This window comes from Erinaceus europaeus, chromosome X (genome assembly GCF_950295315.1).
Source record: "Erinaceus europaeus chromosome X, mEriEur2.1, whole genome shotgun sequence".
In the NCBI taxonomy this organism is placed as follows: domain Eukaryota; kingdom Metazoa; phylum Chordata; class Mammalia; order Eulipotyphla; family Erinaceidae; genus Erinaceus; species Erinaceus europaeus.
Genome location: NC_080185.1, coordinates 113,106,551 through 113,250,729, shown reverse-complemented (window position 1 = coordinate 113,250,729; position 144,179 = coordinate 113,106,551). Strand labels below are relative to the sequence as shown.

Sequence of the window (144,179 nt, the reverse complement as noted above, 5' to 3'; positions counted from 1 at the left end):
CACACTAAAATTAATTAATTAATTAATTAATTATATATATATATATATATATATATACATAGGCCAGTGAACTTCAGCAGAAATACAATCAAAAATTTTCTTTTCCACTATAGAGCCTATATTTCCCCCAGTCCTGGAACCTTAGGGTGGGGCCCAGTTTCCCGCATGCTTCTTTCAATCCAAATCAAATAATATTGCATCCACGGATCGCAACCCAATCAACGCAATGAGTGCCACCTCAGCATGCTTCACTTCAGACTGTGTCCAGAGACTTCAGGTGTGGAATGACAACCCTTCAGCTTCATCACTCGGTGAGACTTTTCCTTTCATAGTATTCTCTAACTCCATTCCAGGTGTTGCATTCCCCAATAAAGTCCCCAAACTTAGATATAGTCCAGGTCCCCTGAGATAGAGCATATGTTCACACATGCCCATAAACTAGGGGAAAAAATATATATATATGAAAGCAGAAGTACACAAGAGCCTGCAGGGAATACCCCCCATCACTTCATCTGCACTATTCCAGTCTTTAGGTCCATGGCTGTTCAACAACAACAACAAAATTCCTAGTAGTCATATTAAGGTGAAGTTAATATTAATAACATGCTTCATCAAACCCAATATATTCAGAAGAGACAAGGCAAGTTCAGGGTGCTATGGGTATAGGAACTCAAGATATACAAAACAATACTATTTCAACATGAAACCAAATAGCAAAATTAATAATAAGATATTTCAGTTTCACTATATGAAGTCTTTGAAATCAGTATTCATTTTATAGTCACAGAACATTTAAATTCAAGTGGATACATTTCAATTGCTCAATAGCTGAATGTGACTAGTGAATACCAAACTGAACGATGAAGCTCTTGATTTATCACTAGATAATACTATATGTGACATTATTATATATAATATATTATAATGCTATTAGGTGGTATTTTTGATTAAAGAATCTATTCCTGGTAAAGAACAGATTTGGAGAATTTCTGCTTATCATTGAAATGAAATAACAGTTTAATAACCACAGTGAAAAAGACCCTCCAGACTAGCAAAGACTATTATTATGACTGCATGTTTGCAGTTTCAGTAACTTTGTCCTTGTGAGTTTTGTGGTGGTGGTGGCAGTCCCAGTACAATTACTCATTAATTATGTACAGTACATCGAAAAGAGACAAGCACTCAGTTCTTCTATAGCTTCCATTCTAGTAGAGGAGATGGTACAATGGCTATACTTCAGTGCACACCATGTAATAGTAAATGAGCATTGTCTAGTAGGCCTTTTAGTGGTAGACTTAATGAATCGTGTATACATGTTGATTTCTTTTACTGGTAGGGTAAAAGAGAGCAGAGGAGGGCACCACTGCAGTGATTATGATACTCTTCTTTGTTTCGTCTTTGTGTTTGGGTGGTGCTGAGGACAAACACCAAAGGCTTATGTATGCAAAGCATGCACTCTACCTCTGAGCCAGCTCTCTAGTCCCACATGTTGCTTTCTAATGATATAACCTGAGACTTTTATATTGTTAAACTGATCAATGAAAAGTACTCTAGTTTAAAAATATACAGTTTCCCCAATCAAGTGTCCAGTTAGCACAACTTCATATAGACAGCACTCCAAATGATACTACTAACAAGTTCTGTTATCCTTTCAAGGCCAACACCTCATGTTTTGCTAATAAGTATACTGAAAGTTAAAAGGAGGGGTTTTGCTGAAATTGATGAACTGTGAATTAACATGAGGAATTTTTAAAATTAGCTTCTGACACAAGTAAAATTACTCAAGCAATATGGAATGGTTTGGTCATGGGTTTGGTGTGGAACTATACACTGTAATCTTACAATCTTGTAACCTACTATTAATAAAAACCGAAACTAAAAAGTATAGAATAGCTAAAAATATTTCAGAATCACTGCTCATATTTGCATTAACATGGTATTAGAAGTCAGAAAGGTTCACTTTGTTGAACTTAGGGATGCTACCCAAGGCCTGGTCTCTAAATAGTTCTGGATCCAGCACTTTGCTGAGAGAATTTCTCATTTCCTGACACAACCAGAGATAATAAAAGACACCCTCTGGGATACTGGTATATCAGCCTTAAAAGAATATAGAAGATGCAGGTCAAAACATGTGAAAGGACATAGGGGAGAGACTTGAAAAAGCTTTAAAGGTGGCTTGAATGAATGGTTTTGTGCATGCTTCTAAATGAAGATGTATTTAATTAAGATCTACATATGTAATAGCACTTGTTTTGAGATTTGGTTACATAGCGACATGGTAGTGAGGTTTTACATAAAAATAAAAAAACAGAGGGGCCAGATGGTGGCACACTTGTTAAGTGCACATATCACCATGCACAAGGACCCCAGTTCAAGCCCCTGGTCCCCACTGGCAGAAGGAAAACTTCACAAATGGTGAAGCAGATCTGCAGGTGTCTGTCTCTCCCTTCCTCTCTATCTCCCCTCCCTCTCAATCTCTCTCTTTTTTCCTTTTATTTTTTAAAAGAGTTTTTTGATATTTATTTATTTATTCCCTTTTGTTGCCCTTGTTTTCTTATTGTTGTTGTAGTTATTGTTGTTGTTATTGATGTCATTGTTGTTGGATAGGACAGAGAGAAATGGAGAGAGGAGGGGAAGAAAGAGAGGGGAGAGAAAGGCAGACACCTGCAGACCTGCTTCACCGCCTGTGAAGCTGCCCCCCTGCAGGTGGGGAGCCGGGGGCTTGAACCGAATCCTTACACCAGTCCTTGCGCTTGGCGCCACCTGTGCTTAACCCGCTACGCTACTGCCCAACTCCCTTTTCTTTTACTTTTTAACTTTCATTTTATTTAATAGGACAGAAATTTGGAGGGAAGAGGGAAATAGGGAGGGAGAGAGACAGAGAGACACCTGCAGGCCTGCTTCACCATTTTTGAAGTGTTCCCCCTGCAAGTGGGGACCAGGAACTTGAGCCCAGGTCACTGCGCACTGTAATGTTTGCTTAACCAGGTGGCACCATCACCCGGCCCCTCAATTTCTCTCTATTCTATTATGTAAAATATATAAAGTTTTTTAAAAATCAGAAGAAAACAGTCTCTAAGACTCTGTGAGAACTATGGTGGTTATCTTTGGGAGGTGGGAGGATGGAGGGCAGAAAAATTTGGTGGTGGGTGTGGTGTGGAACTATATTCTATAATCTTATAAGACACTATTAATCACAAATAAAATGAAAAAAAGAAAAAAAAAGTTTGAGATTTTACATGAGTAGCTAACTATCTTGCAATGGAAAACTTCTTCACCTGCTACTGTTATCTTACCAAAGAGAAAATTTAAAATGCATATTACCAAACTGACTTAGTTCAATTCATCTCAGCAGAAATAATCAATAAACACATAAAAATAAGTAAGTGCCATAACCTCAGGCAATGATAAAGGATATTATCTGGGGCCAAGTGATAGTACACCTGGTTAAGTCCCACATTACCATGCACAAAGATGTGAGTTCAAGTCTCTGGTCTTCACCTGCATGGGGGGGGGATTCACAAGTGGTGAAGTAGTGCTGCAGGTGTCTCTCTGTCTCCCCTTTCTCTCAATTTCTGTCTCTATACAAGATAAATAAATTTTAAAAAACATTAAAGAATAAAGACTATTATTTTACAAAGAATATAAATTGTGGTACCAGAGAAAACTTATCTGGTAAGCTAATATTTGAGCACAAACACCCCAAGCCATACTTCATTTTTAAATAGCACATTGATTTTTCCAGTCTCCATGAAGCAATAAGTAAAAGTCTCCAAAATGTCTCAAATTAGAGGCAAGGAAGGTATCTCCATGGGCAGAGTACAGGACTGGTATGTATGAGACCCTGGGTTTCACCCCTGTCATCACATATACCAGAGCAATGATTAGCAGCCCCCCCGAAACAAAATATTTTAAATGTCTTAAATTATTTACCCATATAAAATTCCATAGAATTTGAGTTTAATGTAATTATGTAGGGGGCAGGGCAGTAGCACAGTGGGTTAAGCGCACATAGCAAGAAGCACAAGTACCTGCATAAGGATCCTGGTTCGGGCCCCCAGCTTTCCCACCTGAAGAGCGGTTGCTTCACAGGTGGTGAAGCAGGTCTGCAGGTGTCTGTCTTTCTCTCCCCCTCTGTCTTCCCCTCCTCTCTTGATTTCTTTCTGTCCTATCCAAACAATAACAACAACAAGGGCAATAAAAAAGGGGGAAATAGCCTCCAGGGGCAGTGGATTCCTAATGTAGGCACCGAGCTCAGCGAAAACCCTGGAGGCAAAAATAATAATGATAATAATTTAGGTAGAGACACAAATGAAAATAAGCCATTATGGTAAGAATCAGAAGAAACAAGCACACAAAAAGCTTATGGAAACTATCATTGTGAGATTATCAAAAGCCAAGGTTAAAGAAAAAAATTTTGCATGCTGCCAGGAAAAAGAAGAAGTAACCTATAAAGGCAACGTAGTCAGACTCGAGTCAGGAATCATGGAGGCTATTACAAGTTGTGCTGCTACTGCAATCAGAACTTCCTAGCAGTGAAATCAAAATAGACACACAGACCCTTGAAATAGAACTGTAAGCCACTGCACCTATGAAAATCTAATTTTTGACAAGGGAGCCCAAAACATTAAATGGAGAAAACAGTCTATTCAGCAAATGAGGTTGGAAAAAATTGAGTTGAAACGTGCATTCAAATGAAACTGGACCACCACATGTCATCACACACAAAAGTAAACGCCAAGTCGACCAAAAACGTAGACATTGGACCATAAAAAAGAAAACACTGGCAGAACACTTCACAATCTTTACTTTGGAAATGTCTTCAAAGGCTCAGGTCCAATAGCAAAGAAAGCAAAAACAAAAATAAACCATTGGGACCATATCAAACTGAAATGCTTTCGTAAAGCCAAGGGAACTATCATTAAAACAGAACGACACACTGCAGAACGAAAGAACATTATATGACAAACATCACATAAAGGTCTAATAACCAAAATATATATAGAACTCATGGACAAGAGTAGATACCATTAGTCACCCCAATACACATAAGAGTACCAGAAAAAGGGTGGGGGTAGATAGCACAATGGTTATGCAAAGAGTCTCTTATGCCTGAGACTCCAAAGTCCCAAGTTCAATCCCCTGCACCACCATAAACCAGAGCTGAGCAGTGCTCTGGTAAAAGGAAGGAAGGAAGGAAGGAAGGGAGGGAGGGAGGGAAGGAAGGAAGGAAGGAAGGAAGGAAGGAAGGAAGGAAGGAAGGAAGGAAGGAAGGAAGGAAGGAAGGAAGGAAGGAAGGAAGGAGGGAGGGAGGGAGGGAGGGAGGGAAGGAAGGAAAGAAGGAGGGAGGGAGGGAGGGAAGGAAGGAAGGAAGGAAGGAAGGAAGGAAGGAAGGAAGGAAGGAAGGAAGGAAGGAAAGCTGTTTTAAAGCTGTGTGTACAAAATGTATGAGTGTGGGTGTTCGATTTCAATTAAGCCTGTCCTCTGCTTGTCTGATTAAAGTTATGTGTTATATAGGTCTCTTCTCAATTGTCATTTGCTGTTGTATGGCATGGTTCTTAACTTTGATGAGTGTGTATTTCTGTGTTTTTTCCACCTAAATGCTTTCATCTTTTATGGTGGCAGCTTGTCTGAGATTCACATGTCTTCCTACACATAGTTTTCCATGTATGTCATAGTTCTGCTGTTACTGAGGTGAAGAAAAACAGAACTGGGAGCAGGGCGGTAGCGCAGCGGGTTAAACATACATAGTGCAAAGCGCAAGGGCCGGTGTAAGGATCCAGGTTGAGCCCCCGGCTCCCCACCTGCAGGGGTTCACTTCACAAACAATGAAGCAGGTCTGCAGGTGTCTTTCATTCCTCCTCTCTGTCTTCCTCACCTCTCTCGATTTCTCTCTGTCCTATCCAACAACAATAACAACTACAACAAGCGCAACCAAATGGGGAAAATGGCCTCCAGAAGCAGTGGATTCGTAGTAGAGGCACCGAGCCCCAGTGATAACCCTGGAGGAAAAAAAAATAAAATAAAATAAAATAAAATAAAAGAAAAGAAAAGAAAAGAAAAGAAAAGAAAAGAAAAGAAAACCTAATCTGCAGGGCCAGGCGATGCTTCACCTGGTTAAGTGCGTTCATTAGAGTGCACAAGGAGCCAGGTTCGTTTCCCTGATCCCCACCTACAGGGGGAAAGCTTCATGAGTGTAAATTAGGGCTACAAGGTGTTTTTCTGTCTCTTTCCCTCTCTATCTCTCCCTCAACTTCCCTGTCTCTATCAGCTGGGTCCCTAATCAGGGAGTACTGAGATTCACAGACATGATGGTCCTAGACTTCAAATAAATCCCTCTCTCCATTATTACTGGTCATTTCTATCAGGAACAGCACAATAGATCCCTTGTGGGGCCCCCATAGGACCTTGCCCTCAACCTGGATCAACAATGGCAGAGAATGTTCCATCCTCTGAAGGGAGGATGGACAACATACTCTATGCTACACATGAGGAAGATGGGTCAATATTGGGGCAGCTTGGAATGTTCCTACTCATGACCACAGAATGTGAGCTCAGATCTAGAGGGATGCAGAGGTGAGGCTCCTAAGCTGAATACGGGCCCCAGATCAGATCAAATCGATGGAGTTTACAGTCAACAATATATTTTTACATCTTTCCCATATTAGGGAGCTACTCTCTTCCCTGCTGCAGCTTTCTGGTTCTTTTTACAGCCATGACATCATCTCCCCAGACAATCACTTGGACCCACCTGCAAATCAGATTTCAGGCTCAGGGGGAAAAAAAAACAACTAGTATAGCCACAGGCCCTTTGGAACATAACTAAAATATCCTACTAGCTATCTACAAAGTAGAGGACACCCCAACTCTTCATCTGCACTATTCCAGCCTTTAGGTCCATGATTGGTCAACAATTTGTTTGGCTTTGTATGTTAACTCTCTTCAACCACCAGGTTCCAGATGCTAGCATGATGCCCACCAGACTTCCCTGGACAGACAACCCCACCAATGTGTCCTGGATTTCCGCTTCCCCAGAGCCCTGCCCCACTAGGGAAATAGAGAGGCAGGCTGGGAGTATGGATTGACCTGTCAACGCCCATGTTCAGCAGGGAAGCAATTGCAGAAGCCAGACCTTCCACATTCTGCATCCCACAATGACCTTGGGTCCATACTCCCAGAGGGGTAACGAATAGGAAGGCTATTAGGGGAGGGGATGGGATATGGAGTTCTGGTGGTGGAAATTGTGTGAAGTTGTACCCCTATTATCCTATGGTTTAGTCAATGTTTCCTTTTTATAAATAAAAAATTTTAAATAAAAAAAGTCCTGGATTCATTCTTCCAGTGCCACATGAAAAATAAAATGAATACATCTTTATAAAGATACTATGAAAACAAGGATCTAGAGGTTATCACAAGGATTTAGAAAAATAATAGTAAATCAAAACAAAAAAGAACAGTTGGAAGGGAAATAAGGGTTTTAATTAGTAATACAGAACTCAAACCAACACACTCATTCTACTGGAAATAAACTTACACCAAACTACAGAAATTAAGATATCATAGTGTTGGCACAAATAAAGGCAGGTAGACAATGGAACAAGATTGTGATTCTGCAAACAAATTCCTACACCTGTATTGACCCTTGATTTAGAATGAGGTGGCATTGTAGAAAAAAGAAGAGTTGCATTTTCAATTAATAGTGCAGAGTCAAATGAACATCTACATGGAAAGTATAAGAAACTGTAAATCGGGTGGTGGTGCACCGGGTTAAGCGCACATAGTACAAAGCACAAGGACCCACTCAGGGATCCTGGTTCAAGCCCCCGGCTCCCCACCTGCAAGGCCATCCTTTCACAATTGGTGAAACAGGTCTGCAGGTATCTATCTTTCTCTTTTCCTCTCTGTCTTCCCCTTCCCTCTCAATTTCTCTCTGTCCTAACCAACAAAATGGAAAGAAAAAAAAGAGGCTGCAAGGAGTAATGGATTCTTAGTGCAGGCACAGATTCCCAGCTATAACCCTTGAGGCAAAAAAAGAAAGAAACAAAAGAAAAGAAAGAAAAGAAAAAAAGGAAGAAAGAAAGAAACAAACAAACAAAAGAAAAGAAAAGAAATACAACAAACTTAGCTCCTATCTCACACAATATACAACAATAAATTCGGGAATCTAGTGGATCTAAATATGAAATGCAAAACAATGTGCCTTCTTTTTAATTTTTTAATATTTTATTTATTTATTGGATAGAAACCGCCAGAAATCGAGAGGGAAGGGAGTGGTACAGAAGGAAGAGAGACAGAGAGACACCTGTCACACTGCTTCACCACTTGGAAAGTTTTCCCCTAGCAGGTGAGGACTAGGGGCTTGAACCCAGGTCCTTGTGCATTGTAACATGTGCGCTCAACCAGGTGTGCCACCACCCGGCCCCAAAAATATGTCTTCTAGAAGACAACATAGGACATTATCTTTCTTATCTAAACATAAGGTACTAACATTTTAAAATCAAACATAAGACAGTAATCATATTAATAAGTAATACTGCATTAAAACTAAAAATTACTTTTTATCTAAAGATACCAACAAGGGGGCCGGGTAATGGCACAGCTGGTTGACTGCACATGTAATAATATGCAAGGACGTGGGGTTGAGCCACCACCCTCCATGCCCACCTGCAGGGGGAAAGCTTTGCAAGTACTGAAGCAGGGCTTCAGGTGTCTCTCTTTCTCTTTCCCTCTTTATCTCTCCCTACCCTCTCGATTTCTGGCTGTCTCTATCCAATAAAGAAAGATAATTTTTTTAATATTTATTTTATTTATTTATTCCCTTGTGTTGCCCTTGTTGTTTTATTGTTGTAGTTATTACTGTTGTTGTCGTTATTGGATAGGACAGAGAGAAATGGAGAGAGGAGGGGAAGACAGAGAGGGGGAGAGAAAGAGACACCTGCAGACCTGCTTCACCGCCTGTGAAGCGACTCCCCCGCAGGTGGGGAACCGGGGTTCGAACCGGGATTCTTATGCCGGTCCTTGTGCTTTGTGCCACCTGCGCTTAACCCACTGCGCTACAGCCTGAGTCCCAAGAAAGATAATTTTTTAAAAAGATGTTAAAAAAACAATGAAAAAGGCAAACCTCAGACTGAGAAGATATGTTTATAATACATACTACAAAGGACTTATACCTGGACTACAGAAAGGACCTTAACCAATAAATGAAAGATAAATGTGTTTGTCCAGGCTCTCTCAGAAGCAGATACAAAGATGAAATTAAATGTTTTAACACTTTCAGTTCCACAAAAGGTGGAAACTTTATTTTAAAAATTATTCATTTGTGCACATTTCTACAGAATAGCTAGTGAATTCTGAACACAAAATTTATTACATTAAAATAAAACTCTCAAGAACTAGGCAGTGATCCACCAGTTTGAGCACACACATTACTTGTGCAAGGACCCAGGTTCAAGCCCCCCAGTCCCCACTGCAGAAGGGAAGTTTCATGGACAGTGAAGCTGTGTTGCAGGTATCTTCCTTCCTTCCTTCCTTCCTTCCTTCCTTCCTTCCTTCCTTTCTTTCTTTCTTTCTTTGTTTCTTTCGATCTTCTCCACTGCACTCAATTTTTCTGTCTTACCAAAGAAAAGGTAAAATTCTAATGCAGTAAAATGGCAGAGAATCTAGTGGGGGTTTTATGGAAAACTAAGAAACGTTATGCATGTACAAACTATTGTATTTACTGTCAAATGTAAAACATTAATCCCCCAGTAAAATTTGTTAATTCTCTAACAAAAGTATAATGGCATTAGGAATTGATGGGGAAAGTGGATAATGTAAAACTAACAGAACCAATTTGAAATTACATGGAAAACAGACACTAGAAGGGAATCAGTTAACTTAGAACTGACTAGATTACACTTTCTGTTATAAAGTGAGTTCATGCTAGAGACTACTATCAGTCTCCACACACACCCAAGTTTGTGGTCACTGAAAGTTTATTTATTTATTTTTAAAGATTTTATTTATTAATGAGAAACACAGCAGGAGAGGAGAGAGAGAAAGAACCAGACATCACTCTGGTACATGTACTGCTAGGGATTGAACTCAGGACCTCATGCTTGAAAGTCCAATATTTTATCCACTGTGCCACCTCCCAGACCACATCAATGAAAATTTATACTTTCTATGATATAATACTCAATTCAAATGAGAAAATACTTTCATAGATACAATATTTAATTAAATGGAAAAATAAGTTTGCCAGACAACACATTCAAACATATCCTTCACCTAAGTACTTTAGGAATTACTGAAAACACTAGAAATTTTAAAATATGATAAATATATTTTAAATGTTTTTGTTTTGTTTTGTTTTTTGCTTCTAGGGTTATCACAGGGGCTCAGGGCTAGCACTGCGAATCCATTGCTCCTGGTGGCCATTTTTTCCATTTCTTATTCTGTAAGTCAGAAAAATTGATAGGGGAGAGGGAGACAGAAAGGGAGAGAGATAGACACCTGCAGATCTGCTTCACTGCACGTGAAACGTCCCACCTGCAGATGGGGAGCTTGAACCCAAATCCTTCCACGGGTCTTTGCGCTTTATACTATGTGGCTTAACTGGGTGTGTGCCCAGCCCCCTTTTTTAAATGTTTAAACACTAGATTTATAGCCAGTGAGCCACATAAGATCTGCTTAACTCTTTGTAGCACTTGATACTGCACAAAGGAAAAGTAAATTGAGAAGAGATATACAGCATTAGCCCACTTAGGACTGATTGGTATTATGAATTGGAAGGGCAAGAAAATAATATGTTGCAGAGACAGAATAAAGGAGCTCTTAAGTGAAAATGTAATCATCTTAGGTACTTCAAATTCACTGTACAGATGTTTATTTATATAAGAACATGTAAATACATACATTTGTTTAATTAAAAGCAGATTATAAAGTCAGTGCTTTAGAACTTAAATGTATTTAAATACTATTGTAGATAAGAGTCTCTTAACCACAAAATGTATTATATTAGTATATAGGTCCAAGGATATTTTTGCGTTGTTTTCTTTTAAGTTTTTATTATCTTTATTTATTTATTGGATAGAGACAGCCAGAAATCAAGAGGGAAGGGGGAAATAGTGAGGGAGAGCAACAGAGAGACCTGCAGCACTGCTTCACCACTTGCAAAGGTTTCCCCCTGCAGGTGGGGAACAGGGGCTCGAACCCAGGTCCTTGTGCATTGTAACATGCACTCAACCAGATGCGCCACCATCCGGCCCCGCGTTGCTTGCTTTCTTTTGCATAAAATTTTTAAATATTTGGGAGCATTCTACTATGTGTGAGATCACATTTGATTTTTCATAGCATTAATTTAGAATATTAGAGGAGTGTAGCTTGGTGTTAGAAAAAATTTAAGTGCAGTGGCCAGGTGGTGGTGCACCTGGTTGAGCTCACACATTACAATGCGCACGCACCCAGGTTAAAGCCCCCAGTTCCCACAAGCAGTGAAGCAGGTCTGCTGATGTATCTCTGTCTCTCTCCCTCTTAATCTCCCCCTCCTCTCTTAATTTCTGTCTCTACCCAAAATAAATAAATATTTTTAAAAGAAATTAACTAATTACTTCTTTTCTTTAAAAAAAAAAAAAAGGTAAGGGAAACCAGGACAAGCTACTACAAACCTCAGTTTTACCCTCTGAAATCTGGAAAAACTAATATCCAACAAATACATGATTGGAACGAGACTCCTCATGCTTGAAGTAACAAAATAATAGGTATCAGAACACCTGGGAAAACAGACTCCTTCACCCATCCCACTCTCACAGTTAGTAAGGCCATTTCCTTAGTAAGGGAGGTAGGTGATGTGTTCATGACTTTTACTTGTAAGATTTTGCTGCATAATAAACCAATCCACAACTTAGTGCTTAAAACTGCAAACATGTGGCCAGAATTTGTGGCTCAGTGGGTAAAGCAAATGTACAGAATCCTGGGTTCAATCTTGGGTACTGTATATGCCAGAGTAATGCTTTGTTATATTCCTCTCTCTTCCTCCCTCTCTCTCCCTCTCTCTCTCATCTGTCTTTCCCCTCCCCCCTCTCCCTTCCTCCCTACCCCTCCCTCTCTCCTTGTTCTCTCTCCCTCTCCTCTCTAATAAAAACATTTTTGAAAAACACACAGACATATTATTTCTCACAATTCTGTGAATTGTCTTGGCAGTTATTCTAGTCTGGGCCTGTCTGACTGGGCTAGATGATCTAGTTTAAATATTAAAGTCTTTTTTGGGGCTGGGTGGTAGTGCATTAGGTTGAGCGCACATAGTACAAAGCTCAAGGACCGGCGCATGGATCCTGGTTGGAGCCCCCAGCTTCCCACCGGCAAGAGGGTCACTTTACAATCGGTGAAGCAGGTCTGCAGGTGTCTGTCTTTCTCTCCCCCCTCTCTATCTCCCCCTCTTCTCTCAATTTCTCTCTGTCCTATCCTATAAAATGGCCTCCAGAAGAAGTGGATTCCTAATGCCAGACAGACTATGACCCACATAGTCAACGACTGCCACCTCTCCAGATTCAAAGGAGGTCTCGAAACTTTACATCAGGCTCAACTTGACACTGTTGACTGGCTACGGAAGAAGGGCAAACGCTAGAAGAAGAAGAATGCCAGCACCAAACCCCAGCGATAACCGTGAAGGCAAAAAAAAAAATGTCTTTTCAGTGTTCCTTTGGGCACTTGCGCCTGAACTATCCAGGTGTCTTGTTACAGATTCCAGGTGAAACTCCAGATCAATTGTAGCCCAGGAATATACATTTTGAATGAAGTATCTAGGTGACCCCTGTGTATGCTGAAGTTGGAGAATTTGTACTTTTAGTCTTAGACTAAAGTTTACTGACTGCATCACAAGGAAGGGTTTATATATTTTGAAGTATTACTGTGCTTCTGTCCTGTGTTTCCTCACACTGAGTTACAGTCCTAATTATCATAGTCAGAAAGAGTGGTGGTGGCTTCCAATTTGTCAATAGGTCATAACCACACCTAGATTCTTTCTAGAAGTTATGGAAATGTACAAGAGGCACTGCCTGTGCTACTTTCTGGATTCTCAGTTTTAAGTAGAAAGCTGGCAGTCAGCAAAAGAACTTGCACTGATAATCTTGCTTGAAAGCAGTTCTAAAATGCAATCAGTTATTAGTGTGCACTTTAAATTCTGCATGACAAAGAACTCTGGATGAAATCTACTGATTTAATAGTCTCTCAGTTCTCTAATTATGTGTGCAGACCAGAAGCATCAATATTGCCTGGGAGAACCTATTAGAAATACAGTATCTTAGGTTCCATCCTAGACCTCAGTGGGTTAAAAATCTACATTTCTTGCTGTCAGGGTTATCACTGGGGCTCAGATCTGTGTGGCTCCACCACTATCAACAACCTTTTTTGCCTTTTCTTATCCTCCTGTTCCTCCTCCTCCTTCTCCTCCTCTTCCTTCTTCTCCTTCTCTTCTTTTTTGATAAAAATAAGACAGAAGATAGAGAGGGAGAGAAGAAGGGAGAGAAAGAGAGAGAGAGATAGAAGGAAAGATACCTGCAGTGGTAATAGTTTCACAGGGGGGGTCAGGTGGTGATGCACCTGGATGAGCACACATGTTATAATGCATAAGGACCCGGGTTTGAGCCCCAGGTTCCCACCTGCAGGGGGAAAGCTTTGCGAGTGGTGAAGCAGTGTTGTGGTGTCTCTCTGTCTCTCTCCCTCTTTATCATCCCCTTCCCACTCTATTTCAGGCTGACTCTATCCAATGAATAAATAAAGATAATAATTTTTAAAGTCTAAAAAAATTGTCGAGGAATATACTAAACAAGGGAAGTGAAAGACGTTTATACTAAACTGAATCTCCATTCAAGGAAATAAAGAAACATTCAAATAAATAGAAAGACATCCATGCACATGGAATGGAATAACATAATCAAAATGACTATTCCACCCAGAACCATATACAGATTTAACAGAATCACTATCAAGGTCCTACCAAATTTCTTTAAGAGAGTAGAAAAAAAGACACCAAAGTTTATTTGAAACCAGAAAACAACTAGGACTGCCAAAGCAATACTGAGATAAAAGAGCAAGAGAAACATGCTTCCAAACCTCAAAACATAATACAAGGCTACTATAATAAAAATTGACTCGTACTGGAACCAAACCAGTGGAGTAAAATTGAAAGCACAGAAATAAGCCCCCACATCTATTGACATTTAATTTTTTAACAACGACTGGAGGAAGATGGCGGACTGAGAAGCTGTAGCAGCGTGTGCTCTGATCACATCTTCTGGAAACGGTAGGATTTTCTGCCTTTAGCAGGCCAGTCAATAAGGGGTCCTAGTGGTAACACCAAAGAGGTGACTATAATTTAATCTGGGTTAAGAATTAGAGTAAAGGTGGCACGGACTAGCGGGCGGGCTGCTCCAGACTTCCCAGGTGGCGGCAGGCAAGGCAGGTGCGCCGGGCATTGTCCTCTGCCCGGGAAGGCGGCTACTCTGCCGGTTGCAGAGCGCTGCTGGGCGGCCAGCAGAGGACCAGGAGGGAGCATTGTAGCTCGGGGGCTTTCTCTTGGGAGTCTCCGGGGACCACAGCGACCCTGAGGGCGGATCCGAAGACTTCTTGAGTATAGCTCTCATTGGATCAAAGGACTTGGAGCTAGTTTTCATTTTCGAGAAATCCTTTAAAAAAGTCTAGAGGGGGGGGTTTCCCGGAAGATGGCGGACTGAGAAGCTGCTAGCAGCTGACCAAACACATCTCCTGGAAACAGTAGGATTATCTGCCTTTAGCAGGCCAGCCAATAAGGGGCCATAGCGGTGACACCAAGGAGGTGACTATAACTTAATTTGGGTTAAGAATTAGAGTAGGGGGAAAAAATTCTTTTTTCTTCCTTTTAATTTTCAAGCATACCTCCTTCCCGCCCCCCTCCCCATAAGCAGTCCCTGGGGACCAGCTCCTAGCAGGATACCCCACACCACCAAACAGGGTGCTTTTTTTGAATTCACTGATACACATTTGGGAATTTCCTTGCACTGCTCTTTAATTACAACCCTTTTTCTTATCTTCTCCCTTTTCTCTCTCTTGCCTCTCTCTCTCTTTTTTTTTAATCTTGTCATACACTTCTTCCTTCTTCTTTGCATTTCTGAATTTGTGAATTATTTTGGAGAAGAAATCTGACTCAGAGTGGACTCTCTATGTGTGTATCTCTGCTCTAGTTCCCTTTCCCCTCTTGTTACCCCTAGAATATACGGTGGATAGTAGATTTGCATAACTGTCTATTCTTGCTATCCTCTCTTTCTTTTCTCTTTCTTCACTGGGATTTGGTTACGATTTTTTCACGGACTGGAGAAATTGTTTGGCTAACTGGTAACGATTAAACTACTTCAATACTTACTTCAGTTGCTACTGTAATTCCGGAGGTTGGTGAGTGCAACTGTCATAAAGGTATTTAGTACAGTGTTACTTGTACTCAAGACACAACAACTGAGGAACAACAGAGCATAGAAAAAAAGAAACACATAAATAAAAAATGGGTAGATCAAAAACAAATAAAACTGCTACTCCAATGAATGAAGACAAGAGCACAGAAGAAACTACAAATCAGCCAGAAGTAACCATAGATAAGAAAAGTATGCAAGCAATAATAAACTTATTAATCACACAAATGAAAACAACATTGGAGGAAAGGAATGGCAGTATTAGGGAAACAACAGTTGAGACCCCCAAGGAAAATACTGATTATCTTGAGGCGATTAGAGAACTGAAAGCTGAAATAGCTGTAGTGAAGAAAGAAGCTGAGGCAAGGGAAAGAAGACTAACAGAAGCAGAAAACAGAATTAGTCAGACAGAGGATGAGTTAGAGAAAACTAAGAAAGAGGTGAAAGAGCTTAAAAAGAGACTGAGAGACACTGAAAACAACAACAGAGACATATGGGATGATCTCAAAAGAAGTAACATTCGTATAATTGGCCTGCCAGAGGAAGAAAGAGAGGAAGGGGAAGCAAACATTCTAGAGGAAATAATACAAGAAAACTTCCCAGACCTGAATAACAGAAAGGATATCAAGGTTCAAGAGGCCCAGAGAGTACCAAACAGAATCAACCCAGACCTGAAGACACCAAGACACATCATAGTCACAATGAGAAGAAGTAAGGATAAAGAAAGGATCCTAAAGGCTGCAAGAGAGAAACAAAAAGTCACATACAAGGGAAAACCCATAAGATTATCTGCAGACTTCTCCACACAAACTCTAAAAGCCAGAAGAGAGTGGCAAGATTTCTATCGAGCCCTGAATGAAAAAGGGTTTCAACCAAGGATAATATATCCTGCTAGACTTTCATTCAAACTAGATGGAGGGATCAAAACCTTCTTAGAAGGGGTCGGGCGGTGGCACAGTGGGTTAAGCGCACGTGGCGCAATGCGCAGGGACCGGCGTAAGGATCCCGGTTCGAGCCCCCGGCTCCCCACCTGCAGGGGAGTCACTTCACAGGTGGTGAATCAGGTCTGCAGGTGTCTATCTTTCGCTCCCCCTCTCTCTCTGTCTTCCCCTCCTCTCTCCATTTCTCTCTGTCCTATCCAACAACAAAGCAACGTCAACAATGGCAATAATAACTGCAATGAGGCTGCAACAACTAGGGCAACAAAAAGGGGGATAAATGGCCTCCAGGAGCGGTGGATTCATGGTGCAGGCACTGAGCCCAGCAATAACCCTGGAGGGAAAAAAAAACCTTCTTAGATAAACAACTGTTAAAGGAGGCAACCATCACCAAGCCGGCCCTGAAAGAGGTTCTAAAAGACCTCTTATAAACAAGAACATCACTATAACACTTGCAATATATCAGAGCAAACAAAATTTTTTTTAGAACAATGGCACTACAATACATTAAATCCATAATATCAATAAATGTCAATGGCTTAAACTCACCCATCAAAAGGCACAGGGTGGGGGGATGGATCAGAAAACATAACCCAACCATATGCTGCTTGCAAGAATCCCATCTGTCACAACAAGATAAACACAGACTTAAAGTGAAAGGATGGAAAACTATCATACAGGCTAACGGACCACAAAAAACGGCAGGAACAGCCATTCTCAATTCAGACACGATAGATTTTAAATTAAATAAAGTTATAAAAGATAGGCAAGGCCATTACATAATGATTAGAGGATCAATCAGCCTAGAAGACTTATCAATTATTAACATCTATGCACCCAATGAGGGACCATCTAAATACATTAAGCATCTACTGAAAGAATTTCAAAAATACATCAATAGTAATACAATAATACTGGGAGACTTCAATACCCCACTCTCACACTTAGACAGATCAACAATACAGAGAACCAATAAAGATACAAGAGAATTGAATGAAGAGATCGACAGACTAGACCTCTTGGACATTTTCAGACTCCTCCACCCCAAAAAACTGGAATACACCTTCTTTTCAAATCCACATAACACGTACTCAAGGACAGACCACATGTTAGGCCACAAAGACAGCATCAATAAATTCAAGAGCATTGAAATAATCCCAAGTATCTTCTCAGATCACAGTGGAGTAAAACTAACATTTAACAACAAATGGAAAATTATTAAAAGACACAGAATTTGGAAACTAAAAAACATGCTCCTTAAGAACCACTGGGTCAGAGACTCACTCAAACAGGAAATTCAAATGTTCCTGGAAACTAATGAAAATGAAGACACAACCTATCAAAATATTTGGGACACAGCTAAAGCAGTACTGAGAGGGAAACTTATAGCCATACAATCACATATTAAACACCAAGAAGAAGCTCAAATGAACGACCTTACTGCACACCTCAAGGACTTAGAGGAAGAGGAACAAAGGACCCCTAAAGCAACCAGAAGGTCAGAAATCACTAAAGTTCGAGCAGAAATAAACAACATCGAAAATAAAAGAACCGTACAAAAGATCAATGAAGCCAAATGTTGGTTCTTTGAAAGATTAAACAAAATTGACAAACCCCTAGCCAGACTCACCAAACAAAAAAGAGAGAAGACTCAAATTCATAGAATTGTAAACGATGCAGGAGATATCACAACTGACACCACAGAAATCCAGAGACTCCTGCGAAACATCTATAAAGAACTATATGCCACCAAGCTAGAGAATCTGGAAGAAATGGAACAATTCCTAGAAACCTATGCACTTCCAAAACTGAACCAAGAAGAACTACAAAATCTAAATGCACCAATCACAGACAAAGAAATTGAAACCATTATTAAGAATCTCCCCAACAACAAAAGTCCTGGACCAGATGGCTTCACAAACGAATTCTACAAAACTTTCAGGAAACAGTTAATACCCATACTTCTTAAGCTATTCCATAAGATTGAAGAAACAGGAATACTCCCTTCCACCTTATATGAAGCCAACATCACCCTGATACCAAAAGATGATAGGGACAGAACAAAAAAGGAAAACTAAAGACCAATATCTCTGATGAACATAGATGCCAAAATATTAAACAAGATCTTGGCCAACCAGATACAGCAACACATCAAAAAGATTGTTCATCACGACCAAGTGGGATTCATCCGAGGAATGCAAGGCTGGTTCAACATCCGTAAGTCAATCAATGTCATTCACCACATCAATAAAAGCAAAGCCAAAAACCACATGATTATCTCAATAGATGCAGAGAAAGCCTTTGACAAAATCCAACACCCGTTCATGCTCAAAACTCTACAAAAAATGTGAATAGATGGGAAATTCCTCAAGATAGTGGAGTCTATATATAGCAAACCTACAGCCAACATCATACTCAATGGACAGAAGCTGAAAGCATTCCCCCTCAGATTGGGGAATAGACAGGGCTGTCCACTGTCACCATTACTCTTCAACATAGTATTGGAAGTTCTTGCCATAGCAATCAGGCAAGAGAAAGAAATCAAAGGAATACAGATTGGAAGGGAAGAAGTCAAGCTCTCACTATTTGCAGATGATATGATAGTATACATAGAAAGACCTAAAGAATCCAGTAGAAAATTACTGGAAGTTATTAGGCAATATAGCAAGGTATCGGGCTACAAAATCAATGTACAAAAATCAGTGGCATTTCTTAAAGCAAACACTAAATCTGAAGAAGAAGACATCCAGAAATCACTCCCATTTACTGTTTCAGCAAAATCAATCAAATACCTAGGAATAAAGTTGACCAAAGAAGTGAAAGACTTGGACGCTGAAAACTATGAGTCGCTACTCAAGGAAATAGAAACTGATACCAAGAAATGGAAAGATATCCCACGCTCATGGATTGGAAGAATAAATATCATCAAAATGAATATTCTCCCCAGAGCCATATACAAATTTAATGCAATACCCATCAAAGTTCCACCAAGCTTCTTTAAGAAAATAGAAAAAACACTACAATCATTTATCTGGAACATGAAAACACCTAGAATTGCCAAAACAATCTTGAGGAAAAGAAACAGAAATGGAGGCATCACACTCCCAGACCTAAAACTATATTATAAAGCCATCATCATCAAAACAGCATGGTACTGGAACAAAAATAGGCACACAGACCAGTGGAACAGAATTGAAAGCCCAGAAGTAAATCCCAACACCTATAGGCATCTAATCTTTGATAAGGGGGCCCAAAGGATTAAATGGAAAAAGGAGGCTCTCTTCAATAAATGGTGCTGGGAAAACTGGGTTGAAACATGCAGAAGAATGAAATTGAACCACTTTATCTCACCAGAAACAAAAATCAACTCCAAATGGATCAAAGACCTAGATGTCAGACCAGAAACAATCAAATACTTAGAGGAAAACATTGGTAAAACACTTTCCCACCTACACCTCAAGGACATCTTTGATGAATCAAACCCAGTTGCAAGGAAGACTAAAGCAGAAACAAACCAATGGGACTACATCAAATTGAAAAGCTTCTGCACATCCAAAGAAACTATTAAACAAACAGAGAGACCCCTCACAGAATGGGAGAAGATCTTCACATGCCAGACATCAGACAAGAAACTAATCACCAAAATATATAAAGAGCTCAGCAAACTTAGCACCAAAAAAGCAAATGACCCCATCCAAAAATGGGCAGAGGATATGAACAAAACATTCACCTCAGAGGAGATCCAAAAGGCTAACAAACATATGAAAAACTGCTCTAGGTCACTGATTGTCAGAGAAATGCAAATTAAGACAACACTAAGATACCACCTCACTCCTGTAAGAATGGCATACATCAAAAAGAACAGCAGCAACAAATGCTGGAGAGGTTGTGGGGACAGAGGAACCCTTTTACATTGCTGGTGGGAATGTAAATTGGTACAGCCTCTGTGGAGAGCAGTCTGGAAAACTCTCAGAAGGCTAGACATGGACCTTCCATATGATCCAGTAATTCCTCTCCTGGGGTTATACCCCAAGGACTCCGTAACACCCAACCAAAAAGAGGTGTGTACTCCTATGTTCATAGCAGCACAATTCATAATAGCTAAAACCTGGAAGCAACCCAGGTGCCCAACAACAGATGAGTGGCTGAGAAAGCTGTAGTATATATTCACAATGGAATACTATGCAGCTATCAAGAACAATGAACCCACCTTCTCTGACCCATCTTGGACAGAGCTAGAAGGAATTATGTTAAGTGAACTAGTCAGAAAGATAAAGATGAGTATGGGATGATCCCTCTCATCAACAGAAGTTGACTAAGAAGATCTGAAAGGGAAACTAAAAGCAGGACCTGATCAAATTGTAAGTAGGGCACCAAAGTAAAAACCCAGTGTTGAGGGGTAGACATGCAGCTTCCTGGGCCAGTGGGGGGTGGGAGTGGGCGGGAGGGATGGGTCACAGTCCTTTGGTGGTGGGAATGGTGTTTATGTACACTCCTAGCAAAATGTAGACATATAAATCAGTAGTTAATTAATATGAGAGGGGGAAAATCAATTGTATGTCTCAAAGTTTCTCAAAACACAAACTGAATCTTTTTAATATATAGGCTGTGTATTTGATATGCGGACTCTCTCAAAAGCCTAGACCAAGTAGATTAGAAGCATCCAATAGCACAGCTATATACAAGATACTGGATACTGTACAGCAAACCATAACAAAAGGACTTTTCAAAGTTAACCCAATTACCAAATAATGTGATGATAACATTAACTATCAATTGTCTTTTTGAACCCTAAGACAGCAGGAACCTCACATCTCCACTAGAGAGCCCCTACTTCCCCCAGTCCTGGAACCCTTGGATAGGGCCCACTTTCCCGTATGCATCTCCCAATCCAAACCAAATAATATTGCATCCGCCGATCACAACCTAACCAACACAACGATTGCCACCTCAACATGCTTCACCTCAGACTGTGTCCAGAGACTTCACGTGTGGAATGACAACCCTTCAGCTTCATTACTCGGGTGAGACCTTTCCTTTTACAGTACACTCTAATTTCATCTCAGGTAGTTCACTTTCTAACAAAGTCCCATAACCTAGTTATACACCAGTTTCTGTGAGAGAGAGCTTATGTGCACACGTATCCATAAACTACTGCAAAATATATACCTGAAAGCAGAAGTACACTAGAGTTTGCAGTGAGTACCTCCCTAACACTTCCTCTCCACTATTCCAAGCTTGGGATCCATGATTGCTCAACAAATTGTTTGGCTTCATATGTTAACTCTCTTTTCAATCACCAGGTTCCAGATGCCACCAGGATGCTGGCCAAGCTTCCCTGGATTGAAGACCCCACCAATGTGTCCTGGAGCTCAGCTTCCCCAGAGACACACCTTACTAGGGAAAGAGAGAGGCAGACTGGGAGTATGGACCGACCAGTCAACGCCCATGTTCAGTGGGGAAGCAATTACAGAAGCCAGACCTTCTACCTTCTGCAACCCTCAATGACCCTGGGTCCATGCTCCCAGAGGGTTAGAGAATGGGAAAGCTATCATGGGAGGGGGTGGGTTATGGAGATTGGGTGGTGGGAATTGTGTGGAATTGTACCCCTCCTACCTTATGTTTTTGTTCATTAATCCTTTCTTAAATAAAAAATTTAAAAAAAAGAAAAAGAGAAAAAAAAATTTTAACAAAGGAACCCAAAAACATCAAATGGAGGAAGAAGAATGTAGTCAAAAAATGGTGTTGGAACTCTTCAGAACCCTACCATACTAGAGAAAGATTGAGAAAGCCTGGGAGTAGGGATCAGCTGGCCAATATCTATTCCATTGGAGAAGCAATTATAGAAGCTATAACTCCTTACTTCTGCACCGTAAAAAGAATTTTGGTCCATACTTCCAAAGGGGGGGAAGATGTTAGGGAAAGGTAACAAAGATGGCCATAGTGCTCTGAACCACAATTCCACCAGGACTAGAAACATTTGTCACCAGGAATCTTTGTTTTTATACCATCACTGTAAGGGAAGAGTTCTGGAAACAGCAGAGGAAGTCAGAAACTGTTTCACTTATTTGAGAGGGAAGAGGGAAATGGAAGGACATTCATAGTAGTAAGAGGTGTAGGTGTGACTTAGAAAGAAAGTGATGGCAGGGCAGCAGAAGTGAGTAAAAATGGGGAATTAGATGATAGAAAGGAAGAAAGGAATGGAGAGAGGGAAGGAGGGAGAAAGGAAGGGAGAGGGAGAGGGAGAGGGAGAGGGAGAGGGAGAGGGAGAGGGAGAGAGAGAGAGAGAGAGAGAGAGAAAGAGAGAGAGAGAGAGAAAGAGAGAGAGAGAGAGAGAAAGTGTCAACCCATATTTTTGACCTTGGGAGAACTATTGCAGTTTCTGTTGGAGGTGGATGGGGACACAGTACTCTGGTGGTGGGAATGGTGTGGAATTATACCCCTTTAATTTTAAAATTTTGTAAATCACTAATAAAAATTAAAAATTTTAAATGGTATTGGAAAAATTGTGTTGAAATATGCAGAAGGAAAAAAATGGATGACCATATTTTACCACATGCAAAAGCAAGCTCCAAATGGACCAAAGATCTGGATATTAGGTCAGATGCCATAAAATACTTAGAGGAAAACATGAACAGAACTCCTTTTGATGTAAGCTTTCAAAATACCTTCAACAACTCAAGTTCACTTCCCTGGACAGACAACCCCACCACTGTGTCCTGGAGCTCCACTTCCCCAGAGCCCTTCCCCACTAGGGAAAGAGAGAGACAGGCTGGGAGTATGGATCGACCTGTCAACGCCTATGTTCAGCAGGGAAGCAATTACAGAAGCCAGACCTTCCACCTTCTGCATCCCAATATGACTTTGGGTCCATACTCCCAGAGGGGTAAAGAATAGGAAAGCTATCAGGGAAGGGGATGGGATACAGAGTTCTGGTGGTGGGAATTGTGTGAAGTTGTACCCCTCTTATCCTATGGTTTAGTCAATGTTTCCTTTTTATAAATAAAAAATTTTTTAAAAGAAAACAAAAATAAACCAATGGGACTACATCAAACTGAAAAGGTTCTGCAGAGCAAAAGGAATCATCCAGAGAGATTCACCATGAAGTGGGAGACAATCTTCACATCAGAAAATACTATCCATCAGACAAAGGGCTAGTGACCAAAATACATAAAGAACTCACTAAACTCAGAAAAAAAAGTAAACAGTCCCATTAAAAAATGGAGAAAGAACATGAGCAGAATCTTCTCCAAATAAGAGATCCACACAATACCATCCTTTTTATTGCAAAGCAGTATTCCATGGAATATAATTCCCATAACCTCTTTTAGGCAGTCATCTGCTGATGGGTTGCTCCTAAATAGGTTGCTTCTAATCTTTGGCTATTGTTAATACAGCTATGAACATAGGGGTGCATATGTCCCTTTGACTTAGTGTTTGAGTATTTTTCGGACTGTTTTTGTGTCCCAACATATGGCTGATCCTTGAGAATGTTCCATGTGCACTTGAAAAGAATGTATACTCTTTTTTGAAGGAATAAAAGGTTCTGAATAAGTCTATTAAGTTCATCTCAAAAGAGAGAGAGAGAGATACAAAGGGTCAACAGATACATGGAAAAACTGCTCAAAGTCACAGATGGTCAGGGAAATGCAAATAAAAACAATGAGGTACTACTTTTTATTATTTTCCTATGTTTTTTTCTTTCTTTGACTTTTAAATTTTTATTTATAAAATGAAAATATTGACAAGACCATAGGATAAGAGGGGTACATTTCCATACAATTCCCACCCCCAGAACTCCGTATCCAAACCCCTCCCTCGATAGTTTTCCAGTTCTTTATCCCTCTGGGAGTATGGACCCAGGATCATTATGGGGTTCAGAAGGTGGAAGGTCTGGCTTCTGCAATTGCTTCCCTGCTGACACCTGCTGAGACTGTCATATAGTAGTAAATACAGAAATACCAACTTTGGAGAGGTTTTATAGGGAAAGGAACTCTCCTACATTACTGGTGGGAGGGAGTGTAATACTGGTTCAACATCTATGGAAAACAGTATGAAAACTCATCAGAATGCTAGAAATGGATGTACCCTCTGACCTGTCAAATCCTCTCCTGGGGATATATCCAAAGGAAACAAAGCCAACTATCCAAAGAGACCTATGCACACCTGTTCATAGCAAAATAATTTGTGATAGACCACACTTGGAAGCAACCCAGATACCTAAGAACAGATGAGTGGCTAAGAAAGTTATGGTATATGCACACAATGGAGTACCATGCCACTGTTAAAAATGATGGAGTTGGGGGTCGGGCGGTGGCGCAGTGGGTTAAGCTCCTGTGGCGCAAAGTGCAAGGACCGGCATAAGGATCCCGGTTCGAGCCCCCGGCTCCCCACTGCAGGGGAGTCGCTTCACAGGTGGTGAAGCAGGTCTGCAGGTATCTATCTTTCTCTCCCCCTCTCTGTCTTCCCCTCCTCTCTCCATTTCTTTCTGTCCTATCCAACAACGAACAACATCAACAATGGCAATAATAATAATAACCTCAACGAGGCTACAACAACAAGGGCAACAAAAGGGGGAAAAAATGGCCTTCAGGAGCGGTGGATTCATGGTGCAGGCACCGAGCCCAGCAATAACCCTGGAGGAAAAAAGAAATTTTTTTTAAATGATGGAGTTGCAAATTAAAAAGCTTCTTCACAGCAAAAGAAACCACTACCTAGGGGTCGGGCGGTGGCGCAGTGGGTTAAGCGCATGTGGCGCAAAGCGCAGGGACCGGCGTAAGGACCCCGGTTCGAGCCCCCGGATCCCCACCTGCAGGGGAGTCGCTTCACAGGCGGTGAAGAAGGTCTGCAGGTGTCTATCTTTCTCTCCCCTTCTCTGTCTTCCCCTCCTCTCTCCATTTCTCTCTGTCCTATCCAACAACGAATTGTGTCAACAAGGGCAATAATAATAACCACAACGAAGCTACAACAAGGGCAACAAAAGGGGAAAAAAAAAAAAAAAGAAACCACTACCCAAACCAAAAGACCCCTCACAGAATAGTAGAAGATCTTTACATGCCATACATCAGACAAGAGTTTAATAACCAACATATATAAAGAGCTTGCTAGACTCAACAACAAGACAACAAATAACCCCATCCAAAAATGGGGGAAAGACTTGGACAGAATATTCACCACAGAAGAGATCCAAAAGGCCGAGAAACACATGAAAAAATGCTCCAAGTCTCTGATTGTCAGAGAAATGCAAATCAAGACAACAATGAGATATCACTTCACTCCTGTGAGAATGTCATACATCAGAAAAGGTAACAGCAGCAAATGCTGGAGAGGGTGTGGGGTCAAAGGAACCCTCCTACACTGCTGGTGGGAATGTCAATTGGTCCAACATCTGTGGAGAACAGTCTGGAGAACTCTCAGAAGGCTAGAAATGGACCTACCCTATGACCCTGCAATTCCTCTCCTGGGGATATATCCTAAGGAACCCAACACACCCATCCAAAAAGATCTGTGTACACATATGTTCTTGGCAGCACAATTTGTAATAGCCAAAACCTGGAAGCAACCCAGGTGTCCAACAACAGATGAGTGGCTGAGCAAGTTGTGGTCTATATACACAATGGAATACTACTCAGCTGTAAAAAATGGTGACTTTACCGTTTTCAGCCGATCTTGGATGGACCTTGAAAAAATCATGTTGAGTGAAATAAGTCAGAAACAGAAGGATGAATATGGGATGATCTCACTCTCAGGCAGAAGTTGAAAAAGAAGATCAGAAAAGAAAACACAAGTAGAACCTGAAATGGAACTGGTGTATTGCACCAAAGTAAAAGACTCTGGGGTGGGTGGGTGGGGAGAATACAGGTCCATGAAGGATGATAAATGACATAGTGGGGGTTGTATTGTTAAATGGGAAACTAGGGAATGTTATGCATGTACAAACTATTGTATTTACTGTTGAATGTAAAACATTAATTCCCCAATAAATAAATAAATTTTTTAAAAAATGATGGAGTTGGGGCCAGGCGGTAGTGCAGTAGGTTAAGCACAAGGACTAGTGGGAGGATCCCGGTTCGAGCCCCCAGCTCCCCACCTTCAGGGGGCGTCGCTTCACAGGCAGTGAAGCAGGTCTGCAAGTATCTATCTTTCTTCCTCTCAGTCTTCCCTACCTCCCTCTATTTCTCTCTGTCTTATCCAACAATAGCAATGGCAACAATAATAATAATAATAACAACAAGGGCAACAAAATGGGAAAAAATAGCCCCCAGGAGCAGGGGGTTTGTAGTGTAGGCACCAAGTCCCAGCGATAACCCTGGAGGTATAAAATAAAATAAAATAAATGATGGAGTTGGAAATAAGACCAGAAAGCTGGATCAGGGCAGAGAGTAGCTCCCAAATACGGGAAAAGTATATAAATACCATTAACTGTAAACCCTATTGATCTGATCTGGAACCCATATTTAGCACAGGAATCTGTGTAACCTCTGCATCCCTGTAGATCTGAGCTCACATTCCGTGGTCATACATCTCCACAGACAATACCTGCATGGTAGCCGTCAGGCTCAGGCAAAAATTAGTAAAATCATGGGCCCCTTGGAATATACATAAAATAGACTTCCTAGCTTTTTCCAAAATAGAGACCGCAAATCTCATCTTCTATATTCTTACCTTTAGGTTCCTGATTATTAAACAACTTGTTCTGCTTTATATCTTAATGCTTTTCAGCCACTAAGTTACAGATGCTACCATAAGGCCAACCTGACTTCCCTGGGCAATCCCACCAGTGTGTCCTGGAAACAGAGACCTGCCCCTCTAGGGAAAGATAAGAGATAGGCTAGGATTATGAAATGACCTACTAACACCCATGTCCAGCAGAGAAGCAATTACAGAAGCCAGATCTTCCACCTTCTGCACCCCATAATTATCCTGAGTCCATATTCCCAGAGGGATAAAGAATAGGGAAGCTTCCAATGGAGGGGATGGGATGCAGAACTCTGGTGGAGCAAATTGTGTGGAATTGTGTCCCTCTTATTCAATGTACTTGTCGATCATAACTAAATCAATAAAAAAAGGAAAAGGGAAAAAATGATGGAGTGATTACCTTTTTCCATATCTTAGATGGACCTCAAGATAAGCAAGAAAGAAAAAGACAAATACTGATGGTCTCATTCATAAGTAACAGTTAAGGGAAAAGGACAGTAAGGAAAAACATAAGGTGAAACTTGGACTGAGTATAGTGTATTGCACCACAGCAAAGGACTCTGGGGAAGGAGGAAGAGGTATGGGATAGAGGGGTGCTGGAGTCCTAGTGCTTGATGATGGAAAAGGACCTAGATTGGGGGAGAGATTATCTTTTAGACACCTGTCATGCAGAGATGAAAGGTAATGTCTATGTGTCAACAACATTGTAAACTATTAACTCTCCAATAAAGTGGGGGGATTCTTTTTTTTTTTGCCTCCAGGGTTACTGTTGGGACTTGGTGCCGGCACTGAAGATCCACTGCTCCTGGAGGCCATTTTTTCCCTTTTTGTTGCCCTTGTTGTTGTCGTTATTATTGCCATTGATGTTATTGTTGTTGGATAGGACAAAGAAATGTAGAGAAGAGGGTAGACAGAGACGAGGAGAGAAAGATAAGACACCTGCAGACCTGCTTCACCACCTGTGAAGTGACATCCCTGCAGGTGGAGAGCCGGGGACTTGAACTGGGATCCTTACACTGGTCCTTGCACTTTATGCCACGTGCACCTAACACTGTGCTACCGCCCAACCCCCAGAAAATTCTTCAGATAGGTTGTGATAATAACTACAAATACCAAAGTCTCAACCATTTAACATAACACTTTTTATTGGTGGATTAATGGTTTTCAGTAAATGCAGTTGTTGCTACATATGTAAAATTCTCAATTTTCTGCAAAATGTCACCCCCAGCCTAGGTCCTCCTCCACCATCATGCACCAGGACATGAAAGCCACCTTCCTCCCCAGAGTCCTTTACTTTGGTGCAATACACCAAACCCAGTCCAAGTTCTGCTTTGTGTTTCCCCTTTCTGTTCTTATAGTTGGGATGTAAGAACATAACAATGTTTAACATGTGAATTATACATTTTGTACCCTGGATGCCTTGCAGAAAAAATAGTCAAGCTATATATTTATAAATTACTCTGCTTTACAGAGTTCTTCATAAATCTGTCTAGGGTTTTTAATTGAGACTATCTTTCACAAGGTTGGATTCATAAAAAAGTACTAAGCAAAATGTTTCTCCATCAGGATTTCTAAAAACAATTAAATGGATTTATAAATTCTGAAAAACATTTATATATACCCTCTTAATGATAGCTACATGTTTACTATATTCAAAATCCAATAGACAAAATCAATTATATTCACTTAATTGTAAATTTCAAGAAGCATTTGATGAAGACCAATGAAATCAATTCTATAACTCTAGAAAATATATAACTGAATTTTGTATTGATACAAGTTGATAACTCTAACAACACAGGAAGCAATGTTTCAACTGCAAACACAACTACATTGTTAAATGAAATAGATAAAATGAGACCTCTTAGGTAATGCTAAATCATTAACTGACTTAAAATATTTGCATCTTACTATATGATTTTTTTTTACCAGAGTACTTGTTCAGCTCTGATTTATGGCAGTGTAGGTGACTGAACCTGAGACTTTAGAGCCTCAGGCATGAGAGTGTCTTTCCATAACCATTATGCTTTACCCCCACCCACTATGTGTTTTTTTGTTGTTGTTGTTAATTTGATACTGAGCATTTAAATAAATTTACTTTCACTCAAATGTAGACATAAAATTTGGCTCCTACATTGTAGTAAAATGTACAAACATTTCAGAATAAACTTTATTTGATTTTTTCACCATACATTAAGATAATTTTATAAGCATTTGCTATTGGACCAAATTTAAGAGTTTCTCAACTTACAGTATCACTTAAATTCATAAATTGCATTTTAAGTGGCCTTGGTATAATTTCAAAAGTAGAAAACTTTTTGTTTTTTTAATGAGTTTTACTAATTTACCATTGGTCTCCAATGCTACATAGATTTCAAGAGTACAGCTTCATACCACTAACATGGGTATATATCACATCAGACAAAATAGTGCATGTTCAGGGCGGTATGGCCGTAGACAGTATGTCATATCTACCACCAAAGTTCTAGTATCATTAACCTCTATCAACTTGACTCCTCTAGCCGTATACCTTCCCCCCTTCCCTGGAAACCACTATATTTTTCTTGGAGCTATTGTGTGTGTGTGTTTTGCTGATTAATTTGCTTCATTTGTTTCTATTTCACAAATGAGTGAAATCATCTTCTGACATATTTCACTTAGTATAATCAGCTCAGGTTACATCCATGTTGTCATGTAAGTCAAAATTAGTATTGGATGATGGTGTGCAACAAGATTACACTTTTCCTTTGGCTGTACAGTCTAAAACATCAGAATTTTTCATAGTTCCATTTACATTATGTGGTGTGCATTCATAGATCAAATCTTTGAAATCTGAATTTGCATAATCTCTGTTCAGAGATTTCTGGAGCTGAAACAATGCTAACTATAATAACTATTTATTCACAAACTACTGTCAAGCACTCTATTTGGGCCCATCTACAAGCCTATGAAGTTGCTATCATTACCACAAAGGTGAGACAAGGAAATTGAAAATCAAAGTGATTAAATGATCTGCCCAAATATTCACCACAGGAAAGGAAGAAGAGTGAGAATTAGAACTTATGTGCATGACCCAGGTTCAAGCCCAGCCTTCACTGCTTTGCAGGAGGCTTCTGTGCTGTGATCTCTCTCACTCTCTTTCTCTGCCTTTTCTGTCTCCATCTTGAAAAACATTATACAACAGCTGAAATGCTTAGAATTTTAAACCACAAACAACTAGTTGTAACCAACATTAATAACATTTCCTTAAAATCTAACCACTGGATGATAGAGCCTGTCAAAAATACATACTTGGAATTTCAAAATATCAATAATTCTTGCAAGTTCAATCTCCAACTTAAAAAGACACTATTGTGTCATTAAGGACCAAATGGATGGAACTACAGGTGATTATGCTTAGTGAATGAAGTAAGGAAGTGAAAGAAGACAACTACCAGATGGTTTCACTAATGTGTGGAATATAGAGAAATGAAACACATGAACTTTCAAGATAAAAAGTAGCCAATCTTCTCTAAGACCTTGGGAGAACTATGTTGATTATCATTGGGGGTGATGAACACAGAGAACTTTGGTGGTAGGAGTGATGTAGAACTATACCTCTATTATCTTATTGTCTTATAAATCACTATTAAATCACTCATAAAAATAAACTGAAAAAAACTAAGTCTCTACTAAAAACTTGATTGCTATAAGTTTAGGTGTTAATTTTAGTCCCTAAAGTAACTATTAAGAAAATAGATTACAAATATAAAGAATAAATAGAATAGAATAAAAATAGTACAGTAGAAATAAAATAATCACAGAGAGCCAGCAGAAAGCTCACTTGGATAGTGCACTGCTTTGCCATGTACATAACCCAGGTTCAAGCCTGTAGTTGTGGTTCCTTCCTCCACCCTTTCTCTCTCCCCCTCTCCCTTCTTCTTCCCCCTTTTAAATTTTTTATCAGTGATTTACAAGATTATAAGATAATAGGGGTACTACTTCACTTCTTAATTCACTCTTAGCTATTCAATTAACTATAGTAGAAATAGTAAGTAAGATTTATTCTTCCATCTTTTAATCTTGTCTGTCAGGGCATCAACATTATTGTTACCACTTACCAATCTTTAGAAGAAATATTGTATACAATTGGCCAAGAGATATTAGGGCAAAAGTATATATCAAACAAAGGACAATCATTGTCCCTAAGGCACAACCTGTATTATAATCATCAAACAAGTCAATGCAAAAAACATGAGATTAATTTAGACTCCACTAAAAACCTAGGTCTATTTCCTCCCTAATACAAGGCCAGACTCTGTAAACCTAATACTGGCTTGGATATAACAAATGATATGAAAGGCCTGAACAACTGGGAGAAAGTATAAGCTTGTCAGACAAAGAAGGGACTACGAAAACTGCAAAGGGGCAAGAGACTGACTCACTTGATGACATTTTTCTCAGAAGTTCTTTGGCTATTCATTTTTTTTTTCTTTTGTGGCTCCATACAAATTTTTAGACAAGATTTTCAGTTTGCTTGAAAAATGCCATTGGTATCTAGATTGCATTAAAACTATGATTGTGGTAGTGTGGACATTTTAATAATGCCAGGTTCTGTTTCCCTTACCTGAAAGGGAAGAGTAAAATGGTAGGATACCCAGAAGCTGTAACAGGTGTAGGTGTGGCTTCAAAAGGATGTGGAAGTGGGGCCCTAGAAGTAAATAAAAACAGGCATCAGCCTCCACATTGGGTCATCTATCTTTGCTCAAGTGGCCCACATGCTTCTCTGGTTGTGTACCTTTTCATTTTTCTGTTTAAAATATCAGAGGGAAATCCCTAAGAGGAATGCATAGAGTTGTGGGGGAGAATCCTTTAAGAGTGGAATAAAAATTACTCATTTGAGTCTTATAAATACAAAGAAGAAGAGGAGGAGGAGGAGGAGGAGGAGTCATGGAACATACACTCCACAGAGTACTATTCAGCAATTTAAAAGACTGTATTGTGTACTTTGAGACAAAATAAATGGAAATAGTGATGATTATGCTTAGTGAAGTAAGTAGAGATGAAAGACAACTACCAGATAATTTCACTCATGTGGAATATAGAGAATTGAAATACATAAATTTGAAAAGAGAAAAAATATATATAGTCAACCCATATCTATGACCTTGGGAAATCTATGGTGGTTACTGTTTGAGGAGGATGGGGACATAGATCTTTGGTGGTGGGAATAGTGTGAATTATATCCTTATCTTATAATATTGTAAGTCACTAAAAAATAAATTAAAATACCTGAAAAGATAATCCTTATCTTGTAATCTTGTAAGTCACTAAAAAATAAATTAAAATATCTGAAAAGATAATCCTTATCGTGGGAGTCGGGCTGTAGCACAGCGGGTTAAGCGCAGGTGGCGCAAAGCACAAGGACCAGCATAAGGATCCTGGTTCGAACCCCGGCTCTCCACCTGCAGGGGAGTCGCTTCACAGGCGGTGAAGCAGGTCTGTAGGTATCCCCCTCTCTGTCTTCCCCTCCTCTCTCCATTTCTCTCTGTCCTATCCAACAACGACAACAATAATAATAACTACAACAATAAAACAAGGGCAACAAAAGGGAATAAATAAATAAAATTAAATTTAAAAAAAAGATAATCTTTATCTTATAATCTTGTAAGTCACTAAAAATAAATTAAAATACCTGAAAAGTAAGATAATAAGGATATAATTCTACACTATTCCCACCACCAAAGATCTATGTCCCCATCCTCCTCAAACAGTAACCACCATATATTTCCCAAGGTCATAGATATGGGTTGACGATACATATATTGTTTTCCCCGTTTTTATTCACTTCTATGGTCTTGCCTTCAGTGCCTTTCTAAGCCACAACTACACCTATATTACAACTTCAGGATGTGCTTCTTTTTCAAGAAGGAGGAGGAGGAAGAGGAGAAGGAGGAGGAGGAGGAAGAGAAGAAGAAGAAGAAGAAGAAGAAGAAGAAGAAGAAGAAGAAGAAGAAGAAGAAGAAGAAGAAGAAGAAGAAGACCTTTCTTCAGTTGTTTTCCAGATTCTCTTCCCTATTTTATTTGGTATATTTGGTATAAAAACAAAGATTCTTGGTGATAAATGTTCTGGGTCCTGGTGGAATTGGAAGTTCAGAGCTCTCTGGCCATCTTTCCCTAACATTCCTCTCTCTGGGAGTATGGACCAAAATTATTTTTGGGGTGAAGAAAAAAGGAGTTCTGGCTTCTAACTGTTTTTCTATTGGTCATAGACATTGGCTGGACAATCCATACCCCCAGCCTGTCTTAATCTTTCCGTAGTGGGGTAGGGCTCTGGAAAGGTGAGGTTCTGGGACACACTGGTGAGGTCATCTGCCAAGGGAGGTCAGGATGAGACCACAGTAGCATTTTTGGAGGTACCATACTCCCCAACTTCAATTTATATTACAGAGCAATAGTAATCAAAACACCATGGTACTCGAATAAAAATAGACACTTGGATTAATGGAGCAAAATCGAGAACCCAGAAATGAACCCACACATATACAACCACATAATATATGACAAAGGGTCAAACCGTTCATTCAATAGGACAAAAAAGGTCTCTTCAACAAATAGTGCTGGAAATACTGGACAGCCACATATAGAAAATTGAAACTAGAACACCATCTAACATCATACACCAAAATGAAATCAAAATGGATCAAAGATCTGTATAACAGACTAGGAACTCTAAGATATATAGAAGAAAATATCAATGAAACTTTGCAGGATCTTCACGTCAAAGATGTATTTGAAGACTCGACCCCATGGGCATGGAAAATGAAAATAAGAGCAAATAAATGGGACTACATGAAACTAAAATTCACCTCTACATTGAAAGCAAACTACACAAGACAACCCAGTTAACGGGAGGTGTTTACATATCACATAACTGACAAGCATCTGGTATCAAACACCTATACAAAATTGATACAGATCTACAAAAAAAGTAAAAATAGGGGGTCCAGCAGTAGCACAGCAGGTTAGGTGCACATGGCGCAAAGTGCAAGTACTGGAGCAATGATCCCAGTTCAAGCCCCAGCTCCCCACCTTCAGGGGAGTCACTTCACAAGCAGTGAAGCAGGTCTTCAGGTGTCTATCTTTCTCTCCCCCTCTGTCTTCCCCTGCTCTCTCCATTTCTCTCTGTCCTATCCAACAACAATGACATCAATAACAACAACAATAACTACAACAACTATAAAACAACAAGGTAAAAAAGTAAAAATAGCTCAATAAAAAAGTGGACCAAAGAGCTAAAGAAGAAACACACATAGCCCACAGAATACGGAGAAATGTCCCACTTCATTTATCATTAGAGAAATGCCTCATCCTCATTAGTATAGTGGTGAGTGTCCCCACCTGTCATTAGAGAAATGCAAGTTAAAACTACACTGAGATTCCATAATGACAAGTGTTGGCAAAGTTGGGGGGGGAAGAACTCTACTACACTGGTGTTGGAATGCAAACTGGCACAACCCCTTTGGAAGACTATATGAACAGTCCTAAACAAATAAAAATAGAACTACCTTGTGATCCAACAATATCACTCTTAAGCATTTATCCAAAGGATACAACAGCCAAAGAGTGGAAGCAGCCTCGATGCTTATCGACAGATGAGTGATTAAAGAAGTCATGGGATACATACTCCATGAAATACCACTCTACAATCAAAAAGATAATACTGTGTCCTTTGGGACGAAATGGATGGAACTGGAGGTGGTTATGCTTAGCAAAATAAGTAAAGAAATGAAAGGCAACTACTGGATGGTTTCACTCATGTGGAATGTAGAGAACTGATAAACATGAACTTGCAAAAAAATGCAAATGAACTGTTTCTAAGACTTTGTGAGAACTACAGTGGTTATCTTTGGGAGGTGGGAGAGTGAGGACACAGAACTTTGATGGTGGGTGTGGTGTGGAAATATATACTGTAATCTTACAACCTATAACCCACTATTAATCACAAATAAAAAATGGAAAAAAATTATTGGTTGGGGTCAGTTAAAGATACACTTTACCAAGTGCAAGAATCTGGGTTCAAGCCCCTGGTTCCCACTGGCAGGGGGGAAACTTCATGAGAGATGAAGCAAAGCTGTAGATGTCTCTTTCCCTCTTTAAGATGAAAAAAAGGGGGGGTGATAAAATGCCCTTGGGAGCAGTAGATGCATAGTACAGGCAGAGAAGCCCAGTGATAATCCTGGTGGCAATAAATAGCACAGATTGACAGGGACTAGGAGGTTACACAGGCTTCTGTGCTAAGTATGAATATAAATGGGCCCTGTGCCAAATCGACATGGTAAACAGTTAATTGTATTTATATACTTTCTTCAAGTTTGGGATCCTGCCTCTGATCCAGCTTTCTCCCCTGATCCAGCTTTCTAGTCCTATTCTGAGCTCTGACACCATCTTCCCAGACAGTATTTTTAGTCCACCTCCATGTTAGCTCTCAAATTCAAGCAAAAATTACTGAAGTCACGGGCCCCTAGGAACATACCTAAAATAGACTTTCTAGTTTCTATCCTCCCTAAAGTCCCTATAAACATCTCCTCTACTCCTACTTTTTGGTTCCTGATTATTAATAATTTTGTCCTGCTTTATATCTTATCACCTTTCAGCCACAAAGTTGCAGATGCTGATAGATTTCATCCTGAACTCCCTGAGCAGATGACCTCACCAATGTGTCCCAGAACCTCACTTCTCCAGAGCCCTATTCCACAACGGAAAGATAGAAAGAAGCTGGGGGTATGGATTGTCCTGCCAGTGTCCATGTCCAGCAGAGAAGTAACTACAGAAGCCAGCAACTTCTACCTTCTGCACCCCAGAAAGAATTTTGGTCCATACTCTCAGAGAGGTAAGAGTTAAGGGAAGATGACCAAAGGGCTCTGAACTCCAACTCCATCAGGACCAAGAAAAAGAAGAGGAAAAAAAAAAAAGGTCACTCAGAAGTAGTTAAGTGTAACTTAGGAAGAGACAGCAGGAATATAGAAAAAAATAATGGAGAGAGAGAGAGAGAGAGAGAGAGAGAGAAATGATACCTAACCTATACTTGTGATCTTGGGAGAACTAACACAGTTCCCAATGGAAGGAATGGGGACACAAAACTCTGGTGGTGGAAAAGGTGTGGAATTATACCCTTGTTATCTTATAATTGCAAAAACTAATGGGTGATAATAGGTCAAAAGCAGATAAAATCCCATATTTAAGTTTATTTCTGCTGCTATAACAAGATCAAATTTACCTCCTCTAAGTGTTCTGTGTAATCTGAAATTGTATTTTAACACAATGTCATAGGCCACCATAAAAATCCAGGAAGAAGTCATTTTAAAGCACAGTAACTTCTGCAATATAACTTAAAGGCCTTTATTCTGTTTTTCCTGTGACATATAATATTTTTAGAGTCTACAATTTGATGAGATTCTACTTATGATCTGTGAAACTATTTTTTGTATTTTATTATCTTTATTTATTTGTTGGATAGAGACAGCCAGAAATCGAGAGGGAAGGGGGAGATAGAGAGGGAGAGAAACAGAGAGATACCTGCAACACTGCTTCACCACTCGCAAAACTTTCCCCTTGCAGGTGGGGACCAGGGGCTCAAACCTGGGTCCTTGTGCATTATAACATGTACACTCAGCCAGGTGTGTCAACACCCAGCCCCTCTGTGAAACTATAACCATAGTCAGAATAGTGAACATATCCATCAACCACAAAAAGTATTTCATCACCCTCCTATCTCACCACTGCTCCCCCAAGAAACCACTGGTCTGCTTCCAGCTATTATATACTCGAATTTTACTTAAATCACACTCTATAATTTTTAGAAATTTATACAATGAATAGCATTAGATAAAACAGTCAATGAAGAGCCTTTTTTTTTTCTATCAAATTGCATTTTATAGAATTAGGCCTGGAACAAGTAATTTCATTTGAACAGAGATTACTTTATTCAGAAGTCTTACCAGCACTTTCTATTACTTAGTCTTGTTTTTATTTTTTAACTAGAGCACTGTTCAACTCTGGATTACAGTGGTAAGGGGGACTGAACCTGGGATTTAAGAACTTCAAGCATGAAAGTCTTTTGCATAAATATTATGCTATCTTCCAGGCCAGCATTTTCTTTTGAAGATTTTATCCCAATTCTGTTTTACCTTCTCTGATGGGAACAGTATATTAGGTATAACTTTTACTTTTCCAGAACTGTTTTTCTAATTTTAAGTCAAGTAGGCATTTTTTAAATGTCACAACAATGAAGGTATGAAATGCAGACATTTGCTACCATCTAGTGGAACTACTAAGTTTTGCACAGAAACAATTTTTGCTTGAATTCTACTACTTCACCTTCATCTGATTCTCCTTGGTAACACGAATTTGCGGTTGTAAAAGTAAAATTTCTGGGGCTGGGTCATGGGATACCTGGTTGAGTGCAAGTTATAATGCACAAAGACCAGGATTTGAAGCCCTGGTCCTCATCTGCAGGAGGAAACCTTTGCGACTGGTGAAGCAGGGCTGCAGATGTCTCTCTGCCTCATTCTCCCTTTCTTTTTTAAAAAATATTTTTGTTTATGGATACGTGTGAACATATGCTCTCTCTCACAGAACCTGGTCCATACCTAGGTTTTGGGACTTTGTTAGAAAGTTATCCACCTGGGATGGAATTAGGGAATGCTATGAAAGGAAAGGTCTCACCTGAGTAATGAAGCTGAAGGGTTGTCACACCTGACTCTGGACACAGTCTGACCTGAAGCATGTTGAGGTGGCAATCGTTCAGCAGGGAAGCAATTACAGAAGCCAGACCTTCCACCTTCTGCAACCCACGACCCTGGGTCCATGCTCCCAGAGGGATAGAGAATGGGAAAGCTATCAGGGGAGGGGATGGGAAATGGAGATTGGTTGGTGGGAATTGTGTGGAGTTGTACCCCTTCTACCCTATGGTTTTGTTAATTTATCCTTTCTAAAATAAAAAATAAATTAAAACAAACAAATAAATAAATCTCATTATTCCACTACCTACAAAAAAATTTTTTGTTTATTTATTCTTGGATAGAGACAGAAATTGAGAGGGGAGGAAGAGACAGAGAGACACCTACATCTTTGCTTCACCATTTGTGAAGCTTTACCCCTGCCGGTGGTGACCAGGAGCTTGAATCTGGGTCTTATGCATTGTAATGTGAGCACTTAACCAGGTGCACCACCTCCTAGTCCCTCTCTCTCTCCCCCTTTCTTTTTAAGAATATTTATTTATTTATTCCCTTTTATTGCCCTTGTTTTATTGTTGTAGTTATTACTGTCATCATTGTTTGATAGGACAGAGAGAAATGGAGAGAGGAGGGGAAGAGAAAGATAGACACCTGCAGACCTGCTTCACCACCTGTGAAGCAACTCCCCTGCAGGTGGGGAGCTGGGGGCTCGAACTGGGATCTTTACACTGGTCCTTGTGCTTTGTCCCATGTGCACTTAATCCTCTGCGCTACTGCCCAACTCCCTCTCTCTCCCTCTCTATCATCCCCTTCCCTCTCAAATTCTGGATATCTCTATCCAATAAAGATAATTGAAAAATAAATAAAAGTAAAATTTCTTAACTTTTTTTTTGTCAGAGGGAAGTGCTCAGCTCTTTCTATGGTGGTGTGAGGGATTGAACCTGGGACCACAGAGCTTCATGCATCAAAGTCTTCTATATAACAACTATGCTATTTTCTCAGTTCACTTACCAATGGATGCCACTTGTAAATAATTCTTCATTGAATTAAAATACCCCAAATAATATAAAGTTTACATATCACAAATGTTTAAAGGGATGTTTAAAGTTAGTCAAGGACAACAGAAAAAATAAAAAAGAATCTCTAAGACAACCATTATTATAATGAAATAACCCTCCACACTTCTCTGTCCAGGAGATATGGTATCATCTAATGAATTTGAGACACCTCCAATCTAATCTAGCACAATTTGGTTAGAATACTACTGGGGAAGCAAACATTATGTCACCTGTTGTCCCCACTGCAGTTTTTTGCTTAGTAAGTGCCCTCATTTTGGAACATTCACATATATAGAAGCTGAGTGTTATGCTGTCACTTGACTCTAGGTTATTCTCCCTTCGGGAGAAGGGTGTTCCCTCTGTTCTGGCAGGCTGTAAGCCTGTGGTGCTTAGACATGTGTGACATATGGCACCTGGTGTGCCCCACCAGTACAGCTGCCCACACACCCCCGACAGCAAGGAGACTGGAGTTCATGCAGTGCAGCATCCTATGTCAATTATCAGTATAGGCCTTCTGGCCATGGGAGACTAGTGCATGATACAGGTGCCTATCTTACTTTGTCTTTTCTCCTTTTTTAAAAAATATTTATTTATTTATTCTCTTTTGTTGCCCTTGTTTCATTGTTGTAGTTATTAATGCCATTGTTGTTGGATAGGACAGAGAGAAATGGAGAGAGGAGGGGAAGACAGAGAGAGGGAGAGAAAGGTAGACACCTGCAAACCTGCTTCACCGCCTGTGAAGCGACTCCCCTGAAGTTGGGGAGCCAGGGGCTCCAACCGGGATCCTTAAACTTGCGCTTCACGCCATCTGCGCTTAACCCACTGCACTACCGCTGACTCCCGTCTTTTCTCCTTTTTATGAGGAAAATATTTCAACCAATACTGTGGATGTTGAGTCCTCTGTAATGACACAGAACCCACAGAAGAGGCAGTAGGCTAAGGTCTGTGAACATTTTCTTCTAGTGGTTGGCATTATTGGGATTGGCAGTTGAATCTTCCAACTCAACAAATACTAACCCTCTATTTGAAGAACAGTAAAGTTACCTGAGCCAAAGAAGCCTAGCTATCTATCAACATTTATACTTCTTTTCTTTACATAATGTGAAGGCTTTTTTTTTTTTTTTTTTGCCTCGAGGATTATCACTGGAGCTTGGTGCCAGCACTGCGAATACACTGCTCAAGAAGGCCATTTTTTTTCTAATTGTTGCTATTGTTATTATTGTTGCTGCTGTTGTTATTGTCATTGTTGTTGCTGGATAGGACAGAGAGAAATTGAGATAGGAGGGGAAGACAGAGAGGGGGAGGAGAAAGACATCTGCAGACCTGCTTCACCTCCTGTGAAGTTACCACCTGCAGGTGGGAATGTGAAGGCTTTTAAGATGTACTTATTTGCTTATTTACTGCTATAGCATTGCATTATAATATATATTCAAGTATACATCATTAGAAATCACTAAATGTATACATTGTTTGCCACTAAAAGTTAATGTTTAGCTTCTTCTTCTAGCGTTTGCCCAATGTTTAGCTTTAACCATACAACCAAAACTTGAACCTAATTTACTCACTATCACACCCCTTCAGAATGTGAAGTTTTACCTGAGCAAACAGCCAGGGGTCCTACTAGACTTTAGCCCCTTCCCACTACCCTTCTTCATAAGAGTCAGACATGATAGTAAGCAATCTCTGATCATGTGAAGAAAGCACACTAAGATAGCAAAGAAACACATCAGAAGTTCAACAACCAGCCCCCAGAATCTCTACCCTGATATAAAAAATTAGTGATTTACAAGATTATAAGATAATATGGGACTGATAGTTCCATACCACTATCACCACCAAAGTGCCCCCCACAATTTCTCCCACTATAGTTCTCTCAAGATCTTAGAGACACCCACTCTAACTTTCAGATAAGAGAGAAATGAACAAGTAAAAAAGTTAGAGTAGGAATCCAGAAACAAAAGTGAGACATCAAGCGAAGAAATATGAATGGAGATATCATCTTCACTATACTGAAACTTGGCAAAACAAGAGACGAGAAGGTCAGAATTTCAGACTAAGCACTCTCTCATGACTTTACCCTATGAACCTAAATTAAGTGAAGTAATTAATGTCCAGAATTCTCTACTATTTTACTATCTAGAGGAAGAAAAATGTGGTAGTGAAGTTTCTGAAACCAGCCCTCTGTCATGTTTCTCACAGAAGTACATACAGTAATAACCTGAAAAGGCTGTCACTGGGAATTAGGTGAACAATTGAAGCCAGTAATATTCTGGTTACTGAGGGTACAATGCCAGATATCTTCAGAATCTCAACCTACTTGCAACCTTCACACAAGGTCACTGAGCATGTATAGACCCACTATTGACAGTTCTGAGTGAACTGTCGGTTCTCACTCATATGTAGTGTTCATCTCAGATGCCCCAAGAGCCATATTACGGTCTCTGTCTTGAACCCTTTCATGATTCTGAAGCTCCTATAATAGTTCCTGATCTGATCTACCAAGCCATCTATTCTAGGAATGACTTCTTGCTTGGATCTGTGGCTACTATATTCTTAAAGAAAACAGCTATTAATCTTACTCGATGGTAACTTTATCTGTGACTATAGAACTATAAGCTATAAGCAGTTAATAATTCTTGTCCTTCATGTTAAGGCTGAAGCACAAAATAATGAGGTCAACATTCAAACACTAGCTAAGGAAATAATAACAGGAGTTAGTAAAGAGTTTGAAAGAATTGTCATCAGAAATGCAGAAACAGGGGAGTCGGGTGGTAGTACAGTGGGTTAAGCGCAGGTGGCTCAAAGCACAAGGACGGGCATAAGGATTCTGGTTCAAGCCCCCAGCTCCCCACCTGCCGGGGAGTCACTTCACAGGCGGTGAAGCAAGTCTGCAGGTGTCTATCTTTCTCTCCTTCTCTCTGTCTTCCCCTCCTCTCTCCATTTCTCTCTGTCCTATCCAACAAGGACAACATCATCAACAACAACAATAATAACTAATACAATAAAACAAGGGCAACAAAATGAAATAAATAAAATTTTAAAAGTCTTTATTTAAAAAAAAAAGAAATGCAGAAACAACAAATGAGACTCTGGAAGAAAACACTAATTATCTCAAGGTTATTAGAGAGTTGAAAGCTGAAATAGCTGAGCTAAGAACACAGCTAGCTGAACAAGCTAAAACAGTATCAGAACAAGGTAACAAAATAGATGAACTCCAGAAAACAGTAGAAGAGAGAGAGAATAGAATAGATGAGGCTTAAGACAAAATTAGCAAGATCGAGGACAAATTAGAGACAACTATAAAAGAAGTAAGAGATCTCAATAAGAGATTCTTAAAACTACAACAGAGACCTATGGGATGACTTCAAAAGAAATAATAGACGCATTATTGGCTTACCAGGGGAAGAAAGAGAGGGAGGGGAAGAAAGCATTCTTCAGGACATAATAGGCAAGAACTTCTCTAGTCTAGACAACATCAAAGACATAAAGGTTCAAGAAGCCAGGAGGGTCCCAAACAGAATTAACCCAGACTTAAAGACACCAGACACATCATATATAGAATGGAAATGAATAAGGATAAAGAAAGGATCCTGAAGGCTGCCAGAGAAAAACAAAGAGTCACCTACAGAGGAAAACCCATAAGATTAGCAGTAGACTTCTCCACACAAACACTACAGGCCAGAAGAGAATGGCAAAATATCTATCGAGTGCTTAATGAGAAAGGCTTTCAACCAAGACTACTATATCCTGTCATTCAGACTAGTTGGGGGAATAAAAAACATCTCAGACAAGCAATAGTTGAAAGAATCAACTATCACCAAGCCTGCCCTGAAAGAAGTTCTGAAAGGTCTCCTCTAAATAGTCAGACCACCATAAATAGGCCATATATCAGAACACTCTAAAAATCTACAAGAATGGCGTTAAAATATCTTCAATCTTTGATATCAACAAATATCAATGGCCTTAATTCACCTATTAGAAGGGACAGAGTAGGAAGACAGATCAGAAAACACAACCCAACAATATACTGTCTACGGGAAACCCACCTAACTCAACAAGACAAACACAGACTCAAAGTGAAAGGATAGAAAACTGTCATACAAGCCAATGGCCCACAAAAAAGGGCAGGAACATCTATTCTCATATCTGACATGATAGACTTTAAAATAAATAAATTGAAAAAGATAGGGAAGGACACTACTTAATGCTCAGTGGGTCAGTCAATCAAGAGGACTTAACAATTATTAACATTTATGCACCCAATGAGAAACCATCTAAATACATCAAACATCTACTGAAAGAGTGACAGCAATATATTAACAGTAACACAGTCATACTAGGGGACTTCAACACCCCACTCTCTCAACTTGACAAATCATCCAGGCAGAAAATCAATAAAGACATAAGGGAGCTAAATGAGGAGATAAATAAACTAGAACTATTGGACATTTTCAGAGTCATTCATCCCAAGAAACTGGAATACACATTCTACTCAAGTCCACATGGGTCATTCTCAAGGACAAACCATATGTTAGGCCACAAAGACAGCATCAGAAAATTCAAGAGCATTGAAATCACCCCAAGCACCTTCTCAGACCACAATGAAATTAAACTAACACTTAACAATCAACAAAAGATTAGTAATAGTTCCAAAATATGGAAGTTCAACAGTACACTCCTTAACAAGTACTGGGTTAAAGAGGAAATCAAGGAAGAAATCAAAATGTTTCAAGAGTTCAATGAAAATGAAGACACAGGCGCTATCAAAATATTTGGGACACATTAAAGGCAGTACTGAGAGGGAAGCTCATAGCCATACAAGCACATATTAGGAGACAAGAAAAAGCACAAATAAACAGCCTGATTGCACATCTTAAAGACCTAGAAGAAGAACAACAAAGGAACCCTAAAGCAACCAGGACAGAAATAACTAAAGTTAGGGCAGAAATAAATAACATTGAAAATAAGAAAACGATACAAAAGATGAGTGAAAATAAATGTTGGTTCTTCGAAAGACTGAACAAAATCGACAAACCTTTAGCCAGACTCACAAAACAAAAAACAGAGAAGATACAAATAAATCGGATCATAAATGAAAGAGGGGCTATCACAACAGACACTGCAGAAATTGTATTGTTATATGGAAAACTAGATAAGAAGAGAAAGCACAAGTAGAACCTGAACTGCAATTGGTGTACTGCACCAAAGTAAAAGACTCTCGGGTGGGTAGGAGGAAGAATACAGGTCCAAAAACGATGACAGAGGACCTAGTGGGGGTTGTATTGTTATATGGAAAACTAGGAAATGTTATGCATGTACAAACTATTGTATTTACTGTCAAATGTAAAACATTAATTTTCCAATAAAAAATTTTTTTTTAAAAATTCCTCTAATGCTTCCAACCTCTCACATTCTAAAAGAATCATAAGGTATTCTGCAGCACTCAGATGAGTTTAAGCTTTTTCCTGTAAAGCCTAAATGAATACTTATAAGGTCACCAGGGGAAAATATCCATGCACATGTGTAACACCCAGATTTCCTCCTCCTAAGACAAAATGCCCACTGCTAGATGAAGCTGGTACCAGCCATCATCCATCATGTTTCTCTGCATAATTCTGGCTATCATGACTAGACACCACTAGGGAGTATGGAGTGAAGCATGATGGATGACATAAGTTCAATAACTTCAGTAAGTTTGACTCTGATTTTTTTCCCACTTGGTGCCAGCACTATGAATCCACCACTACCAGATACCATTTTCCCTTTATTATTTTTTTTTCTAATTTTTGTTAGGACAGAAATTGAGAGGGGACAGGGATAGAGGAGGAGAAAGATAGATACCTCCAGACCTGCTTCACTGCTGGTGAAGCAGACTCCCCTGTAGGTGAGTAGTGGGGGCACAAACCCAACTTGGTAATATGTGCACTTAACCAGGTGCACCACCACTCAGTCCACAATTTCACCCTGATTTAAAGGAATGCAGGAATTAATGCCTGGTCCATGCATGAAGAGAATCTGTGGATTGAGCCAACACAGACAGCAGGTACACTCTATGGTAATTCCATTTCAAGATCCTTAAATTAATAATATCTACCAAGATTCCCTTCCCCAGAATAAGGTCTCAGTCCTGTTTTCTGAAAGTTGGAATTAAAGCATAAATTTATGGAGGGCCACTATTCAGTTCACTGCTCATTGTAAATTGCTGGCGCCATTTGAAGGATGTGCATAATGAGCGTTGCCCTTTACTGGAAGTGGAATTTTCCCTGTTCTGATTCATGACTCCTACTCCCCAGGTAATAATCAAAATGCTACGCAAGGTGAGCCTGGGTGTTCATTCCAAACCACTCCCCAAATCATGGTGGGAGATGAGAAGCATTCCTCTTCTCCGTAGAAATCCATAAAGGGAGAAAATGGATTCTGGTGCTAACTTCTACTCTGGGTTTTTGAAAGGGAAGTACTAACATGAAGAGTGGATAGTCTTGGGGGGCAGGCGGTGGCGCAGTGGGTTAAGTACATGTGGCGCAAGGCGGAGGGACTGATGTAAGGATCCCGGTTCGAGCCCCTGGGTTCCCATGTGCAGGGGAGTCGCTTCACAGGCGGTTAAGCAGGTCTGCAGGTGTCTTTCTCTCCCCCTCTCTGTCTTCCCCTCCTCTCTCAATTTCTCTCTGTCTTATCCAACAACAATGACAACAATAATAGTAACTACAACACTGAAGGGCAACAAAAGGGAAAAAAATAGCCTCCAGGAGCAGTGGATTCATGGTGCAGCCACTGAGCCCCAGCAATAACCCTGGGGGCAAAAAAAAAAAAAAAAAGAGTGGACAGTCCAAGATAGACTATGTTGTGTGAAAAAATTAGCTCCAACCTGACAGATACACATAATAATCATTTATTCACTGAGTCATTTATTCTGCCATGTGGGCTAGGTGCCGCCTATGTTCTGTGGTTAATGAGGTGATCAAAGTCCCTGTCCCAAATAGGATATATAGTGTTCATGATGGAACAAAAGATTGTTATAACTGCATAGTCAATATTTAATGATTGTATAATCAATATTTTAATAATCAATGTTTGTTATAAAATAGATGATATTGTGTCCTTTTGGACAAAATGAATAGAACTGGAAGTGATTATGCTTAGAAAAATAAGTAAAGAGATAAAAGACAACTACTGAGTGGTTTTACTCATATGTAGTACCTAGACAACTGATACACATAGACTTGCAAAAAAAAAACAAACAGAAGCAAACAAATTGTTTCTAAGACCTTGTGAGAACTATGCTGGTTATCTTTGGGAGGTGATAAGCTGGGGACACAGAATTTCAGTGGTGGGTACAATGTGAAACTGTACCTTGTAACCTTATAATCTTGTAACCCATTAATCACAAATAAGTATATATTTTTTAAATAGGTATATTTTTTTAAATAGCCAACTGTAAAATATTCCAGAGAGATTCCTTCCTTGGGCAAAATATATTTGTTGAAGACATAGTCTGAAAAAGGTCCACATTCTGGGAAAGTTTCTATTCCCCCCCAAAAAAAAACCCTATAAAACAGCAATGTAAAAAAGTATTTCAAAAAAGAAACTTTTTTTTTGTCACCAGGGTTACCATGAGGCTCAGTGCCTGCAGGAAAAATCCACCTCTCCTAGTGGGCATTTTTTCCTTTCTTTCATTTGACAGGACAGAGAGAAATTGAGAGGGGAGGGATAGATAGAAAGAGAGACATCCACAGCACTGCTTCATCACTGGCGAAGCTTTCCCCCTTCTGCAGGTGGGGAGGATTGAACCTCACTCAGGTCCTTGTGCATGGTGATGTGTGCACTCCATCTGGTACAACACCACCACCCTGTCCTTGAAAAAGAAATATCCTTAAAGATTTGGGGGAGGGAGTAGAAAAAATAGTATAGTGAAAGTATACCAGACTTGACTGCCTGAGGTCTCAGGGGTCCCAAGTTCAATCCCCAGCACCACCATATGCCAGAGTTGAGCATCTCCCTCCCACCCTCCACCTCTCTCTCTCTCTTTCCCCCCTCATAAAAAATTTTCAACACACTTTTGTGCAAAGATGAGTAAGTACCTTTTGATAAAGCGACCTCATCTGTGAAACAGGAAAGAAAAACATCCCACTTGGGGGTTGGGTGGTGGCGCAGTGGGTTAAGCGCACATAATAAGAAGTGCAAGGACCTAGGTTGGAGCCCCCGGCTCCCCATCTGCAGAGGGGTCACTTCACAAGCTGTGGAGCAGGTCTGCAGGTGTACTTCTCTCTCCCCTCCTCTGTCAATTTCTCTCTTTCCTAGCCAACAAAACAAAACAGGCCACCAGGAGCAGTGGATTCGTAGTGCAGGCACCAAGCCACAGCGAAAACCCTGGAGGCAAAAAAGAAAAGAAAAAACCCCACTTCATAGCTATGATAAGCAAATGAGAGCATCCTATTTCAGCCTACAGAGTATGACCTATATTTTCCCAGTAACACACTGTGACCTTAGCAGCCTCCAAGAGGAGGAGTTTAAAGCTCTGTTGAAATAATCTATCAGAAACTTCTGAGACATTGAGTGTTCAGTCTGTTGGAGAATTCAACAACTTAGACTAAGAGCCAACATAAAGACAGTCTACTCAAGGCATGTCTACTGTCATGTATCTAAACTTGAGCTCAGAAGTCCTGCCCTAGTGCAATGCCCAACTGACATGATGAATGGTAGAAGGAATATAAATGCAAAAAAGTGGTATTCATTAGAAAAATGAAGCACTAGGAGTTGGGTGGTAGAACAGCAGGTTAAGCGCACGTGGCATAAATCATAAGGACCAGCATAAGGATCCCGGTTCGAGCCCCCGGCTCCCCACCTGCAGGGGTGTCACTTCACAGGCAGTGAAGCAGGTATGCAAGTGTTTATCTTTCTCTCCCCCTCTCTGTCTTCTCCTCCTCTCTCCATTTCTCTCTGTCCTATCTAACAATGATGACATCAATAAGAACAATAATAATACCTACAACAACAATTAAAAAATCAGGGGCAACAAAAGGGAAAATAAATAAATATTTAAAAAATCACAAAAAAATGAAGCACTACCCACAATGGTCAGTAAAATTGACTACATGTATCAAGCTGCAATGAAATCAAAAACCATCAGGGAAATACTAAGATTTAAAGAAGCCCTTATATTCACAAACCAGGCATCCTGCAGGAACCCAAAGGCTTAACATCCAGTTTTAAAATTGTGGAGATGATCTAATATGGGATTTCCTCTGAGAACAACCAAGAGGATTCCAGTCCAGAGATATCTGAAAACAGCCACACACACAAATGTGGAACTTGCACACATTCTGACAACACTCACAAAGAAGGGATGAAGGAACCCACTCCAGTGTTACTTCATGTCTCCTCTTCTCTCTCTCTACCATACTTCTTTCATTACTTTTACATACTTCTTTACTGTTCTTACTTATTATGTCAAGGAGGATGAATAAAGAATGCAGTGCCTCTCTGCCTTGGGCCAGAACCCCAATTCTACAAGGAAACCTTCTTTCAGGAGTACCTGAGCACATGGAATCTTAATGAAATCCACTTCAATATTTTCATCTATATGTATGTTCTTCTACAGTATATGTGCTTACAAACACAGCCTGGGTCTTCTTCCCTCCTTATTCATAATCAAATTTTCCCATTTACAAACCCTACATCTCTTAGAAGGAAAAATGTTGTCTTTGTAACCTTGTATTATACATAAAATGATTTTTTTACTATGACACCAACACAAGCAATCAAAGTAAAAGTTATTAAATTGGAAATTATCAAAATTACATCCAAAGAGAACATTAAGAAAGTGAAAAGGAAATCCACAGAATAGGAAAAATATTTGCAGACTGTTCATGTGATAAGGTTACATAGCATCTGGAATATACATAGAATTCATAAAATTCTGTCATCAAAAGAGCAAATATATAGACATTTCCCCCAAGACAAACAAATGACCAAGCTGTGTGTGAAAAGGTAGTCAACATCATTAGCCATTATACAAATGCAAATCAAAAACATAATCAAATAACATTTCAAGCCTGCCAGTATGACTATAGTTTAAAAAAAAAAAAAGACGAGAAAGAGAGAGGCAGACTGGGAGTATGGACCGACCAGTCAACGCCCATGTTCAGCGGTGAAGCAATTACAGAAGCCAGACCTTCCACCTTCTGCAACCCACAACGACCCTGGGTCCATTCTCCCAGAGGGATAGAGAATGGGAAAGCTATCAGGGGAGGGGATGGGATATGGAGATTGGGTGGTGGAAATTGTGTGGAGTTGTAGCCCTCCTACCCTATGGTTTTGTTAATTTATCCTTTCTTAAATAAAAAGTAAATTTAAAAAATTAAATTAAAAAAAAAGAAATTAGAACCTTCGTACATTACTGGCATGTAATAGTGCAGTTCCTATGTAGAAAGCACTTTTGTGTAGTTATTTGAGTAGATGGAGTGATTGATGGAAGTGAAGTCGGGGGTAGGAGAGGAGGGTGTCTAGGCCTAAGCATTAAATATTTGATTAGACTATTTATGGTGCCTTCTTTAAGCCTTTCTACCTGCTTTCTGAACGTACTAGGTCTAAGTCTGATCACAGCAGAATACTGAACATTTTACTTTGAGGTATACAGTTACTCCTAACTTATGGATATGTGTATGTATACATGTACCCAGGACCCTAAGCTCTAACCTATATCTAGTGTCTATAACTTTGTTAGATAGTTCACCATTTGAAGTGGAACTACATGGTCCCAAGTGTTGGGAAATGTCTCACCAGATTATTGGAGTTGGAAGGTTAACATCTCAGGCTTGGCATCTCTGGATACAATCCAAAGCAAAAGGCAGTGGCAACATAACATGGCATGGTGGCACTGGTTGAATTGATTGAGTTGAGGTCAGCAGAGGCAGTATAACAGCTTAAGGGATCAAGAGAAGAAGCATCAAAAAATACAAGTGGGAGTCGGGCGGTAGTTAAGCTCATGTAGCGTGAAGTGCAAGGACCACGTAAAGCCCACAGCTCCCCACCTGCAGGGGTGTCGTTTGTTGTTGTTGTAGTTATTGTTGTTGTTATCATCATTGTTAGATAGAACAGAGAGAAATAGAGAGAAGAGGAGAAGACAGAGAGGGGGAGAGAAAGATAAACACTTGCATACCTGCTTCACGGCCTGTGAAGTGACTCCCATGCAGGTTAGGAGCTGGGGGCTCGAACTGGGATCCTTAAGCCAGCCCTTGCACTTTGTGGCACCTGCACTTAACCCACTGCACTACCGCCAGACTCCCTATCCTCTCAATTTTGTTATAAACCTAAAACTTCTCTAAAAATATTCTTATTTTAAAAATGAATGGCTGATAGGTTGATGCTGTAATATGGATGAGACTTATAAAAATTAAGGCACATAAAAGTAATTCACAGAAGACCACATAGTACCTAATTCTATTTAAGACAAATGTCTACATGTGGCGCAAAGTACAAGGACCAGCGTGAGGATCCCTGTTGGAGCACCGGCTCCCCACCTGCAGGGGGGCCGCATCACAAGCGGTGAAGCAGGTCTGCAGGTGTTTATCTTTCTCTCCCCCTCTGTCTTCCTCTCCTCTCTCCATTTCTCTCTGTCCTATTCAACAACGATGAAATAAATAACTATAACAGTAAAACAACAAGGGCAACAAAAGAGAATAAATAAATATTTTTTAAAAAGACAAATGTCTACAATAAATAAATTGTTATGTCTGGTATCAGTGGTTGTTAGGTGAAGTTAGTAGGTGTAACCAAAAATGACTGTCAAGAAACATGGATAACATTTTGACGTGATGGAAATGTTCCGGGATGAGATTATAACAATGGTTGCATTAGAGTAAATCTGAAAAAAAAAAAAAAAACTCTGAATTGCTCACTTCAAAATGGTGAAGTTCATGAATGTAAACCAAATCTCAAAAAAAGTTCAAAAATCAAACAATAATGAATATTTATCAAACTCAGTGTTTGCAGGACTAGCAAGACAGCTTCCCTGGATGGGTGACTGCTTTGTCATGTGCATGACCCAGGTTCCAGCCCAGTTCCCACAGCACCTGAAAAAGCTTCGGTGCTGTGGTATCTTTCCCTCTGTTGGTCCCTTTATGTCTGAAAAGGCTGGCCAGGATAGGTGAAGCCCCAGCAAAGAAAAAAAGCAAAATAAAACTCACTGTGTGGCTCACAAATTTAGGAACTACTGAGCTTGGATGGCTGTGACAAGAAGTATATGGCTTCAGTCATGATCCTGGGAATCCACTGCAACTACAGGACCTGCTTCCCCAGAGGTATAGCCATAAGGCTGGTGAGATGATGCTTGTAGTTCATAGGAAGTTTCAGGTTTGTTTTTTTCCCACATGGGCTTCTCCATAGGCTATTTGAATTTCATGACTTGGTAGATGTCTTCTCCTAGAATGAGAGAGAAACAAATATTACCACCTTAAGAAATGACAGCAAGTTTGAGAAGGCTTGATTAATGACTCCTATAAAGTGAGTCAAAGAAACTAGTCTGACTCCCACTGGTAAAGCCTAGAGGCTGTGTCCTTGGAGGAAGAAATAATAAGTAGCAGCCTTAAACGTAAATGGAACTGCCAGCAAATGCAGAAAAGCCTGTGTTTGGGGGGACAAATATGCATCCCACAAAAGCCAGTGACCTGAGATCATCATAAAAGGAAAAACAGGACGTCAAATAAAGAACCTACTGGGAACCATCAATAAATTCAATAAAGTAGTAATCCTGCTACTTAAAATCAATACAAAAAAATCTGTGGCATTTCTATACACAAATGATGAGTCAGAGGAAAGGAAGATGAAATAATCACTCTCTTCTGCAATCAAACCACAAAAGATAAAATACCGTGGAGTGACTCTAATAAAGGATGTGAAGGGCCTTTACAATGAAAGCAGGACATTGGTAAAAGACAGAGCAACACAAAGAAACAGAATATTCCTTATTCATGGATTAGAAAAGTAAATATCGGGAGTTGGGCAGTAGCGCAGCGGGTTAAGCGCATGTGGCGTCAAGCACAAGAACCCACGTAAGGATCCCAGTTCGAGCCCCCGGCTCCCCACCTGCAGGGGAGTCGCTTCACAAGCGGTGAAGCAGGTCTGCAGGTGTCTATCTTTCTCTCCCCTCCCTTCCCCTCCACTCTTCATTTCTTTCTGTCCTATCCAACAACAATAACAACAACTAACAACAAGGGCAACAAAAGGGAATAAATAAATAAATATTTTTTAAAAGCATAAAGAAAAGTAAATATCATTAAAATGGTCATCCTACCACAAGCAATCTATAGACTCAATGCAATTCTCTCAATGACATAATTCAAGAAAATTGAACTTACCCCAAAACTCATGTGAATCCATAAAAAGATAAGAATAGTCAAAACACGCCTGAGGAAAAAGAAGAAAAATAGAGGCAACACACTCCTTTACTTCAGTTTATGCTGCAAAGCAAAAGTAATTAAAACAGCATGGTACTGAAATGTAAATGGTCACTTGGTCCAATAGAACAAGACAGAGAGTTCAGAAATAAACCCACACATACACATATGGCAAAGGGGCCAAAACTGTCCAATGAGGAAAAGAAGTGCTCTTCAACAAATGGTAAAGAGAAAACTGGACAGCCACATGTAGAAAAATAAAACTAGACTACCACCTAACACCATGCACCAAAATCAGATCAAAATGGATCAAAGACCTGGGTTATTAGACCTGAAAATATAAAATACGTAGAAAAGAAGTATCAGTGAAACACTTCAGGACTTTACCAGCAAAGATGTATTTTGAGACTCAACCTCATGGGCAAGTGAAACTAAAACAAGATTAAATAAATGGGACTACATCAAATAAAAAAGCTTCTACACTTTGAAAGAAAGCTCCATAAAGAGAGGCCAGGTGGTGGTGCACCTGGTTAAGTGCACATGTTACAATGAACAAGGACCCGGGTTTGAGTCCCTGGTCCCCACTTGCAGGGGAGAAGCTTTGTGAATAGTAAAGCAGTGTTGTAGGTGTCTCTCTGACTCTCTCCCTTTCTATCTCCCCCTACTCTCTTGACTTTTGGCTGTCTCTATCCAATAAATAAAGATAATATAAAAACATTTTAAAGAAAATCCACAAAGGTGGTCCAGGAGGTGGTGCAGTGGATAAGGCATTGGACTCTCGAGCATTAGGTCCTGGGTTCAATCCCCAGCAGCACATGTACCAGAGTGATGTCTGGTTCTCTCTCTCTCTCTCTCTCTCTCTCTCTCTCTCTCTCCCTATCTCTCTCATGAATAAAGAAACAAAATCTTAAAAAAAAAAAAAAGAAAGAAAGAAAGAAAGAAAGAAAAGAAAAGAAAACTCCACAAAGATAAACAAGTAACCCGGCACTGGGAGATGTTTACACACCACACACCTGACGTGGTAAATATCAAACATCTATACATACATCTCAACAAAAAGAAAAGGAATAAAAAGTGAGGGGAAGACAGCACAATGAAAGAAAAAGAAAAAAATGATGACCACCAGGAGCAGTGGATTCATAGTGTAGGCACCGAGCCCCAGGGATAACCCTGAAGGCGAAAAAATAAAAATAATTTTTTTTACAAAAAAGTGGGGAAAAGATATGAATAGACATCTTTCTAAACAATAGACAGACTTGGCCCACAGGCAAATGCTCCACTTCACTTATCATTAGAGAAATGCAAATTAAAACCACATTGAGATTCCACCTCACAGCAGTGAGAATAACTTAGAATGAGACAGGAAATAGTAAGTGTTGGAGAGGATGTGAAGAAAGACTACCCCTGTTACACTGCTGGTGGGAATGCGAACTGATGCAGCCATTATGGAGATTCCTTTAAAAATGGAAAATAGCTTATTATCCAACAATACCACTCTTAGAAATTTATCCAAAAGACATAAAAACACTAATTCAAAGAGGCATAAATACCCCCATACTCATAGCTTCATTATTCACAAAAGCTAAAACATGGAAACAACCTAGATGCCTATCAATAGATGACTGGATAAAGAAGTTAGGGGATATATATCCAGTGGAGTACTACTCAGTAATTAAAAAGATGACAAAATAAATAGAACTGGAGGTGATGATGCTTAGTGAAGTAAGTAAGTGAAAGACCACTACCTGATGGTTTCATTCATGTGTGGAATGTAGAGAACTGAAAATTGCAAAACAAAGAAATAAATAAGTAGCCAACCTGTCTCTAAGACTTTGTAAGAACCATGGTGATTACTGTTTGGGGAGGAGGGGCAGAGAGGGCACAGAACTTTGGTGGTGGGGATGCTGTGGAATTATACCTGTTATCTTATAATCTTGCAAATCACCATTAAATCACTAATAAAAATAAAAAGTGATGATTCACCCAGCAGAGTACACACATTACCATGCACAATGACCAGGGTTCAAGTCCAAAACTCTACCTGCGGGGGAGGGAAGTTCATGAGCATGGAGTAGTGTTCTGAGTGTCTCTCTTTCTCTCTCCTGCCTCTCTATTTCTCTGTCTCTATCAAAAAAAGAAAAAAGAAATTATCAGAGAAAAAAAGAAGAAAAAGGATGACATTTGGATATACTAATAGGCATAGCTGTGACTTAGAAAGGAAGTGAAGTTAGGACCATAGAAGTGAATAAAAATAGGCACAATAATACAGAGGTAGATAGACAGATATATAGATACATAGGTAGATGCAGATATAGATATAAATATATAGTCAACTCATATCTGTGACCTGGGGAGAACTATTGCTGGAGGTAGATGGGGACACAGAACTCTGGTGGTAGGAATGGTGTGGAATTAAACCCCTACTATCTTACACTCTTGTAAATAAATATTAAATCACTAATAAAAATAAAATAGAAAACAGCTAAAGAATATAGAAAGAGAGAGGGAGAAAGAAAGAGGAAGAAGAAAAGAGAGAGAGAAAGAAAGAAGAAAAATGACGGAGAAAAAAAATGGCCAGCAGGAGCAGTGGATTCATCCTGCAGGCACTGAGCCCCAGCACTAATCCTTGTGGCAAAAAAATATGCTTCTTTGCCATTCACCGGATCCAAGTTCAGCCCTGTGGTCTCTACCACTCTCTATCACTGCCTTTCTGCCTCTCTGACTCTATCTAAAAAAATTAAATCAAAGAATAAAAGGAAGAATAGCTATGTGGGATATAGAAGGTAGGCAGGAGGACCTTGGCAAACAAAAGGGCTAGGGACTGATGAAAAAATTAAATGGCCAGTCAAAGGAAAGACAAGGGATATAATAGGACCTGCATTCTGAGGTCCTTCGAGGCACATGCAAATGTCCCCATGAAAGGGATTTCCTCCATCTAACAGTCTCAGGCCATTGCACAGCCAGGCCAACCACTTGAGGGTGTGCCATCTCCCACAATTGTTGTATTCTCTGTGCCTCCATTACAGATTAGAAATGGTGCAGTCAAAGTTACATTTAGACACATATGTGGCCGCTGACTGCTGACTGCTGTCTGTGATAGCCACTGGAATTTTAGCTTGATACGAGCATGAACATTTTGTAACTGCTGCTTTCCAATGCCAAAATTCTCCACTGCTCAGAAAGTACTTCTGATTCAATCTCCATACCACAAACAAAATTTAACTCAAAGTGGATCAAATACCTAAATGTAAAAGGTGTAACTATAAAACTTTTAGGATGGAGTTCTGGTGGTGGGCACTGTGTGGAAATGTATCCCTCTTATCCTATGGTCTTGTCAATATTTCCATTTTATAAATAAAATAAACTTTTAGGAAGATATAGAAATTTATGGGGGGCCAGGCAGTGGTGCAGCTGGTTAAGCATACACATTACAATGCAAAACATCCCAGGTTCAAGCCCCTGGTGTCCACCTGAGGGAGAAAGCTTCACAAGTGGTGAAACGGTGCTGCAGGTGTCTCTGTTTCTTTCCCTATCTCCCTCCCCTCTCAATTTATCACGGTCCTATCCAATAATAAATAAATAAGTAAATAATTAAATAAACAAAAATATATTAAAAAGAAATAGAAATGTATGCCTTAGAGATCCAAAAGACCGAGAAACACATGAAAAAAAGTTCCAAGACTTTGATTGTCAGAGAAATACAAATAAAAACAACAATGAGATACCACTTCACTCCTGTGAGAATGTCATATATCAGAAAAGGTAACAGTAACAAATGCTGGAGAGATTATGGAGTCAAAGGAACCCTCCTGCACTGCTGGTGGGAATGCAAATTGGTCCAACCTCTGTGAAGAACAGTCTGGAAAACTCTCAGAAGGCTAGAAGTAGACCTACCTTATGACCCTGCAATTTATTTCCTGGGGATATATCCTAAGGAACCCAACACACCCATCCAAAAGGATGTGTGTACACATACGTTCATAGCAGCACAATTTGTAATAGCCAAAACCTGGAAGCAACCCAGGTGTCCAGCAACAGATGAGTGACTGAGCAAGCTGTGGTCTATATACACAATGGAATACTACTCAGCTATCAAAAATGGAGATTTCCAAGTAGAACCTGAACTGGAATTGGCGTATTGCACCAGAGTAAAAGACTCTGGGGTGGGTGGGGGGAAGAATACAGGTCCAAAAAGGATGACAGACGACCTAGTGGGGGTTGTATTGTTATGTGGAAAACTGGGAAATGTTATGCATGTACAAACTATTGTATTTACTGTCAAATGTAAAACATTAATTCCCCAATAAAGAAATTAAATAATAATAATGGTGATTTCACAGTTTTCAGCCCATCTTGGATGAAGCTTGAAGAAATCGTGTTAAGTGAGATAAGTCAGAAACAGAAGGATGAATATGAGATGATCTCACTCACAGGCAGGAGCTGAAAAACAAGATCAGAAGAGAAAACACAAGTAGAACCTGAACTGGAGTTGGTGCGTTGCACCAAAGTAAATGACTCTGGGTGGGGGGGTAGTACAGGTCCTGGAAAAGGATGGCAGAGGACCTAGTGGGGGTTGTATTGTTATGTAGAAAACTGAGAAATGCTATGCATGTACACACTATTGTATTCACTGTCAAATGTAAAACATTAATCCTTTAATAAAGAAAAAAATTGCCTTACAGTCTTTGATTAAAAAAAAAAAAGAAAGAGATATATGTCTTTTTGGCCTTGGATTATACAATGAAACCAAAATGTCTTAAATATGACATCAAAAATGGGAGCTGGGTGGAAGTGCAGCAGGTTAAGCACTCATGATGTGAAGCACAAAGCCCAGTGTAAGGAAAGTATACTGGTTCAAGCCTCCAGCTCCCCACCTTCAGGCGGGTCACTTCACAAGCGGTAAAGCAGGTCTTCAGGTGTCTATCTTTCTCTCTACCTCTCTGTCTTCCCCTCCTCTCTCCATTTTCTCTCTGTCCTATACAACAACAGCAATAACAAGAACAACAAAAATGGAAAAAATAGCCTGCAGGAGCAGTGGAATTGTAGTGCAGGCACTGAGCCCCAGCGATAACCCTGGAGGCAGTGTGTGTGTGTGTGTGTGTGTGTGTGTGTGTGTGTGTGTGTGTATGTGTGTGTGTGTGTATGACATCAAAAACATAACCAAAAAAAAAAGTTGTACTTAAGGGCCAGAAGATGCCTCTCACAGTAGAGTATATGCTTTATCATGCACAAGGACCTGGATTTGAGTCCCTGGCCACCACACAGGAGTACTAAACAAAAGGGAAGCTTCATGACTGCTAAAGCAGTGCTGTGGTATCTTCTCTTTTCTCTGTCTCTCTTCATTTCACCTTTATCTGAAAAAATAAAAAGTCTTCCAGAAGTGGAGACATCAAGCAGGTACAAAGTCCTCATGGCAACAACAACAACAAAAATTAGAGGCCCTCAAAATTAAAGAAATAAATAAAACATAGATACAACCTTTGAATCAAACAATACCATCAAGGAAGTGAAAAGACAACTCACAGAATGGAATGTCTGCAAATCATATAACTGATAGGAGTTTAGTATTCAGGATAAAGAAACTTTATCCATGATGACTTCCCTGGGAAGACAACCTCACCAGTGTGTCCCGGAACCTCACCTCTCTAGAGCCCTACCCCACTAGGGAAAGATAGAAACAAGATGGGGGTATGGATCAACCTGCCAACATCCATGTCTGTCAGAGAAGCAATTACAGAAGCCAGAACTCCCACCTTCTGCACCCCAGAAAGAATTCTGGTCCATACTCCCAGAGGAGGAGAAATGTTAGGGGAAGATGATAAGAAGACTCTGAACTCCAATTCTATCAGGACCCGGAGAGAGAAGAGGAAAAAAGGAAGGACACTTGGAAGTAGTAACAGATGTAGGTGTGACTTAGAAGAGAAGGCAGTACCATAGAAAAAATGGGCAAATATGTATAAATACAGATAAATAGTTATAGAAATAATAGTCAACCCATATCTGTGGCAAACTATGGCAGTTTCCAATGGAGGGAATGGGAACACAGAACTCTGGTGCTGGGAACGGTGTGGAATCGTATGCCTGCCATCTCACAGTTTTTAAATAAATATTAAGTAACTAATACAAAATTTTAAAAAGGCTTTCATGCTTGAAAATAAAAAAAAATAACAAAGAACCTTTACAACTCAGTAACAGAAAGAAAATCAATTTTAAAGTTGGCAAGAAATTTAAATAAACCTATTTTACTGTTGACTATAAATCATCAATCCCATTAAAGAAAAAAATGTAAAACAATCTTGTAATATCCTATTAAGAATACATAAATAAAGCCATTAAAGAATACTGTAAAAACTTTAAAAAAAAAAGAAATTAAATTAACATCTCTTCAGATACAACATACAAAAAGCCAATAGGTAAATGAAAAATCGCTAATCATTATTAGTCATTCGGTAAACGGCAATCCAAACCACAATGAGATATCATTTGCAGCCAATAGGATGATTATAGCAAAAAAAGACAACAAATGGAATCGAGGAGAAACTGAATCCTTAACACATTGCTAGTATGAGTATAAAATGGTACTGCTGCTGTGAAGGAGATTAGCGGGTCCTCAAAAAGCCAAGCATAGACTAACCATCTGGCCAAGTAATTCTAGCCCTACATATATACTCTAGAGAAATGCAAATCGATTTTAAATTAATATTTTTTTGATTTGAGAATTTAATCTCACTTTTATGATATTTCTTTTTTGTATTTATTTTAATGAGAGAAATACAAAGAGAGAGAGATACAGAATACTACTCAATTCTGGCCTATGGTGGTGCTGGGGATTGAACCTGGAGCCTCAGAGCCTCAGGCATGAAAGTCTTTTGCAGTACCATTATACTATTTCCCCAGCCCCCAAGTTAGGTTTTATAGTTATATCATGAAATCATTTCAGTTTCAGAACATGGTGAAGGGATTAATACCTCCCATGTGCAGATGAGTCTTTAGGTTCCAAGAGGTTAATAAATTTCTCAAGGCCACAAGGCAGAGCTCAGATTAGAACAAGAAAGATATGACTATACAATTTGAGCTCTCCTGGGGGTGGATCTTAACCAGACATATCAGTTCTAAAACCATATGTGTTTGGACTTCCCCCTTGCCCCTGTTAAAGTTCTCTGAAATCATCATATGGCTTGGTTCATGTACTTGAATGTTCTTAAGCTTCCAGATATTTCCAAGGTATATCCTAAGTGTACAACCAACCACAATAACTAATGATTTTATATTTATTAATAAGGGCAACTGACACTTCAAGTGGCTAGTGACTATCCTGGGACCACAACCCCCATCTCTAGCTCCTTTATGATCACTGCTATGACAGCATAATGTCTGCTGCCAGGAGGCAGTCACTCAGGAAATACCATTGGATCATTGAATTCAGAACAACACCACCCAGAATGTCTGCTACCAAGGGGTTCCAGTGGGGTTGAGAGGCACACACCAGTGTCTGGGCGGTTTTAACTGGGGGCCCACTTGGTGGGCAGCCCCTGGTGCCAATTGGGACACCTCAATTCAACATAGTGCCAAGGTGTCAGGAAATAGCACTTCACCAAGCTTCCTCTCCCAGCTCAGAGACTAACATTTACTGAGGCTTAGAGGCTACTTACCCAACAGTCAACATGGATCACCGAAGTCGACTTAGGGGTATGGGTATGAGCAGAACCCCTGGGACTCAGTCCCGAGCCCCCAGGATCCTGCTCCCCTTTCATGTGGAACAGGAGGGGAGGGAAGGAGAAGAAGCAGAGCAACGAGAGCCACCTCGTCAGCGGACTTCTGTCTACAGTACCACAGAAAGTGAAGACTTGTCAGACAACGTTATGGGTAAGCAAGAGCTTGCTCTCCCCCACTTGGCGGTGGTTTCATATTTTCCCTTTGCCCACAGGAAACAAAAGTGAGAATACAAAAAGCAGAGCACTAATGAGCAGAAGTCAGATGAGAAGTGTGTTTGGGAAAGGCAGGTTTCCCATTTGCCTCAAATGTTCATAGCAAGGAGCAAGAATCTAATGTGTGACAGCAACCTGAAACTAAGGCGGGTTGTTTTTCTTTTATTGCCACCAGGTTTATCGCTGGGGCTCGGTGCCCACACCTTTGAGACCATTTCTAGCCATTAAAATAACTAACTTTCAGACTGAAAGTTTGACTTGGTTTTGTCTTTCTCATTACAAAATCAGAATTGGTCTCAAGATAGTGTTTTCTCAGATCATCCCTTTTTTCTTCAAGTTCCCCAGGGCATTCTACGGGGCTGCGGGGTGGGGGGGTGGGGGGTGGGGGGGATGGTGGTGGTGGTGGTGGTGGCACAGTTCACACAGATGGCCAGATGGCCATTAGGAAACGGAGACTGAGTGTTAAAGCTAGGAAATGCCAGCCACTCACAGACACAAAGGTTCGTTTTTGTATGGGGGGCCGGGAAGGGCGGACAAGGAACTGACTCGTGGGTCACAACCAGGACCGAGAGCGCAAGGCCAGTTACCTATGAGGCAGGAAGTGAGTCACGGCAGTGGAGGAAGGAGACGCTTTAGAGAACATAAAGGGCCAGGAAGCATGTCCAGGGTCTTAAAAACTGCCGTGCAGAGGCAAGAGAGCAGCCAAACCAAGAACTGTGACCCTAGACAACACATCATATGACAACAAAACTAGATGGACGACGACCAATAGGACTTCAAGTGGCAGCCTAGGCCTGTTCACAATGCGCATGCGCACACTTATGCCCTACGGGTGGGGACAGAGGTCATAGATAGACAGCGCGCGATGCGAAGGAACGGCGCGAGAGAGATGGGGGTTCTCATCCTACTCCCATCAAACCCTTCCAGAGCATGTGATGGGCAGAACTGGGGAAAGGACTGAGTTTGTCAAGTACAGCCTTCCTGTCTGCCTCTAAAGATCTCACCGAGGGTCGGGCAGTAGCACAACTGGTTAAGCGCACATGGTGTAAGGAGCCCGGCTCCCCACCTGTAGGGGGGTCGCTTCACGGGCGGTGATGCAGGACTGTAGGTGTCTATCTCTCCCTCTCCCTGTTTTCCCTTTTCTCGATTTCTCTCTGTCCTATCCAAGAACAGCAATGACAACAATAATAACGATAACCAGGGCAACAAAATGGGAAAAAATGGCCTCCAGGAGCAGTGGATTCATAGTGCAGGCACCGAGCCCCAGGAATAACACTAGAGGCACACACACACACACAAAAAAGCCAAGAACAAGGTTATAAAATGTGAAACACTAGAAACTAAAAGCAGGTTGATTTTAATTTACAATAGCGAATGCTCACCATGTGTCAGGTACCCTGGGAAAGAAAGATGAATTGCACATGATTCTTTTTTTCCTTTTCTTTTCCATTCTTTTTTATTTATTTATTTTTCCTTTTTGCTGCCCTTATTGCTTAACCGCCATCCCCACAGCCCCCTATAATGCCCGGGGGAACTTGAAGAAAGACAGGCACCTTCAGACCTGCTTCACCACCTGTGAAGGGACTCCCCTGCAGGTGGGGAGCCGGGGGATCGAACCGGGACCTTTCCGCCGCTCCTTCAGCTTTGCACCATGTGCACTTAACCCGCTGCGCCACCGCCCGACTACAGAATTGCACATGGTTCTAACCTAATGGAGCAATGTAATAGAAGACAGGCTGGTAGGATGGCTTCTGCAGGGTTCAGAAAGATAACCAGAGCTCACAGAAAGACAAGAGGGAGGAGAGCTAGGAGGCTGCTGAAAGTAGCCTGGGGCTACTGTAATGTGATAGCATAGTTGTCAGAAGGAATATTGTGTTCATAGAGACTAGTCTTCTAGAAACTTTTCAAGTCTTAATAAAAAAAAGGAAATTTGAAAAGGAAGACACCTTTTGAGACAGGTTTAATTCGCCAAACTCTCTATTTGTCCTTGCCAGATGCGGAGAGAGTAACTAGCTAGACCTTTCTTCTCTAAGTTTTCCCAGGACTTGAAAAACAGCAACTAAAAGAAGTGGTCATGGCTTTGTTTACACAGACCATTTCAAGGAAAGAACAAGCAACTGTGAGCAGTATTCAAATGCAAACCCTTCAAAGGCAGCCAAGATTAGTTTCACTTTGGGGGTAGGGGTAATGGGAAGATGGTGAGGCTCGGTGGAAGAGATGGGCGTGGAAGGATGCACCTGCACCGCAGAGAGCAGCAGCACCACAGGCAGCCCAGAAGAGTTAAGCTAAACTCCCGCCCCGCCGCCCCCCGGGGCGCAGGCGCAAACGCGAGCTGGGAGGGGTGGGGGCGAGAAGGCGGGGCTGACGCCCACGTGGCGGGGCGGGAGCCTAGGGGCGGAGGGGGCGGAGCAGGTCTCGCGAGGCCGCGCCCAGGGTCCCGCGGTCTCCGAGCGCGCCACTGTAGTAGCCTGACGGTTGGACTAGTGATTCTCTAGTTGAGCGACCAGCGTCTGCACCTGCGTGGCCATGGAAGGGCCGGCTTTGTTGCCCCGTCGGAGCCGACGACTGTTGGCGCTGTTTCTATTCTTGCTGTGGGCCGGGGCTCTTCGGGGCAAGGAGGTGGAGGAGAAACTACGGAGCCGCGAAGAAGAGTGCCACTTCTACGCGGGCGGACAAGTGTACCCCGGGGAGGCGTCCCGAGTTTCGGACGCCCATCACTCCCTGCACCTTAGCAAAGCCAAGAGTAGGTGGTGCCCGGTCACGTGGGGGGGCGGCGGGAAATGGGGGGCTGGAGACACGTGCGCCTCAGTTTCAGTGGCCACCGGGGTGCCTGCTCTGGCGGCGTCTCAGGGTAGAGGCCTCTCGGAAGGAACGTGGACGCATGGCGGGCGCGGGGGGAGGGGTCCAATTGTGAAGAAAAGGATGGTTTTCACTGAATGATCAGATTTTGAACGTGGTAGTGGTTACACCAAAAGCCGCAGATGAGGGGAAAGGGTGACTCTTTTCCCGGGCTTGCAGGCATCGGGGATGTTTTGCAAACTGAAATACTTCCTCAAACCTCTTCAAGTGCCTGCAGCACATCACGTCTGTTTTCAAGGACTATTTTAGGGAAGAATACATTGGAAAGTTGAATGATGGTTCACAAAAAGTTTGGCTAAACAAGAAAGTGGTTGAACAAAATGTTCAGGAGAGCAAATATATCTTTCCTCTTTTTTCTTTATTATTATTATTGCATCTTACAAAGAAGATTAAATGCCGCCGCCCCCGAGAATCCCATGTATGGAATCAATCAATCAATCTCTCTCTCTGCCTCCTGGTCTACTTTGATACATAATAGAAAAAATATTTTTTAAAAAAGAAGAAAAAAGCTACCGTCCCCAAAACCTGTGTAGCTAATGGGTATTCTTGTTTCTCAGAAATAAAGAGCTTATTACAGGGTGTACTTCGGAGGTTCTTTGTAAAGAAACGGGAAAGAGATTGGAAGTAACACATCTGGGTTGATGATAAACCTCGTGGCAAATTTGTGCCCTGCCAATTTGGCTTTTGATTATTTGCACTTCTGTCCAGTGTACACAGCTAATGGCCACTTTCAGGAAGAACACGTCAGACTTAGTTGATACTGAGAAAGTTGTGGCCTACTGTATCTGAATGTTAAAACAAGCCAAAAAGGAGTGGGCAGAGTCTAAAGAATAAAGACTAGCCCTCTGGCATTTTAACTAATCTTCTTTTCCTACATCTGGCATTCTATAGATGTGTATTTGATTCTCATGGTTCTGGGTCTGGACTGACTGAAAAGAAGTAATATTTCTTTACGATTATGAATTGATTTCCCAGTGTTAAATAGGACGTATTTAGTTGTGACTTAAATGGAGTAGCTGTGACAAATGAGAATTGTTTTGCCTCCTTAAACATTTACAGTTCGTTCCCACCGACAGCAAACTCCTTTGAGTTTTTGTTTTCCGAAGCCAGTCTTGCACTTTTAAAATCATAGTATTTCCAAGTCCCGTGGTTAACTTGTTAGGGAAGATACTTTGAAATATGCCAGTCATTTAAAAGTTTACTGGCATATATTTCCTATAAGGAACAGAGCTTATGGAAGCAAAAATATAACAGTAATAATAGATTTCTCATTATTAGCGGAACTTTTCAAATTTGCGGTATATCCTACATTTCTGTGTCACTTGTAGACTTAGTTAAAATTTAGAATTAACAATAAAAATAAAGTGGAATATTTCAGAGCCATTAAGGCTTTGTTTGCAAATAATTCTTAGCAATATGAAAAACTGCGTGATTTCCTCTCAAACTCAAATTCGTGTGTTTAAAAAAGACTGGAGTTAGCAATGTAGCTTAATAATAGAGCACACACTTCAACATGTATTTGAGTCCCTGGGTTCAATTCCAGGTGCGACACACACACACCCTGAAAGATTTTTTAAAATAACAGCTGTTAACTTGATAAGGGGGTAATGGGGAAAGAGGATTTAAATATTCTTCATTATTCTACTCTGCATTTATCTAAATCTTTATGGAATATATAAATAATCAGAACAAATTTTCTTTGTCAATAGATGGCAAGGGTTGCTTTGGGAATTCATATATAGATTTTAACAAAGTGACTAATTGCATTTTTTTTTTGCTCTGGAAATTGCCTAGATTTTCTTTCTTTTAACATTGAAGTTCTTAAATAAAAAATTAAGAATTTCCCAAGAAAATCAAGATTCTCATGGCCATGCTAATATTGAGCATCTAAGAGTAAGTGCCTTAAATGAAAGCCTGGGTTTTGATCCCCAGCACCACAATTTGTAAGGGCAACAAAGACTAAACAAATGTACTCACTCCATAAATAGTAAACCAGTGGTTTTGCTCCCTTTTGTATTCTCTCACTCTCATAAAAAATAAATAAAAATTGACCCTGGGAGTTGAATCTTGTAGGCATTATGTCTTGCATGCATGATGATGCCCTGGGGAGGTTGCTCCCCTGCATTGCATTGCAACAGGAAAAAAAGATTTTCAGGCTTGGTTTTCGCAACATGCTAAAAAAACATGAAGGAATATCATTATAGCAGGCGATAGCAATTATGACCTCACACAAATATCCTTTTCAGTAGCATATATAAATTCAGTGCCCTTCTGCTATTTAGTTCTCACCCAGGCTTTTACCTAATCAGTTCAGGATATTTATATTTGGTAGGCTTTCTTCTAGCGTTTGCTGCTGGCTCAAGATAAGCAATCACATGCTGTATATTAATCTGACAGAGAAATTGGTCTTGTCCCTCTTGTTGAAGTACCAAAAAGTCATCTATTCAAAATCAGAATAAACACTGGTTATTATAAGCCTTACTTTCTAGGAACCTTAGTCAAACTTACAAGTATTGACGTTAGTGTATGGAATGGTTCTGAATAAATACTATCTGAATACACTAATAGAAGATCCAGGTGTACTGTCAAAAGTGTGTTGGCTAGAATTACTGCCCATCCTTGCAAGAGAGCAGTTTAAATGATTCTATTTCTATCATGTCACTTGACACCTGTTCAAGGAAGTCTTTTTCAAAGCCCTCTAGGAAATTAATTTGGTCTGGGATTTTACATTGCTGGCCTGATGATTTGGTATTTCCACATTTTCTCCCCCACCCCACCCCATACCCCCCCCATCTTCAGGGCTTCCCCTCTCCAGGCCAACTTTTTCAGACAGGAAGAATGAGACAGAGAGAAAGGAAAATAAGCCATAGTGGGAGTCGGGCTGTAGTGCAGCGGGTTAAGCGCAGGTGGCGCAAAGCACAAGGACCGGCAGAAGGATCCCGGTTCGAACCCTGGCTCCCCACCTGCAGGGGAGTCGCTTCACAGGCGGTGAAGCAGGTCTGCAGGTGTCTATCTTTCTCTCCTCCTCTCTGCCTTCCCCTCCTCTCTCCATTTCTCTCTGTCCTATCCAACAACGACAACAACAATAATAACTACAACAATAAAACAACAAGGGCAACAAAAGGGAATAAATAAATAAAATAAATGTTTTTTAAAAAGAACAATAAATAAATAAGCCATAGCACTGGCGCTTCCTTCATTGCAGTGGGGAACAAGGTTCAAATGTGCATCACACGCATGACAAAGCAGCCAGCTATCCAAGTGAGATATTTTGCTTTTTTGGTCCAGTTTCCTATTCCTAAGTTCAGTCTCATCAACACCAAATCCTCTATGTGTGTGTGTGAGAAAATAGTGTTTAAGTTAATGATATGAAAGGCTGCCATTAGAGAAAGGAAATTTTGATTTGTAAAATGTAAACAGCTAATTAACTTGGAGGGCCTATACTGAAATAGCCAGCTAGGTTTAGTGAAGGGATAGAATGTGGGAGTATACGTGAGCATCAATAGAATAAAGAATTTTCACCGTGCACCTCAGCAACAAATCACACTAGTTTCAGCAGTATTTGTGTGTACTACCTGTCACCAATAGGATCAAGTATTTCCATTATTATTTTTAAAGACAGAGGCAGGCAGAGAGCCCACAGCACTGAAATTCCCTGTGTGGGAACCTGGGTGGTGCACATGGCAAACCAGTGCACTATCCAAGTGAGCTATTTCACTAGCGTGAATCAGGTATTTTCATGGCACTTTATGACTTGCAGGTATCCTAAAACATCATCTATAATCATCACTACCTTTGGTAGTTATTAGATCACTCTTAAATCTCACAAAGTGTTAGTAAACCGACATGTGTATTACTATATCAGCCATTTGATTTTGGGTCTGTATATAATTGATTTTCTTTGATAATTATTTTATACCTTCAGCAACTCTATTCTGAGGAGGCCATAAGCATCACCAGACTGCTAGAGGTCAAAGGTTTGGGAACCTTCATGTTTAATGATTTCTTAAAGATGTCTTGCCATCCCACCAACATCCTCAATAATACAAATAATATTTTTCTTTTCTTAGTTTCCAAGCCAGCACCCTATTGGGAAGGAACAGCTGTGATAAATGGAGAATTTAAGGAACTCAAGTTAACTGATTATCGTGGAAAATACCTGGTTTTTTTCTTCTATCCACTTGATTTGTAAGTAATACATATATAAAACATCTAGTAGAATCTCAGTTGTTATTCGGTAACATCAAATAGGTAACGATACTTGGTTTAGCTCTTGGTTCATAAAAGGCAAGCTGAAATGAAGAATGTTAACTATAGTTTTACTATTTCTTTTTTTGCCTCCAAGGTTATTGCTGGGCCTGGGTTCCTGCACTACGAATTCACTGCTCCTAGAGGCCATTTTTTCCATTTTTTGTTGTTGGCTAGGACAGAGAAAAATTGTAAGATAGAGACGGGGAGAGATAGACACCTGCAGATCTGCTTCACCACTTGTGAAGCCACCCCTCCGCATGTGGGAGCCAAGGGCTCAAACCGGGATCCTTGTGCTTTGTACAGTGTGCACTTCACCCAGTACGCCACCGCCCAACTCTCAGTTGTACTACTACTGTTCTTTGTTGTACTTGGTTCTTTCTTGTGATTTGAATTTGCCTAAATCTATTGTATAGACTTAAGGAATAATACCTATTTAATACAAACTATGATTATTGTGGGGTTTCTCTCTAGTTCTGTGACAGTTTTAGCCAATCCAAAAATTAATTCAAAATATTCTTGCAGCTTTAATCATGTCAAGGATTTTGAGCACTTTAAAAACTCCATGAACATGAAAAGATACCAGATAGTTATTTGAACACTTATCATTTCTATATTTGAATATGTTTCTGGTTATTAAAATATATAGAAGACTGTTACATCTTTGGTACTATATAGTAAAATAGCTTTTCCATTAGGACTAATCTAAAATAATATAAATAAATTTTGGAACTGCAGAGAGGATATATTTAAACTCATCTCTACAGACAGTTTCTAAGTCAGGGGTTCGAAAATTAAAGACTCAATAAATTCCATAATGACTTCTGTTGCAGTTACTCAACTTTGCAGTGTAGCACATAAACAGCAAGAAATAATACATAAATAATTGAGTGTTGTTGTATTCTACTGAAAGTTCCTTTTACAAAAAATAAGATAAACTGGATTGACTTATGGACTGAAGTTCACTCAACTAAATTCCAAATATGAAATATTCTCATAAAAGTTATTTAGGAAATTTTTTCATTAAAATTGATACACTGAGAGTAAAGCAGTGAATCTGCATAATACATGATCTTTTACATTAATAAGAAATTGTTTCTTCTAAGTAACTTTTACTGTGACTTGAATAAAATGTATAATTCCTAATAGAAACCAGAAGTAGGGATTTTTAATATATAAGACATGATAGGTCTTCTAAATTCATTTGTGGTTTTACCTATGCTAAACCTGAATTTCATAATTAGTCTGACAAATAGCTCTCTTTCTCTAGTGTTATTTAAAACTCTAAATGAGGAGTCGGGCGGTGGCGCAGTGGGTTAAGCGCATGTGGCGCAAAGTGCAGGGACCGGCGTAAGGATCCTGGTTCGAGCCCCTGGCTCCCCACCTGCAGGGGAGTCGCTTCACGGCGGTGAAGCAGGTCTGCAGGTGTCTATCTTTCTCTCCCCTCTCTGTCTTCCCCTCCTCTCTCCATTTTTCTCTGTCCTATCCAACAACAAAACAACGTCAACAATGGTAATAATACCGCAACGAGGCTGCAACAACTAGGGCAACAAAAAAAGGGGGAAAAAAATGGCCTCCAGGAGCGGTGGATTCATGGTGCAGGCACCGAGCCCAGCAATAACCCTGGAGGAAAAAAAAAAGAGAGAGAAAAAAAAAAACTCTAAATGAGTAGCACTTGTTTAATTTGAGCATGCTGTTATCAGTGATCGATCTAAGGTAGCTTCTTACTATTTTCTCTATGATGTGAACTGGGCCTGGTTAGGAAAAGGAAGAATTCTTTGGGGCATTTGCCACAGTTTATAAGGAAAATCACAAGCATAATCCTACCAGAACCTTTCTCTGTCTTCACTAGGGAGTTGGGCAAATGTATCTCTAAGCATTTCTTGGAATAATAGGAAGGAGGATAAAGGCTGGACATTCCTACTGTGTGGTAAAATATTAGAAATACATCTACTAGACCAGATTTCTAGAAATAAAAACTAGAGTAGAATTGCCTTCTTTATACAGCAGTCCTCCTCTCAAACAACTGAAACATTTGATAAGCCTATATTTGGCTGTGGTGGGTACTTGTCCATTAAGTCTAGGTTTTTCAAATGACTATTTACCTTGATACACAATAGGAAATAAAATTTTCATTTCCACCCCAAACACACATATATATGGTGACAACCAGACTGCATGCACCAGTATTGATAACTACTTCCCCAACCCCTTCTCCAAATTACCCTTCCCACTCTTCGTTTCAGAAACTACTAGAGCTAAAATCAAACCTTTGTTAGTTAGAATTCAATAAATTGGCTGAAGAAGTCCCTACCATAATTTGAAAAATACAATTTTAAGGGCAACATTCTCTATATGTACCCTTATGACAATGTGATAATATTAAGGGGTAAAATCTGGCAAGGAAACAAGGTAGAAAAGGATCTTGTCGAGAAAGGGGGAATAATGGGAAAGCACATACTTAATTCTAAAATAGAGATAGGTGTATTTAGTCCACAAGATTGGCGTAGGAGTATAAATAATGAAAATAAGGAAACACTAATAAACATGGGGAGGAGGGGTGCTATCATAAAGGAGATGGGAATATTGATTGACGAGTGATTCATTAAAAAAAAACTTTATTGGAGTATAATTTGGAATGTTTCTACTTAAATGAAACCTGATTAAACAAGTCTAATTTTAGAGTATTCTATTTTGAGACGGTTCATATATATATAGTTCTTAATGTGAATTTTTACATACTAAAGATATAGTAAAAAAACATTTGAAACCAAGTATATTGAGAATACTGATTTTTTTGTTTGTTTTTATTGTTATTTTCAGCACTTTTGTGTGTCCAACTGAAATTATCGCCTTTGGTGACAGAATTGAAGAATTCAGATCTATAAATACTGAAGTGGTCGCATGTTCTGTTGATTCACAGTTTACCCATTTGGCCTGGTCAGTATCTTACATTTGTAGAGAAAATAATAGATTGATTTTTTAAGTTATTTACTTAATAGTAACAGAGAGGAATAGAACGAGAGCATCACTCTAGCATACGCAGTTATGGGGATCAAACTTGGGATCCAGTGCTTGCAAGTTAGGTGTTCTAACCACTTCAAACCTCCGCGATCAAGAAAATAATAGATTTAATTGGGCCAGGAGATGGCTCAGCTAGTAGCACACTTTCCTTATTATAAACAAGACCTCAAGTAACCCTAATACCACATGGGTAGAGAAGCACTACTGTAATGTCTTCTTACTCTGTGTCTGTCCTTTTACCTAGCTGAAATAAAAAGAATAAAAAATCAGCCCAGGAGCAGTGGAATTACACATGTGAAGCTCTGTATCCCCCATCACACACACACACACACAAAGGAAGGGATGGATTTAGTCTTACACTGAGGGCAGAAAATTCCTAACATAAAAAATGTAGTTTTCAGATAGCTTGGGGATAGATTTATCTAAGTACAGTGATATCATAATAAAAACTGTTTAAGGATCTTAAAGGATATTTCACAATTGGGAAAGTTAAAGTAAAAAGATGCAATATTCATAGGAAAAAATCTATATGATTACTATGATAAATTGGATAACATTAATCTGGAGAAAAATACTTAAAATACTGTTTCTGTTACACAATTATCTAGTGTTAAGTCAAACTCAATAGCTATTACACTTTTAAAATTTAACTTTAAAAATAGTTTTCAGAAATTCTTCAAACCTGAGATTTTCCACTTCACTGAAATGAAAATAATTACAAATTAAAATGACTAAAGATACATTGCACAGCTGGTTCAGCATATATGGAAAACACTTAAGCAATGTGTTTCAAAATTTGAAGTGTAGGGCAGAGGAAATAGCATACTAGTTATGCCAAAGACTTTCATGCCTGAGATTCAGGAGTCCCAGGTTCAATCCCCTTTACCACCAGACACAGTGCTCTGGTCAAAAAAAAGAAATGTATATATTGATTGATAGGAAATTTTAGTAGTATCCATACTTTTGTGCACAAAATTTTATGCATAATAGTCATTCCAAATTAGCAAATTCAAGTTTCTATCCATTTATAATTGTGTATAGAAGCACTTGCCCAAGATAATTTGTAGATTATAGCTCTAACCTTATTATTAAATACTGATTATAGTATCCACTTAGAAATAACTCCAACTTTTTTCTTTTTAGTTTTTTTTTTTCCTCTGGAATCATGAATTTGTTATCCTAATATCTAAAATTCTCTTAAACATTATAAAAGTTTAATATACATGTGTACCAATTTCTTAATATAAAAAATTAAAACTTGGTTTACTTGGTTCATCATTTTCTCAGTAATTCTAAAATTTTATAGTATTTAAATACAAATCCACAGAAGAAAAATTTGTCATTCCCAGTAATTTGGAATTTCTTTCCCAAGAAATTTTGGAGGTATATTCTCAGTTAGATAGGTTTCTTAACAACTAGAGATTTCTATTTGAATGTCAGCACTAGAGCTTTAAGCATCTAAAGCAGTAGTCCCGTTTTCTAGCTTCTGTACTATCCCATTGTAGTACCAGCTCACAAACCCTGGTTTCAAATTACAGAATACTTAGGTCTGAAGACTGATGCATCTAAAAGTATAACTAGCTTCCTTCATGGCTTCAAGTGAATTTTGTATTTGTTTCTCTCAATTATTAAAATGTCACCAGTTGTATTTTGCCTTGTGATCACAATTCTAAGGTTATACTTAGAACAGTCCATCTTCTTTCATCCATTGCTTCTGCTTCAGGAAGCATACAAAGTTATGAATACAAGGATGTTTCCAGACAATCTTATAAAGGCTAAAAGTAAAAACAGTTGAAATGTCTTGAGAGTTTGGTTAAGAAGGAAAGGAAAAAAAACATATCAGGACTAAGAGATAGCTCCCCTGATAAACTAACTTTATGTTTTAGTCTATGTGAGGCCCTGAGTTCAAGCCTTTGCAGCACATGGACACTCCATAGATTGTAGTGTGGTACCATGGAATGTCCTTTCTCTGTCTCCCCACCACCCCCAAAAGGAAGAATAAAGATAGTAAATTGGATTAGGAAGACCAGTATTGCATATGCACAAGATTCTGGGTTCATTCCCCTATACCACATAAGATTTTTTAATATGTACTGTGTCTGTACATTAAAAATGTGATGTAACTTCATAATTAATGTTTAAAGAATATGAATGTGTTAAGTTGGGGAAAAATAAGTAACGTGTATTAACCCGTTACATAAAATAATCACTGTATGTAAGCCCATGTGCATGCTTATAGCAGACGAATTACTGTTTGAGTATGTGCCATTTCTTTTAATTCTGAGAGATAAATGTTCTGTTTCTTACAGGATTAATACACCTCGAAAACAAGGTGGACTTGGGTCAATAAAGATTCCACTTCTTTCAGATTTGACCCATCAAATCTCAAAGGATTATGGTGTCTATCTGGAAGACTCAGGCCATACTCTCAGGTACCATTCATTGTAATCTTTCTTGAAACAGTTGGAATATTATTTGTTCTATTTGCAAAAATGTAGGTACTGTTTAAAATAATTGACAAGTGTCTTACTTGATATGTATCATAGACTGTTATAACTGGAAGATCATTTAAAGGTCTTTGACCAGCATTGTCATTTTATACATAATCAGTCTCACAAAATTCTTTGAAGTTAGCCAAAGTCATACAGTTGGTTAAAGGTGGAGCTCATATTTTTTTTTAAATATTGGGACTTGGACCCATGTCATTGTGCACTGTAATGTGTGACCTTTACAACCCAGCCCCAGAGCTTAGATTTGAACCCAAGTCCCCAAACTCCTTGTCCATTTTTTCCTCCATTTTTCCAAACAAAGCTCAGTAATGGTTGTTCCAAATATATGTATCACACTTAACAAACCCATATTCCAACAACTCATTGTTTGGAATGGGAAAAACAAGAAACTATTTTATCCAAGCTGTTGCTGGGTTACTTTAATAATAAATACTAATAGAATTCTTTGGAAAAGTACTGTTATCTTAAAACAATTATGCTTTGGTTAGATTGTTGATTTGCTTTACAGTGTTAATTTTTAGTGTTTTATGTGATGGTTTCAATATTTTTTTAAGGGGAGAGAAAGACACCTGCAGACCTGCTTCACTGCCTGTGAAGCGACTCCCCTTGCAGGTGGGGAGCCGGGGGCTCGAACTGGGATCCTTACACTGGTCCTTGCACTTTGTGCCACATGTGCTTAACCCACTGCACTACCGCCCAACTCCCGGTTTTAGTATATTTTAAAATGTTTTTTTTTATTTATTTATTGGACAGCCAGAAATTGAGAGGAAGGGGGAGATAGCAAAATAGAGAGATACCTGCAAAACTGCTTTGCCACTTGTGAAACCCCCTGCAGTTGGGGACCTAGTGCGTGAACCAGGGTCCTTGCATATTGTAACATATGCACTCAACCAGGTGCACCACCACTTGTCCCAGGTTCTAGTATTTTATATAGTCTTGTTTGTTGAAACACTTATTGAGAAGATTCACAGTACATACAATTCACCCATTTAAAGCATACAGTTCAATAGTTTTAGTATATTCACAGAACTGTGAAACCATAGCCACAATCCATTTGAGACCATTTTCATTAAAACAGAAACCCCATAGCATTTAGCAGCTACTATCCATTTCCTCCCAAACCCTCTGCCGTAGCCCTAGACAAACACTTTGCCCCTTTGTAGTTGCATGTTCTGGATATTTCATATGAATGGAATGCCAGTGTTTTTTTTTTCCCTTGAATCAAGTAGTATTTATACAGAGTAAATACAGGAGATACTAAATATTTCCATGGCATGTTTAATTCAAAACATTCATGTGTACAGATTAATTTGGTATTGGAGTAAGCAACAAATGCTATTTTATAACTAGTCTCTTTATAGCATATTTTCAGCTATATCATACATTAGTAGTTTGGGTTGGTTTTTTTTTTTCCTTTTTTATTTGCCAAGTCTTTAGTGTTTTCTGCTTTCACAGAATTTTTTATTGCTAAATTAATTTTTAAAGAATAAACCACTAAAAACTGAGGCAATTTTAAAATTATTTTTCATCAGAAATATATGCAGATAGGTTTTAAAAGTCAGATTGTTTTAAGCAATAGTTTCCTCCTACCCGTATAGCCTACTTCTTGGGGGAAGCTACTTTCAGTTCTTTAGCTACAGCTTTTACCATTTATCTCCTTGTTTCTAAATAAAGAAAACTTTTATTATATTTCTTACATTGTCCCCAAATTAATCTTTCGAAGTATCATTTAAGGGCTAGAAGATAGTTCACCCAGTAGAGCACACACTTTACCATGTGCAAAGACCCTGACTGCAGCCCTGGCACTACATGGGAATACCATGTTTACCAGTAGGGGAAGTTCTAAGAACAGTGGAGTGGTGCTGTAGTTTGTTCTCTATTTTCCTGTCTCTATCTGAAATTAAAAGGGAAAAAAAAGCCACTGGGAACAATAAAATCACATACGCACAAGGTACATACACACACACAGAGAGAGAGAGAGAGAGGCTACAATTTGATGGTATCAATTAGACAATATACAGTAGATAGGTGTGGGGTACAATGGGTTGTGCATGTGCATATACCTCTGTACCAATCAAGCAAGTAGATTAGGTTGTGTCATTTGTTCTGCATATTATCCTTCTGTGTGGATGGTAAAGGGATTCACAGTAACTGATGTTTATCTTAACTGAGAAAAAATAGCCTCACCTCTACCATGTTTATGTTTTACAGAGGCCTCTTCATTATTGATGACAAAGGAATCCTAAGACAGATTACTCTGAATGATCTTCCTGTAGGTAGATCAGTGGATGAGACACTACGTTTGGTTCAAGCATTCCAGTACACTGACAAACATGGAGAAGGTATGCTTTCCTTCTAAACATTACAGATTTTGGATTTTTTAGTTTGAGACAACAGCTTAATTAGTTTTGTTTCTTCTCCCAAAAGTAATTTGGGTGATCCAGGAGGTGGCACAGTGGAGAAAGCATTGGACTCTAGCATGAGGTCCTTAGTTCAATCCCCAGTAGCACATGTACCAGAGTGATGCCTGGTTCTTTCTTTCTCTTCTATCTCATTAATAAATAAAAATCTTAAGAAAAAAAGGTTATTTGGGTGGTTCCAAGATCTTTTGATTATTGTTTTCATATTACTAGCTGATCTTTTTAAAGTGCAAAATACATTTGTACATTCTACTTAATAAGAGCTAGGAAGGTTCAACAGTTAAGATCTTGGATGATGCCCTAGGTTTGATCTTCAGCACTGCACAGCCTTTCAGTAAAAATAAATAAGTAAATTAAGATGTAAATATAGTGTTTGTATACTCCTTTGGGTAAGCTCAAAGTTTTACGTCTATAGTTTTTCTAATTATCTTTCTTTTTTATTATTACTATTTATTTCCCCCATTTTGCCCTTATTGTTGTAGTTATTGTTGTAGATGTCCTCGTTGTTGGATAGGACAGAGAGAAATCGAGAGAGGAGGGGAAGACAAAGAGGGAGAGAGAAAAACAGACACCTGCAGACCTGCTTCACTGCTTGTGAAGCGACTTCCCCTGCAGGTGGGGAGCTGGGGGTTTGAACTGGGATCCTTTCTAATTATCTTTCTATAAACTTAGAAGGTCTTCAGTGTCATTTCATTCAACATTTGTTTTGTTGATGAGAAAAAAAGAATCCCCACTAGGCTGGGTGGTAGTTTAGTGGTAAAGCACGCACCCCACTTACATAAGGTCCTGGGTTCAATCCCAGATACCACATGAAAGAAAAACAAAGATGTGGAGTGGTGCTTTGGTCTTTCTTTCACTAGTGAATGACTAAATACCCACTGATATTGAACAAAATGTTATTTGATGACCTTTCTTAACAATAATTTCACTTAAAATAGCAGTTTCCAAATGCATATCAGCTATATTAAGTGAAGACCTGCTATGCCATTCTGGCAATATAAGTTAATAGAGATTTTATTTGTATGTTTGTATTTGATTTAGCTTTTCTCCATAAGGTAATTCACTAATCCACAATCATTCAGTATTATGGCACAGTGCAAAATACTGCAGAAAACACAGCAGATAAGGTTACTGTAAGTTTATATAATGAAAATTCAGAGAAAATTTTGCCATGAATTCATTTTCCCAAACTACCTAAATTTATTAGAGGAATACACAGTCTGGTTTCTTCTATTATAAATATCTACGTACAACTGGCAAAATAGATGAGCTATCTTCTACCTGTGACTAAAGTTCTTTGGTCTAGATAGCCAAGTTAACATAAGTAAGTCTTTAGTGTCTATGGTCATACCACCCTGAACACGCCCGATCTCATCTGATCTCGGAAGTAAGTCTTTAGTAACCTTGAAAATATTCTCACCAATACAGACTCTGTTTTAACTTTCATATGGAAAAAGCCCAAAGTTGTTACAGAAAACTGAATTTTGTTTTTAAACTGTCTTTTGTCCATTTTTGTTCCTTTTAGTCTGCCCTGCTGGTTGGAAGCCTGGTAGTGAAACAGTAAGTCAAACTGATTTTTCTCTTAAGGGGATAAGTTAGGCAAAAAAAAAAAACCTTAGGATAATCTTTCTTATAATAGAGCTGTGTTAATTTTGTAAGTGAAGTAAACATTGCTAAGTAAAAATCAGAGGACAGGCATTCTTTGAATTGTATGGAAATTAGCTGAAACTGGAGAAAACAAAAAAATGGGGTTAAATGCGATGAACTTTAAAGTTAGATATCCAGAGAAACAAATTATCTTTAAAAAACAAAGGACACAGTGAGTGACTTGTGAGTATAAATTTGGAGGCCTTCAAGGTCATATACTGAATTTCTTTCTTTATTACAAAGAAAAAAGTCATAAGTAAAACCTTCCTGTGTAGTTTGTATAATAAAAAGATTTTAAGAAAACTTGGCTTTGCTAACATTAAAGCTAACGATTCTCTCCTTTTCATGTAAAGGAAAAAAAAGATTCAAACATGCATATTCTTCCATTTTTGAAGGCTGTTTAATTTTCAGACAATCCCTAAGGTAGTCTAGCCAAAATATAAATTGGAAACATGCACAAACCATTTTTAAGTAATATGTTCTAAATATCTAATATCTTCTGAAAATCAAGAGTTTCACATTAACTGTAGTTAAGAAGTAGAAAAAACAGAGCATTTGAGGAGAAATCATTATCTTGATATCATAGGAAAATAGAAACTTCTAAACATTTTCTACCTAAGCAAACAAAAATAGACAAAGGTAGAAATTTACTCTGTAAATTGGATTAGGTAAAGTAACATTTCCCTCAGTTTGAATTACATCTTAAAATCTCTTTTAATTATTAATTTTTACTTTATTGGACAGAGATGGAGAAATAGAGGAGGGAAAGAGAAAGAGAGACCTACAGCTCTACTTCAGTGCTCATGAAGCTTTCCCCTACCTGTGGGGACTGAGGGGAACCCAAGTCCTTGCACATGATAACATGTGAACTCAATCAAGTGTGCCACCACCTGGCTCCCTGAACCACATTTTAATTGATTTGCAAAATAGCTTTGTTTTTGCAGGTGTTAATATTACAATACAAACTTAATTATCTCTATATAAATATGGTGAAATTCATAGGGGATTTATTAGAGTTATGCATTAAAGCTACTTTTGAACACTAGGTTCAAAACTTTTTGTTAATTTACAATTAATGATTGTGAGGCTTACAGATAGAAGTATAACTGAGAATCTACAGCCATCATGGGAAACCTTAGAAAACATTTCTACATAGCTCTTTAAGTTAGGGGGTACTTTCCCCTGCTCTGTAGCAAAACCAACAGTGATTAATGACTAGCATCACCATTAGTTGTAGGCATGTACTAAAAAAAGATCAGCAAAAGTTCCCAATGATTACAGATTAATTATGAAGGAAAAAAAAACTATGAAGGATACTATATAGTATTTTACACTTCAGAAAACGTGTTTACTTTCCACTTGGTTAACTGTTAAGGGCCACAAACAGCTTTAAGAATCTTATGAAAACCATGGATTCACCCTCCAGAAAAATGCATATGTGTTATCACATACTATTTGGGAATCTTTGCTATTCTCAGATTTAAAATATAGATGATAATTTAATATACATGTGTACTGTGAAGTGATTGCCACAATTAGACTAACAAATTCATCATCTCACATAGCCAGATGTATTTACCAGTGACCTACAAAACCAAGGTCTCTACCCTCAGAATTACATCCTAATTCTGATTTTAGATTGTGGCAAATGCTTTAAAAAATTTACTTATTACATATGAGAGTGAGTTTCATATAAGTCAGAGTGAGAGAAGCCACATTCTGATACATGTGGTGCTGAGGATTGACTGGGGTCTTCAGGTATGCAGTCCCAGTGCTTTATTTCCCTATCCCTGAAAATGCTTTTAAGAACAGGTTGATGGGATAGTACTTCAGATATGAAATAGATTGCTTAGAAACACTTCTAAGCTGTCTCTTAACTAAAGCGAGAGAGTCATGAAAAGTTTAAAAAAAAACGAAACACCAGGTGTAGGACCAAGAATATAGCTCACCCTGTTAAAGCACAGAACATAGATGCCTGACGTTCCAGAGGCCAGATTCAGTTCCCAGCACACCTTAAGCCAGAATTGAGCAGTATCTCCTCCTCCCCCTACCTTTCTCTCTCTATACACACACACACACACACACACACACACACACACACACATCCTCTTAAAGAAAAAAAAAAGGATAGAAGCCTTGGTGATAGTCAAACTATATTGACAGGGCTATTATATAGAATAGCCTGCATGGCTAATTCTAGTACAGTGAACTGACTGAGTGATGCCGAATTCAGTGACGACTACAGTGAGTGCAACAGCTAGTTTGGAGTAGTTTGGGGGCAAGATGAAGAAGAGGAGGCAAAACATACACAGCTAGTTCAAGAAATTATAGCTGTGAATGGGAGAAAACAATGTACTTGGAGAGGAAAGCGTAGGATAAAAAAAAAATGGTTTTGGGGGCAGGGGTAGATAGCATAATGGCTATGCAAAAAGGCTCTCTTGTCTGAGGCTCCAAAGTCCCAGGTTCAGTCCCCCACCCCAGCATAAGCCAGAGCTGATCAGTGCTCTGGTTTTAAAAAAAAAATGGTTTTGTGGTTGTGTCTCTATAAAGATAGTTTATCTCCCTCAATTCTTCACTGGACACTGCATAAACCTTCTGATTTGTCCTCCTCAGTTTCCCTCCTCTCCAGTGAGTGTCAGTCACCAGACCACAGCCTTAGAGTAGCTTTCCAGTACTTAACAGGACAGAAGGACAAAGTTCAGATACAGGAGCACAGCTTTCAAGTCTTTGCATTCTTTTTTTCTACCAGCCCCTCTGGACCTTGTGGTTCTCATTCTCTCACTCTCTCCATATGCCTGTGCCTTTGCTCAGGTCTTTCCCTAGTAACCTGGAATACTTGTCCCAGTCTCTAAATTCTTATTTTTTTCATGTTGGGGTGTGTGTGTTTCTTATTTTTATTTTATTTATAAAAAAGGAAACACTGACAAAACCATAGGATAAGAGAGGTACAACTCCACACAATCCCCACCACCAGAACTCCGTATTCCATCCCCTCCCTTGATAGGAATAAAGAATGGACCCAAGGTCATTGTGGGATGCAGAAGGTGGAAGGTCTGGCTTCTATAATTGCTTCCCCGTTGAACATGGGCTGTGACAGGTCGATCCATACTCTAAATTCTATTTTTAAGAATAATTTAAATGCCAACCTTTGCTCTGTGCCTTTCTCTGATGGCATCTGAGTCTCCATTGTGTCACACAGCCCTTGTCACACATGATCATAATATGCATCAAAATCGTTGTGTACACATACACCTTCCCACATGAGTGTCAAGGATTCTTTTCATATCTCCTACTGTCCGTCATACAACTGATAGTAATTATTCCATAAGTATCTGAAAACTAAGTTTAAATGCAGAAATGACAAATGGGCAGACTTTAAGTGATGCCTAAAAATTATATGTTTGACATTAAAAAGTTCTGAAGAAAATGCATATAGAACTAACATAAGCTCGTTTTATAGTTTATTAATATAGGAATAAGTATACTTTACCTTTAGCTACCAAGTGGTATAGTTACTGTAAAGTCAATTTATATTGGAAATTTTTAAAAAATGTCTAGGTTTCAAAGGCTCTAGGAAGGAACACTTCTTTCAGACTATTTGTTCATTCAGTTATTATTGAAGGTAAGACTTCATGTTGTGTTTGTTACCTTTTTACTTTGCAGTTTGAGATTAAAAGGTTGCGTTCTCTGACTTTCAAAATATCTACTTGAACATGCTACCCCCTTTTGTGGTGTAATACCATTTCATCAGCAGATGATTTAAAAACATATTAACATCTGTAGCCATGCTCTCTTAATATGTTTGATTTAATTAGATCAAACCTGAAGATGTCATGAAAGCCTGGTGGCCAAGAGAAGAGCTGTAAGTAATATTTTGGGTGCTTGAGTACAGATGTTAATTGGCTAACAAACTATTTGCCCTTTGAGTTAGCAGAGATAGGACAACTCCAGTTTATCCTAAATATATATATATACATTTATGTATTTATCATAAATATATGTTATATAAAATAATCTCCATCTTTAGTCAAGACATGGAAAACCAATTTCAAACTTGATAACGTACTTTGACTTCTAAAACGAGTGATTTTCTTTTTTTAACAGATAATCCCAGACCCAACTGGAAAACTGAAGTATTTCGATAAACTGAACTGAAAAATACTTCTTCTGATTATGATGCTTGAAACTTCTCAATAAATGAAGTTCACTGTTTTATTACCACATTGTGTTACAATTTCTTGGAAAATACACAAATCTATATCATAGTCCAAAGATGTTTAATGTGCAAACTAGATAAAAAATGGGCAGTATTCTCTTTCCAAACTAAGAAATGACAGGCTAAATTACTAGTAATAATAATTTTTATGGCGTATATACCATGTGTCAAGCATTGTGTTGGATAGGTTAGATGTGTTATTTTACTTAAACCTTATAGCAACTCAAGTTCCTTAAAGGAAACTGAAGCTCAGATAAATTCTTTACCTACAGTCTAGCTACAAGTCTAATCTAGCTACCAAAGCTAGCTAGAATTGAAAAGGCTAATTCTAGTATCTCATTTCTTAATGCTCCACTGTGGCTCACCTCTTTGTACTTAAGAATGGTGGCAGCAGGAGGGCGGGCAATAGCACAACGGTAGTGCAAGAATCGGCTGCAAGGAACCCAGTTCGAGCCCCCGGCTCCCCACCTGCAGGGGGGTTGCTTCACAAGTAGTGAAGTAGGTCTGTAGGTGTCTTTCTCTTCCCATCTCTGTCTTCCCCTCTTGATTTCTCTCTGTCCTATCCAACAACAATGACAGCAATCACAATAATAGTAAAACAAGGGCAACAAAAGGGGAAAAATATCCTCCATGGGTAGTGGATTCGTAGTGCAGGCACTGAGCCCCAGCAGTAACCCTGGAGGCAAAAAAAAAAAAAGTGGCAGAAAATAGGTTACCATAGCAGTCACATTCCATGGCATCTGGTAGGGACAACTTAGCAGTGCTCTGGATGTACCACTAAGCCCTCTGGACTCCCATTCTCCAGATGTATATTTTTCAACTTGTACTAAATACTTACGTGACAGCTTAAGCAGGTTTATTTCACAAATGTAAGTTGAGAGCTGAGGATGTAGGTCAGTGCATATTCTGCATATATGAGGCCCTGGGTTCAGTCTGTAACACCATAAATAAATAAAAGTTGAAACCCTAGCTATATGGAGCTGACTCTTCACACATACCTATATACAAAGCTGAACTGCAGTGCTACTTCATTACCCCATTTGCCACCCCACTGTGACTGGCTTTATTGTGACTGTAGATTTGTCAGATAGTTACAGCATCTGGTGACCTGTCTTCCATGATAATCCCTCTTAATACTTGGGGGTGGAGTAGGGAGGGAGAACCTTTGTACCAGGGGAGATCACCACTACAATCGGAGAATTACTGACCTTAGTTGTCAAAAATGACATTTTTTTGCCTCCAGGGTTATTGCTGGAGCTCGATGCCTGCACCACGAATCCACTGCTCCTGGAGCTTATTTTTTTTCCCTTTTGTTGCCCTTGTTTAATCGTTGTGGTTATTATTGTTGTTGGATAGGACAGAGAGAAATGGAGAGGAGATGGGAAGACAGAGAAGGGGAGAGAAAGACACCTGTGGGCCTGCTTCACTGCTTGTAAAGCAATCCCCCTGCAGGTGGGGAGCCGGGGGGCTCGAACTGGGATCCTTAATACCAGTCCTTGTGCTTTGTGCAATGTGCGCTGAACCCGCTGTGCTACCACCCAACCCCCAAAATGACACATGATTAATGATAGGTACGGGCATGGGACTCCAACTGTCGTTTATAACCCTTTGCTATAACACAGTATCCCCTCATCAGGAGGTGAATGATCTGTAGCACAGCTGTCTACATTTCACAGCTTCACCTCATGCATATCTGTAAAATACTCTCACTCCCTGACCCCCTTTCAAAGCTCCCCTCTTCCATACCTTCCACAGAATCCCTTGCTTTGGTGTAGTACCCCACCCCAAGTCCAAGTTCCACCCTGTGCTCTCCCTTTCTGACTTTTGCCCAAATTTCACCTACATGAGCATTCCTCCCTCTTTCTGACTCATCCTACCCAACAGCCTCCAAGGTTATCGCTGGGGCTAGGTGCCAGTACTACAAATCCACTGCTCCTGGTGCCGAGGGAGGGGAAGATAGAAAGGAAGACAACTGCAGATCTGCTTCACCACTTGTGAAGCAACCCACCTATAGGTGGGGGGGCGGGGGGGGGGTTTGAACCGGGATCCTTACTCAGTTCCTTGTACTTTGTGCTATGTGCGCTTAACCTGGTGTGCCACTGCCTGTCCCCTGCAAAGTATTTCTAGCTATGTGCGCTTAACCTGGTGTGCCACTGCCTGCCCCCTGCAAAGTATTTCTAGATGCTACCTTAAAATCAAAAATTTTAGAAGCTAACCCATTAGTAAAGTTGGGCTTCTGATAATCCTGTCAATCAATGTTTTCGATACAACAAGAAGCCTTTTCTGATTTCTCTTTTCCAATTTGGAAAGTGCACATTTTTAACTCATTCTGGAATAAGTGTATATTCACAATAATTTCTGTCCTTTGGAGATTTTCTGGCTGCTTAAGTGATTTTACTATACTTACAATTATTAGATCTACTTGGAAAAGTTCATCTGTAATGTCTCATTCAATATTCAGCAAACATCTGGCATCCATTAAGTATCCAGATGACAAATATTTACCCTCAGGGAGCTTAGTATTTAATTACTGAAGCAGACACTAACAGTGTTAATAATTGTGGGGTACCTACAAGTGAAAATATATCCTGACTCACCGCTTTTCATGTTAACTGGCTAATGTAATGACCCTATGAATAAAATAGCACTAAATAAAATAGCTTCTCTGCCATTTTTAAACTTTTCCAATGGTGGACTTCTCAAAAGTTCACAGAATAATATCCTAAAGATAATCTCATGTGGCCATTTACAGAAGACTGGGAAGATTGAGTGTTCAGTGAACAATCTCTTGGCTTACTGGAAAGGTGCCAGGTCTGATGGGTACAGCTACAGGACACCTATTCCCAGAACATGCCAATTTGCTGTAACCTAGTGTTTTTGCCACCAGGGTTATGACAGACTAGGTACAAGCACTACAAATCCATTGTTCCCGGAAGCCACCCACCCCTTTTTTATTTTGATAGGAGAAATTGAGGGGCAGAGATAGGGAGAAAGAGATGACTTCTAGGCCTGCTTCACTGCTCAGGAAGCATCTCCTGCAGGTGGGGCTTGGAGGCTCAAACCCTGGTATTTGAGCATGGTAATATGCATTCAACCAAATGTGCACTGCCCAACATCCCCCATGTAGTGCTTCTTGGCCAGAGACAAATTGCCCCCAGGGGACATGGTGATGTTTGGAGATGTTTTTCATTGTCCCAGTTTATGGAACTGTTAATGGCATCTAAAGGGGAAAAGCCAGAGATTCTATTTAGCATTCTACAATACACAGGGTAAACTCCATCCAAAAAAGAATTACCAGGCCTAGGTTATCAATAGTAGCAAGGTTCAGAAGCTTTTCTCTAGAGATAGCTGACAACAGATTAAGAAAAAGACTAGTGTAGTATTTGTATGCACAACAGGAGATAGTTCATACCTTGACAATAGAAGTATACCCCAAAATAGGTCAAGAGGTAATCTGAAGTTTCTATGAAACCTATTTTGGAATAGGTCATAAAAGCAGTACCTCAAGAGACAAAAGCCCTCTCATGATAATCTTTTGGGAAACAGCAAATATTTCAAAATTCAGACCACAAGAAAAACTCAGTTTATTTGCTTTTGTTTTTAACACACATGTAACTTAGAAAAAAAACATGGAGGGGCCAGGAGACAGTTTTCCCAGTAGAGCTCACACTACCATGGCATGAGGTGAGGATACAGTTTTGAGCCCCTGACCACCACTTGGGATCATGCAATGGGGAAGTTTCTCAAGCAGTGAAACAATGTTATGGTGTCTTTCCTCCTCTCTCCTCTCCCCTCTCCCCTCTCCCTGTTTTTCACCTTCGGAAAAAACACTATCGTAAAAGCTGAGAAACCATGTATGAAATGTGGCAAAGGCATATCTGGGGCATATTCTACCCCACACACATCAGTTACAGGGTAAAACTTGGAAATTTTTCCTCTTTCAAGTCTCACTTGCCTCACCTGCAAAATGTTGGTAATAATAGCATTGTCCTCAAAGGGTGGTTGCAAGAATTAAATGAGAAAATATATTTACTGTCATTAGCACAGTGCCTGACAATAAAATTACAGTATGTTAGGCACACACAAAAATTATTTTGTCACCAGGGTTATCACTAGGACTCAGTGCCTGTACAATTCCACCACTCCTAATAGCCTTTTTTTTTTTTCTTGGATAGAGAAATACAAGTTAGGGAGAGAGTGAGAGAAAAAGAGACTTTTTTTTTTTTTACCAACAGTACTACTGTCCTACCACTCATAAAGCATCCCAGCACAGGTAAGGACTTGAACCTGGGTTCCTGCACATAGTAACATGTGTGCCTTACCAGGTGAGCCACCAGCCAGTCCCCCAAACATTATTTCCTAATGATCACATCTTGTAGCTGTTTTTTTTTTTTACCACACTTCACTGGCACACAAGTTGCCATGTGATTCTACAACCAAACAAAACGGTCTCTAATTCATGTTTTCATTCAAAGCACAAAGCACTGTTCGAGCTGCAGACTCTTTCCCAGAAATAGAAATCAAATATAAATTTGTATTGTGTCAAAAGAGGCAAATGTAAACTAACCTTTACCTCCTCCTGATAAATTTCCTTTCACCTGCCTATTCTCATCTATAAAAGGCTACTATGCTAAAAGATGATTATTCAGTTCGCTATGAAGTTAAAACATCTTGTTAATAGGTTAACAGTTTAGAAAACATACCCAGTGATAGCAAGCTATTACAATCCAGTTAAGAAAGTATGACTGGGAGTCGGGCTGTAGCGCAGCGGGTTAAGCGCAGGTGGCGCTAAGCACAAGGACCCGCATAAGGATCCTGGTTCAAGCCCTGGCTCCCCACCTGCAGGGGTGTCGCTTCACAAGTGGTGAAATAGGTCTGCAGGTGTCTATCTTTCTCTCCCTCTCTCTGTCTTCCCCCTCCCCTCTCTATTTCTCTCTGTCCTATACAACAACAATGACAACAATAATAACTACAACAATAAAACATCAAGGGCAACAAAAGGGAATAAATAAAAATAAATATTAAAATATTTTTTTAAAAAAGTATGACTACCACCCTCTGAAACCCGGAAATGCCATTCAGATCTAAAAATGTCACCCGAGTCAGGAGATAGATCCTAAGAGAGCATTGCCTTAACATGTATGAGTATTTGAGCCCATATGCAACATAGGAGTACTATGGATGACACTGAGGGAGCTCCATGTATGGTGGAGTAGTGCTGTAGTACTCCCCCCCTCCCTACCTAAAGTAAAAGAAAGTCTTTTGGGGGTCAGATGGTGGTACACCTGGCAAAGTGCATACATTACAGTGCATAAGGATCCAGGTTCAAGCCCCTGGTCCTACCTGCAGGGGGAAAGCTTCACAAGTGGTGAAGTAGGGCTGCAGGTGTCTCTTTCCTTATTACCCTCTCCTCTCAATTCTGACATTATCGAATAATAAACAATTTTTAAAAATGAAAATGGTCCCTGGAGTGGTTGTATCATGCATGCATGACAACCACACTGAAACAATAAAAACGCCACTGTAAATTTGATTTTAAAGAAATATGACTGGGCCGGGAGATGGCTCATCAGTTCAAGTATACACTTTAAAATGCATGAGGCCCTGGGTTTGATCCCTGGCACCACAAGGAGCACCTGGGGCAACAATGGCAAGACTCCATGTATTGGTCTTTCTCCCTCTCTAAAAATATAGAATGAAAGCACTGGACCAGAGAGGTTCAGAAGTATCATTCACGTACAGGGCCTTGGTTGATAGTAATACCTGATTCTTCGTGGCAACAGAGAACAATTTATTTCTTAAAAAACAAACTATACAGTATGATTCCAGCTTTATAAGTTACAGAAACCCTTAGTTTATTTTATTGGTTCAAAGGTATTAACAAATGAAAAGAGGTCTGTAGTCTAACAAGTTTCACAAAAGCTCAATGTTAAACAGGTATCCTTGTGGTCCTCCTTTTCAGTCTTGTATTAGAAAATAGTACAAGAAGGTTATCTATCCTATGCAATGATCTCCAAAGTTACTCATCCATAAAAATGTTTTTAAGAATAGTTCAGGGTCTGCTATGTTGCTGTTGGGAGACTGTATGGACAGTCTTTAAACAAATAAAAATGGAATTACCTTGTGATCCAGCAATACTACTCTTTGGCATTTATCCAAAGGACACGAAAACACAGGCTAAAGAAGTTATGAAATGCGAGTCAGGCGGTATCACAGTGAGTTAAGTGCACGTGGCGCAAAGCGCAAGGACTAATGTAAGGATCCTAGTTCGATCCCCGGCTTCCTACCTGGAGGGGAGTCGCTTCACAGGAGGTGAAGCAGGTCTGCAGGTGTCTATCTTTCTCTCCCCGTCTTCCCCTCCTCTTTCCATTTTTCTCTGTCCTATCTAATGACGACATCAATAACAATAATAACTACGACAATAAAAAACAAGGGCAACAAAAGGGAAAATATAAAAAAAAAGTTAAAAAGAAGTTATTAAATATATTGTCAATGGAATACTATTTTGTGATTTAAAAAGATAATGTATTTTTTTGGGACAAAGTAGATGGAATTGGTGGTGACTATGCTTTGCAAAAGTAAAGAATGAAAGACAGCTACCAGATGGTTTCACTCATATGTGCAATCTAGACGTCTGATTTATATGAACTTGCCAAAAAAAATCCAAACAAAACAGAAACAAGCAAATTTTAAGACTTGTATGAACTATAGTAGTCATCTTTTGGAGGTGGGAGGGTGGTGATATGGAACGTTGGCGGTGGGTGTAGTGTAGAACTATAAATTGTAATGTTACAGTCTTGTAACAAACTACTAATAGCAAATAAAATTTTGTGTTAAAAAAGAGATATGATCGGCAGATGCAATATTATTTGATAAGGATTGGGAGAGGCATATGGGAAAGTGGGCCCTATCCAAGGGTTCCAGGACTGGGGGAAGTAGAGGCTCCATAGTAGAGATAGATGTGAGGTTCCTGCTGTCTTAGGGTTCAAAAAGACAATCGATAGTCAATGTTATCATCACATTATTTGGTAATTGGGTTAACTTTGAAAAGTCCTTTTGTTAGGGTTTGCTGTACAGTACCCAGTATCTTGTATAAAGCTGTGCTATTGGTTGCTTCTGATCTACTTGGTCTAGGCTTTTGAGAGAGTCTGCATATCAATTACACAGCCTATATACTGAAAGATTCAGTTTGTGTTTTGAAAAACTTCGAGACTAACCAACACAACAATTGCCACCTCAACATGCTTCACTTCAGACTGTGTCCAGAGACTTCATGTGTGGAATAACAACCCTTCAACTTCATTACTCGGGTGAGACCTTTCCTTTCATAGTATACTCTAATTTCATCTCAAGTGGTTCACTTTCTAACAAAGTCCCAAAACCTAGATATACACCAGTTTCTGTGAGAGAGAGCATATGTTCACACGTATCCGTAAACTACTGCAAAATATATGCCTGAAAGCAGAAGTGCACTAGTTTGCAATGAGTACCCTCCTAACACTTCCTCTCCTTTATTCCAAGCTTTGGGTCCATGATTGCTCAACAATTTGTTTGGCTTCGTATGTTAACTCTCTTTTCAGTCACCAGGTTCCAGATGTCATCAGGATGCCGGCCAGGCTTCCCTAGACTGAAGACCCCACCAATGTGTCCTGGAGCTCCGCTTCCCCAGAGACCCACCCTACTAGGGAAAGAGAGAGGCAGACTGGGAGTATGGACCGACCAGTCAACGCCCATGTTCAGCGGGGAAGCAATTACAGAAGCCAGACCTTCTACCTTCTGCAACCCACAATGACCTTGGGTCCATGCTCCCAGAGGGCTAGAGAATGGGAAAGCTATCGGGGGGGTGGGGTGGGAAATGGAGATTGGGTGGTGGGAATTGTGTGGAATTGTACCCCTCCTACCCTATGGTTTTGTTAATTAATCCTTTCTTAAAAAAATAAAATAAAGAAAAAAAAAAGAGATATGAAAGACAACTACCAGATAGTTTCACTCATATTTGGAATCTAGAGCTCTGATTTATATGAAATTGCCCAAAAAAAAAATGCAAACAAAACAGAAGCAAACTGTTTTTAAGACTTGTGAGAACTATGGTGGTTATCTTAGGAAGGTGTGAGGATGGGGATACAGAACTTTGGTGGTGGGTAAGGTGTGAAACTATAATTGTAATGTTATAATCTTGTAACCCACTATTAATAACAAAAAATTATTTTTAAAGAGTTCAGGGGCTGAGAGGTACATCTGGTAGCGTATATACATTACAGTGTGTGAGAACCCAGGTTCAAGCCCTAAGTTCCCACCTGCAGTGAATAAGCTTTACAAGTGATGAAGCAGGATTGAAGGTGTCTATCTACACACACACACCCTTTTTTGTCACCAGGGTTATCACTGGTGCTCACTGCCCACAGTATGAATCCACTGCTCCACATGGCCATTTTTTTCTATTTTTATTTGACAGGACAAACTGATAGTGGAGGGGAGATAGAAATGGAAAAGACAGATAAACACTTGCAGACCTACTTCACCACTAATGAAGCGTTCCCCCAGCAGGTGGAGGGTGGGGGCTTGAACCTGCATCCTTAAGCTTGCTGATCTATCTCCCTTTCTAGCTTTTCTTCCCCTCTCAGTTTCTCTCTGTCCTATAAAATAAATAAATAAATAAATTAGGGGTCAGGCAGTAGCACAGTGTGTTAAGTGCACAGGGCGCCGGCGCCAAGTGCAAAGACCAGAGTAAAGAACCCAATTTGAGCCCTGGGCACCCCACCTGCAGGAGGGTCACTTCACAAGCGGTGAAGCAGGTCTGCAGGTGTCTTTCTCTCCCTGTCTTCCCCATCTCTCTGTCTTATCCAACAACAACATCAATAACAACAACAATAATCACAACAATAAAACAAGGACAACAAAAGAGAAAAATTTAAATAGTTACAAAAATACTTCAGGGTGGGGGGAGAGTACAGGTCCTGGAAAAGGATGACAGAGGACCTAGTGGGGTGTATTTTTATGTGGAAAACTGAGAAATGTTGTGCATGTACAAACTTTTATTTACTGTCAACTGTAAAACATTAATCCCCCAATAAAGAAATTAAAAAAATACTTCACTTGCACCAGACCGGTAATATAAGGAATTCACTTAGGACAGCACTGGACACTAGGAATGATCAGCTTGTCATCCAGTTCTAGACAGCACTGCCTTTTGAAGCTTCTCTTATTAGCAGCCTACCACATATCTGCTCACTGGTTTTTTTGTTTGTTTGTTTTTTTTGCAGTGGTCGTCTTTGTGAACTTCCATGATACCACTGATTATTCCTGCTTAAGAAGGCATTCAGAGGCAAAAGACAGTGATGTAGTTAGGTCCTGGGAATCTGCCTGACTGTTCTTGGAGTAGCACCACTTAAGGAATTGCTCCAGTTTCTAGAGAGGCCTGGCCAGCTACCACTCATCCCAGTGACTTTAGTTGAGGTGCCAGATGGTCCAGCCCCAGAAGACCTCCCAACTGAGCAACTACATGAGACACCACATGCAACAGGAACCTTCTAGGTGAGCCCAGCCATCCCATATAATCAAATTTGTATTTAGAAAGATAAAGATCCTTCTCTGCACAAATGCATCAAAAGAATTAAATGTCAGCTCTCCCTGGAGTAAGAAGGAAGTCTTCAGTTCTTCATGAATCAAGCTTCTGGCTCTATTCAAAAGGTAAGAGAAAGTAGATCATATCATAGAAAATGCAAGTAGCAAAGGGAATAAATGTGTAGACAGAGTACTCAGATTCTATTAAATCCCTTAGTAAACCGTGGCAACATGAAAGTTTCACAATAAAAATTCTCTTGAAAATATTTATTGTTTAGCAACTTTTTTTCTCAGTGACCCACCAAGTCGCTCTCATCCTGTTTTTCTTAACATCATGAGAGCTGAACACATTCTTCTCTTTGGAGAATTTGAATAAACACAAGAAGCAATACATAGGATCAGGCCTTCATCAGGCACTATGGAGTACTGGTCTTCAACTGCACAGAGCTCCTAGGGTTCCACAAGGTAGGCCTTTCGCAAGGTCACTGGTACACTCATGGAGTTAAAATGCCGTTGTCCATCTAAATATAACATGGACTCTGAAAATACAAGAAAGAGAACCCTGGAGAAATGACAACATTTGAAAAAATACATATACCGACACAAGGTTACTTGGGACCACAGGGACAGCAATGAGCATGTAAAGCAGGCACCAGGCATGCACCATGGGGTGGGGCACACAATGCTCACAATGAAGTAAGCCTTGACTCCCATCCCTCTGTTTGGCCTGGGCTAGCCTGTGACTACCAGTGGCTGCTTGCAGCTGACACTAGCCCTTCAGGTAACAGTCAGGTGCACTGAACAGCAACAAGACCACAAGACATCCTGGCTTCCAGGGTGGCAGAACCCCAAAAGCAAAAGTCTCCTAAAACTGTGCTGCTGCACCAACAGGCATCACTGTACTTCTTACCACAATTGAAACGGAAAAACCGACCTTACTTTGAATGTTCTTCCTCTGGGCAGGGACAGGAGCCATTGTTGCTTACCTCCATATGTTTTGGGGAACACCAAAGGCACTTGTTCTTCTGACATGAACGTGAAATGAAAGACATTGGTGGTTGTATGCCTTTTATTCTCAAGAGTGGCCACTTCACTGTGAACTCTGACTTGAATGTAATTGCGCTGAGTAAAGCATACCTAAGATATTATGAACAATTTAGTCAGTCAAATGCATTATGAAGAAAGTAAAGACATATTTGAATTTAAAACTTCTCTCCTATACAGATCCAAGAAAAATGACAGAGGACCTAGTGGGGGTTGTATTGTTATATGGAAAACTGGGAAATGTTATGCATGAACAAACTATTGTATTTACTGTCAAATGTAAAACACTAATTCCCCAATAAAGAAATTAAAATAAAATAAAACTTCTCTCCTACACCCAAATGAATAAATTATATTTCATCTTTCATCATATACCTACCTGCGAAGAAAGAAACAGCAATGATCCAACCTCAACAGGTTTCTGAAACATGATGTCATCCACAGCTACTACAAATGGTCGGGAACCACTATTGGGAAAAGACAGAATTTGGAATTCAATGCAAAACCTAGATAGTCTTTATTTGTAAGTCTTTATTTATAAATCTTTATTTTCCCCCATTAATGGAAATAATTTTTATGGTGCACTGGGGGACTCACACCTGTATGAGTCCACTATTCCCAGCAGACTTCTAATCTACAGTTCTAATCTAAAATAGACAGAGGGGAGAAAGGAGTAACCGTGAAAAGGAAGGATACCATAGCACCTGTCCTTCATGGCACTCCCATGTACCAGGGCTCAAAGCTGGGTCCTCAAGCATATTACTGTGCTCGTTCTACCAGGTGAACTACCTCCAAATCGCTGAAATAAAAGTTGTTACTGAACAACAAGCCTAGAGAAGCTGAGAATAATCATACCCATAAGGAACGGCAAGGGAGGCCGCTGTGGTAAAACTAATGCCAGAATCACTGTGTTGTTTCCCTTCCGCATAATATGTATAGCCTCCTTCTCCCATAGGTCTATGATATACTAGCTTACAGTCATAGCAAATGTGTGACTTTATTTCTTAGAAAATGAAGCTCAAACCCAGCTGGTATCCGTGTGACACTTGTTTAAATACTAGCACATTCATTCTGATCTAAAATGTTTCCTTTCATTTTATTCTGAGGTCATAGAAATTCTCCCTCAGAAGCTAAAGTTACCCTAAATCTAACTTACCCAAAGTTGCAAGCAGTAGCCCATCCAAGTTCATAGGCTTTCCTCATAAGGAAACCTCCAAAGATCCGATTGAAAATATTCCGCTCCTATAAGACAAAATAAGTATTAGTAGGGGGATAGGAGCTATCTCACAGGGTAGAGTACACACTTTACCATGTACTGGCTGTCACATGGGAACACTATCAAAAGGGGAGCTTCATAAGCAGTGAAGCAGTATTGTGTTCTCTCTCTTTCCCTCTTTATCTACCTAAAACTAAAAAGGAGTTCACTGAGCATGCTAGAATCATGCAGCTGTAAGCCCCAGCAATAACTCTGGAAGCAAAAAAATATTGATAAACACAAAGTCATAGCCATCCTCATATAAAGAACAAAGGAATTAATGTCATAGATTAGAGGTCAGTTTAAAGGTGCACCAAAACTGAGTATTGCAAAAGCAAGTTAGCCTATTTAAATTTTTTTTATTATAATACCTGAGGGTGACAAATTTCCAAGCCCTTCAGTTTTGAATCCTCCATCCATACTGCATTAGGGGGCAATATTCGACTTCGGAAACTCATAGTCCTGTACAAGTGGAAATTTAGTAAACCCTGTTAGTGCTATGGTTTCACTGGTGAAAAGTAAAATATGTGCAAGCAATTCCCAGAATGTTCACCTAAGCATGACTTTAGGGAAGGCCAAGATTTCAATGATTTCCCAACCTGGAAGCTCACCAACCTAACTTACTTTGAATCCAGCGTGCTAAGAAACATATTGTGTATGGCTGTCCTCTCTTCAGCATTGGGAGCCACTTTCAGTAATGATGTGGAACTGAAGGCAATCCTTCTCCCTCTGTTTACTGGAACATGTGATAATAAGGAGCTATGATCAGAAGCATCACCCCAATAACACTGGGATTCCTAACCTGAAATACCTTGGTCACTACAAAGGCAGTAGTTAAAAATGTCAAAAGTCTACTGGAAATTATACATGTATCTCAGAGAAGGCTGCTGAGGCTACAGAAATATACAGTGATGTGCTTTCAGATAAAAATGTCATTAGCTTATTGTGAGACCATGTATAATTATACTGGTCTAATACTACAACCAGTAATTCTTTCATTGAGGTAATAAGTATTGCCTGGTCAGTAAATTGTGTATTTTATTTATTGTTATTGTTATTTATTTTTTTTTACCAGCGCACAGCTCAGCTCTGGCTCATGATGTTGCTGGCGATCAAACCCAGCAACAAGTCCTGTGCACTAACACTGTTACTCTCCCAGCATTATAAAACTACTTCAAGTATGAACTGCAGAAAACAAACCACACAAAAAAGATTATTTTCACTTTCAACAAATTCTTGGCATGAGTGAAACACTTGACTGATATGAGTAGTTAATACCAGTGTTTTTAAAAATACTCTTTGGGAAATGTTAGGGGAAGATGACCAAAGTGCTCCGAATCTCAATTCCATCAGGGCCCTGAGAGAGAAGAGGAAAAAAGGAAGGACACTTGAAGTAGTAATAGGTGTAGGTGTGACTTAGGAAGATAAGGGGGGTCGGGTGATGGTTAAGCGCACATGGCTCAAAGTGCAGGGTCGGCATAAGGATCCTAGTTCGAGCCCCCGGCTCCCCACCTGCAGGGAGGGTCGCTTCTCAGGCGGTGAAGCAGGTCTGCTGGTGTCTGTCTTTCTCTCCCCCCCCATCTCTCCTCATCTCTTGATTTCTCTCTGTCCTATCCAGCAACAGCAACAGAAATGACAATAATAATAATGACAACAAGGGTAACAACAAGGGCAACAAAATGGGGAAAATGGCCTCCAGGAGCAGTGGGTTCGTAGCATAGGCACCGAGCCCCAGCAATAACCCTGGAGGCAAATAAAATGAAATAAAATAAATTTAAAAAAAGAAAGGAAGATAAGGCAGGACCATAGAAAAAAATGAATATATATATATATATAATAGTCAACCCATATCTGTGACCTTGGGATAACTACTACAGTTCCCAATGGAAGGAATGGGGACACAGAACTCTGATGGTGGGAACAGTATGGAATTACACCCATTATCTCATGATTTTGTAAATCAATATTAAGTCATTAATAACAAAAATTCAAAAAAATTATCCTTGGGGGCCAGGTGGTGGTGCGCCTGGTTAAGCTTACACATTACAGTGCACAAGGACCAGGGTTCAAGCCCCCAGTCCCCACCTGTAGGGGGGAAGCCTCACGAGTGGTAAAGCCTTTTTCCATTTTTGTTGTTGTTTTTGTTGTTATTGGATAGGCCAGAGAGAAACTGAGAGGAAGGGAAGACAAAAAGAGGGATAAAAAGATAGACACCTATAGACCTACTCCGCTGCTTGCAAAGCAAGTCCCCTGTAGGTGGGGAGCCAGGGGTTCAAACTGGGTCCTTGCAGCTGTCCTTGTACTTCACATTATGTGTGTTTAACCTGGTGTGCTACCACCTGGCACCCCCCTTGGCAATGCTTTTAAAAATTCATCTCATTACTGGGCTAGAAGATAGCCCACCTGGTAAAGTGGTAAAGTATGCACCTTACCAAATGAGAGATCCTGGGTTCAAGCCCCAGAATGATAGGGCAGAAACATGGAGAGAACAAAGGAGCTCCATAGATGGCGGAGCAGTGCTATGGTCACTCTTCTATTTCTCCCTCTATGTTCTATTTCCCTTTAAAATAAAAAGAATGAAAAAACTGAACCAGGTAAGTTACCCAGTAGTGGCATCACACATGCCTAAGGCCCTAGGTTCATTCCCTGGCATAGCATAAAGAGTGCATTTTACTATATAAAAAGCAATATACATTCTCCTTGTTTAAAGAGCTCTTCTTCTTCTAGGTTTTCAGGGATGACCGGATTTACAAATGCAGGCCTAAAGAGAAAAAAATATACATTTTAAGACATGCGATTACCAAATGAGAATGCAAAATGAACAAATACCCTCCAGATTTAGAGTCTACACTGTTTTGGATAATACTATTATCAAGAAATCTAGGACAATTAGGGAAGGCTTTTATTTACAGAGTTATAATATGAACTGAAAAGTTCACATTATAAAAAGGACACTGCCATTTGTCAAAATGTTTCAACTATTTCTAATCATATGGGAACAGTCTAAAACAAAGCATTCTACAAATTGACCTAGACATTCAAAACTGTTTGCACTTTTCTTTTTAATTTCTAACTAAAGAAATATATATGTAGTTAGGGAAAAATCAAATAATACTATTAGACAAGCAGTGAAAAACAGTAGTCTTCCCTACTTTTTCTCTACTCATCCCTGATTTTCTTTCTTCAGAGACACTCTCTTTTACTCATGTAAGCTCTCCTTTTTAATTCACTTTATCAGAAGAAATGATGATGAAAATTGCTATTGTCGAAGGTGTAGTTTCCTATCTGCCCATGATACGAGTTGGCACACCATACCCTCCACCGACTTGTCATCTTCAGAGACATCTTCTAAGTATTAGCTATTTGTTGTACTTTAAAATGTCAGTGCCTCGGGTTCAAAAGGCAGCTCAGCAGGCAAAGTGCAGACCTTACCATACAAGGAGCCCTGGATTTGATCCCTAGAAACACATGGAAGCACCATGGACAACATGGGAAGGGAGAGACAGAAGTCCATGGATGGTGGGAATGCTTAATCTCTCCCTCTTTCCTCTCTCCAAGGACACAGAATCTTAAAAAAAAAAAAAAAAATCCTATTGGGTTGTAAAGAAAAGTCATGATGCATTTTTGCATAGAAAAAAAAAAGTCGGGAGTCAGGCTGTAACGCAGCAGGTTAAGCGCAGGTGGCGCAAAGCACAAGCACCGGCATAAGGATCCTGGTTCGAGCCCCGACTCCCCACCTGCAGGGGAGTTGCTTCACAAGCGGTGAAGCAGGTCTGCAGGTGTCTATCTTTCTCTCCCCCTCTGTCTTCCCCTCCTCTCTCAATTTCTCTCTGTCATATCCAACAACAAAAACAGCAATGATAACTACCACAATAAAACAACAAGGGCAACAAAAGGGAATAAATAAATAAAATAAAATACAACACTGAGGTGACTGTACTTTAAAAAAAAAATTAAAGAAAAAAAAAGTCATGACTTTTCCAGCAACCCAACAGATATGGGCCAGGATTAGCCAGACCCTGGGTTCATTGCCCAGTAGTGCATTAAAAATGTTGTCACCACCCAGTAGAGTGCACCACAGTGTGCATGAGGCTCTGGATTAAGTCCAGCACCAGATGGGAGTGCCACACACAGGGGGAGGAGTTCCATTAGGAGTGAATCAGTGCTATATTGGTCTCTCCTGCCTCTCTTCTCCTGTCTTCTTTTTCTCTAAATTTTAAAAATTAGGCCCAGAAATCACTCAGAAGTATTGCATATGTGTGAGGCTCTGAGGTTATTCCTATGTGCCAGGTTTAAAGAAAAGTCTATTCAGGAGATAGCTCATCCTGGATTTAACAAATCAGCCAAAAGATATAAGAAATAAAAAGAGGGGAAGGGTTACAAGAAATGGAGATAGCTTTTCTGGTAGAGTGCACATTTTACTATATGCAAAAGCCCTGGGTTTAAACCCCAACACCACATGGGAACACCACAGGAGCCCTACTTCATGTTTTTAAAAGTATAAGAATCTAAGTTGGGGGTGAGGGCATTTTGCAGACACCTATTATCGGGAAATGAGAATTATTGTCCATGTGTCAAAAATTGTACTACAATCCATTAAGCCCCCAATAAAGAAAAAAAGTATATTATTTTCTCAAAATATTTTGAAACAAAATCTCTGGCACCAGAAGATAGCTTGCTGAGTAGAGTACACTGTATCAAACCAAGGGCTGGGGTTTATTTCTATGGCACCAACCTGGAAACATCACGTAACATTCAGTAGTATCTCCCCCTCCCCCTCTAATATATATCTTAAATTTCCATTACACACACACACACACACACACACACACGTATATCCCTAATAATAATAAAAAAGAGTCCATACAGAGCAGTGGTGTCACACAGGTATGAAGTACCAGAAATAATAATAAATAAAAAGATGTGGCAGGGGCTGGGATACAGCTCACCTGGTAAACACATACCTTACCAATGCAAAGCCCTAGGTTTGAGCCCCAGCACTACATGTAAGCACCAGCACCGGAGGAAACTCCATGGATTGTGGAGCAGTGCTATGGTATCTCTCTCTCTTCATATTTCAATTAAGGCAAAAGTATGAAGGGGCAGGGGGAAACACAATCTGTTGAGTGCACATATTTCCATGCACAAGGATCTGGGTTTAAGCCTCTGGTGGTGAAGCAAGTCTGCAGTTGTCTCTCTCCCTATCTTCCCCTCCCCTCTCAATTTCTCTCTGTCCTGTTAAATATATGAAAAAATTTAAAATACTAAAATAAAAAAGTAAAGTAAAAAAATGTAAAGTAATAAAAAGTAAACAAAAAAATAGTAAAAAAGTAAACAAAGTAAAGATTTTCAAAATAAAAATTAGGAAAATATAGCAATTACCCTTTATTTTCAGAATCACGGGCCACCATTACAAATGTTGCTTCCAAAACACGTGAAAATTCACCGTCAAGTAACTGAAGAACAAAGGAAAGAAAATGCAGGTATAAGAAATGCATTTACTAGAAACCCTCCTATAGTTCTAATACCTTGCATGCTTTGGGAAATCCTGAAATTAGAGAAGTATATGTTTAACCACTACCTGTTGCATTAGCTACCCTGAGCCAGGCGTTCTGAGTGGTCTAACCCAAAGTTTTTAAAACGACCTCAACAATGCACCAGAGTCAGAAGTGCTGACTGGATGGTCTAGCAAAAGAGCTCACTCGGATAGTGTGCTGCTTTACCATGTACACAACCTTTACAGAATATCTGTGCTATGGACTTTTTCACTCTCTAGAAGGAGATGGGGAGGGGAGGGGAAAGAAGAGGGGAGGGGAGGGGAGTAGAGGAGGGGAAGGGGAAGAAGGTGGGCACAAAACTACAGAATTCTTTGTTCTGCAGGACTGTCCCGTTTTGAAGCACTGAACTATGTGACTTTGGACCTGTGCATGACTGGAACCAAAAGGCAAGGGTACAGAGGGACTTCCTGTACTACTATAATTTAACCGTCCTATACTGTGCAGAACTCTAGTTTTCTTCTGACCTACTTTTGCCCACAACAACAGGCATAGCCAGGCAGACCTGCTACTCTCAAAGATTTTTCAGGGAATTTCAGTATGCTACTACCAGCAAATGTTTGTTTTACTCACTGATCACAGAGATTCCCAAGAAGAGTGAAAATCCCATAGACTAAGCTAAATACCTATGATGCACAGGCTTCTGAGATTTAAGGCATTTCTTTTTTTATTATTTAAAAATTATAAAATAGGAGTATAATTCCACACTATCCCCACCACCAGAGTTCTATATCCCCATATACCTTCAGTGGAAACTGCAACAGTTCTCCCAAGGTCACATATATGAGCTGACTATATATATATATGCTTTTTTTTATTCGCTTCTACAACCCTGCCTTCACTTCCTTTTCTAAGTCCATACCTACACCTACTACTACTTCCGAGTGTCCTTCCTTTTTCTCCTTCCCTCTCAGATAAGCGGAACAATGGTGAGATATTTCTTTAACTCCTACAAATCCATACTTCCAGGAAAGTCAGATAACCCATGGGTATATTTGGCTCCCTCCTCAAGAAACCTTACCAAGAGTCCTCACCACTACTGAGTTAGGTCCTATCACCCCTGACTTTCTCCAAGCATCTAGCCAATCCATTAGCACTTTCTATAAAGTCCCCAGAGAAGAGTTCTGGTTCTTAATTGTTCAAATACTTCTCCTCAAACATGTGCTTTTCTGTAGCACAGCAAACAGCTTGGAGGTTCTGGAATGTCCCTGGACCTAACTCTTTTCCTCTCTCCATGCCTTTGTCTGATGCCATCCTCCTGCCTATATTCCTCAAGACATCGCTATTCCCAAGGCAGCACTAATTACTACCTTTGTTTGGTCACGTAAGAGATCCAAGTCCTCTCCTGACAGTAGCTCTCAAGGTGACAGAGGTGGATACCACCGCTTAGGGGACATTTGAAAAGGTGTAGGTGTGGGTTTGGGTACCATCTAACTTGAAGGACATGACTAATGGCAGCTGGAGGGATCAGAGATTTCAAGGCTTCAAAATGCAAAGGACAGTTCTGAAGAACAAAAAAAAAATTTCCCACATACAATGGCATTAGTTTCCCTGCTGAGAAATGCTTCATAACATTTAATGTACTATATCATAATCATTCATTTATGCAGCTGCCTCCCCAATATACTTGGAGTTCCTTGAGAACAAAGATTCTTTTCACTCTCACTTTTATCCCATATACATCAAAAAGAGTGGCAGAAAGCAGAACAATGAAGTCAATGAATGAATGAGAAAATTAGTAAGCATTATAGAACATATACTACAAGAATGAAACAGACCTTGAATTTCAATTAGTCAAAGGAATTTTGACTCTAAACCACAAATAATGGTCTCCAAATGTTTATTAAAGTGAATAATTCGACTTAGATTGACGTTGGAAGATCCACCTGATAACAATGTATAAAAGTTCTAAGACTAGAGGTAGGCAGATTAAAAGACAGTTATGAGGGGCTTGGGTAGTAGCACACCTGGTTGAGTGCACATGTTACAATGCACGAGAACCCAGGTACAAGCCCTCAATCCCCACCTGAAGGGGGAAAGCTTTGCAAGCGGTGAAGTAGAGCTGCAGGTATAATTCTGCCTCTCTCTTCTTCTCCATCTCCCTCTCCCCTCCTGATACCTGTCTCTAGTCAATAAATAAAGATAATAACAAAAGATAGTTATGGTATGCACAGCAGAGGAATTGAGAGTTTGAAACACAGGGCTACCTGGGAAGAAAAAAACTCTAAAATGTTGCTGTGTGATGAATTTGCAAGGTCTGGGGAAATGCTACATAGGAAAGGAAAAGCATATTCACAGCTACGTTCTTCAAAAAGAAACTGAGCACTTGAGTTCTCAATGTCTCTAATACTTTGAATTATAGGCTACCAATTTTTTTTTATTTCATGGGAGGCCAGGAGCTAGCTCACCCAGCAGAGCACACCTCATCATGAGCAAGGCCCCTGGTTTGAGCCACAAAACCACACGGGAGCAGCATGGACAGGACCAGCGGAAGCAGTTAACACTGACTTAGAAAGGAAGAGATGATGAGAACCACATGGAAATAAAGGACAAATATATACAAATATAGATATATAGTTATAGAAATAACAGTTAACCCGTATCTGCAACCTTAGGAGAATAGCTTACAATGGAAGAAATGGGGATACAAGAACTCTGCTGGTGGAACGGTGAAGAGTTGTACTTGTTATCTTGTAATTTTTTAAATCAATATTAAATCACTAATAAAATTAAAAAAAAAAAAAAGAATAGGGACTAGGTGGAGGCACAGCCAATTAAACACATTACCATGAACAAGGATCTGGGTTCAAGCCCTGGGGCTCCACCTCTAGGGGGAAGTTTCACGAGCAGCGAAGCAGTGCTGGAGGTTTCTCTTACTCTCTCCCTCTCTACCTCCCCATTCCCTCTCAATTTCTCTCTAGCCTAACAAATAAAAGGAAAAGGGGGGGAGGGATGATAAACTATGCTAACAAATGATGCTAATTATTTAAGTTGCTATTCTTACTGAAGCTTCAGACTTTTTTCTAAAGGTGAAATACATCATAATTCTTTAACAGAAAAAGTGTATCTGAATAACTGGCCTACTGAATACCCTGGAACAACTTAATGTCATTGTTTTTACTAGTTTAAACATGGTTTACAATAATTTAATTTTTTTCCTTTTTTTAATTGCCACCAGGGTTATCACTGTAGCTCAGTGCTAAGCACTACAAATCCACCACTTTCAGAGGCCCTTGCCCCCCCCTTTTTTCAATTTTATTATATAAAGCAGAGAGAAAATGAGGAGTGAGGGAGATTTAGAAAGGGGGGAAAAGACCTGCAAACCTGCTTTTCTGCTCGTGAAACATTCCCCCCTATAGGTGGGGAGCAGGGGCTAGAGCCTGGGTCCTTGCACAGTGGTATGTGAGCTCAACCAGGTGCGCCACTGCTTGGTCCCTGGGGATATAATTTTACACTATATATAGTTTGCTTTAAATAAAGCCATCTGGTAATTGTCTTTTACTTCCTTACTTTGATTAAGTCATCCTTAAATAAGTGCTCACAAGGAAATCTTGGAAATACTCTCAACTATTTGATTTTTGTGTTTTATTATCTCTTTAAGATACTTTTTGTCCATTTTCTTCATTTCCTTATAGTAGCTATTTTGGGTTTTGCCCATTAGAAGGGCTATTTTTAGCTGCTGTGATAGCCTAAGTTAATATTAATAAGTTGAATAGTGTCCTCCCACACAACGATATACTGAAATCCCCACTCTCGGTACCTGTGAATATGACATTTGGAAACAGGGTCACAGCAGATATAATCAGTTAAGATGAAAGCATAGTAAAATAGGATGAGTCTCTAACCCAGTATGACAGATGTTCTCATTTAAAAAAAGAAACAGGCTGGCAAACTAGAGGAAAATGCTATGTGACAATGGAGACAAAAATTGAAGTGCAACAGCTATAAGTCAAGGAATACCAGGGACAGCCAGTAAACTACTAGAATCCAGGATGAAGCAAGTATGAATTCTCCCCTACAGGTTTCAGAGAGAACATGGTGACAAAGACGTTTTCTCAGCTCAGACTTCCTGATACTTATTAAAATTCTTATGGAATTATAACTTTGCCTTATGCTCGCAAAATATGTTTTGCTTGTTATTTGTCTATAAGGGACATTCCTTTGCCTAATATACCATGAGGCCTGTATTTCAGGCTCTGTCCATTACCACAAAATCCTGCTCTAAGGTGAAGTCTGGATATTTCAGAGATCTCTTCCCACAGACAGGGTTGGATTGCCACAGTAATCACCCAAGTAAATCTGTTATCTGACTGATGCCTGAATGGTCTGGATATTATGCAGGAGATAACTAGAATAAACTCAGTAACTTATGGCATCAAAAGAATGCACTTGACATAATGACATTTGGATAATGACAGGGTTTTTTTGGTTTTTTTTTTTTGCCTCCAGGGTTATTGCTGGGGCTCAGTACCTGTACCATGAATCCACTGCTCCTGGATGCCTTTTTTCTCCCCCTTTTGTTGCCCTTGTTGTTGTAGCCTTGTTATGGTTATTGTTGTTGTTGTTGATATTGACATCATTCGTTGTTGGATAGGACAGAGAGAAATTGAGAGTGGAGGGGAAGACATAGAGGGGGAAAGATAGACACCTGAAGATTTGCTTCACTGCCTGTGAAGTGACTCCCCTGCAGGTAGGGATCCAGGGGCTCGAACCCAGAGCCTTACACTGGTCCTTGTGCTTTGCGCCATGTGCACTTAAGCTGCGGCACTACTGCCCAACCCACCCCCTTTTTTTGCCTCCAGGGTTATTGCTAGGGCTCAGTGCTTGCACTACAAATCCACTGCTCCTGGCAGACTTATTTTTCCATTTTATTGGCTAGGACAGAGAGAAGTTGAGAGAGGATGGGGAGCTAGAGAAGGAGAGAGGCACCTGATGACATGCTTCATTGCTTGTGAAGTGACCCCCTGCAGGTGGGGAGCCAGAGGCTCAAACCAGGATCTTTGCACGGGTTCTTCAGCATAGTGCTATAAGCCCTTAACCCGGTGCACCAACACCTGGCCCCAATAATGACAGTTTTAAGCACTCTTATCCTGATGTTTTCTCCCTTAGTACTGAATTCTGATCTTTGTCTTTGTAATGTAGAACTACCTGTTGTTTTGTCTGAACAATGTTATATAATGCATAATTTTTACCAATAAATAGTTCTTCAAGCTTGAGACAGGGGTACACACTTGACACTGCCCTAGCTAGAGATTATCATGTGTGTTCCCACCTGACCTCTTCTGATCAACTGTATGGCAACTGGCTGTGGTTACTTCCCCTCACCCTGGGTGACATCTAATCTCAGGACCCTGGCAACTGGCTAAGGTTCCCCACCTTAGCAAGACCTTGATTTTGGACTTCTTGTCAGTTACTTTCTTTTGTTTAGGCCCTCTGGTTCATGGTACTTTATTACAACACCCCTAAGTAACTAATATAGTGACCAACCCCATTCATGACTAACATAATTCAGCCATTTGAGAAATTATCCAGGGCAAAAAGGAAAAATAAACATGGTAACATGGAGCTGTATATGACATGAAAGTGAAAAACAAAATCTAAACATGGGTGAGTCTTTGTTCAGGAGGAGGATACCATCTATCTATATAACATCAACTTTCCTGTTAAATTTTTTTTTTCCTGTTAAATTTTTAAACTGATTTAATATATGATTTTTCAATGGTTGGCATTTCTGTAAGTATTACGCTATATACTTGTCTATGGATACATAGTTTTTCTTTACATGGTGAAGTTTTTCTTTCACTAAGACTAGTTGGGTCTACTGAACAAGCAGGTAATCTCTGGGTTTATACATACCTGAAACATCTGCATCTTTACTTCCATGGATGTCTTCCCAGTCCAGCTAACATGGCCACTAAACTTGATGTCCTGTTCTGGGCTTAAGCTCTTCTTGCACATGTCTGCAAAACAGAAAATCAATCTGAATCTGAGTCATACCAAAAATTTCCTGTACAATAAATGGACAATTTTATTTTGGAATTTTGGCAAATTTCACATTTCTATGTCTTCAAGAAAAAAAAACTTTTGGAATATAAAAGAAATATATGGAGTTTTGCTTCTTGTGGGCCTCTACAGGACATTGTCCTCACAAGAACAACAGTGGTAGAAATTGCCCTACCTTATGGAGGGAGGCTGGGTCAACTCTGCCACTAGAGGAAGATAGGTCCTGAAATAAGTGCAGCCTAGAATGTTCCTAGCTATGACCATGAAATGTGAGTTCAGACCAACAGGGATGCAGAGGATACACAGGATCCTGTGCTAAATACATGGGCCCTAAGTCAGATCGATGGGGTTTACAGTTAATGGTATTTATATAATTTTCCCATATTTGGTGGCTTCTCTCTGCCCTTATCCAGCTTTCTCGTCCTATTCTCAACTCTGACACTATTTTCCCAGTCAAAACTCATAGCCCACCTGCATGTTAGCTGTTAGGCTCAGTCAAAAATTAGTAAAGTCATGGGCCCCTTGTAATGTCCCTAAAATAAGACTTCCTAGCTCCTTCCAACATGAGAACCCCAAATTTCATGTTATACTTTTACCTTTAGGAGGAGGTTCCTGATAATTAAACAAACTGTTCTGTTTTATATCTTAATGCTTTTCAGCCACCAAGTTGCAGATGCTACCATGACACCAATGTGACTTCCCTGGGTAAACAACTTCACCAATGTATCCTGGAACCCCACCTCCCCATAGCACTACCCCACTAGGGAAAGACAGAAATAGGCTGGGGATATGGATCGACCTGCCAATACCCATGTCCAGTGGGGAAGCAATTACATGCAGAAGCCAGACTTTCTACCTTCTGCACCCCATAAAGATCTTTGGTTCATACTCCCAGAGGGATAAAAAATAGGGAAACTTCCAATGAAGGCAGGGGATATGGAACTCTGGTGGTGGGAATTATATGGAATTGTACCCTTCTTTTACCACAATCTTGTCAATCATTATTAAATCACTACTAAAAATTATTATTAAAAATATAGAGAACAGTATTTGCCTCATAAGTTCTTTATGAGAATGAAATGAGATGATATAACTGCATTTTATTTAGTACTGGGAAAAAGGCATGCACTATATAAATATTAACATTTGGAAATATGATACTCCCTACCACCCCTACTTGTACCCCCTCTCCTAGCCAGGTTCTAAGCAATTTGGAAATTTTGGAAATGTTGCTTTACAACCAATATAAAAAGGTTGGAGAGGGGCCAGATGGTGGCACACATTACGGTGTGCAAGGACCCAGGTTCAAGCCCCTGGTCCCCAACTGGAGGGGGAAAGCTTCACAAGTGGTGAAGCAGTGTTGCAGGTATCTCTCTGTCTCTCTCTCCCTCTCTATTTTTCTGTTTCTATCCAATAATAAGTAAATAAATACTGAAAATTAAAAATGAAGTAGTTTTTTAGCAAGATTAGACACAGTACAAAGAAAATAAAAAATAAAACTGAAGCATGAACAATCCTTCCACCCAAAGATAATTATCATATATCTTCACACTTAGTACTTTAGAAATTTTCACACACACACATATACGTAAATCTCCATAAAAGACTACTAACTCTAGCATCAATAATATCTAACAAACACTAAAAATATATATATACATAGAGAATAGCATGGCTTACCAATCTTGTCCACCAGAGCTGTAACTATTGATAGAGGAGACATCTTAGCTGACTGAATTTTGTTGTGCTTGTAGCAAATAAGAACTGTAGGAAAATAAAAGGCAACCAAATAAAGGAAAGTCAAACCTATTTCTCTACATTAACAAGCTAACTCCCTGAAATACACAGAAAGCATTACTCCTCCTTTTGAGAACTCATCCCCACTCCTATATTCTATAAGTGAGATGATCCTAAGACTAAAGATTTATACATGGTAGAGATTTAGAAATCCTCTAATCTAACTGCCTCCGCTATTTTAGATTTGATGAAGAAGCTAAATCACGAAGGCCAGGTCAAGCCTTGTCATCACTACACAGAGATTCAATGGCTAAAAAATGCCAACACAGTTGTAACAGAAAAGAGAAATGAATCACAAGACTCAGTTGCTTTCCTTGTTTTTTCTAATCAAAAAGTAATTACTTTGTCAGTTAGCCCTCCTTCCCTCAACCCCATACAATTCTATAGTTATCTGTATAGTTTCCTTATTTTAACAAGCCTTTATATGTGTCATGCATAGTTCTATGCACCTTATAAATACAAATTCATTCAAAATATTATACTTGTGGACAAACAAAGTAGCTCAGGAGTAAGCAGAGTATATGCCTTTCATGTATGAGAACCTTTGTCCAATCCCCAGCACAATTTTTTAAAAAGGACACCTTTTTATCCTTCTGTGTGTAGTAGTCTTACCCATGACTCATTCAAATTGGTATCATCAACCCTCAGGACAAGGGTACACTCAATAAATGACTTTTTAAAAAAGCATTTATGGCAGTTCAGTGATAATTCACTCAACAGAGCACATACTCCCCACCTGCAGGTGGGACACTTCAAGAATGGTGAAGTAGTGTTGCAGGTGTCTATCTCCCCTTACTCTTTCAACTCCTCTCTGCCCAATCAAATAAAAATAAATAGCAAATTTGAATTTTCTTTCTTTTCTTTGAAAATTCAAAGTTTTAAATTATTTTTAAATATTTTATTTATTCCCTTTTGTTGCCCTTATTGTTTTATTGTTGTAGTTATTGTTGTTATTGATGTCATTGTTGTTGGATAGGACAGAGAGAAATCGAGAGAGGAGGGGAAGACGGGGGCGGGGGAGAAAGACATCTTTCTTCACTGCTTGTGAAGCGACTTCCCTGCAGGTGGGGAGCCGGGGGCTCGAACTGGGATCCTTATGCCAGTCCTTGCACTTTGCGCCACATGTGCTTAAAGCACTGCACTACCGCCCGACTCCTGTTACTGGTCATTTCTATCAGGAACAACACAATAGACCCCTGTGTGGGCCCCATCAGACCTTGCCCTCAATGTGGATCAACAACGGTAGAGAATGTGCCATCCTCCGAAGGGAGGCTGGACAACATACTCTATCTTCCACCTGAGGAAGATGGGTTCTGAAATTGGAGCAGCTTGAAACGTTCCTACTCATGACCACAGAATGTGAGCTCAGATCTACAGGGATGCAGAGAAATGGTCCTTCTTTATGACCCAGTAATTCCTCTCCTAGGGATATATCCTAAAGACTCAATCATACCCATCCAAAAAGTTCACAGCGCTACCGCCCACTGAGATACCGCCAAACTCCCGCAAATTCATACTTTTAACCAGGTGACCTGGGAGGTAAGGACAGCAATGACTGCAGAGGCAGTTCAGAAGGTAGAGCAAATTCTTGCATGCATGAAGCTTTGGGTTGGATCCCTGGTACTGCACATGATGGAGCAGTGCTGTGGTCTCTCTCTTATAAAGTATATAAACAAATTTTTTTGTGGAATCAGGGCTTTGTACATGCATGATTTCAATGTTCTGGGCCACTTTTTCATTAAGTTCAAGACGGGGGGGCCGGGGCGGGGGAGTCACCACAGTACTGAAGCTTCCTCAGTTACCATACAATCTCCAATATAGTGCCAGGGCTCAAACCTGGGTCACATGTGTGGTAATATAGGCACCCCACCTGGTGAGATATCTCTCTAACCCCAATACAACTTTAAGTATCTAGGCAAGCCCAGTCCCTACTACACTGGAGAAGTTTCAGAGTTGTGGTATCCTTCCGTCTCTCTCTCTCTCTTTTTTATATATGCAGCAAGCAAACAGAAAGATATAAAAAAACACCATAAAGTTCTTAATGAAATAGTTTCTACTTAGACTTAGATACCCTCCTTACCTACTTCCTATTACACTTCCCTCAGTCACTCCAAAGTGACTCTCTTCTGAGATGTTTCTCCCAGAGATGCATATCCTGAATCTAATCATAAGGAAGTGCTGGGTTGTTGGGAAATACATGATGCATTTTTGCATAGAAAAATGACTTTCTAAGGCCAGGCGGTGGCGCACCTGATTAAGCATATCTATTACAATGCACAAGGACCCAGGTTCAAGACCTGGCCCCCACCTGCAGAGGGAAAACTTCACGAGTGGTGAAGCAGAGCTGCAGGTGTCTCTCTCCTGCAGAGGGAAAACTTCACGAGTGGTGAAGCAGAGCTGCAGGTGTCTCTCTCCCTCTCTATCTCCTCCTCTCAATTTCTCTCTCTCTATCCAATAATGGATAAATAAAAATATTAGGTTCATGGTCCAGGAGATGGTGCAGTGGATAAAGCACTGGACTCTCAAGCATGAGGTCCTGAGTTCAATCCCTGGCAGCACACGTACCAGAGTGATGTCTGTTTCTTTCTCTGTCTCCTCCTATCTTTCTCACTAATAAATAAAATATTTAAAAATAACAATAATATTATTATTAGGTTCATGATTAGTCAACAATTTGTTCTGCTTTATATCTTAACTCTTTTTCAGCTACCAGGTTCCAGATGCTATCATGATGCCAACCTGACTTCCCTGGGTAGACAACCCCACCAAAATGTCCTGGAGCCCTACCTCCCCAGAGCCCTGCCCCACTAGGGAAAGAGAGAGACAGGCTGGGAGTATGGATTGACTTGCCAACACCCATATTCAGCAGGGAAGCAGTTACTGAAGCCAGACCTTCTGCACCCCATAATGATCCTGGGTCCATACTCCCAGAGGGATAAAGAATAGGAAAGCTTTCAAGGAGGGGGATGGGATACGGGGCTCTGGTGGTGGAAATTGTGTGGAATTGTACTCCTCTTATCCTATGGTCTTGTCAATATCTCCATTTTACAAATAAAATATTCAAAATAAAAATACAATAGGTTAAGACTACATAGGAGAAAAAAAAAGAGCAGAGGCAAAATTTGAAGGGGATCTGAAGATTAGACCGCCTAATAATACCAGTGCTGATTTCCTGATTTTGATGTATTATAGTTATTTAGGAAAATGTCCTTATTTGTAGGAAATACACATGAAAATAGTGAGCACTAGTGTGCATCATGACTGCTATATATCCTTTCATCATTCAGAGAAGAGCAAATCCTTACATTGTATCTGTAATTTTAATATAAATTTAAACCTTTTTATTTATTTATTTATATTTTATTTTATTTCATTTTATTTATTTTATTTATTTATTCCCTTTTGTTGCCCTTGTTGTTTTTTATTGTTGTGGTTATTATTGTTGTTGTTGTTGGATAGGACAGAGAGAAATGGAGAGAGGAGGGGAAGACAGAGAGGAGGAGAGAAAGACAGACACCTGCAGAGCTGCTTCATCGCCTGTGAAGCGACTCCCCTGCAGGTGGGGAGCCAGGGTTTGAACCGGGATCCTTATGCCGGTCCTTGTGCTTTGCGCCACCTGCGCTTAACCCGCTGCACTATAGCCCGACTCCCTAAACCTTTTTATTTTTATAGACTTAATAATGTTCAACAAGATCATGGGATAAAAGGAGTACAATTCCATACAATTCCCACCACCAAAGTTCCGTATCCCATCCTCTCCACTGGAAAAATTTAAAACTTTTAAAAAATATGGGGGCCAGGTGATAGCGCACCCTGTTAAACCCATGTCACCATGCAGAATGACCCAGATTAAGCCCCTGCTCCCCACCTGCAGGGGGGAAGCTTTATGAGTGGTGAAGCAGGGCTGAAGGTGTCTTTTATATATATATTTTCTTTATTATTGTATAGAGACAGAGAGAAATTGAGATGGGAGGAAGAGATGGAGAGAGAGAGAGATACACCTGCAGCCCTGCTTCACCACTTGTAAAGCTTTCCCCCTGTAGGTGGGGGCCAGGGGCTTGAACCTGGATCCTCGTGCACTGTAATGTGAGTACTTAACCAGATGCACCACCACCTGGCCCCAAGTGTCTACCTTTCTCTCATACTCCCTCTGTCTTCCCCTACCCTCTCAATTTATCTTTGTCCTATCAAATAAAATAGAATGATTTTTTTTTAATGGCCATTGAGAATAGTGGATTCATTGTGCCAGGACCAAGCACCAGCAAAAACCCTGGTGATAATTTAAAAAAACGTTTAAAATACTTTATTATTTAAGTCCTATAAAGATTCATGAGAGAGAGAGAGAGCAGGAGGCAAGAGAAGTCAGAATACCATAGTGCATGTGTGACACCGGGAATCAAACCAGGAGCCTCAAGAACGCAATACCTTGGCTCTTTCAGTTGAGCTATTTTCTTATTCACTAAATTTAAGACTTTTTAAAGAGCTGTGAAGATGGCTCAGCATTACAGCACAGGACTTTCATACCCAAGACCCCAGATTCATTTCTCAGCACCACCATATGCTGTAGCAATGCTCAGGTACCTCTATGTCTCTCCCACACATAAAAATAAGTAATTTTTTATGTTTTTTTTCAGCAAGGCACTGCTCAACTCTGGCTTAAGTTGAGGATGGGAACTGAAACTAGGATCTAGGAGTCTCAAACATGAAAGTCTTTGTGCGGAACCACTATGCTATCTCCCTAGCAAAAGTTATTTAAGTATTAACAGGATTATAGCTCTGTTAAGTAATAGTCTACAGGGGCCAGGTGGTAGCACAGTGGGCTAAGCACACATGGCATAAAGCACAAGGATCAGCTTAAGAATCCCAGTTTGAGCCCCCAGCTCAAGTGGTGAAGGAGGTCATCAGATGTCTTTCCTCCTCTATTTCTCTCTGTTCTATCCAGCAACAACAACAGTAATAACAACAACAACAGGGCCAACAAAATGGGAAGACTGGTCTCCAGAAGCAATGGAGTCACAATGTAGGCACTGAGCCCCAGTGATAACCCTGGAGGCAAAATCATCATCATCATTTACATTTTAGGGGGATACAATTTTTTAAGAAATTTTTTTAACCAGAGCACTGATTATCTCTGGCTTATGGTGGTATGGGGGACTGAATCTGGGACCTCAGAGCCTCAAGCATGAGAGTGCACCATTATTCTATCTTCCCCATTCTGTTTAAAAATAAGTTTTATGGTCCTCACCTGTAGGGGGAAGGCTTCATGAGTGGTGAAGCAGTGTTCCAAGTGTCTCTCTGTCTCCCTCTCTTTCTGTCACCCCTTCCTCTCTCAATTTCAGGCTGTTTCTATCCAATAAATAAATAAAATTTAAAAATTTAAAAATAAAAATAAGTTTTAATGTGGGAAAGTAAGTATGACAATTCAGAGGTAGTAAACATCCTTGTTTTTCTGTTCCTCTAGGATATTTTCATCTATGCAAATTAAAGAATAAAAAAGTCCTTTCCAAAGAGTGGAAGTATCCTAAATGACCTTCAACAGATGACTAAATAAAGAAGATATGGAGTTCTTTTGTAGTTCAGAAGTGATTACTGGTTTTTCACATGGTTGTGTAACGTGTCACCCTTAAGCCTTGTTATGATGCTAGCATATTACCCATCTATTGTTTAAAAAATTAGTAGTTATGGGATATATATTCCATGGAATACTACTCTGCAATAAAAAATGATGATATTGTATCTTGAGAACAAAATGGATGAAACTGGAAGTGATTATGCTTATCAAAATAAGAGGTGGAGGCTGGATGGTGGTGCAACGGGTTGAGTGTACATTACCATGAGCAAGGACCTGGGTTCGAACCCCTGCTACCCACCTGCAGGAGTGATGCTTCATGAGCAATGAAGCAGATCTGCAGGTGTCTATCTTTCTCCCTTTCTATCTCGCCCTCCCCTCTCAATTTCTCTGTCCTGTCATCTAAAAAAGAAAAGGAAAAAGTGGCCACCAGGAATGGCACATTTGTAGTGCAAGCTCCAGCTATAACCCTGGTAGCAATAAAGTGAGAATACGTAGAGGTGAAAGACAACTACTGGATGGTTTGACTCGTGGAATCTGTAGAACTGAAATGCATGAACTTGTAGGAAGGAGAAAAGGAAGGAAGGGAGGAGGGAGGGGGGTTTGGGAAGAAAGGAGGGAAAAGGGTAAGAAAGAAAGAACCTAGAAGAAAACAAACCATCTCCAAGACTCTCTGAAAACTATGATGATTATTGTTGGGAGAGTGGGAGCACAGAATTCTGGTGATAGGTGTGGTATGAAACTATACACTATAGTCTTACAACCTGGTAAACCACTATTAATCACAAATAAAAAAAAAATGACTTGAAAAAAAATAAGTAAACAGGGGCCAGGTGGTGGCACATCTGGTTAAGTGCATATGTTACAATGCACAAGGACCCAGGTTCAAGCCCCCGGTCCCCACCTACAGGGGGAAAGCTTCACAGCGATGAAGCAGGGCTGCAGGTGTTTCTCTCCCCCTTCCTCTTAATTTCTGGCTGTTTCTATGCAATAAATAAAGACCATCAAATTTTTTAAAAAATAAGTAAATGAAAAGGTCCTTTCTACTCAAAGGTTTAAATGGATAACTATTATATGAATATCTATTTAGAAACACTAAAATTAATAACAGTACCTCCTAAGCTGTCAAGATCCTCTAGAATTCTGCCAAATCTGTAAAATACAGAAAACATTAAACAAAAGTCATTGTAATCTCTTTTTTAAAAGAAATAACACACTCTGGGTGGTGAAAAAAGTCTAACGACAGCTTGCAAAGCTCTCTGAATATACTATGAATCATAGAATTACATTTTAAAAAGATGAATGGCATGGTATGTAGACTATATCTCAAGTTGTAGCAAAGAGAAGAAATAAAAACATACAACAAACAAAAACAGTTCTATATTACCTTACAGTGTTTTGAACAGTCAAATACTTTTCTCGTAATTCAGGCTGACTGCCCAAGGGCAAAAGAACTTCAATATAACTGTCTTTCATTCTCCTTGGTGGCAACTCTTTCTGTGACCCAGCCAAAAAAGTATGCAGCAATTTTCTTTCATCCATTGCTTTCATGTGTTCTCTGAGAAGAAAAGATACATGTTTCATGTTATTCCAAAATTCTACTGACATACAGGCTAGTCAGACACCATCGAAAGATGAAAGAGAAGATCTGGAACTATCGGGTTGTCAGAAAAGTCATGACATTTTTTTTGCACAAAAAATAATTCATTGAGAAGTCTTAGGGGCTGGGTGGTGGCTCACCCAATATAGTGTACATGTTACAGTGCAAAAGGATCTGGAATCAAAAGCCGCTGGCCCCCACCGGAGGAAAGCTTCATGAGTAGTGAAGCAGTGCCACAGAGGTCTCTCTCTGTCTCTCTTTCTACTTCCCAATTCCCTCTCAATGCCTGTCACTATCCAAAATAAATATATACATAAATAAAATATTTATTAAAAACACATTCCTCTTTGAAAAAAAATGCTGAGAGTTGGCAAAACTTAGTGTGCAACCTAGGTTCTAGCTCAGCCCTTACAACGCTGAAGGAAGCTCTGGTGCTGTGGTCTCTTTCTCTCTAAAAAAAATTCTTGAGTGGTAGGGGAATATCTCAAGCTGGGAGAGCACAGGACCTGCAGGCCTGGAGCTCCCAGTCTAAACCCCTGCATTACATATGTTAGAGCAGTACTCTGGCTTCTCACCCTCTTTTTTCATCTCTCTCTCTCTCACACACACACACACACACACACACACACACACATACACACACAGCCTCTTATGAAATAAAAATAATAAATCTTAAATAAATATCTTGAGGTCAAGAGAAAGTTCAGAGGTAGAGGACTGCATGTCTGGGGTCCTAAGGCTCAATCCTTAGCACTGCATATGCCTGAATGGTGGTCTGACCTCTCTGTCTCTCTCTTGAAAAATAAATTAAATATTTTAAATTAATTTTAAGGTCTTTATTTTTTATTTATTATTTTACAGAGACAGGGAAATTGAGAAGGATGGGGAAAATAGGGAAAGAGACAGAGAGACACCTGCAACCTTCATCACTCATGAAGCTGTCCCTCTGCAGGTAGGATCAGGATCTTAAACCTGGGTCCTTACACACTGTAATGTGTGCACTCAACCAGATGTGTTACTGTCTGGCCCCTAAATATTTTTTTAAAAAGAAACATTTCTAAGCTTCATTCATGAAGTATTAGGCCAAAAATATTTAGTCTACAAGAAATATGGGGACTAGAGGAACAAGTTAAAAGCCACCAGATTAATAGAATGTGCAACATTCTATTTGACAAATAAATTATTAGACTTCTTTTAACTTTTTAAATATTTATTTATTTTCCCTTTTGTTGCCCTTGTTGTTTTATTGTTGTAGTTATTATTGTTGTTGTATTGATGTTGTCGTTGGATAGGACATAGAGAAATGGAGAGAAGAGAGGAAGACAGAGAAGGGGAGAGAAAGATAGACACCTGCAGACCTGCTTCATCAATTGTGAAGTGACTCCCCTGCAGGCAGGGAGCCAGGGGTTCAAACCAGGATCCTTACGCTGGTCCTTACACTTTGTGTCACGTGCGTTTAACCAGCTGCGCTACTGCCCAGCCACCTAGACTTCTTTTAAGTCATGCTTATGGGAGGAGAAAAATGAGAGATTTATTTGTCCTTGTTCTAGATTAGGGAGTCACAACTATCAAATGCAATTTGCAGTCCTTTATTGTATTTTTACATTTTTAATGTCAATAAGGGATATTTGGGGAACAGTTAAGGAATCGGGACTAGGGATGCATAATATTTTATTAGAGAATTACTGAAAGCTTCAATATGTAATAGAATGCATTTTTTGTCGAAGCCATACAACTGCTGATCACATTACAAATGAGAATATATTTATGGGAGAAATATGCTTGCTGTCTCGTTGCAACTATAACTTATTTATAAATGGTTCAGCCTAGGGGCAAGGTGATAGCACACCAGCAGTACACACACTACCACGCATGAGGACCCAGGTTTAAGCCTCCAGTTTAACCTGCAGAGGGGAAGCTTCATGAGGGGTAGAACAGTGCTACAGGTATCTCTCTTCTCTCTCTACCTCTCTTGTCTCTCACCTTCATCAAAAGAAAAAACAGTAAAAGGGAAGATGGCAGTGGTGAAATAATTGTGGAGACAGCAAACCCCAGTGATAACCCTGGTGGCAAAAAAAAAAGAAAGGAGGGAGAGGAGGAGGAAGGAAGGAAGAGCTGGTTGGCTGGTTCAGTCTATATATACAGATTTAATGGAAAACCAGGGCTTCTCACCTCTTAGTGACCTTCCCTAAGTCAATCTTCTTAATTTACTGTTTCACAGAGAGAAGAGTCAGAGAAAGGAAAAACAACAAAACACTGCTCCACCATCCATGAAGCTGCTTCAGTGCCATCCATGGTGCTCCCATGTGGCACTAGGACTCAAAACTAGGGCCTCACACATGGTAAGTCATGTGCCCTACCAGGTGAACTATCATCCAGCCCTTGGGCCAATATATTTTTATCATCTACTCTGGAAATATGTTAGTATCAAACCCAAACGCACACAGGTATACATTCTTTCTACTTTTCAGTAAACGAATTTTAAAAAAAATTATTATTTTTTTTATTGTTGTAGTTATTATTGTTGTTGTCGTCGTTGTTGGATAGGACAGAGAGAAATGGAGAGAGGAGGGGAAGACAGAGAGGAGGAGAGAAAGACAGACACCTGCAGACCTGCTTCACCGCCTGTGAAGCGACGCTCCTGCAGGTGGGGAGCCGGGGTTCGAACCGGGATCCTTATGCCGGTCCTTGTGCTTTGCGCCACCTGCGCTTAACCCGCTGCGCTACAGCCCGACTCCCAAAAAAAAAAATTATTTTTATCATACAGTCAACAGATAACATTGTGTAAGTTTAAGGGGTACATGTTGATTTGAAATATTACATATTGCAAGTTTCTTCATAGATAAAGTTAAAAAAATAAAATAGCTTATCCAGTATGGTATGCCCCTTATGAAGCTCCAAGTTTACAGCCCCAGCACCACACGGGAGCACCAAGGCACAAGGCTCTATAGATGAAGAACAGTGCCATGATGTCTCTCCCTTTGTTCCTGTCTATTTGAATTTAAAATGAAAAAGAAATTGTCCTGGGAGTGGTAGAATAGAGGCCAGACACCATAAAAAAATTTTTAAAAGTCAATAAATAATTTCTATACAAATTGCTTATTGTTACATCTACTGATCATTCAGGCTCTTGTTTTATATTTCACCCTCAAAATTCTGTGCACCAAGAATATTAGCCTATTTTACAGCAGGAAAATACTGAAAGAAGATTGTATGAGACAGCTAGTTAATCATGCAGTGACAGCCGATAAAGGAGTCAGACTGCATAAAACAGAAAAACTAAGAGAATGTTCAAGTCTCAAACTCTGAATACCTAATCATTCACTGTTCGTTCCTGAGTTTCCATCGCATCATATGTAAAAAAAAAAAAAAAAAAAGGAATAGAAATTATGCCATAAATATGCCCCAAGTTTTACTGAGAATCAGTGAGGTAATATACCTGAGTGCACTCTGAAAAACGTGAGCAGGTGTAGATGACATTATTTCATTCCAATACATCAACTGATGAATATGAATATACTCAACTGTTGCTCTTTTCCCCATCAAAAAAATAAAATAAGGGGGTCAGGCAGTAATGCAATGGGTTAAGAGCACATTGTACAAAGCTCAAGGACTGGCTTAAGGATCCTGGTTCAAGCCCCCAGTTCCCCACCTGTAGGGGGGTTGCCTCACAAGTGGTGAAGCAGGTCTGCAGGTGTCTATATCTCTCTCCTCCTCTCTCCATTTCTCTCTGTCCTATCCAATAACAATGGCATCAATAACAACAACAATGATAATAACCACAACAATCTTAAATAACAAGGGCAACAAAAGGGGGAAAATAGCCTTCAGGAGCAGTGGATTTGTGGTGCAGGCACTGAGCCCCAGCAATAACCCTGGAGGCAATAAAATAAAATAAAACCTCTACCATTTTGAATAGAGTCCCTCCTACCCCTAACAATGAGACCATCAGTGTGACCCTAATTCAGTCTAATACACCACTTTCACTTTGTGAAAGAATGAACACAGGATACATACCTCCAGTCTGTAGACACTCCTACTATCTCTCGCAGCTTATCTCGAACTGAAACAAAAATAAAAAGGTCATTCTGTAAGAATATAAAGAAATGTAAGAACCAAATTATGGCAATGAGCTCATATATTTATGTGCTTTCAAACAAAACAAGGATTTTTCACCACGAGTCTAAAAAGGTAAACACTCAAACTTGCCTTCATGAACGTGGAACACGCTCTCTTTACCCGAACTGCGAAATCCTTGAAGGAATCTTCGACCAGGAGTAAGTAACCCCCTGTCTGGGCTACAAAGCCTACAAAAAAAGATAAAATACACTTAGAGTAGGTTCCATGACTTTTTTAAAAAAGATTTTTTTTAATATTTATTTATTCCTTTTTTTGTTGCCCTTGTTTTTTATTGTTGTAATTATTATTGTTGTTACTGATGTTGTCATTGTTGGATTAGACAGAGAGAAATGGAAAGAGGAGGGGAAGACAGAGAGAGGGAGAGAAAGATAGACACCTGCAGACCTGCTTCACTGCCTGTGAAGCGACTCCCCTGCAGGTGGGAAGCAAGGGGCTCGAACCGGGATCCTTACGCCAATCCCTGTGCTTTGTGCCGCCTGCGCTTAACCCGCTGCACTACCACCCAACTCCCAGTTCCGTGACTTCTTTACTGGCAACCCCAAAGATCTGTCTCCTCTCACAGCATTTGACCATCTCACATCTTCAGTATATGTCATCTTATAGAGTTATGACTTGCTTTTCAAGTATATGTATATTTGTATATGAAGCTACTCCATAAATCATTTATCTAACCAGAGTAATATTTCTGAGAACAGATAATAAGTAGACAACTATCTACAAAATAAAGGTATCAACCATATTAACAGATTTAAGCTTACTCTATTTTATTGACTTCTTAAGTCCAGAATAAAATTTACAACATTAACAAAAAAAGTCCAGAATGAGTCAAACATGAGTCAACTTATTTGGAAGTAAATTGTGATCTTGTAGCTCTGCTCTTTCTCTGCATGATTCCTTAAGAAAATTGGAAACATATCTCTGTACCACAACAAAGGAGTAATCTGAATGATTCTTAAGACTGCTTATTATACTAATCAATCATCAGTATGATCAATTTCTATAAAATTGTGAACATAATACTCAGTTTGTGATAATTTTTCATTACAATTTGGAATTCCAATACTAATGATGTGATGAAAACTGTGACCTCTCTTGTGGGGAAGAGAAATACATTTTAATCAAGACACAAAATGATATATACTATTTGAGAGGGTTCACAAACCACTCCGTCCTCTTCATATCCCTCTTTTATTAAAAATTCAGAATCATGGGTATGAAGAGTCCTATATATGTGTGTGTGTGAATACATATCCTTAAATTTTTATACTACTGTAAATCAATGATAAATCTATTAAAAATTTGATTCAATCTCCTGAACAAAAAAAATGAGGTTCAAATAAATTGAGCAGTTGTTTACCATGTCAACCAACAAGCATATTGAATAGAGCCCAGTTCTGATGCTACCAGAGCTAACAAGCCCAAAGGAGTTTTTTTGTTTTTGTTGTTTGTTTGCTTTTTGTTTTGTTTTTTGCCTCCAGAGTTATTGCTGGGGTTCGATGCCTACACTATGAATTCACTGCTCCTAGAGGCCATTTTCCCCATTTTTTTGTTGTCCTTTTTATTGTTATTGCTGTTGTGGTTGTTGGATAGGACAGAGAGGAGGGGAAGACAAAGAAGAGAGAAAGATACCTGAAGACCTGCTTCACTGCTTGCGAAGCAACCCCCTGCAGGTGGGGAGCTAGGGGCTCAAACAGCGATCCTTTTAAGTGGGTCCTTGCCCTTCACACCATGTGCGCTTAACCTGATGCGCTACCACCCGGCCCCCACCTGTAGGAGTTTTACTGATAGCAAAAACCCTAGGCCTTTAGGAGAATTTTTTTCTTTTGCCTCCAGGGTTTTCACTGGGGCTCAGTATCTACACTATGAATCCATGGTTTCTGCGGCCATTTATGTTTTCAATTTTTTTTTCATAGAACAGAGAGAAACTGAGAAAAGAGAGGAAGATAAAGAAGGGGAAAGACACCTGCAGACCTGCTTCACCACTTGTGAAGCCACCCCCCTGCAAGTGGGGAGCCGAGGATTCAAACCAGAGTCCTTGTGCAGGTCGTTGCACTTTGTACTATGTGCACTTAACCCTGTGCACCACCGCCCAACCCCCTTTAGTAGAAAGTATAATGAAGCCCTGGGATTTCATACTTGAAACTTTCCAATAAAAAAAGATCAAGCAGTCCAACTTCTCCATGGCTTCCCTAAGGAATCACAGAAGTCATCAAAGGGGGTGAACAAGGGCTGGGGAGACAGAATAATGGTTCTGCAAAAGACCTTCATTCCTGAGGCTCTGAGGTCCCAGGTTCAATCCCCACCACCCCAGCAGTGCTCTGGGGTGTCTCTATTATTTTTCTCTGTGTATTTCTCTTCCATTTAAGTAATTTTTTTTATTTATTTAAAAAAGGAGACATTTAAAAAAAACATAGGATAAGAAAGGTACAATGCCACACAATTCCCACCACCAGCTCTCCGTATCCCATCCCCTCCCCTGATAGCTTTCCAATTCTTTATCCCTCTGGGAGTATGGACCCAAGATCATTGTAGGACGCAGAAGGTGGAAGGTCTGGCTTCTGTAATTGCTTCCCCACTGAACATGGGCATTGACTGGTCGATCCATACTCCCAGTCTTCCTCTCTCTTTCCCTAGTAGGGTGGGGCTCTGGGAAAGCAGAGCTCCAGGACACATTGGTAGGGTTGTCTGTCCAGGGAAGTCTGGCCAGCATCATGGTAGCATCAGAAACCTGGTGGCTGAAAAGAGAGTTAACATACAAAACCAAACAAATTGTTGAACAACCATGGATCTAAAGGCTGGAATAGTGCAGATGAAGTGTTGAGGGGGTCCTTCATTTTGTAGATAGCTAGTAGGCATATTTTAGTTACATTTCAAAGGGCCTGTGGCTATACAATTTTTTTTTTCTGAGCCTGAAATCTGATATGCAGGTGGATCCAAGTTATTGTCTGGGGAGGTGATGTCATGGCTGGAAAATGGACAGAAGCTGGATCAGGGAAGAGAGTAGCTCCCTAATATGGGGAAGGGGTATAAATATTGTTGACTGTAAACCCCATCGATTTGATTTGGTCTGGGCCCATATTCAGCTTAGGAGCTTATGTCGTGACCTCTGCATCCCTGTAGATCTGAGCTCACATTCTGTGGTCATCAGTAGGAACATTCCAAGCTGCCCCAATATCGGCCCATCTAGCATAGAGTATGTTGTCCAGCCTCCCTTTGGAGAATGGAATATTCTCTACTGTTGTTGATCCAAGTTGAGGGCAAGGTCCTATGGGGGGCCCACAAAGGGGTCTTTTTTGTTGTTCCAGTAAAATATTTTTTTTTAAGGGAGAGGGTGAACAGATGTGGCTTGGCTCTGTCCTGGATCCCTGGCTTTAAGTGGGTGTCAAAGAAGGTTTAGTGAAATAGCAGGCAATGTAACTTATCCACCCTCCAGTCTAGGGAAATGGCTCAATTTAGAGACTAAGCAAAGTCAGGTGACTTTTTTGAGACTCAGAAAAAAAAATGTTATAAAAAACGTCCACTGAGGGGGGCGGTAGGTAGCGCAGCGGGTTAAGCACACGTGGCACAAAGGGCAAGGACTGGGCATAAGGATCCCAGTTCAAGCCCCCAGCAGGGGAGTTGCTTCACAATCGGTGAAGCAGGTCTGCAGGTGTCTATCTTTCTCTCCCCCCGTCTTCCCCTCCTCTCTCCATTTCTCTGTCCTATCCAACAACAACAACAGCAATGACAACAACAATAAAAAAACAAGGGCAACAAATGGGGGGGAACGTCCTCCAGCAGTGGATTCGTAGTGCAGGCACCGAGCCCCAGTGATAAACCTGGAGATTAAAAAATAAATAAATAAATAAATAATGTCCACTGGTCAAATAACCTAATCTCGTATCCATTTATGAACTCCCCTCACTAGACACACTGATGGGAGTATTTGCTGAAGGTTTACTAGAAGAACGGAACTCTGGTTTAGGGGAGTTCAGAGCAAATAAAGAATTGCAAACTAGGGGCCAGGTGGTGGGGCACCTGATTGAGTGCACAGGTTACAGGTTTGAGCCCGGGCCCACACCTGCAAGGGGAAAGCTTTGCGAGTGGTGAAGCAGGGCTGCAGGTGTCTCTCTCCCTTCTTATCACCCCCTTTCCTCTAGATTTCTGGCTGTCTCTATCCAATAAACAAATGAAGATTTAAAAAAATCTTTAAAAAAAACTGCTTTCAATTTACCTTCACATTAACAATACTTAGTTTTTAGGGTGCCACAAACAAAAGGAAGGACACGGTCCTTTACAGCTGATAACAAAGGCTGCAGGGTCAGTAAGCCTGATCCAGATCACCAGGGTCGGGTGATCCAGAAGCCACCCACCACCCAGAACTGAAGGGATTAGTGTCAATCAGAATCATCATTAGCCAAAGAGAAGGGAAGCGGTTTTTTAGAGGTGCACCTGTAAGGAGAAAAGTTCCAGAAAGCGGAGCAGAAGTGAACCGCCAGGCAGGCAGAGCTCCAGCTAAAAAGCTCTGCTGAAGGCAGAGGCGAGGGCACCCGGGTGAACAGAACCTGGAGTCTGAAGCCTGAGGCCTTAGCTAGGGCCCAGCTCAGGTTGAGAACGTAAAAGAGCGCATGCTCTCTGCCCAAGCGGCTCAGTCAGGGCCCACCCAGCCCTCGCCTCCCGGCCACGCTTCTCACAGAGCGCGAAATGGGCATCTGCGCAGGTGCACCTCATAAAGCGCGCACGTTACTATGCACCAGGACCTGGGTTCAAGGCTCCAGTGCCCACCATGAGAAGTGAAGTAGGGCTGCAGGTCTCTCTCTTTCCTTCTTTTATCTCCCCCTTCCCTCTCAGTTTCTCTCTGTCCAATAATAATTTTTTTAATCATCAGCAGATATCCCAGTCACAAAGTTCCGAAAGCCCAGAGGATATCCCACAATCTCTGCCCACATTACAACACACTTAAGTCAGAGTCCAAGTGGGTCAAGCATTAAACCCTGAAGGAAAAAAAAAAAAAAAAAAAAAAAACCTCTCCAAAGGAGGGAGGGCAAAAGGCTCAATAACACAAGCTCTCTGACAAGTGGTCAGCCCCTAATGGTCTCCAACCACACCCTCATGAAGAACAGGAAAGGAATTTCAGGGAACACCCAACTTCCTCCCTCAAAGCCCTGCTCCGTTTTGAACGTCACCACCCGCCAGAAGACGCGAGCTGGGGCGCAGCGTCCCACCAGGGCCGGAGGCCGAGCACGGGGTCGAAGGTGGGCGGCGCCCGCGGCCTCAGCCCCAGTTCAGCGCGAAGCTCGCAGTTCCCGCCCTCGAAGCTCAGTTGCCGCCCTCGGCCCGCTCCTTCCAGCAGGCTCGCCCAAAAGCCCAAAGCCCAAAACGCAACGCGAAGGTGTGGGCGCCCACCACCTCCCTCTCCTCCCCCGCCCCACACCCAAATTCCTACCGCAGCACCGCTCGCTGCATCTTGCTCCGCCACCGCGCACTCTACCAGAGACGTGGGCCGCGCAAGGGACTGAGGGAAGCCAAGACAACCGCTAACGTTAGCTTGCGCACGAGACAGCACGAGACCTCACTACCCACGGTCGCACCCACGCAGCGAGGCCAATAGGAGGCGGGGCCACCCCAACCCCACGCTGCTTGGGGCGGAGCCACGCTACCGGGGGCGGGGCCTCGCTGCGCCCTCCCATCACGCTCATTGGCTGCAAACTGGAGTCGGTCTTGGAGGGGTGGTTAGACTTGGTCACACTCCATCAGTTGTTTTTTTGCCAACTAGAGGATGCATCTGTTACCGCCATTGCTAAGTGAGTCAGGCAGTTAACCTGTGACGTGGAAGCTAAGTGCCGCTGAGTACCCCAGCTTTTCTCTGTTACCCTACATCACCGAAAGCCACAGGACCTTGACTTCCATGCCTTGGTTTCCGGTCTGAGATTCTTTTTCTATATAATTTTTATTAGTTTAATTGTTTGCAATATTGTAAGATTACAAGGATTTATTGATTTTCATACTACAGTCACCACCAAAGTTCTGTGCCCCCCCGCACCTCTAATAACCACCATAGTTCTCACAAAATATAAGAGCTTAGTTACCTTTTTTTTTACAAGTTCATGCGCTTTGATTATTTATATACCACATGAGTGAAATCATCAGGTAGTTTTCTTTTCACCTCTTTTCCTTACTTTACCTCCAGTTTCATCCAGTTTGTCCCAAAAGAATACAATAGCATCTTTTATTTATCTCAAATTAGCATCCCATTGAATACATATCCCATGACTTCTTTATCCAGTCACCTGTCAGTGGGCATTTAAGTTGCTTCCATTCCTTGAATATTCTGAACAATGCAGCTATGAACATAAGGGTGCATCATATGTCCCTTCAAACTAGTCTTTTCGTGCCCTTTGGATATATGCCTAGGAGTCGTATTGCTGGAACATGAGGCACTTCCATTTCTATTTAAAGACTAGTCTGAGTCTGTAGTTCTTATCTTTAAAGGCAATTGTAAATCTTCTGGGAATCTTTAGGGGAAAAAAAAAGCGTGGACCACAAGTTTGGGGAAAGGAGGCACTGATGTGGTCTTCAAGATGTCTTAAGGTGCCCCCAGATGACGCTAACATATGCAAAGGTTGAAGATCACGAGGCAGCAGAGATAGCTTAGTGTTAGAGCCCAGGACTTTTGTGCATGAGGTCCCCAGTTCCATCCCTGATACCCAGTACCACATATTCCAGAGCAGCAGTTACGGTTGTCTCATCAATTAATAAATAAATTGCAGGGGTGTGTGTGAAACTCACTGACCTAAGGGAGAAGTGTTTCTCTTCTTTTTTTTTTATTCATATCACACTACTGTGATTTGAAATAATGGTTTACAAGACTTGTCGCTAGAGTACAATGATCTCCACTTGTTAAGAGGAAGTGGTAGGAAGCATTCCTCTTGTAAGCTCAGCCTGCCCCCTGGTGTTTGACAGTAAGAGAGTCAATGCTGAGTGATGTAGGGTAACAGAAAACCTGGAGTACTCAGCAGCACTTAGCCTCCAGTCACAGGTTAACTATCTGACTCACTTAACAATGGTGGTAACAGATTCATCCTCTAGTTGGCTGAGTTATGACCTTACTCTCCATTAATTCAGTGAATCACTTCAGGGAGCCAGGTGATAGTGCACCTGGCTAAGCGCATACATTACAGTGTACAAGGACCCAGGTTCAAGACCCTGGTCCTCACCTGCAGAGGGGAAGCTTCACTAGTGGTGAAGCAGGGTTGCGGGTGTCTCTCTGTGTCTCTTTCCCTCTCTGTCTTCCCCGCCCCTCTAAATTTCTCTCTGTCTCTACCTAATTAATTACTTAATTAATTATTTTAAAGGCTTTGTTTAAAAAATCAAGTGTAGGGGAGTCAGGTTGTAGCTCAGCGGGTTAAGCACAGGTGGCACAAAGCACAAGGACCAGCATAAGGATTCACACATGTGCTGCACCACCAAGCCACCTCCCCAGCCCAGTTTTTATTCTTTTTTTTTTTTTGAGAGAGAGAGGCAGAGAGGAAAGAGGAAGAGAAAGCATTGCAGAGTCCCCTGCCCCCATGATGTGTATTCAATGGTGCTCCTGGGTGTTGCTAAGAATCAAGACCCGTGGTCTGGGAGGTGGTGCAGTGGTAAAGCTTTGGACTCTCAAGCATGAGGTCCCGAGTTTGATCCCCGGCAGCACATGTGCCAGAGTGATGTCTGGTTCTTTTTCTCTCCTCCTATCTTTCTCTTAAATAAATAAAATCTTTTTTAAAAAAAAATCAAGTCCCAGGTTTCACAGTTGATAAGGCATGTTCTCTACCAGGTAAGCTTCTCAAAAAAGTCTTGAGAAGAAATCCATTAGCCCCAGGGGCCAGGTGGTGGCACACCTGGCTGAGTGCACATGTTACAATAAGCAAGGACCCAGGTTCAAGCCCCCGCTCCCTACCTATAAGGGGAAAGCTTCATGAGCAGTGAAGTAGTGATGATCTCCCCCTTCCCTTTCAATTTCTATATCTCTATATATCCAACAAATAAGAAATGAAATACTAAAAAATAAAAATAAACTTTAAAAAAAAAGAAATTCATTGGCTCAGTTGCTTGATAGATGATAAAAGCAAAGCAAAGCCATATCACTGGCCTTTTTTTTCCCATCAGGATAATCATTATAGCACCTGAAACTCTTTTATTTTTTTAAAATAGAAGGTGAGAGATAGAGAGAGATGGAGAGATACCACAACAATGCTTAACCACTAATGAAGCTTCTCTCATACAGATAGATGCTTCCATGTAGGGACTGGCGGCTAGAACTCAGGTACTCATACATTATAAAGTGTGTGTTCTACCAGGTGAGTTAACTCCCAGGCCCTGTGACTGGCTCATTTAACTTACCAGGAACTACCCTTCCCAAACCAAATCCATGTCCAGGCTATTTCTATAAGTAACTACCTGAGAGGGACATAGAGAACCTCTCGAGAAGATATACCAAGTCTGCAGCCACACACATGGCCCCTTGCGACTGTTATTTAAACAGAAGACAGTCATCACTTAGTCCACTTACTTTACTTCTGGCCTCAGGAAACCACTGCTAAATCCAGTCAGACTGGCATTCATCCTGTGTCTACAATGACCTCAATTGATAACGTGTAAAATTTTTAAAATAAACAAAAAATTTTAAGTCTCTTCAAAATGACCCTTTCTACCTTAACTCTTGTTCCTACTATTCCCCACAATTCCACATTCCCTGTGTATTGTTCAGTGTCTCCAACTCCCTCACCTGGCAATTTTTGTAAAACTATCCTGAAGAGACATGATGATGATGATGCCACCAAGATTGTCACTGGGGCTTAGTGCCGGCACTATGAATCTACCACTCCTTGCAGCTATTTTTCTCTATTTTTTTTATTAGATAGGACAGAGAGAAATTGAAGAGGACAGGGAGATGGGGGGGCAGGCAGTGGTGCACCTAGTCAAGCATACACGTTACAGTGTGCAAGGACCCAGATTCAAGCCCCTGGTCCCCATCTGCAAGGGGAAAGCTTCATGAGCGGTGAAACAGGGCTGCAGGTATCTCTCTCTCTCTCTTCCTATCACCCCCTTCCCTCTCAACTTCTTTCTGTCCTAGCCAATAAAAAAATGGAAAAAATGCTCTCCAAGATCAGTGGATTGGTAGTGCTTGTATCGAGCCCCAGCGATACCCCTAGAGGCAAGAAGGGGGGGAGAGACCTGCAGAACTGCTTCACCACTTGTGAAGCAGAGGCCCTGCAGGTGGGGAGGTGAGGGAGCTTGAACCGAGGGAGCTTGAACCCAGGTTCTTAGGCTTGGCCATATATGCACTTTATTGTGTGCACCACCGCCCAGGCCCTAGACATCTATATTATGTCTAAGGAAATACACACATGAGAGAAGGAGAGAGAGAGAGAGAGAGATCTGTACTAATGTACTATAGTAAATGTGTCAGGCCAAGCCAGCCAGAGTTTGGGATTACTGTTAGAGCACGTCCGGGGTCCCTCAAGGTTCTGCAGCCTAGTGTTAGGACACTAGAGAATCAGTGTCACTCACAGGAAGTGGCTGGAGCTACTCCCTCTCAAGCTGAAATCTGTGGTTCCCTCAGGAAATACTCTGGGCAACAGGTGTAGGACGGGGTGGGAGGGAAATAGAGAGGGGTTTACTGTTGATGGCATCTGGAGGCTCATGATTCCGTTGAATCATCCCTGTTTCAAGAGCCCCACAGAAACCACACTGCTTGGGCAGTTACTCTGCATTCCAAAGCCAGCCAGCCCACACCACAGAGAACTAGTATCAACTCGGTCCCTGCCAATTCTTGGGCTTCCCCTCCTCATGCAGATGCCATCGTGTCATTTCCTCTCTATACCAGCCCACTTCCTCTTTTGCCACAGCATACGTACACAGAGATTTGGTGACATTTGAGACTAAGAATGTTGAGATAAATAAGGCCCAATCCTGGGTCAGAAAAAGTTAACAGCCTAAGGGAGAAAGAACTGTGTAAACAAGCACAATTGAATGACACTAACACAAATAGTATGTACCCCTGATACAGCAAGAGTGAGCTGTTCCTAGACAATGTGATTTGAACAGTTTTTTCTTTCCTAACTCACTTAGTTTCCCATTAATGTAGTAATGAATTACCACAAACTTAGTGGCTCAAATCAGATCAAATCAAAACAAACATATTATCTTAGAGTCTTGTATAGCAAATGTCTTTCCCTGACCTCACTGGGCTAAAATGAAGGAGTTGGCAAGGTTGTATCATTTCCCGGAGGCTCTACAGGAGAATTTTCCTGCTTCCTTCCAGCTACTACTGAAGGTTACCTGCTCCCTTAGCTTAAGGGCCCCCTTCCAACCCCTCTGTAGCCAACAATCTAGCATCTCTTTGTGCCTTTCTTTCATCGTCACATCTTCTGCTGACTTGCTCTTCCACCTTCAGTGATCCATGTGGTTACACTGGACACAAAGGAAAACCGCTCTATCTTAATATAAGCTGATTAACATCGCCTTAATTCCTTCGGTAACCTAAATTTCCCTTTGCCAAGCAACCTCAAATATTTTTCTGTAAAGCTAAGGAATAAATCCAGGGTCTCATGTCTGCGTGATAACACCCTTGAGTAACCTCCCTGGGTCAACGGACTTTTAATTCTTTATTTGAGAGGGAGAGAGAGGGTGTGAAAAAAAGAGAGGGAGAGGTAGACAAAGATACCATAGCACTGCTCACTTGGATAGTGTGCTGCTTTGTCATGTGCATGACCCAAATTCACGCCCAACCCCCAACACATTGAAGAAAGCTTCTGTGCTGTGGTTTCTTCATCCCTCTATCTTGTATTTTTCTATCAGAAGAAGTTGACCTGGAGCAGCAAAGCTCAAGAGATGAGAAAACAAACAGAAACACAGTATCAGTATCACTCCATCATCCACGGAGCTCCTCCGGTGCCATCATGGTATTTCTATGTGGTACTGGGCCTTGAACCCAGGACAAGATGTGTTCTCCCAGATGAGTTATTTCCTGGCCCCTAACCTAAAATATATACATGTTTCTGAAATTAGAAAAATCTTTGCTAGACCTTTATTCTGCCTGTCATACTCAACAAAAGAAATTCTAGAAATACAAACTTACAAAACACACACCCCAGTTCCACACACACTTTCCCACCCCATCATGCGTTAGCAATCTTACCACCTCTTAGGCCTCTGGACTCCTGACAGCAGTCATACCTGCAGTTCAGAGGGACTCTTGTGCCCATTGGCAAAAGCCTGGCCCGTTACAAAACAGAGCTTCAAACTATGCAGAGTTTCGAGTTGCAGACTCAGTAAACATTGGTCCTCCAGTGGACCATTACAGGCAATGGGAATTAAGTCTCCACCACTACCTCCTTAATTCCTAGACCTCCTTGGTTCTTTCTGTTGGAGTCTTACTGTCATTTAGAGATTTCTGATTCAGTGTTTGTGCTAGTAAGGATTCTAAATGTCAAGAATCCTTGATTCTCACTCTCCTGTATCCATGCACCTTTTCCTCAGTTTGGATGGGCCCTGTGACTAGACTACACCAAACAGTAAAGAAATTTTACAGGTATAATTTAGGCCCCTTAATCAGTTGTATTTTCTTTTTTAACATTTTATTTATTTATTTTAATGAAAGATACAGGGAGAAAGACACCTTTTCTACCTTGTAACAAAGTTCTGTATAAAACTTTCTAGTAAGCAATCATAAAATTATACCCATATTTATTTATTTATTTCATATTCCATTTTTTGCCTCCAGGGTTATTGCTGGGGTGTGGTGCCTGCACCATGAATCCACTGCTCCTGGAGGTCATTCCCCCCCCCCTTTTGTTGCCCTTGTTGTTGTAGCCTTGTTGTGGTTATTATTATTGTTGTTGATATTGTCCGTTGTTGGATAGGACAGAGAGAAATGGAGACAGGAGGGGAAGACAGAGAGAGGGAGAGTCGCCAGTGAAGCAACTCCCCTCCAGGTGGGGAGCAAGGGGCTCGAATTCCATTTGTTTTATTCTAAGGAGAGAGAGATACAGAAAGACAGAGATAGAGAGGAAGACCAGAGCACTGCTCAGCTCTGGCTTATGGCGGTGTGGGGGATTGAGCCTGGGACTTCAGAGCCTCAGGTTTGAAAGTCTTTTTTTTACTATATATTTTATGTTAATGAGAGGAAAGATAGATAGATAGATAGATAGATAGATAGATAGATAGGCAGACTAGAGTACTGCTCAGCTCTGGCTTACAGTCTCAGTTTGATTTTCATTTAATTTAATTAAAAAAATGGATGTAGCTTGCTGGTAGAAGATATGCTCCACAGAAATGAGACCCTGGGTCTATCTCAGGGAGGAAGGAAGGAAGGAAAGAAGGAAGGAAGGAAGGAAGGAAGGAAGGAAGGAAGGAAGACATGGGGCCGGGTGGTGGCATATCTGATTAAGCGCACATAGCACTATGCAGAAGGACTATGTAAGGACCCAGGTTTGAGCTCCTGCTCCCTACCTGCAGTGGAGAAGCTTCATGAGTGGTGAAGCAGGTCTGCAGGTGTCTATCTTTCTTTCTCTACCTCTCTGTCCCCCAACCCCACCATTTCTCTCTGTCTTAATGAGCAGCGGATTCTTAGTGCAGGCACTGAGCCCCAACGATAACCCTGGAGGCAAACACACACACAAGCATGCACACACGCACGCACGCACACATACACACACACACCAAAAATGTTGCTAAATGCACTGTGACAACAGCTCCAATAACTAAAGTTATTTCCTCATGTGTGGAATGGCCCCTCTCCACCAGTTCCTGATGTTTCCACTGTTGTGATTCCAACATCAAGCACATTTCCTCTCATAGAGTAGGAAGGTACTGAGAACATTCTTTCATTGAAAAGAAGATTTCATTGAAGAAGGGCAAAGAACTTATAATGGAAACGAGAGACCTATTGGTATAACCAGAAAATCTTTTCCAGAGTTTTTGAAGATTGGACCTTGCTACTGCTATAGCTGCTTTACCTGGCACAGAGCCTAATACCCTATATGTAGTAATATGGATGTACGTGAGTAAACAACACTAGTGATAGCTATCATGTATTAAGTAGCTAGCTCAGTGCCTAACATGTTGAAAATGCACAAATATGGGAGTCAGATAAGGACATCAAGCTGTAGAAACATTAAGTCAATTTTTGAAAAGCTGAAATGTCTACTAAGCAATTACTAGCCAGTACTTCCCAAACAGCTATTAGGGGAACATGTGTACTTCTCCACTAGAGGGCAGAGTCTTATCCTACAGACTGTCCCTCTACCCACAAAAAAAAAAAAAAAAAAAAAAAAAGATGATGCAGGAGATGTGGAAGTAAGCTCCTGACCCCAGTCATGTATAACAGCAATCACTACTGAAATCCAGGAGACTCTGCACAGTCAGATTCAGGGGAACCAAATTGGGAAATGAGAAATCTAGAAACTTGGACAATCACTGGGCCTCAAATTGTAATCTTCAAGTTCCTCTTTCATGTACAGGGTAAGCATTTTTCCAGGATGTCAGCCAGTATTTCTCCCTTTCTGGTTCGTTTCCCCATGTGGTAAAACAGATCCTAGAGTTATTTGTACTTTGGTAAACTAGAAAGTAGTGATGGATGTTTCTAGGTTTATTGATGGATTATGATCAAATGGTTCTCTAACATGCTGCAAACAGAATGTCTTAAAGTTTGTCATTTCAGAATCTTGTCTCTGAATATTAATTTCCTAATCCAGGAGTCTTCTCTATCTCAGTCCTGTACAAAAGAAAACTATTTCTGCCTTATTCTACTATGTTTTTTGGGGGAAATATTCAGAACTTACTATTTCATTCTTTCAGGGAGCTTTAAGTCTGTTTCATTTATTGACTAGATCACATCCTCACCTGCCTCCTGGTCCTATTCACCACTGAAATAGGAAGAAATTGAAAAAGTTAGAAGCAAGTATGAACTTATAAACCAAAATGCTAAACATGTAAACTGGTACTGGTACTGCAGCACTCATACTGCCTGCAGCTGGTGTGAACCAATTCTGCTGGCCTGATGATGGACCAGCACTAATGTACTGATGCAGTTGGGTCAAAAGTCAACATCAGAAAAAAAGAAGATATATCAAATAAATATTTTTTAAAAATAAAATAGTGGCCTGAACAGCTGTACAGTACATAAAGCATTGGACTTGCAAGCATGTGGGTCCTGAATTCAGTCTCCTTCATCTCCAGCAATGCATATGCCAGAGTGATTCTCTAGTCTCAGTCTCTCTCTCTCTCTCTCTCTCACACACACACACACACACACACACAAACAAGTCTTTAAAAAATAAAGCTTGTTCAACAATTTGTTTGGCTTTGTATGTTAACTCTCTTTTCAGCCACCAGGTTCCAGATGCCAGCAAGATGCTGACCAGACTTCCCTGGACAGACGATCCCATCAATGTGTACTGGAGCTCCACTTCCTCAGAGCCCCACAGGGGAAAGAGAGAGGCAGACTGGGAGTATGGATTGACCAGTCAACGCCCATGTTCAGCGGGGAAGCAATCACAGAAGCCAGACCTTCCACCCTCTGCAACCCACAACGACCCTGGATCCATACTCCCAGAGAGACAGAGAATGGGAAGGCTATCAGGGGAGGGGGTGGGATATGGAGATCGGGTGATGGGAATTGTGCGGGACTGTACCCCTCTTATTCTATGGTTTTGTTAGTCTCCTTTCTTAAATAAAAAGAAAAAAGCTGTATTAGTTGCATTTACCTCATGAATGGACTTTTTTCAAATATTTTATTTATTCCCTTTTGTTGCCCTTGTTGTTTTATTGTTGTGGTTATTATTGTTGTTGTTGATGATGTCATCATTGTTGGATAGGGCAGAGAGAAATGGAGAGAGGAGGGGAAGACACAGAGGGGAAGAGAAAGACACCTGCAGACCTGCTTCACTGCCTGTGAAGCAACTCCCCTGTAGGTGGGGAGCCAGGGGCTTGAACTGGGATTCTTAACGCTGGTCCTTGCACTTTGCACCACGTGCTTAAGCTTAACCCGCTGTACTACTGCCTGACTCGCTATGAATGGACTTTTTGTAAACAACTGCATAAGGAAGCCTGAGCATAAAACTAGGAAGAATTCACCATGAAAACATAAAAAAATTCTCAGTTTGTACCTAATAACATAGTCTCAATTCAAAACAGATTTATAAATCAAACTGCTTTTTAAACATCTAACAGCTTTCAACTGACATAACCAAAGACACTTTATAAACAAAGGAGAAACTGTCCTACTCACAAATTTGGTACATGCCTGTTAAACAAACCTCACCAAAACAAAAACTGAGAGCAGCAGATCATGGGACTTGCACGTATGAAGTCTTGAATTTGACTCTTAGCATTTCATATGCCAGGGTGATGCTCTGATTCTCTCTCTCTCTCTAATAAATTAGTACAAATAAAATTTATGCCAGGGAGATGCATAGCAGTAGCACATGGGACTTGCATACAAGACGTCCTAAATTCAATCCCGAATATCACCAGTTGTCAAGGTTGAGCAGTGCTCTCATGAAAAACAAAGAAAAAATAATAATAAGGAGGCCAGTTGGTAGCACATCGGATTAAGTTCACATGGCATAAAGCGCAAGGACCCGCTTAAGGATCCCGGTTTGAGCCCCCACCCCACCCCCCACCTGCAGAAGATCACTTCTCAATCCGTGAAGCAGGTCTGCAGGTATCTATCTTTCTCTCCCCCTCTCTGTCTTCCCCTCCTCTCTTGATTTCTCTCTGTCCTATCCAACAACAATGACAGCAGCGATAACAGCAACAACAACAACAATGAAAAAAAGATGGCTGCCAGGAGCAGTGGATTTGTAGTGCAGGCACCAAGCCCCATTGATAACCCTGGAGGGAAAAATAATAATAATAAGTTTAATTTAAAAAACTAAAAGTGGAGGTTAAATACTGAATTATATGAGTTACTATAAACATTAATCAAATTCAAACCACAATAAGAAGGCATTTTAAGGCCGTTGTTGGCGCAAAGCGCAAGGACCAGTGTAAAATCCTGCTTCGAGCCCCCGGCTCCCCACCTGCAGGGGAGTCACTTCACAAGTGGTGAAGCAGGTCTGCAGGTGTCTATGTTTCTCTCCCCCTCTATGTCTTCCCCTACTCTCTCCATTTCTCTCTGTCCTATCCAACAACAACAATAGCAACAACAATAACAACAAGGACAACAAAAATATATAAACTGACCTCCTGGAGCAGAGAATTCATAGTGCAGGCACCAAGCTCCAGCGATAACCCTGGAGGCAAAAAAATAAAAAGTCATTTCATAGCCACTGATTCAGAAGAAGTCTGAAAAGGTAAACTGGTATTGAACAAGCATGAGCAACATTACAATCTCAAGCAAACATACTAAAAATTATTGTTCCAGGAATATATACAAACATGTTCAAAATGTGCAAGCATGTTCATAATAACTGACAAAGAAGTAAAGAATTCAAATGTCCATTAAGGGGAATCCCTTAAACCTTGACTCCACTGAGGGTGAATTTTAACACAATTGTTTCATAATGCATTGCAAAAATCATTGCATAAATAGTTCATAACATATTGCACAAATTTCCAGTCTAGTTATCTCCCAGGGGGATCTTTCATGCTAACTTATGTGCTATTGAGCACTTGAACACAAGTTCATGTGTGTGCATCTGTGAGCTTCCCATTATCACCATCCCTATGATCTTAGGATTCAGAACCTCAGCTTGGCCAACTAAGCTAACCAGACAGAAAACAGCAGCAGTGTCCCTGAGGGATCCCTGAATAAAGTCAAGCACCCAAATCAGGGTGATGTCAGTGTCTGCACCAGATTGGAGGAACTGATCAAATCACATTCCAAATAAGAACTGTCAAGGAGGTGGTTCAGTGGCATAGCTCGGGACTTACATGAATGACGTAACAATTTTTTTTTTTGCCTCCAGGGTTATCACTTGGGCTTGATGCCTGCACTAATGAATCCATTGCACCTGGAGGCTATTTTTTTCCTTTTTGTTGCCCTTGTTTATTGTTGATGTTATTATTGTTGTTGTTATTGCTGTCATTGCTGTTGAATAGGACAGAGAGAAATCGCAAAAGAAGGGGAATACAGAGAGGGGAAGAGAAAGACAGACACCTGCAGACCTGCTTCACCGCTTGTGAAGCAACCCCCCTGCAGGTGGGGAGCTGGAGGTTCAAACCTTGTGCATTTAACCCCCTGCACTACCATCCAGCCCCCATGAGGTACCAAATTTAACCCCTAACTGCATATGTCTGAGTAACGCTCTAGTTCTGCCCCCCGCCAGTCTCTCTCTCTGTCTCTGTCTCTGTCTCTCCAGAAATAAATAGAAGTCTTGGGGCCGGGAGGTGGTGAACACGGTTAAGTGCATATATTACAGTGAGCAAGGACCCAGGTTCAAGTCTCTGGTCCCTACCTGCAAGAGGAAAGTTTCATGAGTAGTGAAGCAGGGCTGCAGATGTCTCTCTTTCTCTCTCCCTCTCCATCCCCCTTCCCTCTAAATTCCTCTCTGTCCTGTCAAATAACTAAAGCAACAGAACTGCATCCTCTGAGGACATATATTCCTACTATATTCCCTAAGGCTAAAAAAGTGGCCCAGGAGGTGAAACCCCTTCTGAAGAACTATCACTAAGGCTCCCAGATCTCAAATCTCATCTGCCTCGGGGGGTGGGAGGTAGCACACCAGGTTAAGTACACATGGCATGAAGCACAAAGACCTGTGTAAGGATCCGGTTTGAGCCCCCCACTTCGCAAGCAGTGAAACAAGTATACAGATGACTATCTTTCTCTCCCCCTCTTTGTCTTCCCTCCTCTCTTGATTTCTCTGTCCTATCCAATAATAACAACAATAAAAACAAGGGCAACAAAATTGGAAAAAAGTGGCCTGCAGACACACAGTGGATTCCTAGTATAGGCACCGAGCTCTGGCGATAACCCTGGAGACAAAAAAAAAAAAATCCATCTGTCTCTACCCCCATCACCTATCTTAATTGATTCAGTATCAGGGCCAGGCAGTGGTGCAACTAGTAGAGTGCACGTTGCCATGCACAAGGACCTGGGTTCAAGCCCCCAGTCCCCACCTGCAAGAGGGAAGCTTCACAAGTGGTGAAGCTGTGCTGCAGGTGTCTCTCGTTCTCCCCTTCTAGTTCCTGCTTCCCTCTCAATTTCTGTCTCTATAAAAAATAAAATAAAACAAGAGTTAGTCAACTTTAAAAAGATTTAAAAAATAAATGCTTCAATATCAAAAGGTACTCACGTTTGCATGGTCCCAAATGTCAAGGCAATCCTTGTGGACACCCTTCATCCAACTGCATCTAGCATGAGGACTCATGCAGACAGAGAACCAATTATAAAGATGGAGCATCCAGAGTCTGAGGGGGCCATGGCGGGAAGGTCAGTTGCTCCAAACACAATGTTCAACAGTCACCTGTACTTTGCCAACTCTGCAGCCACTCATGCTCTCAGTCAAGAACTATGGTGGTTATATTTGGGGGGTAGGAGCACAGGTACACAGAACTGTGGTGGGGGGGTTGGTGGGGAACTGTACACTGTAATCTTACAATCTTGTAACCCATTACTAATCACAAAAATATCAAATTTAAAAAAGAATAAAATAAGATGAAATAAAATGCTAAAGAAGCTTTCCATTAAAAAGGGGGAGTAGAGGACCTAGTGGGGGTCGTATTGCTGTGTGGTAAACTGAGAAATGGTATGCATATACAAACTATTTATTTACTGTCGACTGTAAAACATTAATCCCCTAATAAAGAAATTAAAAGGGGGGACTGGGCAGTGGCACACCCAGTTAAGCACACCCACTACAAAGTGCAAGGGCCCACACAAGGATTCAAGTTCCAGCTCTGGCTCCCCGCCTGCAGGAAGGACACTTCACAAGCAGTGAAGCAGGTCTGCAGGTATCTTTCTTTCCCCTCTATTCCTCCCTCCTCTCTCAGTCTCTCTCTGTCTTATCCAATAAAATGGAAAAAAATGGCCTCCAGGAGCAGTGGATTCATAGTGCTGGCACCCTGGAGGAAAAATAACAAACCCTGGGGGCCACTATGTGGCTCAGCCCACATCTATGAAGCAGCTGGTGAAGGAGCTCTGAGGACACAGTCTACTTGCCTGAGGCTCTTTTGAAAATAATAAATATGTATAGGTCCCAATGCCCCTATTTCATTTTCTAAATTCCATAACAGGGCCGGGGCCTAGCTCGCCCAGTAGAGCCTCTGCTTGTCATATGCGAGGCCCTGCACTTGATTCACAGCACCACATGGGAACATCAGGGATGGCACCAGGGGAATCTCTTGCTCTCTAGCTGTCTTTCTCTTTCATCCTCTTATCTGATTAAGAAAAGGAAAAATAGGGGGACCAGGTGGTAGCACAGCGGGTTAAGTACACATGGCGCAAAGCGTAAGTACTGATGCAAGGTCTGGTGCAAGGACCTGGGTTCGAGTCCCCAGCTCCCCACCTGCAGGGGGTCGATTCACAAGTGGTAAAGCAGGTCTGCAGGTGTCTATCTTTCTCTCCTCCCTCTCCGTCTTCCCCTCCTCTCTCCATTTCTCTCTGTCCTATCCAACAACAACGATGGCAATATTGGCAACAACAATAATGATAAACAACAAGGGCAATAAAAGGGAGAAAAATAGCCTCCAGAGGCAGTGGATTCATAATGTAGACACCAAACCCCAGTGATTAACCCTGGAGGCAAAAAAAAAAAAAAAGGAAAAGGAAAAATAAACAAAACCCAATTTAGGTTGTTATTATTCTCAATTTAAACTCTTACCTTTTGAAGATATTAAAGATTATGCAGCTGGGGAAACAGCATAACAGTTATGGAAAAATATTTCATGCCTGAGGCTCTGAGCTCCCAGCTTTAATCCCCAACACCACCATAAACCAGAGCTGAGCAGTGTTCTGGTCTCTCTCTATATCTCTCTCATTAAATAAAATCTTTTTAAAATGTCTTTTATACTTGCTCACATATCTACTGCTTTGTGTATGCTTTTTTTCTTTTGGTGCACAGTTTTTGATGACTTTAAAATTCTGAAAGATAAATCAGAGAATTACAAAATTGTAAGTTGTGGGGCCAGGAGACAGCTTACTCACTCAGCAGAGCACACACCTTGCTATGTGTGAAGACTCAGGTTTGAACCCTTGGCACCACATGTGGATATTCTGGGGAAATTCTCCCTCTGCCTCTCCTTCTATTCTTCTCTCTTACATTTTAAAAACTAAGTTCTGTGGTCCGGGAGCTGGCACAGTGGTAAAGCTTTGGACTCTCAAGCATGAGGCCGTGAGTTCAGTCCCCGGCAGCACATGTGCCAGAGTGATGTCTGGTTCTTTCTCTCTCCTCCTATCTTTCTCATAAATAAATAAAATATTTAAAAAAAATAAGTAAGAAGAAGGAGAAGAGGAAAAGTAAAAAAAAAAAAAAGTCTCAATCAAAAACTGTAAGTTCTATTTTATTTGGTGTACATAGCTGAAGGAAAATGTAAAGTGCTTAACTACAAAGTACAACCCCTAGGGCTAGGAAGACAGCATAATGGTTATGTAAAAAGACTGTATGCCTATGCAGAGGTCACACAGGCTCCTAAGCTAATTATGGGCCCCAGATCACATCAGATCAATGGGGTTTACAGTCAACAATATTTATACCCCTTTCCCATATTAGGGAGCTACTCTCTTCCCTGATCCAGCTTTTTGGTCCTTTACCAGCCATGACATCATCTCCCCAGACAATAATTAGGATCCACCTAACTATCAGATTTCAAGCTCAGGCAAAAAAAAAAAAAAAAAAAAAACCCCTAGTATAGCCATAGGCCCTTTGAAATATAAAATAGGCCTTCTAGCTATCTACAAAATGGAGGATCCCCCCCCAACACTTCATTTGCACTATTCCAGCCTTTAGGTCCATGATTTTTCAACAATTTGTTTGGCTTTGTATGTTAACTCGCTTTTCAGCCATCAGGTTCCAGATGCTAGCAGGATGCGACCAGACTACCCTGGACAGACAAACCCACCAATGTGCCTTGGAGCTCTGCCTCCCCAGAGCCCTTCCTCACTAGGGAAAGAGACAGGCTGGGAGTATGGATCGACCTGTCAACGCCCATGTTCAGTGGGGGAAGCAATTACAGAAGCCAGACCTTCAACCTTCTGCACCCCACAATGATCTTGGGTCCATACTCCCAGAGGGTTAAAGAATGGGAAAGCTATCATGGGAGGGGATGGTATACGGATGTCTGGTGGTGGGAACTGTGTGAAGCTGTACCCCTCTTATCCTATGGTTTTGTCAATGTTCCTTTTCATAAATAAAAAATAAAAAAATAAAAGGACTGTAGCCTATTGTTGGTATCTTCTAATTCTGCTTTTAAAAAACCCTTCTGTTTCATTTGTTTTAAATCCCCCCTGCTTAACACTGCATTCTATTTACATAACCACTGTATTCTATTTACATAACCACTGCCGTCTATTTACATAAATCATTTTACATTTACATAAAGCACCACCTTCCCTCCAGGGCATTGGTGGTTTAGTGGTAGATTTCTCACCTGCTCCACCCCCAATCCTTGTCACCCCTGATGCTCTCCTTGTCACACCCTGATTTTCACCAGTCACTTTTCTCTCCACCCTCTCTGCGTCACATCCTGTTCACACCCTACTTGGGAAGTATATATAAAGACAACATTGTTTGTTTTAGTTAGTTGTTAGTTTAGCTTAGCTTGGTATAGATTGTGCTGCGTCCTGCATGAATAAAGTGATACTGCGTACAACCCAGCCATGAGTCCCGGGTCGTCTGTTACCCGCCCGTGAAGCCAGCCCGGTGAAAACAACAGCCTGTGGGTCTGAGGTCCCAGGTTCAATCCCCAGTGCCACCACAAGTCAGAACTGAGTAGTACTCTGGTCTCTCTCTTTCTCTCAAATAAAGTATTTTTAAAAATAAAGCACAACTCTTTAACTGGTTTTTTTTTTTTTTAGTTTAGATCACTTTACTGGTAGAAATAATGATTTACAAGATAATTGCTGTCACATGAGAACATATGTCTTATCTTCTTTATGATAAGTGTCTGCACACCACACCCACCACCAAATGAAGTCTTCCTCCACCAACCTGCACTGGCTCCCCAACACCCTCTCAACCCCCTCCTTTTATAGAGTCCTTGGACCTGCTGCAATGGCACTGTTAGTCTAAGTTTCACCTTGTGATTTCTACATCTTTGATTCTTAAGTTCCAACTGTAAGCGTTGTTTTGTTATTAACCATAGCTTCAAAGACTAGGTACTAAAAAAAAGTTTGGAAAAACATTCTGCCTGCTAATCTGCTCAAATTCTAACCAATATAACTGCACAATTTCCCTCTACCTGCTATTTGTGGAAAACAGCTGGAAAGGAGAGAAGGGGAAAAAGTTGTGTGGCCTGTTTTTTCTGACTTTAATTTTTTCCCAAGACTTGCTCCTTAAAAAAAAAAAAATTAATGTCTGGGGAGATGATGTCATGGCTGGGAAAAGAACCAGAAGGAAAAAAGAGAGAGAGAGAAATAGAGAGGGAGAGAGACAGACACCTGCAACACTGCTTCACCACTCTCAAAGCTTTCGCCCTGCAGGTGGGGAGCAGAGGCTCAAACCCAAGTCCTTGAGCATTATCACATGTGCGCTCAACCAGGTGCGCCACCACCCAGCTCCCTTCACTATCATTCTTCCCAGTACAAAAAGTGTTATAGTACTTATGTTACCAGACAGCCAGAAAGGAATAAAAATTTATATCATGCCTACTTTTGCATGTGTGAGACCTTGTGTTTGATCCCTAGCACAGCATATAACCGAGCAATACTCTGGTGTCTGACTCTCTCACACACACACAATAATAAAATGAATATGTAAATATCTTAAATGAAATTTAGAATGTAGCTATTATACTCTAAGCACCAGAGAAAGGACTTTATAACATTTCGTATTTACAACTGAGGAGAAGGAGGAGGAGAACATTCATTATTAGTAACTCCATTTTACAGAGTACAACAAGATTCAGGAAAGTTGTCCAAAATCAAACAGCTGGTAACTAGCAGCACTGGGATTGGCATCTATGTCTGCTGGGCCTCAAACATCCCAGCTCTCCTACCACATTAGTATACTTAGTTCCATCTTCCAAACAGTTCATGTTGAGTCTATGACTTTGGCCAACAGGTAAGTATTCTCTAAGGCACTTGCTTGGATGGGAAGTGGGCCCACTCTCTCTGTCAGGTAATGAGTGTATTGTTAAAAATATTTAATTAATTAATTAATTAATTAATTTTCCCTTTTTGTTGCCCTTCTTTTTATCATTGTTGTGGTTATTATTGTTATTGATGTTGTTGTTGCCAGATAGGACAGAGAAATGGAGAAAGGAGGGGAAGACAGAGAGGGGGAGAGAAAGATAGACACCTGCAGATCTGCTTCACCACTTGTGAAGCGACCCCCCTGCAGGTGGGGAGCCGGGGGCTCAAACTGGGATCCTTATGCCAGTCTTCGAGTTTCACGCCATGTGCGCTTAACCCGCTGCACTACAGCCCGACCCCCAGGTAATGAGTGTACTTTCTGTCTCTAAAGGAAGAACAGAAATGAACCATGGTTCAAGGTGTGTACAAATCACACTTTGGACTATTCTCAAAGTACAAGGACAGCATTCATTTCACAAAGCATGACGGTATTATGAAGTCCCAGAAAGGTAACTTCAATGAGCAGAAAGTCCTCTGGGCTCTGGAATTCTCCAGTGAGGAAGCTGCAATGTTCCTCCAGTCTCTTAAGGTGGCAGAGATCTCTTTGTCTCAGGCTATACGTGTTCCTAATCCACACTGCAGTGTCTCACTTATCAGTCCTTTTCTGGGAGCAAGATGTGGGGAGCAAGGGTCAAGGCAGAGAAGGAAAATTCAGGGAGGCTGCAGTTCTCAAGAGCAACCATTCCTTGCAATATTTTGAAGGTTTAGTTTTTTGCCTGAGCTACAATTTTAAGACAGAATCTTTTGATTTTGTTTGTTGCTGTTTTTTTGCCGCCAGAATTATTGCTGAGGCTTAGTTCCTGGGTGACTCCACTGCTCCCAGTGGCAATTTTTTTTTCTTTTTAGAGAGAGGATGAGAGAGATGTAGAGGGTGGGGGAGACACTAACGCACTTCTCTACTACTCATGAAGATTCTCCTCTGCAGGGGCTCCCATATTGTGTACTGGACCAGGGCTCAGACCCAGGTCCTTGAGCATGGGAACATGTGCCTTGTACTGTGTGTGCCAACTGTTAGTAGTACCACAGTGTCTTTTCATATTTACCCTTTTTCTTTTTCCAGAAACTCTATGGCAGCTACACTTACACAGTGATGGAGTAAAAAAAAACATCTTTTTTTTTTAATGCCACCAGGATTATCTCTCAAGCATGATGCTAGCAAAACGAACCCACTGCTCCTGCTGGCCACTTTTTCCTCCCCCTCCTTTTAATTCTATTTTACTTGATAAGACAAAAAGAATTTGAGAGGAGATGGGGAGACAGAGAGGGAGAGAAAAAGACTCTTGCAGCCTTGCCTCACCGGTTGTTCAAGCCCCTCTGCAGATGGAAAGTGGGGGCTAGAACCCTGATCCTTGTGCATGGTAATGTGCGCTGAACTGGTGATGCCACTAGCTGGCCCCTGTAAAAGGCATCTTTACTAAGAGTCACAGACCTCAGCTGCATTTCTGACTCTGCCACTTCCTAGCCGTGCGTCCTTGACCAAGTACTTTGCCCTCTCTAGGTTTCAGTTCTCTTAGCTACTAAATGAGGAATTTGGACTAGCGATTTGCTAACATTCTATGCATTCATGATGACAGAAAGCTCAACAATAGAGACTGAAGGGCTTTGAAGGAAAACAAAGCCCCATATTCTTCCAGATTAGTTTCATGCATGCTAGCTTTATTCCAGTGATTGCTTTCATTCCCAGTTTTCCCTGAAGTTTGGAAAATGTATAATTAACCATGCTTTAGGTTTAACAAATACCTTTTTAATTTAATATAATTTAGATGAGAAAGCAGGACATATGGAAAAAGAAAGCAATGAGGGACCTGGCAGTGGCATACCAGGCAGAGTGTACAGATTACCATGCACAAGGACCTTGGTAGCCACCTTCAGGGAAGAAGTTTCACTAGTGGTGGAGCAGTGCTGTATGTGTCTCTCTTTCTCTCCCCCTCTCCCTTTTTATTTCTCTGTCTCTATCAAAAAAAGAAAGTGGGGGAAGAGTGCCAGGAATAGTGGATTCATTGTACAGGTTCCAAGCCCTGGTGATAACTCTGGTGGCAAATAAAATAAATAAAATAAAATAAAATAAGCAATAATACATTATATATTGAGACTAAATGAAATCGCAGCTGTAAACGCCAAGCAAGGCCAGTCACATATTCCAGGCTCTGAGTGAGGCTCACCACGTACCTCCTTTCTCCCTCTGCTATAGCACTCTCCTTTCATTTGTCTCTTCAGAAGACCTGAAAATGTATTACATGTCTCTCAGTCTTATGGTCCTGGGCCCCATTTTGATGTTTTTGCAGCCTTTTCCTATGGTCATCACCTTCTCAGAAGGAATGCCTCACCCCCATATCCTCCACCTCCAGAATGAGTTCTCAGGTAATAAGCACCATTGTCTCCTACAGAATATGCCCACCATCTGCTCACAGGAGGGCCAGAACGCATGGCTGCTTCCTGATCCTCAGGTCAAACAGAGGCTGATGGTGTGGGGTTTGCTCCCTTGCGTTTTTCTCTTTGAAGTTTCCTCTATTTTCCTGGATTCACTCTTCACACTTAATTGCCAGTTTGTGAACCTTATGAAGATTTTGAACTTTCAAATCTAATGCATGCACCCAGGGGCCATAGGGAAAAGAGGGGGTGTTTGATACTTTGTACACTAACAGGCAATTGTTCCCTATGATCTTATTGAGTAACGTCCATACCCAGATTCAAAGAGCTGATGCTTTAGGAGGCCTAAGGATGGCCGATTGCACTTTGCAGATTTCTGAAAGACTTACAAGGATTTCTAGTCTTGACTCCTCTACTGATTGGTTGGCAGCCATTTTTCCTTACCTCAGAAGGGGAGATGTGAGGGGCTGCCTGGAGGAGGTGGGGTACACTGATTGTATATCTGGTCCTCAAATCTCATTGTTTCAGGTCCTTTCTCTCCAGGAGGTTGAAGATCTTCCAACCATTACTAGAACTACAAGGGCCTGAAACAGGGCCTGTAATGTTGAATTCAACATTATATATGCCAGTAATACATTCTCTTCCTCTCCCCAGTGAAATAAATAAAATAATATTTTTGTTACCAGTGTTATTGCTAGGGTTCCATGCCTGCATGATTCCTCTTCTGCTCCTGGTAGGCTCTTATTTTTTCTTCAGGGCGGGGGGAGACACCACAGCACTGCTCCACCACTCATGAAGTTTTCCTGTGCAAGTGATCCAAGTGATGGCTGGGGGTTGAACCTGGTCCTTGCACATGGGCAAGTGTGTACTCTACATGGTGAGCTATCTCCCAGCCCCCTGAAATAAACCTTTTTTTAAAAGATCTACTAAATGCTGGGGCCTGGG

The 144,179-nt window shown here is 40.5% G+C and overlaps 2 protein-coding genes and 1 non-coding gene across 5 annotated transcripts; 2 read left to right on the top strand and 1 right to left on the bottom strand.

The window, feature by feature from the left end:
* The first annotated feature begins 62,564 nt into the window (after positions 1 to 62,564).
* PRDX4 (peroxiredoxin 4) lies at positions 62,565 to 81,085 on the top strand. Of its 3 annotated transcripts, XM_060182854.1 has the most exons (9): positions 62,565 to 62,899; positions 67,086 to 67,203; positions 70,087 to 70,203; positions 72,597 to 72,719; positions 75,009 to 75,139; positions 76,743 to 76,777; positions 80,423 to 80,486; positions 80,680 to 80,726; positions 80,969 to 81,085. In XM_060182854.1, exons 1-8 carry the CDS (start codon positions 62,683 to 62,685, stop codon positions 80,688 to 80,690), a joined length of 816 nt encoding a protein of 271 aa, XP_060038837.1. In that variant the 5' UTR covers positions 62,565 to 62,682; the 3' UTR covers positions 80,691 to 80,726; positions 80,969 to 81,085. The 3 variants fall into 3 exon arrangements, with proteins under 3 accessions (XP_060038837.1, XP_016048415.2, XP_007534149.2); XM_016192929.2 differs by lacking the exon at positions 80,423 to 80,486 and having other exon boundaries at positions 62,566 to 62,899; XM_007534087.3 differs by lacking the exons at positions 80,423 to 80,486; positions 80,680 to 80,726 and having other exon boundaries at positions 62,566 to 62,899.
* A 9,811-nt stretch (positions 81,086 to 90,896) lies between these two features.
* On the bottom strand, positions 90,897 to 123,218 carry ACOT9 (acyl-CoA thioesterase 9). Its single transcript, XM_007534081.3, has 15 exons — positions 123,033 to 123,218; positions 117,677 to 117,774; positions 117,485 to 117,530; positions 113,255 to 113,425; positions 112,982 to 113,019; positions 106,182 to 106,265; positions 104,355 to 104,458; positions 98,326 to 98,399; positions 95,637 to 95,704; positions 93,568 to 93,679; positions 93,315 to 93,405; positions 92,845 to 92,930; positions 92,068 to 92,155; positions 91,631 to 91,781; positions 90,897 to 91,183 (listed from the first exon to the last, which is right to left on the bottom strand). The coding sequence occupies exons 1-15, from the start codon at positions 123,050 to 123,052 to the stop codon at positions 91,095 to 91,097; spliced, it is 1,320 nt and encodes a 439-aa protein (XP_007534143.1). The 5' UTR covers positions 123,053 to 123,218; the 3' UTR covers positions 90,897 to 91,094.
* Positions 111,862 to 111,961, top strand: LOC132536089 (small nucleolar RNA U13). The gene has a single exon (XR_009547768.1). It is a non-coding gene; the product is annotated as a small nucleolar RNA U13 (small nucleolar RNA).
* Positions 123,219 to 144,179: the final 20,961 nt, after the last annotated feature.

Coding starts and splice junctions, on each gene's coding strand:
- ACOT9 (XM_007534081.3), bottom strand. CDS start 123,052: ATGCAGCGAGCGGTGCTGCG. Junction 113,426..117,484: donor GGAGTGTCTACAGACTGGAG/GTATGTATCCTG, acceptor TTTTCTTCTCAG/AGAACACATGAAAGCAATGG. Junction 93,406..93,567: donor CTTAGCACGCTGGATTCAAA/GTAAGTTAGGTT, acceptor CCACTTGTACAG/GACTATGAGTTTCCGAAGTC.
- PRDX4 (XM_060182854.1), top strand. CDS start 62,683: ATGGAAGGGCCGGCTTTGTTGCCCCGTCGGAGCCGACGACTGTTGGCG. Junction 75,140..76,742: donor CACTGACAAACATGGAGAAG/GTATGCTTTCCT, acceptor TGTTCCTTTTAG/TCTGCCCTGCTGGTTGGAAG. Junction 76,778..80,422: donor GGAAGCCTGGTAGTGAAACA/GTAAGTCAAACT, acceptor AAAAATGTCTAG/GTTTCAAAGGCTCTAGGAAG.